The following is a 134,679-nucleotide window of genomic DNA, read 5'->3' as shown; positions in this document are numbered from 1 at the left end:
CAATTGTTTGCTATAATACTTTAAAACGACGAAAGACAAAAAATAAATTATACTCCTAAACATTTTTTTCAAACGCGAATGCTTATATTTCTAATGTTATAGTACTAACAGGAAATTCGTTAGTATTAATGGCGTATCAACGTATTTTAATACCGGTTGTAGAATATTCATTTATTTATCCACTTAATTTGTATAATAATAGTTCCATTTTTGTGTATTTATGAGGCTGAATCTCATGAAGACAGGAAAGGAGAAGTAGCGAAAAAAGTACCATCAAAAATATTTTCCTTCGCTCGTTGTGGTAAAGAGAGTGTTCCCATAAATTCTCGACGGGTCTTTCGACCTACATAATAAAACCTTTTTTTTTTTTTATTGCTTAGATGTGTGGACGAGCTCACAGCCCACCTGGTGTTAAGTGGTTACTGGAGCCCATAGACATCTACAACGTAAATGCGCCACACACCTTGAGATATAAGTTCTAAGGTCTCAGTATAGTTACAACGGCTGCCCCACCCTTCAAACCGAAACGCATTACTGCTTCACGGCAGAAACAGGAGGGGCGGTGGTACCTACCCGTGCGGACTCACAAGAGGTCCTACCACCAGTAAAGAAAAGTATAGAAAACATCTTATTTATAAAATGTAAACTCAACGCTTGCCCATAATACTGAAGTGCTATAATTACCACTGAGTTATCCACACGATAATGCACAGTTACAGTTCCAGACAACGACGTAACCGCTTTATTTCAGGGAAAACGTCACTGGTAGAACAACTGGAGTACTGCTAAATATAATCTTCCTGTAACATTAGGAAGGTATGCACAAAACAAATTCGTGGTGATAAAATAATTGAAACTAAAGCATTGTTATAACACGTTACTGACATGTCTAGATTAATGGCTGGAGTAACGGCTGTCTGGTGTAGTGGTAAGTGACATGGTCACTACACAAGCGGGTCGCGGCTTCGAATCCCGCCAAGAGAAGATATTTGTATGATAAATATAAATGTCTTTTCCAGGGTTATGGATGTATATTAAATATATGTATGTGTATAATAAAAATCTTACAATTATTTCCGTTATCTGGTGCCTGTAACACAAGCTCTTTACGAACTTATCACGGGATCAGTTACCGTGGCGTAATTGTTAGTAAATATTTATTATTTGTTATAAATATTGTTAAAAAAAAAAGGCTGAATACTTTACATAATGCTTCAAATCCTATTCTAACAGTATATTGGTGCTGTAATTTAATATAATGAAGTATTTTCATACTTCAATCTTCCCAAATCGTAGAAATATTTAAAACTTTTTTTATTGCTTAGTTAGATGGACGAACTCAGAACCCACCTGGTGTTAAGTGGTTACCGGAGCTCATAGACATTAATTAAAACTAAATCACTTGCGGACTAAATAATAATAATAATAATATTGGTTGGTTCGAAGTAAGTATCAGTTGAACGGAATATTTGAAATGTATTCAACTGATAATTATTTTTAACAAATGTATCTTTTTTATTTGATTGGGTTTGTTAATTTTAAGTATGTGTCGATGATACTATGTACACATGTGGACTTGTTGTTGTCTGAAATAAAATAATTCATTCATTCATTCATTCATTCATTAATAACGCAAATACTGCCACGTACCTCGAGAGATGAGTTCTTTTCAATTTTATAGTACATCAGCCATCTATCAAACCGAAACGCATTACTGCTTCACGGCATAAATAGGTGGGGATGTAGCACTTATCCGTGTGGGCTCACAACCTGTCCCACCACCAGAAAAATAAACAAATTTTACCATTTAATCAAACGTTTTTTATTTACATTATATTATTTCTGAGGTTTCGAATACATTAAAGCTTTCGTAGTCGCAAACGACTAAAGCGTGCTAGACATTTGAATATTGACTTGTTTTTTTTTTTATTTGACTTGAGTGAGACTTTGAATTTTTGAAGTGTCGGAAATAATAAAATGTCTATAAAAAACCATAGATTAAACAGCAAAGGTAGTTTTAATTATTATTACAATGAATTCCCACAATGAAAATCTAATTGGTCTTAATATTTGAAAATGCAAACAAAACTAGAAAACTAATTGAAATTGTCAAATTTGAGTGTATACATATCTACGGGTGGATCAGAGAGATTTACGCCTAAGCGATTTTCATTTCACCACTTTTCTTGCGAGAAAAATCACACGTGCATTCCATTTTGATTAGAAAGGTATTTTTTATTTCGGTAATAATTTTGATTTCAAGATATCCAAGATCAAACGCTCGTAGGTCTGTCAACACCGATAACTAATTTTGTATTCCTTCACGGTATGGTCTGTGAATCCGTTGAAGAATCGAAGTAACCAACATAACCCTTAAGATTAGCAAGCTGAAGTGGCAATGAGTCGGACAGACTTATGTTTTTTTTTAATGCTTAATGGGTGGACGAGCTCACAGCCCACCTGGTGTTAAGTGGTTACTGGAGCCCATAGACATCTACAACGTAAATGCGCCATCCACCTTGAAATATTAATTCTAAGATCTCAGTATAGTTACAACGGCTGCCCTACCCTTCAAACCGAAACGCGTTACTGCTTCTCGACAGAAATAGCTAGGGTGGTGGTACCTACCCGCGATGACTCACAAGAGGTCCTACCACCAGTAAAGATGGCCGATGGCCGCAGAACCGATGGCCAATAGAGCAGACGAGTTCTAGACTGAAGACCACGTACTGGTAAGCGCAGTGTTGGGCGTCCCCCTGTCCGGTGGACTGTTGACTTGCGGCGATAGGCTGGAGAAGCTTGGATGTGGAAGGATGTACAATGAACGGTCCTCCACCGACTACGGGAGTGGCTTACATCCAGCAGTAAAGAGATACAGACTGGTGATAATGACGATGATGATGATAGTCTGTCAATAACCGGCGTTTGAGAAGAGAACATTTGTTCAAGACAGGACTCAAAAAGGTTAAGGTTTGGCTTATAAACCTTCGATAACTTACTATGAGACAGAGGGTACTTTAAATCTGTATACTAAAGCAATACAGATTTTCGATCATTTCAATACAAAGTAAAAGTTATTTTCCAATTATATTTCTTCACACCGCGCTGCACTGTCTCAAATAACTCTTGTGAAATCTCGGCGTATATCAAAACATATATCGCAAGGATATTTACACAGTACGGGATAAGTTCTTTATAATATATGTGTTACCAGCTAATTCTTGGTTCGGTAACGAAGTGAAATGTAAATCTCCACACCGCATAAATTATTCGTATCTATACTGTAGTGTGACCACGAACTAAATGTCAATTTTAAGAAAGGAAAAAATTATTTTGTTAAGATTTTCTAATCAAAATTCGATTCGAATTTCAAATTTAATATTTATCTACTATTTTATTTTTGTTGATAAAGTGTTTAGTAATAACTCGAGCAAAACCATAGTAAAATTATTAAAACTAAATTCGAGCCTTTATTAAACCTAACAGTGAGTCCCTTTGCACTAACAATCTAGACTCTCGCAAATTATTAAACAAAATGTAAAATGGATTTCCAATTCGGGTCGTTTCATTTTTAACACCATCTTATTAGTTGAACCTGTATCTATATAACGAATTTTTTTTTTCTTGTTTCGCTACTTAATGGATGGTAGCCTCCCGCTAAGTTTCTCGCCGGATCTTCTCAGCGGGCTGCGATTTCAATCCAGCAGTCGATTTATTCGCGAAGCAGTTGCTCTCGAGTTGTTAGATCTCCTTTTGAGGCGCTCGGACAGCTGTTAGCAAATCCCACCCCTCCTGATTAAACCTTTGCTTACCCACCTGTCCTGGTGAAACTGGAAAGGCCTCTAGGCCACCAGTACTCCCTCAAAAATAAAAAAAGCTGGTAGTCTAAGGATCTATTCCAGCTACGCTCGGACAGATAGGTGAACTTACGGAGCTCAACCTGAGTTAATTGCTAACACTGGCTTTAGCTATAGCAGTGCTTGGCTGAATCTACCACCAGCTCGCAATCGCGACTCCCTGAGAACACCCGGCGGGAAATCCAGTGTGATCTGTTTATGTACTAGGTTGCATGTCGACCTCTTGGTCGTAGTTGACGAGTTCGACGAGAACGGTGACCCATGCTTGGAGAGCCTAAAAGTGTTCCCCAACTACAATCAGTGTGATTAACTTGAAAACTAGCACGGAGCAGGGCCTGACGACAACATTATAATTATAGCACTTTCTCCTAATATCCAAACATTAGGCTATCCTACAGATTCCATTAATTTTTGGTTCGATATTTTAGACATGTTTTTGTTTGTTTTTCCAAAACTACATTTAATCCATCATCATGGATGACTGAAATTTTATGAAAATTTGATTATCGTACTAACCCAAACATCTTAGCTTACAAAACTGTGTTACATTTAATTCATGTTTGATACTAACTTTTTGCATTCTTAAATTCAAGTCTCAATTAAACTCCAAATCTTGGGTACCACATAACCTTTCGCCTACACAACGATCGGTCGTTCATTGTTTTATTCAATGCAGGTAATGCACTCGGCGCATAATAAAGCCGTACCAAGAAATGTAACAGATAAATCAATAAGCCGCGTACTTGTATATTAAAGTAATGAAGCGCTTGTTTGTTTTACTGAATCACTTAGTGATGGGACATTCAGTCCAACAATCACTCGCTCTGAAGGTAGGTAAAGTAAGGTAGGTAATAATAAATCTGTACCAAGAAATGTAACAGATAAATCAATAAGCCGAGTACTTGTATATTAAAGTAATGAAGCGCTTGTTTGTTTTACTGAATGACTTAGTGATGGGACATTCAGTCCAACAATCACTCGCTCTTAAGATAGGTAAGGTAAGGTAGGTAATAATAAAGCCGTGCCAAGAAATGTAACAGATAAATCAATAAGCCGAGTACATACTTGTATATTAAAGTAATGAAGCGCTTGTTTGTTTTACTGAATGACTTAGTGATGGGACATTCAGTCCAATAATCACTCGCTCTTAAGGTAGGTAAGGTAATCGTATATGCCTAGTTGTTAACGGAAAAGACTATTGCTACATAATTGGTAACTTATTCATTGTTCGATTAATATTGCGGATAGTAGATAAAATATCACCCTTGAGACATGATGCAGTTTCCATTGCTTTACAGCTGCAACTGGTTCTGCCTATTCTATGGTATTAAATAGTTACTAGAGCTCCTAGACATATACAACGTAAATGCCGTCATCCACCTTGAAACAAGAGTTTTAAGGTCTCAATTTTTACAGTACAACGGCTTCTCCATCCTTCGAACCGAAACGCATTACTGCTTCATTGCAGAAATAGGTAGAGTGGTGGTACTTACTCACGTGGACTCACAAGACGTCCTACCACCAGTAAGAAACTCTACTCACAAAAGTAATAATCCAAAATTACATACAATATACGGATTTGATTTGTATTTTACGAAACTTCTTCTTGACCAACCACCACACACCACATTATGATTTTTTTTATTGCTTAGATGGGTGGACGAACTCACAGCCCACCTGATGTTAAGTGGTTACTGGAGCCCATAGACATAAATGCGCCACCCACCTTGAGATATGAGTTCTAAGGTCTCAGTATAGTTACAACGGCTGCCCCGCTCTTCAAATCTTATGTGGTGTCAGCTGAGCCTGTCCTCTTATCAACGCTACATAGGCATTTGGCATCAGTTTTATGACCAGCCTGACTTCAAATCCTGCTTGTGTAATATCTCCACAGCAATGCAGCGTGCCATGGAAAGAAACAATTTCTGTTTCTTCTTTAATTTTGTATTTTACAAAGCGTTGCGTAGTACTTAAAAAATCCTTTACAGACATTCGTAGATATGTGCTAGTGTGCTTGTATTTATTTTAATTTTAAAGGATGAACCCTTCTAATATTTTTATAATTAGGTTCGTTCCGAGACTTATGATAACATGAGCTCGGATAACGTGATTTTGAAGGTTCAGTATTTTCTTGTGGTCACCATTATTCCTAACTACTAAGGAATTAAGTGGGAAAATGTGACAATCGAATAATGAGAATAAATAATAAGCCTATGAATACTTTATCTAGACAATGCAAATCAGTGTTACCTATCTATATATTAATACATGAAGTAAAAAGATTGTATCCCTTTTTACGAAAATTACGCGGACGGAGGAGTATGAAATTTTCCACACTTATAGAGAATATGGAGAAGAAGTGCACAATGCTAATATTTTTTTTAAATAATGCATAAAAGATACATTAAATCAATAAAGAAAACATTACACACACTACATACCATGTATTTGACGCACACACGCATGCATACTATTTATTGTCAATTTTTTGTTCTTGACGTCTGTTGTCAAATTGAGATTAAATATTGTTTGTCTTTGTAATATTTTTTATAGTGTAGTCTTGGCGAAATTTGTGATTATAGAAGTATAAAATACAATCATAATAGTGTACAAACTTACAATTCCTATTAATTAAAGTCGAATTTCGACTACTGCGGGACCTCTAGTAGTTGTTAAATTATATACTCTATTCTAATAATCAACAAAAGCAAACAACAAAGCTAATATTCAAATCGTACACACAGCCATAGTACAAGAACTAAGCATTAGTTCTGAATTCGTAGAGACGTAGAAACATTTCATATTTCGGACATACCTATAAAGATAAATATTTTATATGAAACAATACGGGTTTCAGGTAGAATAAAAACAAGCAACTTGAAGGTCATATAAAAGGCAATACTCGTAGTGTAAACCAAAATCATCTCTATTTCTATCAACCTAAAACCATGCCGTATGCTAATGTTAGAGTTTAGTTTCTAAATTAAAAACAAAAATTGCAATCCCGGAACAGCGAACTGTCATCCCTGTTGCGGTATCCTTAAATTTATAATGCACAGTATTAACGAGTACGGAACCAAAGTGAATCGCTTTATGCAGAAAAGAGGAAAACATCTGGACGCGAAATCATAATTTAGTGTTTGTTTCTTATAATATGAAGCGGGTCATGCCGTAAGGAAGCAGACTGGTGTGATTATCTTAAATCCGATTCTAATGGTATTTAAAACGACAAGAATTAAAATATCGATAGCTTTCAAACTAAGAAATTTGTTTTTGCAGAATCTGGTCGTTTCTAAGTATATTTTTTCCTAAAGTGACTTGAGTAGCGACAACATTGGGCGATAGTTGGCGTCCGAGTAATTCCAATTAAGGCGGGATTGCGGGCACGCGGGGTATGTGGGACTGAACGGTCCGCAGATGTCAGGAGCGGGCCGCGGGCCCAAGGGATGGAATTAAGGACACTAACCACTAAACGACTCCCCTGCACTCTAGCCCAAGCGTGCGATCCTCTCGAGGTCAGGGCCCGGGTAGAGTAAGGGGGTTACCGCGGTCAACACTGCCACCAAACAGCGCAGCTCACCCAAGGACGCCCGGCCGACGGAGCTTCCGAGGCGAAGAACGAAGGTTATAAAATGTCTGCCGTCTCGGTAAACTACCTAACCTAAATTCGGTATTTTTTTGCCTGCCTGTCCGCCAGTAGCTTCGAGGGGCTATTGAAATATTGTGTTTATGGAAATATTTTGTCTAATCTTCCGGCTCGTGGTACGTGAAAAAAAGGTCACAGCGATAATATAGATAGTATTGGACTCTTTAAAATTTCTGGGGTACCATTTTTTTTTAAACAACACTATCTTATTGAATCTATACACCTATACTCATACTCTGTCAAAAATTCCCGGGAAGAGATCAGTAATACACAAAGTGTTACTTATTCATCCAAAATGATTTTATCGACTTCAAAGTCGAAATTCCATTGGCGATGCAAAATTTAAGACAAATGCTTTGATGGATTGCTCTTGGTCAATATGAAATTCGCAATAACATAATTCTATTTAATCCAAATAACAGTTGCACCAATCTAAAAAATAAAAAAAAAGATTTTGAAACCATAAACAAATCATCCATTCCCGATACTTTTTTGGCTGAATATATAATCAATCAGTTTTTAAGTAGGTATCGAGGGTTACCTCTGCGTTAAAATGGTAGGGAATTGTAAAAATTCAGTTAGGTTTCTTTAATTCCATGAAAGATTGAACGAGTTCACATCCCACCTTGTATTAAGGCCATAGCCATCACTACGTGAATGTCACCACCCGCCTTGAGGCTTATTTTTCAATATCATGGTTTTTTTTATTCCTACCTAAGCTGATGGTCGAGAGAGACCACATCAGCGTCACTGGGCGAGTAGATGAGTCTACGGGGCTCAAACCTGACGTTGTTGCTAACACGAACCCTAGCAAGAGCTGTGCTTCGCAGAATCTGCCACCGGATCGGAAACGCGACCCACTGAGAAGATCCGGCGAGAAACTCAGTGGGCTGTGTCTGTGAGTTAATTTACTCGCCGAGCCCTTCGTGCTTGGGGTATTTCATGGTATGACAACTGTCTCATCCTTCAAACTGGAACGCATCACTGCTTCGTGGCAGAAATAGAGAGATAGACTACTTCGATATTTACGGGATAAAGCCTTGCTATAAAAGCAGAGTAACTCTTATAAAAAACTTCTTATAAAATTTATTCACAGTCTTATCAACAGTCACTTTGCTTTTCGAATATCAACCCTATTTTATTTAAGTACAAAATCGAACCAATATCTCTATTGTAATTTATCGATAACCGAAGCTCGCGAGTCACTATTATATCGATTCGTACATCTAAAGTCAAATGGCATCCGCAATATGATTTATCGATTTGCATTTCATGAGTAACCACTGCATTCTGTGATAAATCGATGTTGTCGTTATCGATATCGGACAACTACGAATAACAACGGGTCTCGCAACATCGATTATCGTTTTGTTTGCATACGGAACTGCTGTAACTTTAATATATATTGGCGAAACGTGGAGCAAAAGCTACGTGTATTTATAATAAAATAAAATTAAGTGTCCAGACGCGAAACCTTATTAAAACGAAGGACTAAATACATCTTAAAAAGAGAATCATATTTTTTTTAAACTACATTTGTTTTGAAGAAAATAAACACATTAATTTTTTTCCATAACTTATACAAGCGCACAAACTGGTAATTTTGATGATTTGATACTTACTGTCACTCATGAATGAAGTAATGTGAAGAAGGAAAGACCCAATGTTAAATAATAATTTCAAATGGTAAACACAACTTAAGTCGGCTTCACGGTAGTATTTCTCTCACGAAGCAAAGTAAGACTTCCCTAATAATATTATGTAAAATGGATTTTTTAAGTACCGCCACATTAACACTTAATGTATTTTTAAATATCGAGCTCTATTCAAAATACTGCCACTACTTAATATTTACAAAAGTCAGCACAAATTTGTATTTATGATGTTTCAAAAATATTATGAATTGTACAATTTTTTTTTTATACTGCCTAGTTGGGTGGAAGAACTCACAGCCCACCTGATGTTAAGTGGTTGCTGGAGCCCATAGACATCTACAACGTAAGTGCGCCACCCACCTTGAGACATAAGTTCTAAGATCTCAGGTATAGTTACAACGGCTGCCCCACCCTTCAAACCGAAACGCATTACTGCTTCACGGCAGAAATAGGCAGGGTGGTGGTACCTACCCGCGCGGACTCTGAAAAGGTCCTACCACCTAGTATATTTTACCGACGACACTCCATTCGAGATCTATTCTGACTTTTTTTAAAGCGAAATGTGCGAAACATTTCTCCTTACATAATACAATCTTAACAATAACCGTTAATTGCGTATTGTGCTAAGCTTGTTCCCTGTTTCATGAATAAAATGAACTACGGCCCCTAATATTTTATCTCCGTCCTTTAAATTGAAGACATGAGTGGATGAAGAGGATATGATACAAATTGTTAATTTTGAGAAAACGAGCAACAAACTTTTGCTATGTACTTGTACTTGGTTTTCGAACAAAGCTCCTTCATCACATGCAATTTCTAAAAATAGCCTTTAAACCCAGAGCATTAAGGTCTAATATGGTTTATAAGCATATAACACCTTCATTCAATGTAAAAACTCAAAAATCTTCAAAATGGTACTTAACCCCTTCATCCACTCGTGTCTTTAATTACGTGAAGCACTTTTTTTTTTTTTTATTTAATTTACTTCAGATTTTACATCCATATTACACGTCTTAATTACATTGCATTAACATTTCATTTATACTAAAATTAAATAAAAATAATAACTAATCTCGGACTAAAACAAAAACAATAACAACAATAATAAAAACAAAAAATCAAATAATAATAATAATAATAAAACAAAAACTCTAAATTAATAATAATAAAACAAAAACTCTAAATTAACATGAAAACTACCTTAACCTAAAGGCTGGTTTGGATCCAGATTGCTCAAAATGCACACGTGTCCAGTGTTGCATTATTGGGCAGTCCAGATCCATCCGTGAGGCGAACAGCCGTAGGTAGCGGTTGCGACTGACCCGCACACGGCGAATTAAGGAAGCAATTCGCTTACGAATGATTGCTGCGAAGCTATCTATTCGCGCATCCGCAAACATCCCCGACGCACCGCAGTGACGCGGCAGCCACATCAGCGCTCTGAAAGCGTTATTATACTGGACACGCAGGGTGCTGTAAGATTTCTTGGTATACTTAACCCATAGGCTGCACGTGTAGAAAGACTGGCAGTATGCTCTAAAAAGAGTAGCTTTCACCTCTGCAGTACACCGCGCGAACCTACGGGCCAGCATATTACCCCTGATTGACAACGCCCTGCGCTCCCTGTCCATGTCTACATCGTCTGCAAGCGTCTCAGTGACCCAGTGACCCAGATACTTGAATTGTGATACTTGTTTAAGGACACTGCCGTTGAGTATGACTGATGGGACAGTTTCGTAGGTTTTTCTGCCTGATTTAAATACCATCAGTTCGCTTTTAACGGCATTATATCTGAGCCCATGTTCCTCCGCATAACACTCGCATATCCTAATCAGCTTTCTGAGAGCCCTGATCGATGGGCTCAGCAACACCATGTCGTCTGCATAACTGATATTATTAACACACACACCATCAATGGAACATCCGACATTGGAATTGCTGAGCCCACGAATCAGGCGGTCAATGTATAGGTTAAAAAGGCTTGGCGATGACAAGCCACCCTGTCTTACCCCACAATCCAGCCTATACATATCCGACTGCGACCCCGACCACTTCACAAAGTTGCTCTGATTACCATACCAGTATCTCAAGAGAGAAACAAACTCATGAGGCAAGTCTGTATCATTCGACAACTTATGCCACAACCTGTCATACGCCACAAGATCAAACGCTTTGGATAAGTCTAAAAAACAGGCGTATACAGGAGTGCCTCTGTCTGTGTAGTACTGGACGGTATGCTTGAGATTCAGTATAGCCGTTTCAGTCGAGAGTCCAGGTCGAAAGCCGAACTGGGCATCATGCAGCTTTACGTGTCTTCGTAACTGAATATCAATTATACCATCCAGTACTTTAGCGATGACTGTTGCGAGTGATATAGGTCTGTAGTTACCTAAACTGGATACATCCCCGGTTTTATTCTTAACTATCGGAACAACTACGGTCTTCATCATCGCTTTAGGCAAATATGAATGGCCTACACAGAAAGTGAACAACATGGCAAGCACTCTGGGCAAGTGAACACCTGCGTATTGTAGATGCTCAATACTCAATGAGTCATGACCAGGCGATTTTCCTCGCTTCATGTCACTCACCACCCGTGCAACCTGTTTCGCCGTGATTCGCGTAATTGGTTCCCCAAGCCGAATATCACTCGCACCAGCATTCGCTGTTACCAATGGAGACTTCACTCTAAAATGTTCCCTAAATGCATTGGCAATCTGACCGGAGTCGCTTATACCCTCAACGCTCCCTGGGACACTCGGCTTCGGATTCAACTTATTTGTTTCCTTCCAAAATTTCTAAAAATCTTTTGCTGAATGTTGTGTAGCAAGTATATCCATTTTAATTTGAGTCTGGTTCTTTTTGCACCACTTTACTTTGTCTTTAAAAGTTCTCCGTGCTTCCCGCATTTGCTGATACGCGTGACCAGATTTCGGTTTTCCAAGAGCGATCCAATTATGAAATCGAAGCCGAGCCTCCCTATGTGCATCTTTACAATGTTTGTTCCAACCCATAACATACATATTTCTCTTACGTCTGCGCTTCAAATTATAACTTGTGGAACATTCCGCAGTAGCACTACGAAGTGTGCTTACTATTTTATCGTACATTTTATCGATAATCAGTCTATGTTCTAAGTTATTACAAGCTATATCTCCACACTTTTGCATATCGTTTGGAAAATCTATATCTCGCAAATTAGCCGAACAAACTTCCCAATATTGATTAATCTGGGCCCTATCTCTGTCACCCCAAGTAGCACTATCAGGCACATAGCCTTGTTGTGCAAACTTGGGCACTAAAACTTGAAGATCACAGACCAATTCGACCGCGAAATGATCAGACCACGATACTTCGTATCTTATATTTACGCTGCTAACGCTTTTTGTAGCGACCTCAGTCGTGATTATGTGGTCTAACCATGACGTAGTTCCCCACGCGTCACTCAAATAAGTGTATGAATTTGAAAGTACACCCAAACGTTCCACGTCAACGCATGTCCATTTTTGTTCAACACAAAAGTCAAGAAGTTCCGTACCAAACAGTGAACCCGGGTGTGCGTTAAAATCACCCAGTATATACGCAAAATCTACACTACAAGTTTCTATAACAGCATTTATCTCTGCAAGGCAGTCTATGAACTCGTCTAGATTATTCGCGCTGTCCGTCGGCATATAAACAGAAAAAACAAGAAACTCACGTTCATCAAGAGCCACTTTAACTGCCGCAATACATGCATGTACTTATTTAGGTCTGTGTGTTTAGTGCGAGTTTTTTTTAACTTCTCGATCGCGTAAATGTTAACTCTAATTTGTATGGAGTTGGAACAGTGTCCCTACGTTTGCCGCCGCTAATGTAGGGAGCGTCCTAAAAAGACTTGGATTGTTCGTGTTAAACAACATATGCAAAAAGAGTGTGAGTGCAAAGATGACGTATGAATAAAAAATTCTTAATAAAAAAAAACACATGCTGCGTCGAGCCACATAGTGTGATAAGTACAAGCAGAAGAAGACACGTCATAACGGATCCTCCCGATTCATTAATGGCGCTTTTAGGTACCTCAAGCACCGGTCACCGTCCTCGAATAGCCCGTCGGTGTCGACGAAGGGCTCGACGAGTAAATTAACCCATAGACACAGCCCTTTGAGTTTCTCGCCGGATCTTCTCAGTGGGTTGCGTTTCCGATCCGGTGGTAGATTCTGCGAGGCACTGCTCTTGCTAGGGCCAGTGTTAGCAACACTCCCGGTTTGAGCCCCGTGAGCTCACCTACTAGCTCGGTGAATCTAGAATAACCCCTCAAAGTTAATATAATCGGTAGGAAAAAAAAACCAGAAGAAGCTTTTGGTGAAAACAAAAACAATATAATGTTAACAGAAACTTTCATTTTGTTACTTAGATGAAAAACTTTTTTATGAATGCAACAGAATGCCGTTATTACAAAATATAAAAAAATTAAACTCAAATAACCAAAAATGAGTGAGTAACTTAATGAATAAAAGCATTTTTCTAAATCGTATCTAACAACGATTCGAATTATCAAAATTTCTATCATAATATTCTTATTACACAGAAATCAACCTCTCACGTAGGCTTAATTTACGTCAATCTATTTAAATGATATTCCAAATAAAGTGCCAGTCATTTCGTAAGCGTACTTCAATAGGAAACCCTTTCAAACACTTTCGGATTATACTGTCCTTAAATGGAGTATGATTTTAGAAACGTAAAGTCTTTCAATTCATTACATTAAAGCTACTTGTATAAATGAAAGTCCATAATAATATGGTCAATCTGTTTCTTTTTTAGAAAAAGACTCCTCACTTTTTTTTTTACAATCACGCCACGTGGTCCCGTGCTAAGTTCGTAAAGAACTTGTATTACAAGTACCAGATAACGGAAATAAATATAATATTTTTATTATACACATACATATATTTAATATACACCCATAACCCTGGAAAGACATTTATATTTATCATACAAATATCTTCCCTTGGCGGGATTCGAACCCGCGACCCCCTTGTGTAGTGACCATATCACTTACCACTACACCAGACGGCCGTTTAAATATCTTTGGAATAGATAAACTTTCAAGGTCAACAGTTAGTGTGGATAAACTTAGATCATCATGCTCACGGATGTTAACAGTGCTAAGGAATCAGCTAAATCGCTGCATAAGCACCAATAAGGAGCATTTGCAAACCTCTACTGAAAAACATATCACGATGACCAAGAAACACGTGGCAAATAATAATCTCTTGTTGAAATACATCGTTACAACGCATGACGTTTTTCAATGTCAAACGAATGTAGCACCTATTACAATTGCAAACGCTTTTCATATAAAGCAGCGGTCGGGGAACCGGGGTAAATTACCCCAAATGGGGTAAAAATTTTATATTTAAGTGAAACTTACAGCGTTATGTATTACTAGCACTACTAAACGCCTAAAGCGTTATGTATTACTAGGTATTACATTGATAAATTGAATTACTGATGTTTAAATTAAATTTTAGTTATTGTTTTTTTTTTTCAAAATTATCATGGGGTCTTTAATATGAAAGATGCTAAAAAGAAGCGATTTCGTGTTGTTTTTTTTGTTCTTCACCATGAGGTAATAGCAACTTACACAAAAATATTTTGGGGTAATAATTAAAAAAGACCCCGACCGCTGATTTAAAGGAACCTGTACATTCTTCTTCATCGTTTAGACTAAAACATACCATATACGTCGCCAGACCTAGAGAATCTGCAACATTTCTATAGCAATGTAAAATGTGTTTTATCTGACTCAAACGAGGACAGAACAGTGTAGGTGCAAATTGTACACCAACTCCAATTATTGAACGTAAACATCGCGTGGGCTGCTTCACAGCTCGCGATCAGTGGGCGACACAGCTAATAGGCCTATTGCTGATACGAGATTGACATGACGTCAATTTGCTAATCCAACACCTAGTTAATGGATACAGTAGTCACAGAACAACCAGTATATATAGAGCTTCGTATTTTTATTACTTTATGCATGGGTTATGGAGGCTGGCAGATTTCATCTTGGAGATATAACCAATGCGTTATCTTAGAGGTCACAGTTTTAAATTTAACCGCGTATAATTCTATGATAGAAGTGAGACTGTTTGATAACAGATAGAAGTGGTAGCCCGTATTTTACCCCAGAAACTCTTATTTTTAACTTAGTTTCAATCATTACAGTTAAACTTTGTAGCGGTTTGGTATCATCATCATCATCATCATCATCATCAGCCTTTATCTGTTCACTGCTGGACATAGGCCTTCCCCAATGCCTTCCACATAATGCGGTCCTCCGCCTTCCGCATCCAACAACTTCCCGCCGTGCGCACTAAGTCGTCAGTCCACCTGGTTGGAGGACGCCCCACGCTCCTTGTACCTATCCGTGGCCTCCATTCGAGGACTTTCCTCCCCCACCTGACGTCACTGGCTCGACAGATGTGACCGGCCCATTGCCACTTCAGCCTGCTAGCTTTGAGAGCTATGTCGTCGACTTTGGTTCTCCGTCGAATTTCTTTATTCCGGATTTTGTCCCTTAGAGAAATACCTAGCATAGCTCTCTCCATCGCCCGCTGTGCGACTCTTAACTTATGGGCCAGCCCTGCCGTCAGTGTCCAGGTTTGGTATGGTGATGATAAATTTAGTTGGGGTTGGGATAATTCCTCTAGAAGAGGATAATTCTTCTAGAGGAAGAGGTAGACCTCAGAAAAAATGTATGGATTTCGTTAAAGACAATGTGTAAGAGGGGAGTGAGCGAAGAAATGGTGTAGATGATAGATGATTATGGAATGAGAAAATATGTTGCGCCGACCCCAACGACGAGCGACTGGGAAAAGGACAGGAGAATAATGAAATGATGGGATAATTCCTCTATAGCGACTTAAGCCAATTCGAATAATGTCAGTACAGGTGCACCGACATACGTAACTTTACGATTAGTGTATGCTCGGTTGTGTAGAACTCCTAATAGTCTGATTTAGGGCGAGATCACTGGTGATAGGACCTCTTGTGAGTCCGCGCGGGTAGGTACCACCGCCCTGCCTATTTCTGCCGTGAAGCAGTAATGCGTTTCGGTTTGAAAGGTGGGGTAGCCGTTGTAACTATACTGAGACCTTAGAACTTATATCTCAAGGTGGGTGGCGCATTTACGTTATAGATTTTTATGGGCTCCAGTAACCACCTAACACCAGGTGGGCTGTGTGCTCGTTTACCCATCTAAGCAATAAAAAAAAGAGCTATGAATCGTTAATGAAAATAATTTCCGTATTTTTCGTAAGTATTTTAGTCGAGAGACGATGCGTCCTTAACAGATGTTTCCTGTATCTGTACTTTGGTCATTATAGAACCACGAGCTTATCTGCCTTCGTTGGTGTAAAAAAATGTGATGAGGCTCTAAAAATGCTGGTCTTTATTTATAATCACATTGTCGCGTGCTACCTTCGTCCGCAGTGCGCGTGACTAATGACTTCCTATGCTCCACGCGCCCGTCTGTCTGTCACAACTCACGCCGAGGCAGCGATAAAGATGCAACTAATATGGAGAAACGTTCATATTAATAGTATATATCGGCGCAACAATAATATTTAGTTAACTAAGATTAGTTAAAGTTAACTATCTCCTTTATATTGACATTGTTGACTATTGTAAGTCCAACGCGTGTAAGCAATTGTTTAAGACGGTTTTCATAACAATTCATGGCTAAGCTACCTCTACTTTCTACTATATATCATCATCATCATCATCAGCCTGCATCTCTCCACTGCTGGATGTAGGCCTCTCCCATAGTCCGCCACAATGAACGATCCTCCGCCTTCCACATCCAATCTCTCCCAGCATATCGCCGCAAGTCATCGGTCCAACGGGCAGGGGGACGCCCAACGCTGCAATTACCGGTACGCGGTCTCCAGTCCAGAACACGTCTGCTCCATCGGCCATCGGTTCTGCGACACGTATGTCCGGCCCATTGCCACTTCAGCTTGCTAACCTTTAGGACTATGTCGGTTACTTTGGTTCTTTGAATTATTATTGTCGCACAAATCTATCTACAGTCGACATAATTGCGCCAATTTGAAAAGCCGGCACGACATAAAAACCCTCTTGTCGTGGCCGCTGGGAATTACATACCCGATCCTGTAGACCGAATGGCAAACAGTCGACGTCGCCCTAAACACGTCATTACGGATCCTCCCGATCCATTAACGGTGCTTTTAGATACCACAAGCACCGGTCACCGTCCTCGTCGAACCCGTCGCTTACGACGATGGGCTCGACGAGTGAATTAACCCACAGACACAGCCCACTGAGTTTCTCGCCGGATCTCGTCAGTGGGTCGCGTTTCCGATCCGGTGGTAGATTCTGCGAAGCACTGCTCTTGCTAGGGCCAGTATTAGCAACACTCCCGGTTAGAGTCCCGTGAGCTCACCTACACATCAAGGAGAAGCTGAAATAGTCTCTCAAGGCTATCAGAATGGGTAGGGATAAAAAAAAACGGACAAATACATTCCGTCTCGAGCAGCCGAACGAGGCAGAGCTCTGTGTTGTTATCGCTGTACACTTGAAATGTAATAAATGGAATTCATTGGAAAAGTGAGTCTTATTTACTGTCACAATGGAAGGGAATGTAGCAACTAAGTCATCGTTTGTAATAACAATGTGGCGCCAGTCACTGACGTCATCAGTCTCTGACGTCACCGCTCACTCCGTCATATATGTGAGACTGCTGCAGGTAACCATCATACAAAACTAGATATTTGACAGATGCTTGAATCTCGCTTATGACATTTTCAAGATAGGCTTGCATACAAGTTCCGAACAACCACATTTGGGCCGTCGCGCGTCGGTCTACTGAGTAATTTTTTTTATTCCTTTATTAGATGGGTGGACGAGCTCACAGCCCACCTGGTGTTAAGTGGTTACTGGAGCCCATAGACATCTACAACGTAAATGCGCCACCCACCTTGAGATATAACTTCTAAGGTCTCAAGTATAGTTACAACGGCTGCCCCACCCTTCAAACCGAAACACATTACTGCTTCACGGCAAAAATAGGCAGGGACGGCAGAAATACCCATCCGCGCGGACTCACAAGAAGTCCTACCACCAGTAATTACACAAATTATAATTTTGCAGGTTTCATTTTTATTACACGATGTTCTTCCTTCACCATGGAAATCAATCGTGAACATTTGCTGAGTACGTATTTCATTAGAAAAATTGGTGCCGCCTGAGATTCGAACATCAGTGCATCGCTCAACACGAATGCACCGGACGTCTTATCCGTTAGGCCACGACGAATATCACCAGTTCGGTGAAAGATCTTCCCTTCCTCATAAACCTGCACAAAACTCCTTAAAAGTGCTTAGTAATTGTCTACTGGCATGTCATTTTTAAACAAATCATATTTTTTATAATACAGCCACAATGATTCATTTTCATAAATGATCTAGTACACATCCACTAAATTATCTTGATAACAAACAAAAATCAGGTATAAGACATGAAATATTAAACATTCATCTTAAGGAGAGTGCGCCTAAAATGTAACATTTTTAATGGAAATTCGATTTTCTTTACGCAATACTTCAGGGTCAACGGCAGTGTAAATTCTAGCAATATAAACAAACGTTGAATTATTCGCAATTTAAACCCTTGAGGACCAAATGTGTATCCGATTTTACTATGTGCGAATAATTTCAACAAATAATAAAATTCAAAATCGTATACCAAACTCCCTCTAGATTAATAAGCATAAAAAATCGGTGTTCCACATTCAGTGATCTAGGCCAGGACTATCCTCGCGTTGTAGGTGCTGAACACACATAAAAACACAATTACATATGCACCCATACACAGACGTAGATATGAATATATTCGCATATGAGCACCATTAGAAGTCGTGCATTAGGAGTCGTCGTGGCCTAAAGGATAAGAGGTCCGGTGAATTCCTATCTAGCGATGCACCAGACCGATGCACAGAGAGCTTCTGCCCGAGTAGTGGGGTTTGCCCTGAGGCCCGTTCCGTGCCCCCGTAAGGAGGTACGATGACCCTTCTCACGGCCCACATATCTATTTATTATAGTATTACTAAGCTCTTCTTTACATGAAGTCACTCATCTCCAAACTATAATTTTCAGATGTACGTATTATATTTAAAAAAAATATATCGTAAAAATTGTTACATCGATCTTTGTAATACATTTATGATTATTGAAAATTTGAAATCACGGATACCGGACCTTGCGCTTTTAATGCTTAGATTTTATTGTGCATGCCACAATAGCAGATAAGACAATGACGTGACAAATCTTGCAGAATTTACGATCACGTTAACAATAGAGTAATGGATAACGCGAATTAATAAATTCTATTCAGTTGGAAATGACAGCGTTCGTACCGCGTTGAGCTTAGCTTTATGATCTAAGACTGTATTGCGATATTGTTAAATGAAAAGCTTTTAGGGTCCCGCGCGAGAATTTGGCATCGCCATTGTGTATGTAATTTTTGGGGAATCGAAATATCACCAAAGCCACTAAAGATAGACCATTTTTATTTATAGTAATAGCTAAGTGACCTAATAAGGCTAAGACGCCCGATACACGTGATAATTGATGCAACTTTATAATCGACATTTAGATCCCGTAGACAATTTCCCGCATTACTAATATATCGTTCTAAAAATATTTTTTTAGGAAATGCGTACTTAAATTATAAATTATGACTTACACTTTATATCTCAATGTGGATGGCGGTACTGAGGCTCTCGTTCACGCCTTTATGGAAAATAAATTGACTATATTTAAGATCAATCTACTAAAAAAATTCCTATTTAAATCTAAAAACGTCCTATTTAAATCTATAAACAAAACCGCTTCCACCCTTTTCAACCGCAACGGACATCATTAAGCATCGGACTTATAACTATTTCAACCGACGGATACTTCTTCGAACAAAACGAACAAAAAAAAAGAAGTACAAATCTATATTTGAAACTATAGAAAAAAGTCTGTGTCAACTGTTAGAGGACGGAAACGCGCGTGCCGCCAGCGTTCTGAAGATCACTTTTTTACAATTAATCGTTTCCGTGGCGATATACTTCCTATTCGTGTAGGACGCCGAGTAAAAAATATACGTGTAGTAGTAGGAAATGTCCAATCATCTGAACATAGGTGTGTTAAGAGAAAAATATTTATGGTTGTTTCTACGTTAAATTTTAGATTTATAATGCGTGTACATGATATAGGCGTTTAACAAATACGTATATAAAACTAGGGTGAAATAGACTTGGCATGAAAACTTAATTAGATAAAAATATGCTAGGATAGGGCTTATTTACCCTCCTGTAGGTAGCGGCCTCCCCCCGGTGAAGGTCAAGGGGCGACCTGAGGGAGTGAGGCCGCGCGGCGCGCTACCAGCACTCTAGCGCGCTGCCGTGGAGTGAATAGAGCGACCGGTCGAAGGTGTATCGCGTCCCGACCCGGCAGGCTGGTTCTGGTCCAGCGGGGTATTCCGGGACACCAGCGGCACCGTCTGGGCGGCCCGACGGGCTGCCGTACCGAAACGGCCAACGTTTCAGAGCCTTCGATTCGCCTCGAAGGCTCCGTCGGCTGGGCGTCCTTGGGGTGAGCCGCGCCGTCTGGTAGTAGTGTTGACCGCGGTAGCCCCCCTACCTCATCCGGGTTCTGACCTCGGAGGGGATCGGACGTCGGGTGTAAGAGTGCATGGGAGTCGTTTAGTGGGTGGGCCCTAAAATCCTTGGGCCCGCGGTCTGCTCACAACACCATGCAGATCGTTGAGTCTCACATACCCCGCGCGCCCCTTTTGCGCGGGGACCTCGTAGGAGGTTCGGCCCTCTACCCGAAAAAAAAAAAAATTGCTTATTTACCCTGAGGCCAAAAGGATTAAGGGAAGCGCCAAGCACCTCTCGCTCTACCACTACCTTTCGCTCGGTTTTATTTTGACATAACGAATCTGCAGATAAAAATAAATAACAAAAACCTACCTAATTAACAAAACTCGTTCCGTTGTAAGATTGATAGATTTTAGTATTAAAGTATTCACCTACCGTTATTGTCCGCCCACAACACACTACAGGGTTTTATTAGTGATTAAAAATTAACATTTTTCACAATAATTTACAGAACGACATTAATTTATGTGAGCCCAGGGCGCTGAATCTTAAAATTCTCCAATGGTGTGTTCTACTTCTACCACGGATAATCAATATTTGGTAGAATAGGTACCAAATTGAAATTCAATCGAAATGAAGGCAACGGTAAAAGATTGTATCTTGTTTAGAGTTTAAGATTAATTCGATTGTCTTGTGAAATTATACTTCTGGTACCGGACTAATATGTAATAGCTGGGTATAATTCGTAGGAGATATATTATGTATGAATATATGAATATCTTCTACGCACTAGAAGTATTTATGCGTTACTAATGCACCCAAGTCACGATCCGCTGTGATTATCACTCATTGTTTGAAAAATTTAGTTTCTTTAAAAGTAGGACAAAAGCGCATGCGTCAATTTACCTAAAAATATACATATTATGTACTTCAAGAACATATTCAAACTCTAAACTAAACAATTTTACATTACTTATATTACAAGAAAATATGTATGTTTGCTAAGTTTTATACATACATTGTATAGACGTCCCAAAATATATGAAAAACAGAATTGAATACGCACTTTACTGGTGGTAGGACCTCTTATGAGTCCGCACGGGTAGGTACCACCACCCTGCCTATTACTGCCGTGAAGCAGTTATGCGTTTCGGTTTGAAGGGTGGGGCAGCCGTTGTAACTATACTTGAGACCTTAACGTTTATATCTCAAGGTGGCGCATTTTACGTTGTAGATGTCTATGGGCTTCAGTAACCACTAAACACCAGGTGGGCTGTAAGCTCGTCCACCCATCTATGCAATAAAAAATAAACTACCATGCTAATATAAAAACCTGTGAGAAAAAGGTCTCATCAATTACAAATTCTACCGAAATGGCAAGATCTCACGATAACATTTTACGTTATCTTTCAAAAATTACCAAACAATCGTGACACATCTTCGTTCGGATCTTGAATTGATTTTAATTTTTATCACTAAAATAAATAAATATGCTTCACGCCTCGAAAGAATTCGCGTCATAAATCTCAAAATGGCAATATCTATTTGTGAAAAAACGAAATTACAACGCCGTATAGATTATTCTACCTATGTCCAGCGGTGGATGACCGTGGACTGAAAAAAAATGTTGTTCTAGTCTTGGGTTGACCCCGATTAGCGGTGTATCGCGTCCCGACCCGGTAGGCTGGTTCTGGTTCAGCGGGGTATTCCGGGACATCAGCGGCACCGTCTGGGCGGCCTGACGGGCTGCCGTACCGAAACGGCCGACGATTCAGAGCCTTCGATTCGCCTCGAAGGCTCCGTCGGCTGGGCGTCCTTGGGGTGAGTTGCGCTGTCTGGTTGCAGTGTTGACCGCGGTAGCCCCCCATCTCATCCAGGTTCTGACCTCGGAGGGGATCGGACGCTTGGGCGAAGAGTGCAGGGGAGTCGTTTAGTGGGTGGGCTGTAAAACTCCTTGGGCCCACGGTCTGCTCCCAACGCCTAGCAGATCGTCAAGTCCCACATACCCCGCGCGGCCCTAAAAAAAAAGTCTTGGGTTGACACAATTCTCTTTGCCTATCAAACAAGTCAACAAAAAGTCAAAGTCAGCAAAAAAAAAAACTAACCAACTCAAGTGTTTACTATAAAACCGTACAACTTTATATCGCCTCAAAGAGCCTCCTCAAACCTCGTTTGAAGACTAATTTATTGCCATGCCTTTAGAATACAATAAGTATTTTATTGAGACAATTCTTATTCGAGTTATTCTGACTTGATTTTATTGAGATAAGCTCGTGGTTTTCCTAACCTTTTTTTTACCACAGTAGAAGCTATTGTGAGCTCATACAAATAAATATCGCCATCCCGCGCGGACTCACAAGGGGTCCTACCACCAGTGATTACGCAAATTATAATTTTGCGGGTTTGATTTTTATTACACGATGTTATTCCTTCACCGTGGAAGTCAATCGTGAACATTTGTTGAGTACGTATATCATTAGAAAAATTGGTACCCGCCTGCGGGATTCGAACACCGGTGCATCGCTACATACGAATGCACCGGACGTCTTATCCTTTAGGCCACGACGACTCCTGTTAAATAGAAGATAGATTACCGCTGTTAAAGAGAAGATACGTGCCCTTCGGTCAGAACGTGAACGGTAGTACTGAACGTGAGCGTAAAAGAAATCCATTATTATCCATGAACATATCTCAACTTTACCTTCATATGCGGCGTACGTTAAACTAATAATCAATCACGGTCAGAAAAGGATTTCGACCTTGATTAACGCACTCGGTCGCTGCATTATTTAATAAAAACAATTGTGATTGTTTGGTTTGCATCTAATCTTGATTTGTGTATATGTTAATTGTTAACTAGAATTCATAGTATGAATATTATAAAAATACAAGCTGTACCCGTCCGCTTCGATGGGCATTTAAAATTAACATTATTATTTCTCACCCCCACAAAGATTCTCATCATTAACACCCCCGCAACTGGTGTAGGGAGTCCAACACTCATATAAATCCATCCTATCCATTAAGTACATGTATTTTCTACATGGAAACCAAGTTTCAAGTCAATCGGATGCATGGTTCAGTAGTTATAACGGATGTAGATTTATATATTAGTATAGATTTGATAGGAGCGCTTCGTTTGGTCTTATCTATTTATATAAAATATATATAAATCGAAGTGTGTACGTTCCTTATAAACTCTGAAAGGTTGGAATGATTTCAATTCGAAATTTCAAGAATATCTTCCAATTGGCCTGGCGGGTCACTGTGCAGTAGTAGCCAGATAAAGTCCTATTAGGCTAGTTCAGAATGAACTGTTTTACGTAAAAAATGCATTTAGACCGCGGCTTGTCTCTTACATTCCCACTCAACTTAAGGTATGATAGAAAGAGACAAAATTTTGTCTAAGATAGGATTACCTCCAGGCTCATGTTGTGTTGATGTGCTTCCAGCTACCTTGTAGCTTCAGGTGGGTTATATCTTAGAAAGTAAGTGCCCCAATAATCAATTATCATTCTTCTGTTAGCAAGTCCTATGAAGAATAAGTCTGTTTGCTTTATGTCTAGCTATTAAGTCTCTGGTACCCATTGTACAGGGAATCCTAATTTGAGGCCAGATGTCCCTGTGCGATTTGACTCCCATTTTTTATTCATATCCCATTTAAATGGCTACACCCAAATTGTCTTTCATCTAACCAACTAAAACCCTCATTTTGTTATTTAAACATTAACTAGCCTAATAAATTTAAATAAAAACAACCGTATAATTTGGTGACTGACAAAAATTTACATCAAAGGTGGTAAATTAGGATCACTTCCCAAAAAGTATAAAATGTTTTTGACGATGAGCTGTCACGTATTTCCTTTGCATTCCTCGGTTCACGATGATACACTCTAGCCATCACTGTCAATAGAGCGTATAATGTCACTGCCTGCTGTAGTAGTAGTATAAACACGTCAACAATTAAATAACCAAACGGAACTTTGGCTGCTATCAAATCTTAAACATAAACATAGATGGGACACGAGCTTTGCTTGTTATATTTATTTTATTTTTACTTAATATATTTTGTACACACGGCTGTTAGAAGAAACACAACAATAAGGATACAGAGTACAAGGGCACTACTTAGTTCATGTTGAAATCTCTTCCAGTAGGCCCGCAGAAGGGAGGAAGAATTAGGAACACAAACCTAGTGCATACAGTAAGCATTACATATAATAATATAAAAGAAAAGAAAAGATACAAAACAATATATATACATACAAATACACACACAGTACACATATATATATATACTTATTTTATATTATAATACATTATACCTATAATATGTAAAAACGATGATTACAAAATTCAGCCTTTGAAACTATTCATAAAAAATTAGCTTTGCTGTAAAACTTTTATGTGAAGTAAAGTTTTTCAGAACTAATTTATTTTATAGTTACTATACTGTATCTTCATTGTTTACAGTAATTAAATGTTTATTATTACTAGATTACTAGAGATTACTCTGAATCTCGAAAAAATGTACATTACAGTTATCTGATTTTGATAACTTACGACACATTATAATAGTGGAATGTTTGATTATAAGTTTGCTGCTTACTTTATATTTTATTTACAGGACTTTTATAAACGTAATTGATCACAATTTAATAACCTTTAGTATCTTACTATCTATTGCTTAGATGGGTGGACGAGCTCACAGCCCACCTGGTTTTAATTGGTTACTGGAGCCCATAGACAACTACAATGTAAATGCGCCACCCACCTTGAGATATAAGTTCTAAGGTCTCAAGTACAGTTACAACGGCTACCCCACCCTTCAAACCGAAATGCATTACTGCTTCACGGCAGAAACAGGCAGAGTGGTGGTACCTACCCGCGCAGACTCCCAAGAGGACTCATTCAAATGAAAAGGCGGCTGAAGCGCGTTGAAAAGCTTGTCAGGAAATGTTTTAATTGGTTTCGTCGATTTCAAGACAGTTTTTTTTTTCCTACCTATGCTGATAGCCTTGAGAGGCTATTTTGGCTTCACCCTAACGTGTGTAGATGAGCTCACGGGGCTCAAACCGGAGTGTTGCTAACACTGACCCTAACAAGAGTAGTGCTTCGCAGAATCTACCACCGGATCGGAAACGCGACCCACTCAGAAGATCCGGCGAGAAACTCAGTGGGAAAGACAGTGATTTCACGTTTGTTAATTAATGTAGTTGTTTCGTAACTTGAAAATCCGGCAGCATAACTTACAGAAGTTTTTACTTGAAAAGTACTGCTTAAGGTTTTCAGGACAAGTCATTTGCAGTCAAACAAGGTTAGTAGCTGACAGACTTGAGTTGATCTGTCGAGATTAACCTTCATAATCTAGTATCAAGAGAAATACGTACGACAGACATTTAACTAAAATCGTATAGTTATATTATAATAACATCAATAGCATCATGAAGAATGTTACGAAATTTAAAACTTACATTGAAGGATTTTCAATAAAATAGATAAATTCAATTAAAAGAATGAAGCCGTCTAAGGCACTATGATAATGAAAGGAGATCTTATCTCTATTGGTGGCCAATCAAAACACGGTTCATTATCATTTAAACCCGACTCGTTATTTTATGTATCAAGTGAATTATACGTTTTTTTTTATTGCTTAGATGGGTGGACGAGCTTCAGCCCACCTGATGTTAAGTGTTTACCGGAGCCCATAGATATCTACAACGTGAATGCCGCCACACACCTTGAGACATGAAGAAGTTATAAGGTCTCATTTTTAACAGTACCACAGCTGCCCCACCCTTCAAACCGAAACGCATTACTGCTTCACGGCAGAAATAGGCAGGGTGGTGGTACCTACCCGTGCGGACTCACTAGACGTCCCACCACCAGTGCCCTTGCCATGAACATTAACGAAATGTTTCTCAATCTAAATAATGCAAAGCAGTATCACCGTCACATGAATAGTGTTGTATTAAGGGATCCTCAGGGTGGCGGCGACAATTGAGACATTTTACATCCACATGAAATAATATATTCTCTTTAATACACGTTACGACGGCTAGAATACGAATGAAAAAGAAATTTTTTTTTTTTTTTTTTTTTTTCCTACCTATGCTGATAGCCTTGAGAGGCTATTTCAGCTTCACCCTAACGTTAGTAGGTGAGCTCGCGGGGCTCAACCGGAGAGTTGCTAACACTGACCCTAGCAAGAGCAGTGCTTCGCTGAATCTACCACCGGATCGGAAACGCGACCCACTGAGAAGATCCGGCGAGAAACTCAGTGGGCTGTGTCTATGGGTTAGTTCGCTCGTCGAGCCCTTCGTCGCAAGCGACGGGTTCGACGAGGACGGTGACCGGTGCTTGTGGTGCCTAAAAGCACCGTTAATGGATCAGGAGGATCCGTAATGACGTGCTTTGGGCGACGTCGACGGTTTACCATTCGGTCTACTGGGTCGGGTATGTAATTTCCAGCGGCTACGATGAGAGGGTTCTCATGTCGTGCCGCCTTCTCAAAATGGCGCAGCGATGCCGACTGTAGATACTTACTAAGAGAGTCGAGCTCCAGGTCGTCGTGGAGATCCACATTCCTAAGGAACCAAGGCGCTCCGACGGCTATCCTGCAGAATCGTGATTGAATAACCTGAAGGGATTTCAAGTGGGTGCGGGCTGCGTGAGCGAACACTACGCTTGCATACGTCATGACGGGGCGTATGCAAGTTTTGTAGAGAGTTACCTTATTGCGGAGGGACAGTTTGCTTCGACTACAAAGCATTGGATAGAGTCGTCCTAGAATAAACGCGGCGCGGTCGCGTACCGTTTTTATATGGGGACGGAATGTCATCCCTCTGTCGAGGGTGACGCCTAGATATTTGACCTTCGAGACCCACGGAATGGGCTGGCCAAAGAGAGTGATGGGACTAACGGCGGAGGTGTTTGCGCGCCTACTACGGAGTGGGATGCTCGAAGTGATGTTCGGAGGGCGACCCCTTTTGAAGAGCACCGCTGCGCTTTTCGTGGGGTTGATGTCTATTCGCCACTTCCGGAACCACTGTCCCAGGGTGGCTACTGCGATCTGGAGTCGCCGATGAAGCAGCGACATCTTCCTACACGAGTAGTAGATAGCCGTGTCATCGGCGAAGAGCGCTAGATGGGTCTCCGGAGACCGGGGTATATCATTGATATACAAACTAAATAATAACGGGGAGAGCGCGGAGCCTTGCGGGACTCCGGCGGTCAGTTGACGGGGACGAGAACGAGTTCCCTCTACTCGATATCGAAACGAACGGTTCGACAAGAAGTCTCGTATGATGAGCACGAGTCTGTCTGGCACTCCCATGTTGTATAGTTTATAAATTAAACCGTTGTGCCAGACTTTGTCGAACGCCTTCGCGATGTCGAAGAAGAGGGCGCCGGTCGGGATTTGTTTACGCCTATTTAGTCCTATCAGAATGTGCTCCGTGAGGCGGTGCACTTGTTGTACGCACGAGTGTTTTGAGCGGAATCCGAACTGTTCGTCTATGAGAATTTTGTTCGCGGTAACAAAATTCCAGAGGCGTTTCCTAAGGAGCCGTTCGTAAATTTTTCCTATCGTCGAGAGGAGACTAATCGGACGGTAACTAGAAGTTTCGTTTGTCGGTTTGCCCGGCTTATGTATACCGATAACGTCCGCTTCTTTCCACACCGCGGGAAAGATGCAGTGCGTCATAGCGGCATTTAAAATTGTAGCCAACATTGCTATCAGTTGGACTGGCAAGAGTTTAAGCGCGCGGTTGTGGATGCCGTCGGAGCCGGGTGCCTTCCTAGGTTGTAGGTTGTGGATCGCGTCTCTAACTTCGTCGGTGGTAATGGGGGGTAACGCGTCCGAGGGCGGCAGGGAAGCTCTGCGCTCGACCTCCCTGTCGACTAACTCGGTGTGTTCGGGGTCCGCGTGTTGAGTGCTGGTGGTGCACTGCTCTTGCAGTGCATCGGCCAGCAGCTCAGCCTTGTCATCGTCATCGAATGCCGGTGGTTGGCCTGAAGGGCGTACGAGGGGAGGCATAGTGGCTATAGTTTCGGATTTGAGAGTCCTAGCTAGTCGCCAGTATGCTTGGTGGGAGGGCGCGAGTTGTTCTAAATAACTATGCCAATTATCGTTACGCGCGTCGCTTAAGCGGGAGTGGACTTCGCGTTGTAGACGACGCATCCGAATCCGGTTTGAATGCGTGGGAAGACGATCGTAGGCCCGGATTGCCGCGTTCCTAACTCTTAAGAGATTCCTAAGATCGGGGGACAGTCTGATGCGGTGGAAGCTGTCCTCCACATCGACTTCTTTAGAAGATCTAATGATCGCGGAAGATATGTGATCGGTAATGATGTTTATGGATTCGACGGTGTCCTCGGGGGATAGATTCGAATCCGGGCCGTAAGGGAGGATTGGCGGAGCGGTGTCGGCTAGGCACGTGCCCAGCTTATTCCAATCCACCATGGTCCTCGTAACAGTGACTGGGTTGTGGGGGCGACCGAGCTGCATAACGACAGGTCGGTGGTCCGAGTCGAGCTCTGACATTGCTTCGATGGAACGCAAGCGCAGAGTTACGTTCCTCAGCAGTGCCAGGTCTATAGTGCTCGGACGGAGCGCGATGTTATACGGATAACATGTTGGAGTTGGGGGACCGACTACTTCAAAGGTAAGGTCGTCTATAAACGCGTCGAGACGCCTACCATTTATGTTTGAACTGTGGCAGTTCCACCTAGTGTGGTGGCAATTTAAATCGCCTGCCAGGATGACGGAGTCTCCCATGCCGAACAGTGACTCGATGTCACTGCTCAGAAGGGGCTTGTCCGGGGGGAGATAAACGGATGCGATGACGATCGGCTGGTGTCCCGTCAGCGAGATACGGCACACTGACGCCTCGATATGTGAGAGCGAGGGAGTATCGAGAGGGACAACGTGCAGGGCCCGCCTATAGTAAATGGCAGTCCCGCCTTTGGAGGCGGTGAGTCTGTCATTCCTAACCATGACGTAATTCGCGACTTTCGGGTCGCGACGCGAGGGCTTCAGACAGGTTTCCTGCACTAATAGAATATCTACAAGATTATCGCGGAGGAATTCGAAAATTTGATCGCGTTGCCGCGCGAGTCCGTTAGCATTGTAGAATGCTAACGTAAGGGAATACGGTTTTTCTCTACCTTTTTGCGCCATTGATTACCGGTAAAGATTTTATAACGTACGCGACACGGACTCATAAACGTCCATGTGATCGAACGCGGCCGCGAGCCGCTGTTCGGGGGTTGTCGACCTACGGATAGCGTCAGCGAACGATCGCAGACGGTCGAAGTTCACCGCGGTGACGAAGTCGCGCACGAGCGCGAAGTCGTTGGCGGCAGAGGGTTGCGGGGGACGGAACGCGGGCGCGGGGCGAGGTGCGAGCAGGGGCTGAGGCGCGGGGCGTGTCGCGAGCGGGGGCGGGGGTGCGGTTTGTGTTCCCGCCTTCGTATACGGCAGCGGCTTTTTCCACGCTGAAACCGTGGGAACTGCAGCCGGCACGAAGGCAGGTTTCGGCACTGAGGGTGCCGAAGTCTTTGGGCCGACGGTTCGCGGAGCTGGGAGGGTTGAACGCTTGCGCGGAGCCCTAGGACATCCACGGTAGTTCGCGGGGTGCCCTTGCTTAAGGCATAGGACACAGCTTGGGGGTTCGGTCGCGGTTTCCCTAACACGCGAGCAATCTAGTGTGGCGTGGTCGCCGAGGCACTTTACGCAGCGGGGGCGCGCGTGGCAATTACGAGCCGAGTGGCCGTAAAGCTGACATCTGTAGCACTGCCCGGGAGTGCCACGCTTGTGGGGGGCTTCGATTGAGATCCCGGATAGGCCGCAAATTGTCGTGAGACATGCGATCTTCTTTTTGGCCTCCGGGGTGGGTTCTAACGCCACGAGTATCATATTATAGGGCTGTTTGCCCCGCCCGCTGTGCATCCGGTGCACACTAACTATCGGGAGGGCCTGAGCGGTCAGATCCTCCTTTATGTAGTCGATGTCGAGTTCTTTAGGGACTCCGCGTATCACTACGCGGAGCTCGCGGTCCTCCTGAAGAGCATAGGTGTGGAAACCTATGTTCTCCTTTCGGAGGTATGCTGAGAGGGCCCTATGGTCGCCCGGCGTTGCGACCTTTATCTGAATCCCATGCGCGACGTTACGCGCATGGGTATAATTAATTTTATTTGCCTGAAGGGCCTGGGAAACGCGGTTCCACGCAGTTTTTTCCTGGAGAATCAGCGGGGGCGGGGCAGCTGCTTTAGGAGCGGGCGCGGGCTTGGGACGCGGCGGCGGGGTTACGCGGCGAGCGGAGTCCGACTCCGGTGTCACGACTACCTGCGGGCGGGAGGCGGTCGCGGATTTTGTCTGCTTCGTCGTGGAGCTCCGGGACTCCACGGCGCGAGTACGCTTTTTACCGCGCGTTACGGTTTGGAACCCATCCGAAGTTCCAGGCTGAGGGCTTGACGCGGATTCGAAATCCATCTCCGATTCGGTATCGGAGCCTGAACTTGAAATGATCGAGGTCGCGGCGGACGTAGCGCGTGATGACGTAACCGACGCGGGCGCGGGGGTGGGGGTAGCGCTAGGCGCTTCGTGAGTCGCATCGTTGGAACGTGCGCTCGAACTTAACGCGGCGGCGGGGGGCGCGCGGCGTGCCTCCGAGGCACGGTTGAAATACGCGGCGACGGACGCGGGGGGGGAGGGATTGCCACGGGAGGCCCTATACGCTAAGTACTCGGCCCTAATTGACGGGTACCTATCCCGGAGGAACCCGACAATGTCACTAGCACTTTCACTGATACAATCTTCACTCATCTTGCTGTCTTCTTGCCCGGGGGGGGCGGCCCCGGGACTTTTGTTGAACTCGCCGAAAGGCGAGGCCCCGGATAGGATTTGTAACCCCCCTGTGCTGCAGGACAGCAAGGAGCAGGGGGGGGGAATGCCTATGCCGTGAAAACGGCAATCGGCGGGGAAAAGGAAAGGAACCCGCTCGGGCTGTATAGTGCTACAGCAGGCAGAATCGCGAGCGGGGGTCTAGTCTTGAAAAAGACTGTTGTTTTTGGGAAGGGTTAGGAAATCGCTAGCCTGTGAGTGCCACAGGAAGCTGAACGTAGCGATTGGTTGCCTTGAAAAAGGCAGTTGGTAAGGGTGGGTTCGCGGTTACAAAACTTTAGCGCACAAAAATGGACCTCGATACGCAGATCGCAAGCGACCAACGGATCGGCACGTCCGCACTACCGAATTGTACGCACGATGTATTCACGGTCACTACACTGTCGAGCACAACTGTGAGTTCAGAGACGCGGCTCGCAAGCGGGCCACGGATCGGAAAGCACGTCCGCGCACGACCGAGTCGTGAGCGAGAATGGAAAAAGAAATATGCTAACAGCCGGTATTTATACAATCATCTTGACCTATTTTATTACAAACTTAGCAGGTAATATTAAACATTGTTTATCTATAATTATTTTGCTGAGTATTTACGTACAATTATTATTTAATAATAGCGAATTATGTAACAAAAATAACATTAAGGTTTATCGCGCCGGAAGCTGTCAAGCGGAAGTCGCCAATAAAATATTATAAGTATAAAGAAATATGAATTAGTCAACTATTTACTTGATTATTAATTTACTAATTATATTATAAGACAATAATAATAAGTTCTATACATTTCCTAATAATTAGGGTGTACCTTAATTAGTTCGTAAATAATTTATTATGTGAGGCCGGAAGTGTTACTCGATAACAGTTGTCACCTCTGTTCACGACATAATCTTTTACCAGACATTTATTTTTGTGGGCCATAAGGAAGGACGTCAGCGTCAAACCGGGTCACGTGGCAAAAGTTACTTACAGACGTGAAAACTCCTCGAGGCGTTCTTAACGAGCTCTCGGCGTTTTATTGGTCATTGTGCTAAGTGTTTTAGTAGATTCCGTGGTTGGATCTCTGTGGACGATTCTGTTTCAAAAATTGATCCCAGTAATTCTTATAATTTAATGCTTGTTTTGCTTTTGGTTTATGATATACAAGCTTTTGCCCGCGACTCTGTACGTGTGGAATAATTACTTTGGCATAACGCTAAATTTCACCCCCCATTTCATTTACGTAGAAAGTGAAAATATTTTTGAATTATGTTAAGGAAGCTATTTAAACCCCTATTTTGAAACATTCTTTATTGGTGCTCCATTTGTATTGGTATTACCGTGATGCTATATAGCCGTCCTCAATAAATGGGCTATCTAACACTGAAATAATTTTTCAAGTCGGACCAGTGTTCCTGAGAATAGCGCGTTCAAACAAACAAACTCTTCTGCTTTATAATATTAGTATATATAAGCTTAAACCACTTTTATTACAGCAGTTCGACAGGCGACCTTATTGTCCACTCGGTGCTAAGTGGCTGCTTAAAATGGACAACTTGCGTGCGCGGAAAGCTTTGTTAGTACCTATATTGATTGGCTACTTAGCCTTTGAGAAAAAAATAGGATAATAGTACACCCCCATGCTTGCCTACAGTAAATCCTATCTCTAGTACGCTCAAGGGAGATGAGACTGCAATGATGGATAAGTTAAGGAGTAGATGAGGGTAACCAGGGTCACTTTCTGGTAAATAGTACACAGACATACCGTGGAAATTCTATTTGGGCTTCTAATGTTTATGTCTTTCTTGTCAACAAATTCCAAACGAAACAAATGCTAGCCAAGCCAAAAATAATTTAATTATCTTGACGATCTAATGCAAATCTGTCATCAGCATCAGTCTACAGAGGTCCACTACTAGACATAGACCTATGCTTAAGCTCGCCACAATAACCAGTTATACTCTGCCCGCATCCAGTGGTTTTCCGCGAGCTTCAATAGGTAATGGGTCCTCAGCCCATCTTTTGGAATGCTGAACCATACTGCATCTTCCTCAAAAAAACATGACATAAGGCAGTTCCACCAGTAATGTGCTCTGCCCAATGGCACATTATGCACCGCATAGGTTAGCGTGGTTCACCTGCGAGTTTCATTTCTGTTTAATCTAGTTACGTATGCATGTTTTATGAAGTTTTCTCTTAAAATAAAATAAAAAACGCAGTCATTAGTCTAGTGTAGTAAGTGCTCTGAGGAATTATTCGAGGTGATCTCTAAATCTCGTTCTTACCAATACACCTCCCATACTATCTGGAGCCGCTGCGTTCATCTACTTTACATCATCTTTTTACCACGTACCGTGTGGCTCTGGAGCATTTCTCTGGTGAATTCCCCTCCACTATATTCCCCGACCGCTATGACATGTCCTTCTTTAAACAAGTTTTACGAAGAATACTTAGTAATGCATAGCATCGACTTAGGTATAATCCTGGCATTGCTAACGTCCACGAGCGACAGTATGCCGACAAAGGCAATAAAGAAGGTATTTTTTAAGCACAGTTTTTTCCCTACCTATGCTGATAGCCTTGAGAGGCTATATCAGCGTTACCTTAGCGTGTAGGTGAGCTCTCGTGGCTCAAACCAGGAGGTGTTGCTAACACTGGCCCTAGCAAAAGCAGTGCTTCGCAGAATCTACCACCGGATCGGAAACGCGACCCTCTGAGAAAATCCAGCCGAAACTCAGTGGGCTGTGTCTATAGGTTAGTTTACCCACCGAACCCGTCGTCGCAAGCGGCAGGTTCGACGAGTATTAACACAGTAAGTACCTACGCCGTTACAAAACAAAAAAAATCGAAACAAATTCATTGGGTGCCGTTTTTGTCGGTAATATTTCGTAAATCCATTGTGTATTTAATGTACTGGACGCGGATGGCGACTTCCGATGTGCAATAATTATCGTGAAAGTTGCAATGAATGCAATGACAAACAAAAAAAACCATGACGTTTTCTCTGGTGCATTCCCACGTCCCAAGATTAAACGTTTTATATTATATTCGCGTTCGTATGTAATTGCACCGTGTTTATGTTGTCAAGATGGGCAAAATCATTTTAATTGTTTTTACTTTTCTGATAATTGAACTAGCCATCCTGACATCGCAATGCATCGCTCAAGTAAAGATTAAGTTTTTTTTTATTGCTTTGGTGTGTGGACGAGCTCACAGCCCACCTGGTGTTAAGTGGTTACTGGAGCCCATAGACATCTTCAACGTAAATGCGCCATCCACCTTGAGATATAAGTTCTAAGGGTCTCAGTATAGTTACAACGGCTGCCCCGCCCTTCAAACCGAAACGCAATACTGCTTCACGGCAGAAACGAGCAGGGCCGTGGTACCTATCCGCACGGACTCACAAGAGGTCCTACCACCAGTAAAAGACATCATCAAAACAAATGTAACTACATATTAAGTACAGTCATCAGAACAAATGTAAGTGAACACTAGGATTACTTACGCAGTGTCGTTCGTGGTGGAATTTATCGTCTGAACAATCCTAAAATAAACATAAAACTCATTGCAGATAACACAATAAAAATTATAAAAACCCTTCGTGGGTAGAATAAAATTAACAAAAAAATATCTCGATCGATAACGTTTGAATACTGCCACGAGTGATTTCAATTTAATGCTCTGAGAAAACTAACTGATCACAATTGCATTAATTCAGATGATTAAATGCCAATTGATCGGTAAGTCCAATGCTGCATACGCATGTGCGCTAATGTACATGTAAGCTAGAGGGTAGATATTATCTTGTTGAACACCAAGTAAAACGATGTCACTTTTTGATTCCTGATTTAATCAACAATATGTTATCTTAACAATTCACTTTAACACTTGTCCAACTTTAACCAGTACGTACAACAGTCACTGAATCACACAACGTAACAAGGATATAGTAAGTGCACCAGGCAAGCGCAGTCCAACGAATGTTTCTCGCAAGGCACGCACCGCCTTTTTATACTAGCCGGCGCAGCTGGCTTATGAGTCACTTCTGTTGCACGAGTGGAACGACACGGCCGGCGCACCCGGCTTGTGTGAGTCACGCCTGTTGCACGTGATGTTTATTAGAAATATTGTTAACGCCGTCACGGCCATACTGACATGCGCTCGTCCTCGTGCGCCTTTTTATGGTTGTTCTGTAGACAATAAGCGTATTCGTTCATCCTGACATTAACGGATGCAACTTAAAACGTGGTCTATGATATTAACAATCTAATACGGTTCGGTTCGCATAATTCTTCAGAAAATCCTATACTGGCTATAAATACTGACTGCTTACATACCTGGGCCAGTTCATTTAAATCTCTTCAGGTATGTAAGTATGTCCCTTTTAACTTAAATCGGAATTGTTATCCCTTCAGTTTTTCGAACTGGACCGGATAATGCTAGACCGGATCGCAATCCCTGTAGCTAATTGTTGTGGCTAGTCCGGATGAAAATCCCTATAGCCAAGCCATTGGACCGGACAGACCCTTCAATGACTTCACACTTTTTTTTTCTCTTTTTTTTTTTTTTCTCTTTTTTTTTTTTTATTCTTTGCTAGTCCGGATCAACATCCCTTTAGCCAAGTCGTTGGACCGGATACACCCTTCAACGACCTACATTTTTTTTCTCTTTTTTTTTTTTTTTTGCTAGTCCGGATAACATCCCTTTAGCCAAGTCATTGGACCGGATACACCCTTCAATGACTTACAATTTCTTTTTTTTTCCTCTTTTTTTTTTTTTTTTTTTGATCTGCGTGTACGTTAGCGTTTGTTAAAACATCTCTTAAACCAGAACATTTATACGGAATTTCTTCAGAAATAGTGCGAGACCGACCATCGTTTTCTACATTTCCAACACCTGCACCTGAGGTGCCTGAGCTTACAGACATTGTATCACTACCCACAGACTATGTTTGCTGTATCGCTATTTGCGGACAAAAATGTCGCTTCTATTGTCAGTGATAGAGTCGTCATCATTAAGATCAGTTTCATGAACAAGATTACTTAACCCATCTGTGTACGCCGTCACGTCATCGTCACTATAATTTTCAGAAATTTCTAGTAGGCCTGACGGGCCTCGAGGTACTTCGCGTAAGTTTTCATGGGAAACTTTGTACACTAGAACCATTTACATGTCTCAACTTATACCTATCGTTTTCCAAAACTGCAGATGATTGAAAGATTACTGGTGGCCCGGAGGCCTTTCCCGCTTCACCAGGACGGGTGGGCGAGCAAAGGCTCAGCCAAGAGGGGTGGGATTTGCTAACAACTGCCCGAGCGCCTCCGCAGGAGACCTAACAACTCAAGAGCAATTGCTTCGCGAATGAATCTACTACCGGATCGGAATCGCGACCCACTGAGAAGATCCGGCGAGAAACTCAGTGGGCTGATGCATGGGTTAGGTTGCACATCAACCTATTTGTCGAGTTCGACGAGTACGATTACTGGGGTTCTTCAGCCTGCTCCTAGTGTTAGAGCTGAAGGTATCTAATGCAAGAGTTATTGGATCTGATGGATCCGTAAGGACGTGTCTAGGGTGACTACGGTGACTTGTTCATGAAACCGCTTACCATTGAATAAATTACTATGGCTTTGTTTTATAAGACTACATTCTGACCCTGAATGGAACATAAAGGGGGAGCCAAAACCACTTATCTGTAACACACTGAAGCTCTGGAACACACGTTGACGTCTCTGGTTGGACCTGCCACAGCACCTGGAGCAGTGTCGTTTTTCTTCTTGTAGCGCATGGAACACCCAGAAGCTACATGGCTCGCATCACCGTACACGTAACAGCCGACTTGCAGGCGAGAGCCGGGCGCCCACGGATGAGGAGGTTGTTCAGGTTTTGCAGGCTGTATTTTTGTGAGGCAAGTAGTAGCTCGAGCCTTAAGCGAATGTGTGAGAGTCAAAATTAAATCGACACCATCCAATACTTCAACTACTTTAAACGGCCCTTTAAACTTCGTATCTAATTTCGTTTGATTATGGCTCTTCGTATTAATGTGTGGACGAGCTCACAGCCCACCTTGTGTTAAGTGGTTACTGGAACCCATAGACATCCACAGCGTAAACGCACCACACACCTTGAGATAGAAGTTCTAAGGTCTCAGTATAGTTACAACCGCTGCCCCACCCTTCAAACCGAAATACACCACTGCTTCACGGCAGAAATAGGCAGGGTGATGGTACCCGTGCGGTCGATGGCACTATACGGAGCACCCGTCTGGTGCCACGTCCTTACCCACGAGAACGTCGCCGCGCTGCGACGCCGGCAGCGCGCGATCGCAGTTATTCAATGATACCTCACAGTCTCCTACGAGGCGGCGCGCCCTAGCGCAAGTGCAGCCGGAGCGCGGGGGCTCCAATATCGGCAGTCCGTGCTGGAGGCGTGGTCTCGTCGTTTGGCGGACCCGTCAGCCGGCCTCCGTACCGTCGAGGCGATCTGCCCGGTTCTCGCGGACTGGGTGGGCCGCGACCGCGGAAGTCTCACCTCCGGCTACCTGTGCAGACTCACAAGACATTTTACCACCATGCAAACTTCTTACCGCAACAAATCTTACCAGCCACCACGCAAACTACAATTTTACGGGTTCCACCTCTCTTACACGATGTTACTCCCACACTGAGGAAGCCAACCGCGAACACTTGTCAAGCACGCACAAGCACGCACTTCACCGGAAAAACCTGCATGCGCCAGCGGAATCCGAACACCGCCGCATCGCCAGACACGAACGCACCGGACGTCTTATCTTACAGGTCACGACGACTTCAGATGTGTCAATTTTTCTTCCCCACGGAAACTTGCTTGCTTTCTTGTTTGCTTGCTTGCTGGAGCCCGAAGTCATCGAACGTGTAGTGTTATTGGTATTGAATCGAGTAGATTCTAAAATTTCAGCGACAATTCACAGTCTCATGTCCTGGTTTACTGTACTAGTGCCATGTAACTCTAGCAGTAGTCATTGGCTTAAAAACGATTCGTGTCGGAACTACCCACTCGTCATGACAGATCCATTATTGCGATCGAAGTTTCACTTGAGATTTGCACTTGCCTTAATTTCTTGCAATAGCTTGTTACGTGTTGTATTTCCGCTAGTAAATGCCATGTGATAAGTCGAGAGTCAACTGGGCAACATGAGCCAGAACGTAAGATGTGACGATTTCTTCGTGGCTCAGATCTTCCATCGAGGTAACAGAGACGTTATTACACGACTTACGTATGCTGCATTCACGCTCTTGTGGCGTACCACTACTAGTATTCTGATCTGCATCATGTTTTTTTTGCTGTACTTCGAACATGTTCAAACACGTCACGCCAGTGAGAGTAGAGTCCTGATCCCACTTCTGATGTAAGCTAGAGGGTAGATATTATCTTGTTGAACACCAAGTAAAACGATGTCACTTTTTGATTCCTGATTTAATCAACAATATGTTATCTTAACAATTCACTTTAACACTTGTCCAACTTTAACCAGTACGTACAACAGTCACTGAATCACACAACGTAACAAGGATATAGTAAGTGCACCAGGCAAGCGCAGTCCAACGAATGTTTCTCGCAAGGCACGCACCGCCTTTTTATACTAGCCGGCGCAGCTGGCTTATGAGTCACTTCTGTTGCACGAGTGGAACGACACGGCCGGCGCACCCGGCTTGTGTGAGTCACGCCTGTTGCACGTGATGTTTATTAGAAATATTGTTAACGCCGTCATACACATTCAATAAATTTGTTTATTCCGTTATATAAGTCTAGGATTAAGGATTTTTCCTCAATGTACATAGAATGTTAAATTGGTTGACTGTTAGAAAATGCCTTAGGGCGCCTTAGGCATTAAGTCCGTCAATGTAAAAATTACATGAATTGCAATAAATAAATAAATCAAAAAATCAAAAAATCTATGTAGCAAGAAAACCTTTTTTAAGTATTAAACTTTAATAAATTCAGTTGGTACACAATACATACCACAATACTCAGACAATTTTAATTTTAAGTATTATTTTAAATTTTATTATTTATTTCAAATAATTCCTTATCTGTATTTCAACCTACTGGACTTTGATTCTTTCATGTTTCCGGAATTTCTAATCTTTAACTGTTTGCAGTTTATATTTTAAATATAAGGCACTTAAAAGCTTAAGCCTAAGACAAATACTTACAATCATTTTAATCATAACTTAAAGACAACCAATTTTTTTTAAGTAAGTATGAATTTAGGTACATTCCGATATACATTCAACGTCGTATCGTGCTTTGTAAAAAAATATATATTTAAGTAAATTTCCACGAAGCTTGTATAAAATCAATATTTCCTTCAACACGCAGATTTTCGAGAAACAATAAACTAAAACAATGAACTATAAAGGTTTTTTCACACATCAAATGAATTCGTTCTCATCCAAAAATTTTCGTCCGCCATTGTTCGCGATATTTGTATGCAATCGATACATCGTTACAGTAGAGATGTGCAACGAGATAATATTTTAATGTATCCGTTTCGCATCGCATACAGAATTTCGGCAGATATGCAAATCTTATTCCTTTTTCATTCGGCGTAGAACAAAAAAAAAACTGATTTATCGTGACATTTATATTAAGAGTAGAATCAGATTCGGTAGGCAGCGGCTTGGCTCTGCTCCTGGCATTGCTGAAGTCCATGGGCGACCGTCGCCACTTACCATCAGGTGGGTCGTACGCTCGTCTGCCTGCAATGGCAATAAAAAAAGATTAAATTCGTCTTAGACGATTAGACTTAGGGATGGGTATTAAAAAAAATTGTCATTCGAATAAAAAAAAATTGTAAAGTAAATAAATAATTCAGATAGATTTTACGCTTTACCACTGTCATTATCAAGTTCAATATACTTCAATGTACATACATTCGTCCAATCCTAATCGTAACTACGTTCTGGTCAACTATTATTTAAAGGTCTCCGTATTCTGTCAAATACATTAAATTTATAAAAACCATATAAGAAACGAACTAGAATCACATCACTTCCTCTCACATTAATTAAGGTATCCAAAAATAATCACCGCCGAAATTTTATGATAAATTTTGTTACAACACGAGCAAACACGTTCACGGAGTGTCCCCTCAATCAGTTTAATGTTGGCTACTCGGACAGCTTACAATATGAATAGTTTCCCATTAATATAAACGAACCGTGCAGGTAATAAATACTTCGAAATGCTCCTAGAGTTTGGCTTGAAACGATCGAATTTCGAAAATAGATACAGATACAGAAAAATTAGATGTACATATGAGTCGTCTATTATCAAAGGTGGCAATCTGTGTATTTGGACAAAAAAATGTTATTGATATGGCGATACAGATTGATTTGAATATAATCGTCTCCTTCAAAGAATACGATTCAAAACCTGCATTAAATAAAGGTTAATACTTAACCTGTTATTTATCTAAGATGTCGTTCAGAAGAGTTTTGTGACTGCCAATGGAATACAAAGTTAATAATTCGTTTTTCTGATTTACCAATAATTGTCCAAAAGTCACATTGCCGGCTTTGATAATAGTCGACTCATATATAATGATATAATAGTATGTACGTTGTTGTATGTGATGATATACATATGTATACCGTGCATGTGTAAGTGTTTGTATAATATTAATAATAGTAAACCTTTTTATTTCTTGTTTTACAATCTTAGGTGGATTACAATATTACATTAAACAACAAATATGATTTTTGTTAGCAAGTTAGCTTAAATTATGTTAATAGTATAAGTACGTGTATTAAAATAAATATAAATTAACAAGAAATCCCGGTTTGGGTAAAGGCCGCCTCCAAAGAATTGTGTATTAAGAATCCTACTCCAGATATTCCGGGTGAAGTTCCAATGTAGCAAAATATAAAAGCGTTGTGTTCTTCTATTTTGTTAATACCCTGTCGTCAACATCCGAAAGTCCCACGATATCGTCATGTATGATGACAGGGTTCTAACATTGTATGTTATAATTAGTGGTTATGCTTTGTCAGATTTTTCCAAGTTTTTCAAGTTGGGTTTGAGTTTTGTAACTTTGGAGGGTTTTGGCCGTAATCTTCCACGGTGACCAGCCGCGTTGGAATATTTTTTGTTTTGTGTTTGATTTGATATTGTGTTTGTATATGTATGTAATATTATTAATCAATTTGGTTATTCTCGAAATAAGTAATGCACCTACCACAGGACTCTCTGCACCTCCCTTGCTTGACTGGTAGATAATGCCTCAGTCATTAAGTCCGCCATTGTACCCCTGTGCATGAAATTGAATAAATAAATATATAAATGAATATTCGAGTATACGCTTCGTTCAGTTTAATTCGCAACTTTAATAACACATTTTTGTAGACCCGCACCGGTAAGTGCCATTATCTAACACATTTCTGCCACGAAGCAGACATGCATATGACATTGCAGGGGCCATGCAGAGGCCATAGCACTGTGTAATTGAGGCTTAATGATGATGATGCTGTACGATGTGACATTGACAAAGGTTAAAGTTTTTGACTATCAATCAATCAATGAGTCCTTTATCGTGAACTTTCCTCCCGATCTACTAACAGTGCTTTTAGGTACCTCAAGCACCGGTCACCGTTCTCGTTGAACCCGCGACGAAAGGGTTCGGCGAGTAAAGTAGCCCATATACACAGCCCACTGAATTTCTCGCCGGATCTTCTCAGTGGGTCGCATTTCCGATCCAGTGGTAGATTCTGCGAAGCACTTTTGCTAGGACCAGTGCTAACAAAGCCTACCTACGCGCTAGAATAATGCTGATATATCCTATCAAGGCTATTAGCATAGATAGGAAAAAGGGAACTTTTAGGCCTGTTGATTTCATTTTTGTATATTTTACAGAATGTCTCTCAGATCAATGTGCTCATTGGCATAAGCCTCTTCTAGCATCTTCCATTGTTGTCTATCTTTAGCAACCCTTCTCCAGCTGGGACCGACGATTAACTTTATCCCATCCTCCCATCTCATCCTTGCCTTCCTGTGTTTCTATTACCGTCTTTGGGTTATACTGACTGTTTTTGACTATACGAATTTCATTATGAAGTATCCGAAACCTATTGTCCTAGCGTTCCAACTATGCCAATGTACTATTTCTGAAGCAAGTACTGTTGTAGAAACAATTGCATTCCTAAAAAGTTATTACGAATTACTTGTAAAATAATGAAATAAAATCGTGTCCCAAAATTAAATCCACAATGAATTAGTTACATAATTTTACTAATAGTTTTAATTACGAAAATTAAGTAAAATGGTATATGTATGTCTAAGAGATTTTAACGCCACATTGTCGCGATAGAAGTAAAAAAATAATAATTTTGAATAGCATTTTCTTACAATACATGTCAACGAAAACTGTAACTTATACTTATAGTCTAAAATAATATAATGACAATAAAAAACACGCCAGATTTAATAATCGTAAAATCCGTTTTGTATTGCAAACGGTACACTTTATCGTTTAGGCCACGCCGATTTTGGATGTCCATTAATATCGCTGAAAAGAAATCCAATTATAAATTACTCCTGCAAAAGCACTTTCGAATCAACACACAGAATAGTACAGCATTCGAGAAAGACGGTTTTCGAACACACTGCCCCGTAAACCAATTAAAAGCCAAAGAAAGAATCACATCGCGGTGCAATGTTTGCTCTTTGGTGTTCCAGTCTTTGTTCATCACAAGATTACACTAATCAAAGAACAAAGTTAATGAAGTGTAAACATAGGTTTATTAGCTGATAAATGCCGCGGCTTCGTTCAACTGATTTACCGCGCTTCGCCTATATTTCTAAACGCCATTTCAGTCTATTACCGTCAATCTTCAATACAAAGGGATTTTTGCGGAAATAGGTCTTGTATACATCTATATATGAAGTGTGAATACGTGAAGCAAAAACTTTGTATCCCTTTTTACGAAAATTGCGCGGACGGAGGAGTATGAAATTTCCCACACTTATACAGAATATAGAGAAGGAGTGCAGAATGCGAATATTTTTTAAAAATTATGCATTAGTAATACATTTTTATTTTTTTTTAAATAAATAAATAAATATTTATTAACAATCACGCCACGTTAACTGGTCCCGTGATAATTTCGTAAAGAACTTGTGTTACAGGTACCAGATAACGGAAATAAATGTAAGATTTTTTTATTATACACATACATATATTTAATATACATCCATAACCCTGGAAAAGACATTTATATTTATCATACAAATATCTTCCCTTGGCGGGATTCGAGCCCGCGACCCCCTTGTGTAGTGACCATGTCACTTACCACTACACCAGACGGCCGTTAAATCAATAAAAAAAACATTACACACACTACCATGTATTTGACGCACACACACATTCATACTATCTGTTTAATATCAAACTTTTCTTATTGCTTATAGTCTGTGGTCAAATTGTGAATAAATTAAATATTGTTTGTCTTTATTAATATTTGTCTAAGTGTAGTCTTGGCGAAATCTGTGATTATAATAACTGTAATAGTCTTTGACAATATAATCATAATAGTGTGCAAACTTATAATTTCAATTAAGTATAGTCGAATTTCGACTACCAGGGGACCACTGGTATATTTTTATTACGTAGTTGGATAAGCCGTATTTCGACCTCATTTCTCAGAATAGCTGGCAGATATCGAGTTGTGATGCGTACGGGCTCCGGTGACCATTCAACACCAGGTGAATCGTGAACTCGTCCACCCAATTGTTGAATGACCAAACGAAATAGAAATAAATGTATTCTTCAACATTAAAGAAATCTAGTTTTGTGTGTTGAAGTCGTCGTGGCCTAAAGGATAAGACGTCCGGTGCATTCGTGTTGAGCGGTGCACCGGTGTTCGAATCTCAGGCGGTACCAATTTTTCTAATGAAATACGTACTCAACAAATGTTCACGATTAACCTCCACGGTGAAGGAATAACATCGTGTAATAAAAATTAATCCCGAAAAATTATAATTTGCGTAATTACTATTGGTAGGACCTCTTGAGAATCCGCGCGGGTGGGTACCACCACCCTACCTATTTCTGCCGTGAAGCAGTAATGCGTTTCGGTCTGAAGGGTAGGGCAGCCGTTGTAACTATACTTGAGACCTTAGAACTTATATCTCAAGGTGGGTGGCGCATTTACGTTGTAGATGTCTATGGGCTCCAGTAACCACTTAACACCAGGTGGGCTGTGAGCTCGTCCACCATCTAAGCAATAAAAAAAATTAAAAATAAAATGGCAAATGTCAACATTACATGAAATATTATTTAATTATCGAATTTCAATCATTCGATACTTATTCATTTGCGAAAATATTTCACACCATATACAGTATTACGGCCAACGAAATTACTTCTGCATTAAACATTCACACATATCGACTAATTTCATAGTTAACCAAAAATGAAAGCAATTATCGAAGTATACAATACCCTAAAAACATACTCTTTTGTTTTATAATTAGCAGCTACTAGATGATTAATCAAACTGGCGCAGTCTGGCGTGTAGAAAGGTGTGAACATTAACTAAAAATATTTTTGACTACCTAACCCGGCAGACTTCGTAGTGCCTCAATCGATAAATAAAAGACCTAAACTTTTGTATAAAATAAACTTAAAACAAACAAAAGGAATCCGTCCGACGCGGGACACATCAAAGGTAAAACAAAAATATTATTTTTATGTAATTCCGAGCATGTTCATATTTATCTACCTTTAAACCTTCTCTGGACTTCCACAAATAATTCAAGACCAAAATTAGCCAAATCGGTCCAGCCGTTCTCGAGTTTTAGCGAGACTAACGAACAGCAATTCATTTTTATGTATAAAGATAAGAGTATAACTTGAATGAAAAACGAGTAAAAAATTCTGAGAAAAGAAATCTCTAGGAGTTTAGCTTTTTTTTACCTACCTATTCGTTGGTAGCCTAGGGGCTTTTCCAATTACGCCCGGACGGGTAGGTGAGCTCACGGGCTAAACCTGAGAGAATTTGCTAACACTAGCCCTAGCAAGAGCAGTGCTACGCAAAATTTACTACTGGATCGGCATCACGACCCACTGAGAAGATCTGACGAGAAACTCAGTAGGCAATGCTTAGCAAAGGTAAGGTTATTTTTGATAGGACCTATTGTGAGTACGCATAGATACCACTACCCTGACTATTCCTGACGTGAACCATTTCGGTTTGAAGGGTGGGGCAGCCGTTGTAACTATGCTAAGACCTTAGAACTCATATCTCAAGGTGGGTGGCGGCATTTACATTGTAGATGTCCTATGGGTTTCGGTAACCACTTAACACCAGGTGGGCTGTGAGGTCGTCCACCCATCAATGCAATAAAAAAAAACAGTAATAATAATAACAAAAAAAATCCGCTTACTAGCAGAAACATTATTAACAGTGATAATAAAATGTGAGCTTACAGTACTCGACTAACTTGTTTGGCAACCCTTTAAAACATTAGTCAACTTGTACCAAATACAACAAACAAACACAACTAGTGTGAATTACTTGGTCAAATTAAATAGATAAAGTGCCGTCAACGTCGTACAATCCGAGCCGGACAATTGAATAACAATCGTAATACGCACACCGCGGACAGGGGTTCGATATAGGGATGTACTTAAGTGCTCTATCGATATCCAACTTTTCAATAAATTAATTAAACTATTCCCCCTATAATTAGGTCCGCAGTAGTCAAAATTCGACTATGATTAATTGAAATTATAAGTTTGAACATTAATATGGTTCTATTGTCAAATACTAATATACTTCTATAATTACAGATTTCGCCAAGAGTACACTATAGACAAATAATATTAAAAATAAACAATATTAGCCTATATTCAATTTGAACACAGACTATAAGCAATAACAAAAGTTTGACAATAAACATAAAGTCTGTGTGTGTATCAAATACATAGTAGTGTGCGTAATGTTTTTTTTATTGATTTAATGAATTATTAATTCATAACTAAAAAATAATATTATCATTCTGCACTTCTTCACTATAAAGTCTATGAGTGTGAGAAATTTCATACTCTTCCGTCCCCGTAATTTTCGTAAAAAGGGATACAAAGTTTTTGCTTCACGTATTAAATATATTATAATATGTATAATATATAATTAGATGTAGTTTTTTTTGGTCACGGACGTTTGCTTCTCAATATCGGCAATATATAGTAGTACACTCTTGACAGAGTGGTCGCGGTCATGCATCAGTCGGTTCCTGCGTTACCGATGCTCTCGCGATATAGTAGTTAGTATACATAACGGCCGTCTGGTGTAGTGGTAAGTGACATGGTCACTACATAAGGGGGTCGCGGGTTCGAATCCCGCCAAGGGAAGATATTTGTATGATAAATATAAATGTCTTTTCCAGGGTTATGGATGTATATTCAATATATGTATGTGTATAATAAAAATCTTACATTTATTTCCGTTATCTGGTACCTGTAACACAAGTTCTTTACGAACTTATCACGGGACCAGTTAACGTGGCGTGATTGTTAGTAAATATTAATTAATTAATTAATTAATTTATACATACGGTTAAATACTTCAAATCTTGTAATTCGAATGAAACGTAAGCAACGTGAACCGGTTACACAAATCAGATGTTTATTTTTAGTTTATTTTCAATAGTGACCCTTACAGTAGGGCAGAAGAGTTTTCAAGCGGCAGCGTACCGGAAAGCGTAGCGTGGGTAGACCTCCTACGAGTTGGACCGATGTCCTGCTAAAAGTCGTAGGAATCCACTGGATGCAGGCTGCGAAAGATCGGTTATTGTGGCGAACTGTGAGGAGCCCTATGCGTGGACGTGAATGGGCTGATAAAAAAAACCCCATAAAAGTTATGGTATTTGCCAACCTGGCCTAGCTCTGCTATTTCCTATGCATGAAATACATCTATTACCTGAATTTGTTCACAAGTCCCTTGTCAGACGTTGATATTGTTACGCGCTGGGGATCGGGAGAAATAAAATTCCACTAAAAACTGTATTCAACACTTGGAACACGTAGAACACTCAAGAAAGACTTTAAAATTCTCAATTTGCTTCTTCCGCCTCGCTTCAGGTGATCCGTTCGCTGTTTCGCTTCGAATAGTTCCGATTACTAACTGACTGCGTGCAATTTCTGCAACGCTTTTACAGCCGAGACGAAATCCCTAGAACCGTCGAGAATATTCCACAAGCCACACACACACATCGAAAGTACAATGTGTGTTTCCGTAATCTAACAACAGATGGCGTTGTAATTCTCGAGTGTTCTAGATGCTACTAGATCCTTCGATATTCGTTCGACTATTCGACGATAGATGGCGTTACTCTTACCGGCGTAACAATATTATTTTGATTCTATCAAAAACCTTCCCTGGAATGGCAACAACAATTATACCAAGTTTCATCACGGTCGGATGAATAGTTCAGGAATGTATAGGGAAGACACCCACAAACAACTTTCATTACCACTTCTTTATTAACTTTATCTGTATCTATTAATTTATGTTAGAGTTTCTTTGAGCGTGATCTTCAGCAACTTTAAGACGTCGTTTTAATATGAAAATTTGAACATGAATCAAGGACGAATGACAATTAAATGTTTTTAGTATTATGTCTTAGTAGTCTAAGGAAGGCTAGAATTAATTTTATTTTTAGTTCGGATTGCTATTTAAGTTTTTTAAGCTATTTATATTTGCTGATTTATTATTTATATCGATATGAATAATAATAGCTTTCCCAGCTCTATATCTCAGAGGGTACTTATCGTAAATGCACAATTCGTTACGATACCAGGTCGAGTGGATACGGGGTCTGATTGTTTGCTATCATCAAATATATCCTTGTGTCTTCGCAGAACTAGGGCCCCCGCTGTATCTACCTGAATCTTATATGAAAGTTAACTGTGTACGTACAGTGAGTTGCAAAAGTGCGTGGATAGTTTTTCAGTCAATAAATATCACAAAATAGACCCTTATAGTCTCAAGGGGCTCGACGCTATGAGATATACAGGCTTCGGTAACCCCTTATTATCCGATGAACTCGATAACCCGTCAATTAAAAAAAAACATAACCAGAACAAAAGTTACGGAACAGTAATTTTTTTTTATTTGGACAACAACTTTCATTGCACGAGTAACGATAAAAGAAATATTTCGAATTTCTTTTTTCAACGATACCCCATATCTTAAGATAAATGTTTGATCGCATCTATATATATATTGGTATATATTATATGTAAACGGTATATATCTGTTTATATGTATGTATATATTTTCTATAATAATGTATTGTCTATGGTACACCGCAACATACCTGCTATATTTTTATGTTTTGCAGAATTTCTGTAAATTAAACGGTTGTCTGGAAGAGATCGTTTTTATCGATAAGACCGCCTATTGTACAAATGTATCTGCTTTTTGAATGTTTTTTAAATGTAAATTGTGTTTTCGTGTGCAATAAAGTGTATTCTCTCTTTCTCTCTCTCTCTCTCTCTAAGGAGATATGCCATCGATATTATCGATGAGATATCCAGTTAGCCGTGGGCACGTACGCCCGGCCAAAGTCATACGAAACAATTGCTTTACACTTTGATCACGTATTAATCACGTAAATGAGTCGTCTATTATCAAAGGTGGCAATCTGTGCATTTGGACAAAAAAATGTTATTGATATGTCAATACAGATTGATTTGAATATAATCGTCTCCTTCAAAGAATACGGTTCAAAACCTGCATTAAATAAAGTATTAACTTAACCTGTTATTTATCTAAGATGTCGTTCAGAAGTGTTTTGTGACTGCCAATGGAATACAAAGTCAATAATTCGTTTTTCTGATTTACCAATAATTGTCCAAAAGTCACATTGCCGGCTTTGATAATAGTCGACTCAAATATCACTAAAACACATTTCAACCGGATTAGGATCGTCTTATTGGCCAATATCTTAATTAAACACAGATTAATACGATAAATAAACAAGCTTGGATATATTTAGACTGGCTGGCTAGAACAATGTTTTAATTGTTATAAATCGACCAGTAAGTGTCCCGTGTAATGTTATCTAAGGCGGTCGTATTTGAATATTGCGTACAGTTCATTATTGTTATCGTACTGTGAAAGCGTGATTTGATCCACTTGACTCTTTGTATTTGTCTCATTAGATTTATTAATGCATTCGTACAAATTTTAGAATTGTATTATGTTTATTTTTAAACTAGCTTTTACCCGCGACTTCGTCCGCGTGGAAGTTACTTTGGGATAACGCTAAATTTTACCCGCGACTTCATTTACGTAGAAGGTGAAAATATTTTTGAATAATAGAATACTAAGGAGCTGCTTAAGGTACCAAAATCACGATTTTTAACAGACTTCAAAAGAGGAGGCTATCAATTCGACTACCATTTTTTATGTATGTATGTTCATCGATTTCTCGAGAATGCTAAAGAATTTTTCGAATCGGGCCAGTAGTTCCTGAGATTAGCGCGTTCAAACATACAAACAAACAAACTCTTCGGCTTTTTAATATTAGTATAAATATTATTTTTTATTCACCTTATAGGCAGACGAGCATAAAGCCAACTGATGATGAGTAGTTACCGTCGCTCATGGACTTCAGCGATGCCAGGGGCAGAGCCAAGCCGCTGCCTACCGTTAAGTACTCTCCACAAGCCTCGTTTGAAGAAGGACATGTCATAGCGCTCGGGAAACACCGTGGAGGGAAGCTTATTCCAAATGAGCTTAAACCAAATTATTAATTACTTCAATAAACAAAAAGAAACGCAAGCGGGTACTGATGTGACATTTAAAACAGTTCTGTCTGTACGAAGAAATTCATATATATATATTTTTTTTTTTTTTTTTTTTTTATTACTTAGAAGTGTGGACGAGCTCACAGCCCACCTGGTGTTAAGTGGTTACTGGAGCCCATAGACATCTACAACGTAAATGCGCCACACACCTTGAGATATAGTTCTAAGGTCTCAGTATAGTCACAACGGCTGCCCAACCCTTCAAACCGAAACGCATAACTGCTTCACGGCAGAAATAGGCGGGGCGGTGGTACCTTACCCGTGCGGACTCACAAGAGGTCCTACCACCAGTAGAATTATTAACTTAAATTATTAAATATATTAACTTATATGTTATAATGTGTTATAATATGTGTTTAACATATAAGTTAAATATATTAACACATAAAAGTCATTATTATAATTTATATGATTACGTTGTTGTATAGTATTCTGTCCATTCATGTGCTCATGTGATTCATGTGCTCATGCATACAAATTGAAGAGGCGGTAGAGGATAGTAATCATTTAACCCATGATGGGCAGTAAGATAGTTCACGTAGCTAACGCAATATTTAAATAGTTTAAACAAAAATAAAACAATAAATGCATAGCTTTTCAAGCATTGATCGGTTTGCAGTCTTAAAGTTCTTACTTATTATTTGTTTATTTTTATTATATAATAGCGACCCGCCCTCGCTTCGCTTCGGAAACATTAAATTTTATTATTGATAGCTGAGTCGCGCGATGTTACCCGCGGTTATTGTCGTACCGCGGGTGAAGCCGCGGGGCGAAGCTAGTCTAAAAAAAGTAACCTAAGTTACTTCTTATATCATCAGCTACCTATCAGTGAAAGTCCCGTCAAAATCGGTCCAGCCGTTCCAGAGATTAGCCGGAACAAACAGACAGACAAAAATGTTATTTTGGTGTATGTACCGTATATACATTCATATGCATGTAGTAAAACAGGCTATTTCAACATTACAAACAGACACTCCAATTTAATTTATATGTAGGATTGTAAGCAGACATATTGCAACAAAAAAGGTACAATTTAAATGATATGCATCCAAAAATCGAGCTTAAGTTAAATAAACAAATATTATTTTAAAAAACCAAAATCCAAGAATCATGAGTGCATATAATATGGAGGAGTCGGATAACAAAACACTACGACGTGAAATAGCACGCGTTTTTTTTTTTATAGAAGAACAGATGTTCTGTTTTGTTACAACTGCATGTTATGCAACTTATACTATCTATCCAACGAATATACTACCAGAATGTAACTGTATTGTAACTATTTTACTGGTGGTAGGACCTCTTGAGAGTCCGCACGGGTATGTACCACCACCCTGCCTATTTCTGCCGTGAAGCAGTAATGCGTTTCGGTTTGAAGGGTGGGGCAGCCGCTGTAACTATACTTGAGACCTTAGAGCTTATATCTCAAGGTGGGTAGCGTATTTACGTTGTAATTGTCTATGGGCTCCAGTAACCATTTAACACCAGGTGGCCTGTGAGCTCGTCCACCCATCTAAGCAATAAAAAAAATAATAAAAAAATACTTGAGACCTTAGAACTTATATCTCAAGGTGGGTGGCGCATTTACGTCGTAGATGTCTATGGGCTCCAGTAACCAACACCAGGTGGGCTGTGAGTTCATCCACCCATCTAAGCAATAAAAAAAAAGAAAACTTAAATTCATATAAAAATATAAAACAAAGAACATTCCAAAATAGCTTCGAAGCTTCGAAAACCGAACTCAAAAGAGCAACAAGGCTCAAAACGAACCCGTTCTTCGCAGTTAATTACTACGAAAACACGTAATTAGGTGGATGACTAGACTCGTGCTGTCTCGGCACGAAAGCGTGACATTCAGCGCCTGTGCATTCTGTTTGTTGTTTCTTTTATTATGTAACCGTCCTATTATAAGCTAAAAATACATTATAGGTTACTTTAAGTGCGCTAAATAAACGCTTTGACGTTTTCGCGCTATATTCATTGTTACAATAACGCGATTTTGCTTTTTGCTTTACCACGCTTCATCGCGGTCATAAACAGAGCTCACTTGTCGTTCGTTCTATGACTAAAATATATAAAAAATTAACTGTACTGTTATAATCAAAATCAATGCCATAAATTTTTACGCGCAGCAGCCTAAATAGATAATATGTATAGTGTTAATTTTAATATAATATTTACGAATAAGCATCTAACGGCAACACTTAGAACTATCATACGTATTGAATGTACACAAAAAAAACATGCAAGAATAACCCAGCAGTATATCACTCGGTCACCGTCCTCGTCGAACCCGTCGCTTGCGACGAAGGGTTCGATGAGCGAATTAACCCATAGACACAGCACACTGAGTTTCGAGCCGGATCTTCTCAGTGGGTCGCGTTTCCGATCCGGTGGTAGATTCTGCGAAGCACTGTTCTTACTAGGGTCAATGTTAGCATCAGTGAGCTCCCTACTAGTTAAGGTTACGCTGAAATAGCCTCTTAAGGCTATATCAGCTTATGTAGGGAAAAAAAGTATATCACCGGCGGGATGGATGTAACATGGTCTGCGTAAGCCCTGTCCCGTCGTCTCAATAGCTCCGACTGGGTTCCCGCCCGGTCCGGGGTAGGGCGCCGGCTGTGAGCTGCAGGAGTTTTTAGTAAGGTTCAACTCCCACATACTCACTGAAGCAGCACCTTTTGATCTATAAAATGTTTTTCCAATCAGTCTCGTAGAGTCGTAGACCCATATCTTATACATACAAACAGACGTTGAAGCTATGTGAATTGAAATACTAAAAAATTTATTCGTCGTAAAAATATTAATACTCTTTTCCTGGGACACTTTCGCAAGCTTCGTACAAGACAAAAAGGACAAAGTCGCGGACCGATGCTATCTATGTGGTTAAAACGGTAAGGTACGAAGTAGAAAGCAGCTATGACGCGATTAACGTATCTTCTTAATTGCCATACACGATTGTACTGCAAAATGGAATCCGAATAAATTATGTTAATTTCATGTATTCGTTAGTTCAATTAAGTTAATAGTTATAATGTTAATGTATTTTGTGTCTTTGTCGATGCTGTTATATAACAAAGAACCAACTCTCTAATAAATCCAAAATATGAAACGTTTTTGCTAATATTAGTTGTATAATCCAGAAAACCAACGGTATTTAAATCCGTAAGCTGTCTAGAATACGCAAAAATCTATCGAAAATTTGGAAAATTTACAGTGAATTTAATGTGTGACTTTAAGTATGTAGATTATACGTTTGACAACTTTTCCTTGTTATTTAATTAAAATATCATTGATTTTACACGTTTGAAAAAAATCAACGTTTGGACTTCGCTTTTTGCTCAATCTTTGTATGCATTACATTAATGTGCAGCTATAATTTGAAAATTCTTCGCTGGCTCACAACGGTCCAATCAAATAAACAATAGTAATGGGAATTGGGGATTATTAGTGAAAAATTATGCATCTTTCGTAAACGAATTTCAAGCCTGTGTGATGTTTTTTTTTTTTTTTGCTTTGATGTGTGAACGAGCTCACAGCCCACCTGGTGTTAAGTGGTTACTGGAGCCCATAGACATCTACAACGTAAATGCGCCACACACCTTGAGATATAGTTCTAAGGTCTCAGTATAGTCACAACGGCTGCCCCACCCTTCAAACCGAAACGCATTACTGCTTCACAGCAGAAATAAGCGGGGCGGTGGTACCTACCCGTGCGGACTCACAAGAGGACCTACCACCAGTAATTACGCAAATTATAATTTTGCGGGTTTGATTTTTATTGCACGATGTTATTCCTTCACCGTGGAAGTCAATCGTGAACATTTGTTGAGTACGTATTTCATTAGAAAAATTGGTACCCGCCAGCGAGATTCGAACACCAGTGCATCGCTCGATACGAATGCACCGGACGTTTTATCCTTTAGGCCACGACAAATTCCTAGTTTCCTAGTTTCCTAGTTTTATACGTATTTATGCAAATAATATTATTTAAATACAAAAACGATAAAATTTTATGAAAGCCTGAAGAATGTAGAGCATGCAAGTTTATTCCAGTTTATATAGAAACTGTAATTCTAGGAGTTGGGAAAAATCAAATAAAACGTATTGTAGAAATACTCAAAAGTAACTCTCCATTTTTATAAATAAAAAATATACTTTTTATTCAATTATACAAGCTCCTAGGCTGTGTGGAAGTACTTACTCCTTTGAGGTGCACCAAGCCAAGGTTGCAACGCCTAACTCTCTACACTTAAACACCAGACGCGCAGCTGGAAAGGAGAATGGGTTAAAAGGGAGAGGAGAGGATAAAGTGGGCGTCGTGGCGTGCAACCTCTTTGACAGGACATAAGACCTACAACGACTAGACACAGACTAAGACAGACACTTGACAAGAATTCAAAAATAAAGAGAGAAATGGAACGAGGGCGGACGTGACTAGCGGCAGGCCGTACTATTTTTGACTTCCTAAAAGACGGACACGAACCAGACGACAAGGAACGAATTGACCATTCTCATAGGTTTTTTTTTGGTCATGAGGAAATCGCCTGACTTCCGCCCCCCCACCGGGGATGATGGGCGGAGCATGTCGGAGTCGAACCGACTAAAACCTCCTGTCGCTCAACAAGCAACGTCCAAACATCGCATGAGACAGAACTCGTGAAAAGGCAAAGGGGGGAAAGTGAAGCGTTTAGTGCGGAGCGCAACTCTCCCATCACCCTCTCGGCGCCACGATACCAGCCCTCTCGGTCGGCCCAGCCCTCTCGGTCGGCAACCGTTCTCATATGTGCATAAAATAGACGACAAAAGAACTAACCGACCGTTCAGTGGGAGAGGGAGATAAAACTCGTCACTAAAGAACTACGAAGAAGAATACTAGGTCCCACAAGGTATACCGAGGCCCTGGTGAAGGGCACGCGAACCCGGTGGATGCGGGAAGCGCAGAATCATTCGTTAAAGCGGATCTTCGGAAGGCTTATGTCCAGCAGTAGTTCTCTATGTGCAGATATTAGGCATTACTGAAGTCCATGGGCGACGGTAACCACTCATCTGCCTACAAGAGCAATAAAAAAAAAGTTTTTTTTTTCTTTTTTTTTCTACCTAATCGTTGGTAGCCTAAGGAGCTATTCCAACTTTCAACTTTTTTAACGTCCATATCATGTTGAATACACCGGTTCTCTTCCGATCACCGAAATCAAGCAACATCGGGCGTGGTCAGTACTTGGATGGGTTGATCATCATATAGTTTAAAAATCAACAACTATTTCCTTGTAAGCCTTGCACCTTTGTCACATAATTGCATCCATTTATTCATATATATTATACACTATTAGATTAAATGCAAAAGCTTTGTGGTCTAGATTATTTTACAAATGAAAATTACTGCAATGCTTTTAGTGAGTTTACGATTATTCAGTCGACGTAATAGCCTATCCTGTCCATACTAATATAGTAGACATACGTTGGTATTTAAGCTGTTTTGCAGTTATTAAATACACAATGGCATTGCGTGCTCGTATACTTGTATAATATAGCAAAAAAATAAATGTCAAAATTAATGAAACAAACGGACTGAAGCGACTTTTTGGCGACAATGCGAGAAACGAAATTGTATAATATAATTTTGTTTGTTTGTTGATTTAGTATTTTTTTCAATTTTTCAAATTTAAACGTGTAATAATGGTGGGGGTAAATGCACAAATGTGGGAAAATCAAACAAAACCGCAAGACATCGCTTCCGGAGTTCGTCAAAAAGTCCACTGGAGTCTCTGTAAATAACTACCACTGAGCGTTTATTTCATCCCATGTTCCATTTCTTTCACCCCAAATATTTACAGTTTTCAAATAAACCAACCTCATCTCATTTCGTCCGGTCATCGTTCTCGTCGAACCCTTCGCTTGCGACAAATGGCTCGACGAGTAAATTAAGCCACAGACACAGCCCACTGAGTTTCTCGCCGGATCTTCTCAGTGGGTTGCATTTCCGAACCGGTGGTAGATTCTGGGAAGCACGGCTCTTGCTAGGGTTCGTGTTAGCAACGTCGTCAGGTTTGAGCCCCGTGAGCTCACTTACTAGTTAAGGTTACGCTGAAATAGCCTCTCAATGTAATCAGCTTAGGTAGAAAACAAAATCATTTCGCTCTATATGATTTTTCATAAAACAGTAGATAATTGTATGTAGGTATTTAATAATTAAATATTTTTATAAAATGAACACTGACAACAATGTAATCGTAAGAAGTCAATTGCCATACTTACAAAAAGAAGAAGATAAAACGTGTTGAATTTAATTTCAATACATCAATTCCTAAATTAACTCGAACAATTTACAAGCGAAGGTCCGACCTTTAAACGAACCAAGTTTTTATTTTGTCCAAGAACTGCTGTAGGTTATTGACATTCGAATTAATTATCTACCATCAGGTGGGTCCATGCTTCAATATTTCTAACAAGACATAAAATACAAGTAACGGAACTTTAACCATTTTTAAATAATTTGTATGCTAACGTTTATTGTTTTGTTCCATTGCTACTGCTTGGCCAGGAAATTGTAACTGGCCGTGTTGATTACAATGAGTTTATTGTTCGATGAAAGCTTCTATGAAGCATGGGACTTCACTGTCAATAATAATAATAACTCTTTCTTTAACACCACATGTACAGAGTAAGCATATAAAACAAATAATAGTCGGTGACATAAATTGGCGGCCTTATCGCTGAAAGCGATCTCTTCCAGGCAACCTTGCAGGGAGAGGAATAAGTCAACTGGACGGTGCTATATCTTAATAAGCTTACATAAAAATAAATACTTATATACACATGTGAAAAATAAATACAATATAAGATAGACTTACATACGATTAAATACAAATAAATACTGTACAAATAAATACTCAATGTGGTTTTTATTCGATTTTTTTAATTCTCTGGATGTCCAAACGATAGGTTGTCAGGCTTTCAATCAAATGGTCTTCGGAGCCTATCCGGATATGGAAAGGCCAATACCGCCTCATTGAGATGTGACGTTAAATTGTTGTTTATTGCTAAGTTGGTTTTTTTTTATTACCCGTATAGGCAGACGAGCATACGGCCCACCTGATGGTGAGTGGTTAGCGTCGCCCATGGACTTCAGCAATGTCAGAGGCAGAGCCAAGCCGCTGCCTACCGTACCTACCTACCGTTGGTTGGACGAAATCACAAATCATGAGTTCTAAGTCTCAGTCTTTACAATACAAGGGTTGTCCCACCCTTCAGACCGAAATGCATTACTGCTTCACGGCAGAATTGGCAAGCTGATGGTGCCTACCTACACAGGCTCTTAAGAAACCCTACCGCCAGTAAAATAGGCTTGTATTCCAATGAAATGTCATAGTGCTCGGAAAACACCAACGCTTTAGCTTCGCACTGCCGATTATGTGAGCTCAACGTGAGAGAATCTGCTAACACCAGCCTCAGCAAGAGCAGTGCTTCGCAAAATCTACCACCGGATTCGAATCGTGGCTATCAGTGGGCTGTGTGTAACTCTTCTTCGTAATCAACGAGTCCGACGAGGACGATAGAGCTTAGAATAAATAATAATAATAAATAAATATTTACTAACAATCACGCCACGTTAACTGGTCCCGTGCTAAGTTCGTAAAGAACTTGTGTTACAGATACAAGATAACGGAAATAAATGTAAGATTTTTATTATACATACATATATTTAAGATACATTCATGACCCTGGAAAAGACATTTATATTTATCATACAAATATCCTCCCTTGGCGGGATTCGAGCCCGCGACCCCCTTGTGTAGTGACCATGTCACTTACCACTACACTAGACGGCCGTTACAAGAATACAGAACACAAAGAGAATCAAAGTCCCCCCTCCCAACAATCCACCACGAAATTATAAGCCGTAAGATTAGCGCAACAAGAATCACCGTATTCGTTTACAGCGGAAATCATAAAAGCCCAAATAGAATAACAAAATGTCTAATCCAACGACATAGCGTTCACGAACGGTTGCCGTTCATTTGTTAATGATTAAACGAACGGATGTACAGACAATTGTGTCGATCGAAAATAAACGTATTTGACTACTTAACTAATTTACCATAATCAAAATGAAGACTCAGTATCGTTTATTCTGCTACCTATGTTTCGACCTTTTTCTGAATATTAGTAGTAGGATAATAGCAATTCTATTAACCAAATTCTAGGAAACTGAGCTTATTCCAAATATGAAGGGTAGGATAATAGTAATTTTACTGACCAAATTCTAGGCAACAGTATCTACTTAATACTAAGAAAAGTCCACGAACATAAAAACGTAACCAAATATGGACCATAAGATAGTTCAAACATCTAACGCAGCCCAAAACTGAGGCAGGACTCATGTGTTATTTCATTCATTAAGCCTCAACGGTCATAGTTTTGTCATTGACATAATTTTTTAATTGATTCATCTTGAACATAATTTTGACTTCAAACGGGAGTCAATCCTGTGTCAATGCTACATTAATCTAGATCAATGAGCACTAGACCAATGAACAGATTCAGCTTCTGACAGCAAGCTACTGAGCTCAGTGAAATAACCACGAACCGTACAATCTCAAATTTTATAGAACACGTTTAATTCGAGAGGAAATGAAATCTAAATTCGATGAATATTTATTGTAACGAGTATCAGTTGTAGTCTAAACATATCACGCAATGCAACATTGACCTTCGTATACGCGGAGTAACACTATTCTGACGTTAATGCTGAACACCTGTACTAGGGGACGCACTAAGGCGATCATAGGGGTGAGAATAAGGAGGAATTTTGCAAAAAAATGACCTAACCCGACTTTATATGGTCGCCAAACATTTGCAGTAAGGAATGTTTTTTTAATTTCGCTATTCAGCTTGTAGGGGAATGATACCCCGCCCTGCTTAGCTTACTATGCATTTATAGAGAGAGAGAGAGAGAGTATTCTTTATTGTACACCAAAAAACAAATAAACAGTGCGATACATGAAAAACAAAAAAGTACAATTGGCGGTCTTATCGCTAAGAGCGATCTCTTCCAGACAACCATCAGGTGGACAAGAATCATTTGAAAACGAACTACGCGCGGTGTACCATTCCAGTGAAATACATATACATATACGTACACATACATATCTCCGTAAATATACATACAATTAATACAAAGTATTATAATATAATAAAAATTATAAAAAAAAAAAAAAAAACATTTTTAGTAATGAGCAACATACGTTAGTCAGTCAGTTAACATATAATTATACGTAGTGTTTTATTGACCGCTCCGATTAGGTTTATAGAGGACAACACGCAACAATCAACCAACGCACACGCCTTCTCCTTCGTCTCCCAATAAACCTCAAAAGCTTTTCATTCGCTATCAACCACACGAGACTGAGGCACGCACTTCACTGTAACACTGACCGACATAAATCGCTACAAAAAAGGTCTCAGACGGGCGCATGCATTGCTCAGCAATGAGCAATCGATTGAAGGAGTAGGAGGATTCGCTATCAACTAGACGACCTACTTCAAAACTTAGTTGGAGTCCCTTAAGAGTCCAAAGTGATTCTTGGGCGCGTCAAAATAGAACGTTGTCACTTTTTTTTGCCAACTATTCGTTGGCAGCCTTTTGCTATTCCAACTACGCGCGCACGGCTAGGTAAGTTCATGGATTCAACCTGAGAGGATTTGCTGACATTAGCCCTAGCAAGAGTAGTGCTTCTACCGGGTGGGAATAGTGACCCATTGAGAAGATCCGGCGAGAAACTCAGGGGTTATCCATTTTATTACCACGTGAGCTGATGCTACTAATTTATTCATAGGGCAGAACAGTTCACTGCTGCCGCCACCCACTGCATAGCACTCAGGTCGTGTAACATCGTATGTTTTACTGGTGGTACCTCTTGTGAATCCGCGCGGGTAGGTACCACCACCCTGCCTATTTCTGCCGTGAAGCAGTAATGCGTTTCGGTTTGAAGGGCGAGGCAGCCGTTGTAATTATACTGAAACCTTAGAACTGATATCTCAAGGTGGGTGGCGTATTTACGTCGTAGATGTCTATGGGCTCCAGTAATCACTTAACACCAGGTGGGCTGTGAGCTCGTCCTACTACCTCTTCATTTCAATAATAAAAGTTATTTTATTTCAAATATTTAATCTATTACCTACCTACCTCATTACGTCTCATACTTTCCATTTCAAGAATAGAGCATTTTAATAGTAACGCTACTTCCCACAAAAACAAGAACAACCATTTGTAATGCTCAAGCTCAGTGGGTAGGGCTCGACCTGTTTGAAACATATTTTTAGGACAATTAAAGATACTGAGACGATTTCCATCTCGTATTTTTTAATGTCACTATATTTCTGCCGACTTTTTGTAAACATGGACAATCTCGAATACCTACTTTACAATAATTTACAGTAGACTCGCAAGAGCTGCAGAAAAATATCATTTTTTTTTCTTTTGTAATTGTTGGTAGCCCATGGGGCTATTTCAGCTACACGTGGTTAGGTAGGTGAGCTCATGGGCTCAACTTGAGAGAATTTGCTAACTCTAGCCCTGACCAGAGCAGTGCTTTATGGAAATTTGCTAACTCTAGCCCTGGCAAGAGCATTGGTTCGCGGAATTTACAACCGGATCAGTATCGCGACCCATTGCAAGCTCAGTAGTTTGTGGCGATGGGTTCTTCATCGTAATGGATGAGTTCGACGAGGACGATATCCAGCGCTAAAAGAGCCTAAAAGAACCGAGAGCAAATTTGGAAAATCCGACAAGACATGTTTTGTACGACGGCGGCTTTGCATTGCTCCGTCGCCTGGGCTGTATATGCAAAATCGCTGCCTTACACAAAAATATTTTAAATCTTAGACGTTGTTTAACTTTGAGGTAAGTTAATTATTCACGTCATGCACAACCTACTCCCTCTCAAATCAGCTATCACCGAGTTCTTGGAGATGGAATAACAATGTTTATTTGTAAAAGTTGGCATTCATAGGCGCTAGCAAATCATCATGGCTTTAATTTACCGACTCAGAATGATTTTACACCGCCGAAAAGAATCGGCAAGAAACTCAACCTTTTTCCAAATTTATCTGTACCTTATCTGTACCCTGTACATCGAGGTACAAGAAATTATTGAATAGAAAACAGCACGTTTTTCCAATACCTACGTTTAATTTGTAAGATAATATTAATAGATATATTAATACACTAGCTGACCCGGCAGACTTCGTAGTACCTCAATCGATAAATAAAAGACCTAAACTTATGTATAAAATAAACTTAAAACAAACAAAAGGTATTCGTCCGACGGGGGGGACACATCAAAGGAAAAACAAAATTGTTAATTTTACTTAATTCCGAGCATTTTCATATTTATCTACCTTTTAAACCTTCTCTGGACTTCCACTAATAATTCAAGACCAAAATTAGCCTAATCAGTCCAGGCGTTCTCGAATTTTAGCGATACTAACGAACAGCAATTAATTTTTATATAATATATAGAATAGATTAATTTAAATTTGTACTGACAAATAACATAGATAGGTATCTTCAAAATACTTTTACTCTAACCTATTTCTTGCCTAAATTCATATACTATAGTGATACAACAAATCATACACACATACATGATACATGATACAATAATGGTAGCTATAACAAATCAGCAAAGAGACGCATATTTCTCGAGGACAGACGCATCAGTTCAGCAACACGTAATATAATTTAAGCGTGTTGGAAATCGCTGGCGCTATTCCAGATTTGCTTCTTATAAAGAAATAATACAACCGTCCGTTTCAAAAAATTTTTTACAAACTACTTAACGTTTGCCCGAAGTTCGATAGATCGACTATAATATAACGAACGGTTTTAAACGGTAGGCAGCGGCTTGGCTCTGCCCCTGGCATTGCTGAAGTCCATGGGCGACGGTAACCACTCACCATCAGGTGGGCCGTATGCTCGTCTGCCTACAAGGGCAATAAAATAAAATAAAAAAAAGAACTATTTGTTGTTCTATAACTGACTTGACTCGACATTGTATTAACATTTCTTCTTTTCTTCTTTTTGATATGACATGACATTTTTAGACATTTTTATTAATATTTCAACAAATAGTACTGTATTTATTATTATTATTATTATTGTATTCCATTTTCGGGCCGATGAATTGCCAATGTTATGTACGCCATTGTTGTCACACGCATCAGGCCATAAATTACTTAAATAGTTTAAGTTTCTTTTCAATGTTAGATGTTTGTGATGTGGCAGTACTTTTTTAAATAAATAAATAAACTATTACGTAGTCAGAGTGCAAAGTCTAAATCTAAAATAGAATTCGATACGGCGATTCCTAATTCAGTATACGTCGAGTATTCGCTGTGTGAGCTGGAAACATCCTGCGAACGAGGAAACTGAGCGTGCGTGCTCACAACGCTTCCTGTGGCGTGTTCGTTTTAGAAGCCCACTGTGCTTTTTGGACACGCCATACTCCGTGGTGCACATATTATGCCTATACTCATAGCGAACATGCACTACTAACACATATTTCCGTATCTAAATATATAAATGAATTGCTGTTCGTTAGGCTCGCTAAAACTTGAGAACGGCTGGACCGATTTGGCTAATTTTGGTCTTGAATTATTTGTGGAAGTCCAGAGAAGGTTTAAAAGGTAGATCAATATAAAAATGCTCGGAATTAAATAAAAATATTTTTTTTTTGTTTTAAGTTTTTATTTTATACAAAAGTTTATGTCTTTTATTTATGAAATGAGGTACTACGAAGTCTGCCGGGTCAGCTAGTTAAAAATATATATTCGCTTTATTCAAAAACATTTCCTCTAGAAACCTATTTTATGAAAAATACATTTTTAAGTCGTTAAAAACACTGTGCTTTTTGGACACGCCATTCTCCATGGAGCACATATGCATATACTCATAGCGAATACTCGAATACGCACTACTGACATATATTTCCGTATTAAAAATATATATTCGCTTTATTCCGAAATATTTCATCTAGAAACCTATTTTATAAAAAATACATTTTTAAGTCGTTAAAAACAGACTACTCTAATATCACAAAATGTGACATTCTCGAAGAAGTACCTTATCAATATGTATTAAAATTTAGTTGTAATGATCTAATCACCAATGAATTATCGTTGGCTTTAGTCTTAAATAAGTAAGCGCTTAAAAATATTACCTTGAAATTACTTTTCGTGCATGCGTAAATCTTTTTGCAACGTCAATTAATTGCTGTACCATTTTCTTTGCAACAGTATTGATCAAAATTATAGCATATGTCATATCCAATCTAAATTGCCATTGATACATCGATGTACCTTACTCATAGTTAGATCACAATCATAAACACAGCCTAGATATCATTGTAAAATAATTATGTCATGTCAATCTTCTAAGTCCCAGTACCAAGGTCCGAATTTAAAAAGTCTAAATTTATTTAAAAAACATACTCGTATAAGCATCAAAATGAAAACAAAAAATCAAACAAAATCTAACTGATTTACAAATAAATATTTTCACTAGTTACCTGTTCTTAACATTATTACAATTGTCATAACAGTCGATATATTTCTGATGAATGAAATATTAATATAACAGTAACGGCATACAATAATCTAAATAGATTTTCGATACAATCCCTTCTAAGGATTTCATAACTCAACATACTTTTTGCGTCCTTATAGCCCACTGAGTTTCTCGCCGGATCTTCTCAGTGGGTCGCGTTTCCTATCCGGTGGTAGATTCTGCGAAGCACGGCTCTTGCTAGGGTTCGTGTTACCAACATCGTCAGATTTGAGCCCCGTGAGCTCACCTACTAGTTAAGGTTACGCTGATATGGTCTCTCTAGACCAGGGATGGGCAAATATTTTGATAATCGAGCCACATTGCAGATGAAAATTTGACCTCGGGCCAAACAGTTTTTTTTTTCTAATTTTATATTGTGCGACTATTATACATACTGCAATTTTTCAATTATCACGATTATATTTTCGAATAGGAGGAGAAAATTTTGGCTCCCACCGGCCTTGACAATGTGTATCAGTATTGTTTAATATTTTAAAATATCTAAAAAAATTTATGCACCAATTTATGTTATACAAAAACTAATATTTGTGTTTTCAATAATAATATATACAATGCTTCACGGGCCAGACAAAATTCTACCGCCATTTGCCCAGGCTTGCTCTAGACCATCAGCTTATGTAAAAAAGCGTCCCTAAAATAAAACCATAGATTTCTTAACTCCTCTGGCACTAATGAGTCCAGTCAAAATAAAGCGTCTCAAAATAACCGTGATCCGATCTGACGTGGAGTGCTTTTGTGTATATTTTTCCAATATATACCCCACTAAACGTACTCGTAACTCAGTTGCGGGCAGTAGATTCGACTCATGGGGTAAACAAACATTCTTCAACTCCTCACCGCCTTTGATTTTAGTGATGCGATGCTTTAAATGGTTTTCGTCAAAACTGTTTAAGTCTAGTGGCGTTGTGACTCGTTATTTAAATAGAGTAACATAAAGAAAATGAAAATTTAGCGGTTAGCCTGGTATGGACATATGGTGCGTTTTTTTTATTTTTATTGCTTAGATTAAGCACTGGTAGAGAGTACCGCCTTTACAATCTAATCCGAATTTGACCTCACATTAAATTGTTTTTTTTATTGCTTAGATGGGTGGACGAGCTCACAGCCCACCTGGTGTTAAGTGGTTACTGGAGCCCATAGACGTCTACAACGTAAATGCGCCACCCACCTTGAGATATAAGTTCTAAGGTCTCAGTATAGTTACAACGGCTGCCCCACCCTTCGAACCGAAACGCGTTACTGCTTCACGGCAGAAATAGGCAGGGTGGTGAGTCCCATGCGGACTCACAAGTGGTCCTACCGCCAGTGCTTACACAAATTATAATTTTGCGGGTTTGATTTTTATTTCATTAGAAAAATTGGTACCGGACTGAGAATCGAACACCAGTGCATCGCTCAACACGAGTGCACCGGACGTCTTATCCTTTAGGCCACGACGACTTCATGACTGCCTACTGCTAGTTACCTCGAGGGGTTATATTAGCTTTACCGAACGTGGTTGCTTATATCTCAAGGTGAATGTCGGCCATTATGATACTATATGATGTCTTTGGACTCCTGCATACAATTACCGTATACCGTATCTTTATCTTTTAATTTAAACGTGAACGCGCTCACGGCCTATTTTGTGTTAAGTAATCACCGGAGTGTCTATGACATTAACAACGTTATTATCGCCACAAACCTCAGTCAGTACAACGCTTACCTCCCTGCAAGCCGAAACGCTTCGCTAACCATGTGGGCTCACAAGACGGCACCATTAAATAGACAAATTATATTTTTTGCGAATTTCATTTTTATACATAGTCATTCGTAAACTTATGCCAAGTGAACATTACATTAGAAAAAATCTGACGGGATTCGAACACCGACACAGTTGCATCGCTCGATACGAATTTACCGGGCGTCCTTTAGGCCACGACGACTTCAAAAAAGATCACCTTAAACCATACCGACCGAGCATACGAACCGAGATTGACCAATCAAATTTAATTTTCCAAAAACTTTAGCCTTTATTGCTTACCCGTTTGCATTACCAACGCTTTAGAACAAATATATTGTCTATATATACAAGTAATATATAACGTTTTATTGTTTTGTTTATTGAATTCCATTTCGATATACATCGACTGTATTTTAAGTAATGGGCAAAGATAATAAAATATAAAAAATATTATATAAAAAGATAATTTCATCTTCTGTTAGAATATATTGATTCTCGCTAATAGGTACATCACTATTAGACTCACGGTAAGTTATTTCGTATTATCCGTTATGAAATGAAAAACTGAATGATTTATGGGATTACATCATTTTTTTTCTAATCCAATAATATATCGGATAGCATTTGGCAGAAACTTCAATGGTATTTCGTTCAGAGCATTAGATTGTTTTTCTACAATCAAAGATAATATACAATTTTCCACAAGTATTTACGTAAATTATTTTATAAATCATTTTTTTAAATCAACTTTATAAAGGTATTTAAACCGCAGCTTTTGCGTTTTTTTTCCACGAAAACTCTCAATAATTTAAGAATTAAGGGCAGACTATAATTAAGATAAAAATGCCGTTGTAGTGGTCTAATGCCTAAGAACCCTAGTGTACTGGTATCAATTGATGAATGTCTGATGTGTGATGTATGAATTTACCTACTTAAGTCCTGAAGTCGTCTAATGGATAAGACGTCCGTTGCATTCGTATCGAGCGATGCATCGGTGTTCGAATCCCGCAGGCAGGTACCAATTTTTCGAATGAAATACATACTTAACAAATGTTCACGATTGACTCCCACTATGAACGAATAACATCTCTATAATATATAAAAAAGAATTGCTGTTCGTTAGTCTCGCTAAAACTCGAGAACGGCTCGACCGATTTGGATAATTTTGGTCTTGAATTATTTGTGGAAGTCTAGAAAAGGTTTAAAAGGTAGATAAATATGAAAATACTCGGAATTAAATAAAAATAGTAATTTTGTTTTTCCTGTGATGTGTCCTCCGTCTGACGGATTCTTTTTGTTTGTTTTAAGTTCATTTTATACAAAAGTTTAGGTCTTTTATTTATCGATTGAGGCACTACGAAGTTTGCCGGGTCAGCTAGTCATGCAATAAAAATCAAACCCGTAAAATTATAATTTACGTACGTATATTACTGGTGTTATGACGTCTTGTAAGTCCGCACGGGTAAGTACCAGCACTCTATGCCTATTTCTGCCGTGAAGCAGTAATGCGTTCGGCTTGAAGGGCGAGGCAGGCGTTGTACTGTATTTTGACCTTCCGTTGCTCGTGACTTCAATGTAGGTACTATGACGTCATCGTTTTAAAGTAAAAACGGAAGAAAGTGAAGTCTGATTACAAACAACGAAACGTTTAAGGGCGCTTTAATAATATCATCACCTCATTCTTGGTATACGCGTGGAAATAAATTGAGCGCGCATTAGTCATTGTTAAGAAAAGACTAGTGGTTTACTTATAATCAAGAAATTCAAATTTAAATTCAAAATCATTTATTTCAACTTAGATGTCAGTATGACACACTTGTTGAATGTCAAAATATAGATAACAATGTTAACTCTACCACCGGTTCCAAAAAAGCCACAGTCCTGAGAAGACCCGCGAAACAAACTCAGCGGGCTTTTTTTTGTTTTTTTGTTTTTTTTTAATAAATAAAAATATTTACAATAAAGGAAAAAACAAGTCAAAAAATACAATTAAAAAATAATAATAATAATAATGAAAAATGAAGTTGAAGAATAAAATGAGACAGTTCGCTTTTTGCACTTTATATATAGTATATTCAGGATCCTGTGCTATGCTGGTTTAATTTTCACTGTATACCTACTTAATTTTTGTTGCTCTTAGGGCGACTTCGAACCTTCTTTTTTTTCCTACCTATGCTGATAGCCTTGAGAGGCTATTTCAGCTTCGCCCTAACGTGTGTAGGTGCGCTCACGGGGCTCAAACCGGAGTGTTGCTAACATTGACCCTAGCAAGAGCAGTGCTTCGCAGAATCTACCACTGGATCGGAAACGCGACCCACTGAGAAGATCCGGCGAGAAACTCAGTGGGCTGTGTCTGTGGGTTAATTCGCTCGTCGAGCCATTCGTCGCAAGCGACGGGTTCGACGAGGACGGTAACCGGTGCTTGTGGTGCCTAAAACACCGTTAATGGATCGGGAGGATCCGTACTGACGTCCTTTGGGCGACGTCGACTGTTTACCATTCGGTCTACAGGATAGGGTATGCGAACCTTCTGATAAACTCATTGTGAACGAAAATATTTCATTGCCATAAGACACCACCGGTCAAATTATTACAGAAATCGATGCGGACGTAGTGATAAGCACGATCTGTGCTTCCGTAGCGAACGTCTAAGAGCCAATCTAGCGCGATGGAAATGACAAACATCCTTCCATGAAAACAACATTCTTGTAATTTCTATAAAATTGACGCCACCGTCGATCATTTAAAATTTCCTGCATTTTTTTTATTTTAATAACAATGCATTCGAAGTGATACTCCGTAGCGAGGAGACGACAGGTTTATGCGTCCGCGTTATACGAACATGCAAATGCTGTGAGAAAAATCGCTTTGTGATCAACGTGAGAAAAATTAAATAGGTAAAAAAATGTCATGTCAATGTCATATCACATAAATAGAAATATTTTAAAATATTTAAAAAAATAAATATAAAAGATTTATTATTAACTTCATTCGAGATTTGTTTAGTTTAGTTTTGATATACTTACGCGCAGAGCTATTTTTTTAGATTCAGACAAACTTACGACCCAACTAATGTCAAATGGTCAGCAGCGGTTAACGATTGTAAAGTATAAGCAATGTCAGCACACGCCCTACATAATAATACATAACAATACATATATACATTGTCTAAGCTATATTATGAAATGAAGGAAATGATTTTTTTTTCTCCTACCTAAGCTGATAGCCTTGAGAGGCTATATCAGCGGAACCTTAACTAGTAGGTGAGCTCACGGGGCTCAAACCTGATGACGTTGCTAACACGAACCCTAGCAAGGGCCGTGCTTCGCAGAATCTACCACCGGATCGGAAACGCGACCCACTGAGAAGATCCGGCGAGAAACTCAGTGGGCTGTGTCTGAGGGTGAAGAAATGAAATCGATTTCTTTGCTATTGTAATCAATCAGGATAAAATTAAATAGAATTGAACTACGTGATAAGATGAAATAATATCCCAGTAATAAAGCTCTATCAGGGCATTTGTTAAGACATCAGTGAACTCCTAGTGCCTTTTAGTAATTTTCGCACACTTATGAATTTTCTTAGCTGCTAAACGCAGGTAATAAGCCACGATTATTACAAGCTTGAATCGAAAAATCACTAATAAAGCAAAATAAAACAATTCCAAATCTTGGCTCCTCGCGTTCCCGCCAAAAAGTCTAATTTTGTCTTTCCTTTTGTAGATAGTAACTGAATGCTCGGTTCGCTCTTTTGTCGTCTATTTCATGTACTTAGGTGAACGGTCGTTCGTTGTTTGTCGTCTGGTTTGTGTATGCCTTTTAAAGGCTTATTACACTTGGCTGAATTTAGTCGACTGAATTCAGTCGCTACTGAATTCAGTGAAGTGTAATAGCATTAAGTAAGTTAGTCTACTGAATTCAGTAGCAAGGATGGTTTCTGACTGACTAAATCATTTAGAAGCCCAATTAGAAACGCATTTAGGAAGGTGTAATCGCATTTAGTTACTTAATGGTTTCAGTCGTCGCATAGCTCTCCGTGCGTGAGGACGTTTTAGTTTGTTTTTTGCTTCCGAATAAAAAGTATTAATTTCGGTCACCTTTATTTAATGTGCCAGACATTTATTAATAGCCCGATATGTTTCAGGGATAGTTTTTGTTATCAGGGGTTGGGATATTGAAGAAATAAATTTTTACGATTAATACGATTAATACGAATTTCCTGTTGCAAGAAATCTTAATGTTACAACCAATCTTTCTTTTCAAACGAGATCGAATCCATTTTTAGATCATTTCTGAAGTCTGCTGGTTCTAAATCACTCATAATGTTCATATTTGCTAACATTCCGCACAGCAATAAATATTTCTTGTTTTTTTTTGAGAAATTGAAACAAAGAACAAAAAAAAAAAAAAAAAAATTTGTTGTTGTCTAGACAATACTGGGGCCATCCTATTACGCACACGACACGTCTTACTTCGTCGCGTTTAAACTGACAATTGATTCAGTAACTGAATTTAGAACAGTGTAATCAGCTTCTAAATTTGCTTCTGAATTCAGTCGACTAAATTCAGCCAAATGTAATAAGCCTTATAGAAGGAGATTTTATGACCTGGTAACTGAGACCTTTAAGTCATGTCTTATTTTAATTTATATTATTCATATTTTTATGAAAAGTGATATTATGGAGTGAAATGAAATGAAGATGATTAATTTGAAACACTAATCAACTGGGATGAAATTAAATGAAATGAAATGGGATGAAGTATAATCTCATTAAAATGGTGGTCATTTACTAAGATTTTTTCAGTGGACTTTTTGGAGGATCCCGAGAAGTTACGTCCAGCGGCTTTGTTTCATTTTCCCACATTTGTGCACTTTCACAGATATTGAACAGTTAATAAACGACCATTATTACACATTTAAACCCGAAGAAACACTAAATAGACAAAATAAAACAAATCACACAACTTCACTCCTCGCGTTCCCGCCAAAAAGTCCCCTGTGAAAGAGATTGCATGCCACGACATTACCGTAACTACAGTACAGTGAGTACAGTAACAGTCTAGTCTATGAAACACATAGGTACAAACTTGTCTATGCCCTTCGTATTGCTGACATCCTTTAACGACGATGATCACTCACCAGGCAATAAAGTATTTGTTTATTAGAAAACGCAGAAATAATCCTAAGCATCTACCTAGTGTATTAAATAAAAAAATGTCGTATCTGTATTGAAATCTTCGATCAACAATAGTAACTAGATAAAGGGACACGTACGAAATTAAAGCAAAAGCTGTCCGCATGAGTATACACATAAATAGCTACATTCGTTTACTAACAAACGGAGAAAAAAGTTTTGAAACACTTTTACGTTCAAACTAATTACAACTATGGCACCTACTAATAAAGTCACAAATCTCCAAAACATTATCTAATACTTACGATCATTCGTCACATAAAATTAGCAAAGCAATAAATTACTCCTGTCATTTTCCAATAAAAAGACATATGTTAAAGAACTTTTAATGTTAAATCAATCTTAAGTGCAACAAATAAAGTAACTTTTCCCTTAATTGCTCTGAGAACTAACGACGTTTTTATTTATTTATTTTTGCTTCTTGAAATGCCGATTTCTGTTTATTACAGGAGGTAAGGGAGTCGCGTTGAACACTAAAATAATTTATTAATGAATTAAAGTAAAAGTTTAGTTGTTTAATTTTTATGTTTTGGAAATGTATGTTTGTTAGTATCTATACATTACTTATTATTTTATTAGCGTTACGTTTTTGTATAATATATATTTTTATAGTATGTTTTTAAGTTTTCGCGACCAGTGCACATAATAAAACAACGTTTAAACGGTTTCAAGCGCGGTATTTTTATTCCAATGTTTCGGCCACGTTTCAGTAGCCGTGAGCACGGAAGGCAAAGATGTCCAGTGTCAATAAACGGAGATCTTAGCTGGCTTATAAAAGTCATCTCTTGTTTCTCTGGCGACAATCGAGATCCATTCTGCACACGTGATTGCTAGGAAAGCTAAAATAAAAATGGAAAGCTAAGTATCTAATGAGAGTCCAACAAACAGACACAAAAGGTGCATTAACCAATTTTAACCAGCTAATTTCGAAGTACTGCTAACAAATTTTAAAAAATTATTACAACACAAATCAACTCCACGCATATACTGTTCTGTTAAGCAAAAGTTTGTTCATGTGTTGGCCGAACCTTGGCCAACATTTGTAGCGGTGGTTAAAAATCGGTAATTTTGTTCAAAATTTAATATTATTTATAAGTTTAATGTTTAAAATATAGTTTATACTTCATATACTTACCGAAAGTAAGATACTCCGGCCGTTAAATTGCTTTTTCGCGCATTATTTTTGCAACTTTTGAATACACATTGCGGTATTGTGAGACGGGTTGACATTGGCTGTGTTTGAAGTGAACTAAACAAAATAACAGCTCACATTTCAAGTGAGCTGTTATTTGACGAGACGGATTTTCTGCACCGACCCGAAATCTAGTTACTATTGTTGATCGAAGATTGAAATTCTCAATCATTGCCAAAGCTGCTAAGTCGACAGCTTCCATCAAATGTCACGCTGTCAGATTGACATTGACAATTCATCGGCTGTTCCTGATATGATGATTGGATTGAGTTGAGAGACAAAGAAAGACAAAAATTTTGTTAAAAACCTGTATCTAGTAAACAGTGTTGGACCACATTAATTCTGAGGTAAATAACTAACAAAACCTGTTTTAAAATTACATAATTAAGCCAGTTATCATCCGTGTTATAACGAGACAACTATTTCAACATTCGTTGTAAATATAAATACCTATTAATTTTGTGATTCACTTTTTTCGATGTAACTGCGCACCGAAAGTAAACAATAAAAATTAATTATATACCTATATATTACAATTCAAAAAACAAACGGAAAATGAATTACTCTTACTAAAATACTACAAAATTATAATAAATATTCAGAGTACATTAACATAAACTAATAATTCTATTAATAATTACAAAATTTTAACTGCATTTGAAGGAAAAGGTATGGAATCTATCTCCTAATGCTTTAAATATGATTAAGTTACATATATGTGTTACATATACATACACGTTGTTACATATACGTTGATATTAAATGTAAAATTAATTTGTATTGTCTATTAAATAGCACAATGTCAGAACGAGAACCAATTAATGGTTCAGGGCGAGACTATGGAGCCACAGCCTCTGTGCCGGCTGTGGGCTTTGCAGATTTCAGTCCAACGGAACTCTACAATTTGAGTGAGGGCATCGCAGAGAATGTCAATACGATTAACAGTGGACTACTGTCGCTTGAGAAGATGATGAAGCAAATCGGTGGCCCAAATGATAGCGTCCAACTTAGAGATAAAATGTAAGTAATAGGATTAAAATAAAATAAGCAGGAAAACACACATAAATGTATTTTTGTTAATTTTGTCAAATAATTTGCCTTTCACATATTTAAAATAAGTTGTGAAACTCTAGTTACTGTCGTCACGTCTTCTTATATTACTTTTTCTACTAATTGTCATGGTGTATCTGTATTAATTTGGTTTAGGTTCAGTATTGTAATTAATGTAGAAAAATTTATATCAACTCTGTTTATATTGAGAAAACATATATCATGCATTGAGTAATCATCATCTTAACTGGTGGTAGGACTTCTTATGAGTCTGCACGGGTAGGTACCACCACCCTGCCTATTTCTGCCGTGAAGCAGTAATGCATTTCAGTTTGAAGGCCGGGGCAGCCGTTATAACTATACTGAGACGTTCAAGGTGGCTGGCGCATTTACATTGTAGATGTCTATGGGCTCCAGTAACCACTTAACACCAGGTGGATTGTGAGCAAGTCCAACCTACTAAGTAATAAAAAAAAATTTTGGAATTAGACTAAGAGCTATGTTTGTAAGTAAAGTAAGGATATTATGCCTACAGATAGCTAATGAAATAACCTGAGTTACCTGCTAAAAAATTCATACATTATTAGCATCTCTGATTACCTGATTATAACATTGCACAGTTTTATATGTTTGCGAACAAATGAAAAAGATCTTAGTATATACCACTAAAAAACCCTTGGCTTTAAATTTAACATCACTGAGTGAATGTAGTACACTTGCAGATATTGTCCGTTCGGATTGACAATAATCCCATTCTCATGGATCGTTTCGAACCTCTGGGTCTGCAGAGGGACTTCGCTCTGTATTTTCTACTGTATGTTCACACAGTGCTCTTAGGAATTGTTTGAGATGATTCCATCATCTCGTTTTTACTACCGCCCGCCACCAGAGTAGAGCTCATCCGTACTACCTGGAGCCACTGTGTTCATCCACGTTGTGTTTCCAGAGAACTTTTTTGCCAAGTACCATCTGACTTTGAAGTGAGCTCTTGGTGAGATTGGGAGATTGGTGGTAAAGTTATATTGTGAACCTATACAATTTGAGTACATGTGTTTTTCAATAAAACTGTAACTGTTACAAATCAAATAAAGCTTTACCAGATGTTTGTAGTGGCTGTTTGTAGTTGTGATTATATCTATAAGCTACACCCGACAATGTGATTTTAGGTTGACTATTAAATATTTAAAAAAAAAACAGTATGATCATGTTTCAGTTATGCTGTGACCATATCTAGAAGCTACACCCAACAATGCAATTTTAGGTTGATTATCCGCTGTAACTATTTCCGAAAAAGGCTTTTTATTTTTATTTTTTTATTGCTAAGATGAGTGGACGAGCTCACAGCCCACCTGGTGTTAAGTGGTTATTGGAGCCCATAGACATCTACAACGTAAATGCGCCACCCACCTTGAGATATAAGTTCTAAGGTTTCAAGTATAGTTACAACGGCTGCCGCACTCTTCAAACTGAAACGCAGAAATAGGCAGGGCAATGGTACCTACCCGCGCGGACTCTCACGCTTGTTTAATCATGTCTCAATTAAGCTGTCTCTTGACTTATTGCATCCAACTTATGCCCCCTAGTAACATGAAAAATATAAATAGATATGAGGAAATAATAACAAATATAAATTCGCAGTCACGATACTCAACAGACGGTAAACAGTTCAGTATCGGCCACGGCGCGAGACATACAGCGACTGGGCGTTGTCGTTCGTCGTGGTGACAAACCGCAGAAGTTACAGGTCGAAAGATTGACGCAGGCCTTCACGGATTGTCTCGCTAAATATTCGTCGGTTCAAAAGGTAATATATATATATATTTTTTTAATTTATTGCTTATGTGGGTGGACGGTGGTTACTGGAACCCATAGACATCCACAACGTAAATACGCCACCCAGCTTGAGATATAACTTCTAAGGTCTCAGTTTAGTTACAACGGCTGCCCCACCCTTCAAACCGAAACGCATTACTGCTTCACGGCAGAAATATAGAAATCAGAAATATAATATTGTTTGAGGGCGATTTTTTTTTTTTATTGCCCCTGTAGGCAGACCTGCATACGGCCCACAGGATGGTGAGTGGTTACCGTCGCCCATGGACTTCAGCAATGCCAGGGGCAGAGCCAAGCCGCTGCCAACCTAATTTCTTTGTCATAGATTATCTCTATCACATCAAACAAACAAAAAATTGGCGAAAATTCCAGAAAGTATCAGAGAAGATGGCGGCTCACATGCCCAAACCGGCACGCGTGAGAAACGATCCACAGCTGTTGGAGCAGCAAGCGATGGCTGACGACGAGGAATCGGCTGCTTTAGCTCAGCAACAAGCTCAGGTATACTTTTTGAACTTCCTATCCGAAAACCTTCACGTCTATATACAGTCGTGGTCAACTAATTAGGGACAATCTCTAGTTAAGCCAAATTGTGAATATTTTTTTTATTTTCCAACGAGTCTTAGTAATATTCCATATCTTTTACATGTAAGTGTAATTAGTCATTTATGTGCGCGATTATACAAACAATAACAACTTCTTAAACATTAAACCTCTTTACAGTATAGCTGATACAATATCATAGTGCTATTGGTTCAAAGAATGCTGGCTGGCCATTTAATTAGGGACACTGAGCTATTGCGTTCTAATTTCAAAATTGGAATTTTAATACTTTTTTGTTTCTTTTCTTATTGTTTAGTGGTCGTTTTAAGTTTTGAGAATTATTTTGAAGAAAAATGGGCAAAAATAAAAGTTGCGATCCAACACTACGAAAAATTATCATGAAGTTTGTCGAGCGTGATTGGTCATACCGAAGGATAGCACAACATTTAAATTGTTCAAAAACTATGGTATGCAATGCAGTGCAACATTTCAAGCGCTATAACACAGCTTTAAATGTGTCCAGAACAAAAAGATCGAGAAAAACGACTCCGCAAGAAGATAGAATGATAACCAGGTTAACTAAGAAATATCCGTTTATAGGCTCTATTTTAATTAAACACGAAGTGTTTGGGGCAAACGAAAGAGCCGGTGTATCTGCGAGGACCGTTCGACGACGTTTGGTAGAAGCAGGGTTGTTCGGAAGAGTGGCTCGCAAAGTACCGTTGTTGAAGAAAGAACATAGAAATGCTCGTTTGGCATTTGCACGTAAATATGGACATTGGACCTACGCCCAATGGCAACATGTACTTTTCTCTGACGAGACCAAGGTTAATTTGATTTCTTCAGATGGAAGGCAATATGTACGGCGTCCTGTAAAAGCGGAAATGAATCCAAGATTCACAAAAAAACAGGTGAAACATGGCGGTGAAAACATTAAAATATGGGGTTTATTTTCTGGACGTGGAGTGGGACCTGTGAGGAAAGTTCAGGGTAACTTAGACCAACATCAATACAAGGCAATATTGGAAGAAACTATGCTTCCCTATGCTGAGGAGTATCTCCCTATTATATGGACGTTTCAGCAGGATAACGACCCGAAACATACCGCCCATTCAGTCAAGTCATTTCTTACCAGTCAGTTTGTATTGGTGCTAGATTGGCCAGCTAATAGCCCGGACCTCAACCCAATTGAGAACCTTTGGCACGAAATAAAAAAAAAAGTTGCCCCTTATCGTAATACAAATTTGGATGAACTTCATGAACCTTTTTGTGAGGCATGGGCAAACATTCCTGTCGAAACATGTCAGAAACTGATAATGTCTATGCCACATCGGTGTCAAGGTGTAATTACTAACAAAGGTTTTGCTACTGGGTACTGATTTTACACGTAAAAAAATGGAGCTGTTAAAGATATTATAACACTGAAGATTATAAGTTTTGTGTAACTGTATTTTTCATTATACTTTACTGTCCTTAATTAAATGTCCACTACAGAATTGTACCTTAATATTTAATACATGTTTAATCTTTGATATTAAATACTTTTTCTATTTATTAAATCTTTTATTTACAGCCATTTATAGCATAATAATCGAACCACATTATGCAAATAATAGGTGCTGAGAAATCAATAGGGTTTTATATTTAAATGTACATAACCGGTTATAGCCCTTCACTATCTTGAATGTCCCTAATTAGTTGACCACGACTGTATATATTAAGAAAACGCACATACATCTTCTATACTAATATTATAAAGAGGAAAGATTTGTTTGTGTTACGGGTACCAGATTACGGAAATAAATGTAAGATTTTTTATTATACACATATATATATTTAATATATAATATACATCCATAAGCCTATAAATACCTATATATTATATACCTATATTATATAAGCCTATAAATATAAAATATATTTATTTTTATTTAATTATTTTTATCATACAAATATCTTCCCTTGGCGGGATTCGAACCTGCGACCCCCTTGTGTAGTAGTGACCATGTCACATACCAGACGGCCGTTATACATGCTCCCTTATTATTGGTGTTGCGAATGAAATAGACAAAATTAAACTTAGGAGACATCTTTATTGCTTCAAGACAGCTATAACCATTGGTAACTTCCAATGTTGGCTCATCATACTTTCAGCTCGACTTCATCCAAAGGATATTCTGTTTATGCTCTAGGTTTAAAAACAGAAATTCAGATCAACACAGATTCTTTCAAGTGGTAATTTATTGGTGGTAAGACCTCTGGTGAGTCCGCACGGGTAGGTACCACCCTGCCTATTTCTGTCGTGAAGCAGTAATGCGTTTCGGTTTGAAGAGTGGAGCAGCCGTTATAACTGAGACCTTAGAACTCATATCTCAAGGTGGGTGGCACATTTACGTTGTAGATGTCTATGGGATCCAGTAACCACTTAACACCAGGTGGACTGTGAGCTCGTTCACCCATTTATGCATTTATTTATTTATTTTTAATTGGATTTTTCAAACTCAATTAACTTCTTACAGGCCCGTCTCGTTGAGTTTGAAACGAGCATGCTGCTTGAGCGAGAAGCCTACATGAACAAAATAGAAGCTGACGTTTTGGACGTTAACCAAATAATGTCTGATCTGGCGAAGATGGTGAATCAGCAAGCCCAGACCGTCGGTAAGTGAGACTGTAGGGTGCTGCGTGCGCTTCGAATGACACGTTATTGAGTGAATCATTGACATTTGACCTTGAAATTTCAATTTTAACCATTTAAATCATAAATAGCTAGTAACAAATACCTATGGTCATCCGACCCCAAATTAGGATTCCCTGAGGGTTCCTAAGGTTCTGATTCCTTGAGCACCAGAGGGTACCAGGGTATCAGGGTACCAGAGAACGGACATAGAAACGTACATACGTTTAAATATATACATATATAGATAAGAAATGCTTAGACGAAGAGAAAACAAACCTGCCCATCACCCAAGTGTTAGCCCTATGTGGGAATCGAACCCACGACCCTCGGCCCAACAGTTAGGGCCGCTAACTACCGCATCATCGAGTCCGTTATTTTAAAGTCTGTTTTTAATAAACAAAAGAAAATTAGTACAAATAAAAAACTTTATATTGTATTCCAAATATAATATACTTGAAATTAAAAAAAAAATATTTGTCGGAAGACATTTGTCACTCCTAAATATTATAATCCATAATTAAAAATGGTATACTCTATATTAGAAATAATTAGATTGATTGAATTGCGGCCAACTTCTGAGAACTCCAGATCTCACTTATACTCATCAGTATATTTACTGGTAGGTAATTTAATTGGATTATCATCACAATCTTACTAGCCATCATTTTATTGTATGTAATATGAAAGCTCATTAAAATTGTATGCATGATGAGATGGATGCGTGGAGTGACAAGAATGGACAAGATAAATAATGAGTATATCAGAGGAAGTCTGAAAGTAGCCCCGGTAATTAGCAAAATTAAAGAGCGGACGGTTAGCGTGGTATGGACATGTGATGCGTAGAGAGAAGATGCACGTGACTAGGAGATGTATGGAAATGGTAGTGCAAGGTAGAGGGGGAAGAGGTCGACCGAAGAAGACGTGGATGGAGTGTGTGAATGACGATATGAGAGAGAGAGAGAGAGGAGTGCGTGTTGAGATAACGGCTGATAGAAGTGAATGGAAGAGAAAAATTAGCTAAAAATACATACTCAACAAATGTTCACGATTGACTTCCACGGTGAAGGAATAACATCGTGTAATAAAAATCAAACCCGCAAAATTATAATTTGCGTAATTACTGGTGGTAGGTAGGACCTCTTGTGAGTCCGCGTGGGTAGATACCACCACACTGCCTATTTCTGCCGTGAAGGATGGGGGAGCCGTTGTAACTATACTTGAAACTTTAGAACTTGTATCTCAAGGTGGGTGGCGCATTTACGTTGTAGATGTCTATGGGCTTCAGTAACCACTTAACACCAGGTGGGCTGTGAGATCGTCCACCCATCTAAGCAATAAAAAAAAGAAGAAAAAAAAATGGAAGAGAAAAATTAGCTGTGCCGACCCCTCCCTCCTAAGGGGATAAGGTGGAGAAAAAGAAGATGGAAGTTCATTGAAATTACGTTTCAGACACGGTGGAGACCCACATAGAGGCGGTGGGAGCGAACGTCGAGGCCGGGGTCGATGAACTCGCTAAAGCAGCCGAACACCAACGCAGGTACCGGAGGAAAATGTTCATATTAATTATCATAGGCGCGATTCTTGCTATTGTCTTCATTGTGTGGGTAGTCAAAGCCTTCAAGTAGATCTTATATAATATATTCGTATTGAACTGTAATGACATGTTGAAATTATCAGCTGTTTTCTATATCCTAGCTATCTATGTTTTTAGTTTTTTTTTTTTTTTTGTTTTGTTAAGAGTATTGTACAGTGGCTAATGTCGGATCTCCCGGCATTGTCAGTGTCATTAGATTATTTTCCTTGTACAGCTACACTCTCATACACTTATTGAGGCAAGAATTGATAGGGTATCTAAACAAATTTTGTAACACAATAGAATGTATGGGATATACAAAATGGCTTCGAATCTGTCTTAGTTAAAACAATATTAGCTATTATATGTCATGATTGTTGTAATAAAAAATTTATGACAGCCGCTACGAGTTTTAACTAAAATAGGTTTTAATGTAATGAACAATCTTTAGATACCATCGTGATAAATATTTATAATTATTATTATAACTGACAAGCTGCTTTAAACTTGAAATATACAAAAATCAAACGCCTTTGTCTACCCAAAAACGATAGTTATAACGTTTTTTTTTTGTTTCGACATTATGTATTTTGAAACTGGTAGCACTTGTATAATATTGCCACTATTAAATTTAATGGTTAAATCAATATTAGCATAGTTAACTTATGATAAATTATAAAGTATATTTTATCTTTCATTTATATCTTATCTGATCTATATATATTATCTGAATATTAAATTTTTATTAATCTGTTTTTATATTTGACGAAAACAAGTCGTTTTCAATTCAATCTCTAAATGATTCTGTCAATTTTAACATCTGACTAAAACTTTTCTGACAAGAGTATTTTTAAGGTTTCAAAGTTGATTTTGCATGGTTTATTAATGAAAATAAAGCTTTTAAAATAATATTAAATATTAAAATAATATGGTTTGAAATGATTTCATAATTGTGATAGATATGTGCTCATAAAATACTACATAAATTGTAGATTTACAAGTTCATTTAAACATGTATTGTACTAAAACAACATTATTTATACAAATCGATGAAAATGCACCATTTTTATTGTATAAGACACATTCCAGGTTGAATAAATTAAACAATATCTATAGAAAAAAATGTTAAATTCGGTCTGTAAGTTTTTTAACAATATAATACAAATCTGCTAATTAAAAATATCATTACATAATAGCTATATGTTTAATTGTAGTATACAGTGCGATAAGGATCTTAATAATAAAGCTTTTAAATTGCCTATCGCAAAAAGATACCTGTGTGCCTTTCATATGAAATATAATTGATTAAACATAGTAAATAGTATAGTTAATAGTAAATATAGTACAGCTTCTTCGGTAAATATTAGTTTTTATGTACTTGTAACACTGATGACTTAATAATACCGTTCAATAACTGTCACGCTGACATAGATCCTTGTCGCACGAAACGTCAAGTTAATAAGAGACATGTCACACTTCAACGATAGTACCTAAGTTAATTATCTACATAATAATAATTAACCGAGTATGTATAGTGATTATTTTTTGTTGAATTTGTATTTTAAAAAAATATATTAAAGACATGTTCGCATGTTATAAACATTTGTTGTTTTATTACAATGGTCACATGAGTCCGTGGCCAAGCATATCCGATCCTGCGGACCAAACTGTTAATAGCCGCAATCGCCCAAAACACGTCACTTCGGATCCTCCCGATCCACTTTCGATGCTTTTAAACTCTTCAAACGACGGCCATAGTCCTCGTCGAACTCATAATCGATGAGCGAATTAACCCATAGATACAACCCACTGAGTTTCTCGCCGGATCTTCTCAGTGGGTCCGATCCAGATTCTGCGAAGCACTGCTCTTGCTAGGGCCAGTATTAGCAGCACTTCCGGTTTGAGCCCCGAGGGGTCACCTACATTTTAAGATAAAACCGAAAAAGCCTCTCAAGACTATCAGAATAACTAGGACAAAAAAAACCAGGGTATCCTAGTTTGTGGTCATATGAATGTGTTATTTGACTCCGATTTTTATTTAGTCACAATAGGATTCACTGTACCATATATTAATCTTTTACGCTCAAACGGCGCCGACATAGTGTAGTGCCCGACTGATTTTAAATTTTAAATCGAGTTGTTTTTGTCATAAAAATAAATAAATGTTTGAATTTTATATATTTTTTTGTTAAAATACATACCTGTAAATGTTAACCTAATTTGGCCGAAATCGTCTCGATCGATCGTTCGCGCAAACGAAATATGCGTCAAGAGCAAAGGGTTTAAAGTTCTTGCTTCGAAATTAGTATAGCAAAGTAATTCGTAACATGTAACCATTAGGGAACTTTTTTTTTATTGCTTATATGGGTGGACGAGCTCACAGCCCATCTGGTGTTAAGTGGCTACTGGAGCCCATAGACATCTACACTGTAAATGCGCCACCCACCTTGTGATATAAGTTCTAAGATTTCAGTATAGTTACAACGGCTGCCCCACCCTTCAAACCGAAACGCATTACTGCTTCACGGCAGAAATGGGCAGGGCGGTGGTACCTACCCGCGCGGACTCACAAGAGGTCCTACCACCATTAAAAATAGCCCAGTAATTCGAAACACGTAACCATTAGGAAGCATGCGAATAAAACAAATGTGTCAAATTAAAAAGAATTCCGATGCAGTTTTAATGCAATCAAAAAGCACTGATATGCAATAATTGTAAAATACATTAATAAATATAACACAAATTTACGTTCAGATGTGGATTTGGTTCATTCAAATGCAATGTTATTAGAATGACTCGAAACCAGCGAGATGTGAATTCGATATTTCATTTTTGTTTAATATTAAAAAGAAACAATTTAAATTAGGGTAACCCATACGTTTATTGGCGACCAACGTCTTTATAATCGTCATGGTAACAATGAGGACAAATAACATAATCAATATCACATGAAGACATAACAAAATGTCACAAAAATTAGACTGAGCTGAGGTTTATTGAGATTAATATATTTTTGTTTGCAGTCGGTTAAGACTAAAACAACAGGGAACTAATATCTAGTACAACCTATGATTACATTCTATCACTTTAACAAATATTGTACAGTTTACCCTATTTGTTAAATTGACCTTTTAATCGTTCTGAATTTTTTCGATATTTTCTAAGGTTGAATTTTCTTGTAACATTGCAATACAAATATTGACATAAAAAAATTGAGTTTTTTTAACACAACCAACTGATTTCGAGTCATTTAGTTTGGTTTTAAATAAAACAATAATAATAAACGTTACAATTATTAAACTAACATGATATTCGTGTATTCACAGAACATTTTATTACAGAATTATTTTTTATTTATTTATTATATAAAAACATTTTAAAGGTACATTTGTTTATAAGTAATTTGATGTGACGACAATTTCATAAAATCTGTGTTTGTACAACTCACATAATCTATTTTCAAGGCGAACTTTAGAGCACACACTTTCTTGTACATAATCATTTTCATACATTAAATTCTTCAAGGTAACCTTCCTACATCATTTAATTCGATTTATGCTTAGGAATATTAAACTTAGATACACGTTTACTTAGGAACATAATATGGTGAAATCGGTGATGCGTAACGACAAATAAAATATATTTATATTGTTGTTAGGACTAAAGGAGACCACAGTAAGGCAGTACCGTAATTTAAGAAGCGCAATTTTATTACTAAAATCAGTTCTTACGTCACATCAAAATACTCTAATTTTACAACAAAGTAACGCCGCCATTTTGTTTCTTCCGACTTAACAAAATGGCTGACGTGTACAGTCGGGAAAAATGATAACTTTTATTTTAGAATGAGTTCGTTTTCACATCAGTCAACACTATCTTCAAGTGTTATTTTCGTTAACAATTACTTAGTAAATATAAGTGAGCGTTTAAAACAAAATTGCTAAATAAGGCTTGATCGAAAATTGTATTCGTAATGTGAATGCAAAATTTTCAACCATCAACATATTAATCGGTGTGCTAATTCAATAACAATTTAAAGGAACCATCAAGATTACAAGAAGTAATCTGTGAAACCACATTTTCATCTAGGATATATATATAACAATAATTGTTTACGGTAACAATGAACACTCTTAAAATAAATTATAGTGGTAGCAACACTTGCTTCTTGCAAAAATGACGAACCATCAGAATAACGATTAGTATAAACTTATATATTCCACACAATTATATTATAACAAATTTATATGAGGGAATCCGTACCAGACTAAATTATTCGACATTTTGTAAAAGTAATGTTTAGAAAACATATTGTATGTACTATGTGCATAAACATAAGTTAAATTAATTAAAGTTCATACTACCGTTTAAATGGACTCCTATAGTAGCCGCATGCTTAGGGACGACTGTTGATAACAAAACAAAAAACACTCATGTACCTTTTCAACGGGCATTTTCTTTTATAGTTTAATTATAATATGGTCACTTTTATGATTTTTCCATTAAAAGTTTTCTTGCAAGTAACGCCATAAGTATTAAAATTTCACGAATTCCAATTTATCAAATTTGGCAGATGTATTCCCGATAATACAATAATGCTGTAATAATACAAATTTTATATAAAACTTACATTAAAAAATTTAGCTTAATTTTTTTTTTTGGCTCTTTACCGGATAAAACGTCCCTACCAATCTATTACCAATAAGTTCCGTCATCAAGCCGAACTGCGCTGCGAGCCACTACAGAGTCTCAGAGAGGCGGCAGACCCGTAACGAAATTTATCAATTTACTTCCCGACTGTACCGAAACGTTACAGCTAGTACTACCGTATCTTCGCTTGCCTCTGTTGCCAGAGCACGTACTTAGCGCAGGCCGTGTCTATTATTTGGTTCAAATGTTTCGTTAGAGTCGTCGCCAGGGGCGTCAGGTCACGGAGCATCTTCTCCTGAAGCATAAAAACGAAACGAACGGGCTTGAAACATTGTACAGTCGAAGAGAAAAGTGTTTACCAGGGCGCATAGAGATCGAAAACTTGTATATCGCCAACGCGATGGGTTGAAAGTCGTCGTGGCCTAAAGTATATAACGTCCGGTGCATTCGTATATAACGATGCGTCGGTGTTCGAATCCCGCAGGCGGGTACCAATTTTTCTGATGAAATACATACTTAACAAATGTTCTCGCTTGACGTCCACGGTGAAGGAAACAACATCGTGTAATAAAAATCAAAACCCGCAAAATTATAATTTGCGCAATTACTGGTGGTAGGACCTCTTGTGAGTCCGCACGGACAGGTACCACCACCCTGCCTATTTCTGCCGTGAACCAGTAATGCGTTTCGGTTTGAAGGGCGGGGCAGCCGTTGTAACTATACTGAGACCTTAGAACTCATATCTCAAGTTGGGTAGCGCATTTACGTTGTAGATGTCCATGGACTACAATAACCACTAAACACCAGGTGGGCTGTGAGCTCGGCACCCATCAAATCAAATAAAAAAAAAAAGTATTCAACATAAATGAAAGTACATACTTGTTGAATGTCAAAAAGAACTACCGCCAATTCACAAGAACTAGCCCCCGTCCTGAGAAGAACTGGCAAGAAACTCAGCGGGCATGCCTTTTTTTTTAAATATTAGATTTTTTCTTTTTTAATATTCGATTTTTTTTTTAAATATTCATTTTTACAATGAGTATTATAACGTAACAATTATTACAATATTGAAATGCCCGTAGCGAGCAACTCATTCCCACTTTGTGCTTTATTGCACAGACGTTCTTTAATAGTTTTCTTAAACCTATGTATATGTAGGTTCTGAACATCTAGTGGGATTTTGTTGCGTACAGACGCACTACGCAATCTAAGCAATAATTTAAAAAAAAAAATTGCTACTTCGCGGCAGATTAGGTAATGTATGTAAATGCGTTAATTACTTATCGCCACAAATGTACGTGTTGGAACCGCGCTCACCTCGAAGGGCCTCAGTTTCAAATTCCTAAACCGCAACAGCGCGTCGTAGAACATGGTCGCCCGCGGCGCCGCGTCCTGCTCGTTGGCTGGCGGCGCGCCCGGCTGCGGGAAGCTGCGCCAAAGCTCCCTCGCCAGCTCGCCGCACGACGCGTACAGCCTCTGAAGCTCCGCCTTCACGTCCGCCGGTATTAGTTCTGAAGAGAAATTATATTATTAGATATAATTTATTATGGATTTCTCCACTACTTAATGAATGTTATTATACATATAAACATTCCTCTTCTATCGCTCTATCTATTAAAAAAACCGCATCAAAATCCGTTGCGTAATTTTAAATATTTAAGTATACATAGGGATATAGGGACAGTGAAAGCGACTTTGTTTTATACTATGTAGTAATAGTGACTAGCGGACCCGACAGACGTTGTCCTGTGAATGCACACACATAAATCAATTCAAGTCGATCCCAGCCGTTTAGTTGCAGTATAAATAAGTAGCCTTGTGAATCTAAACCACCCAGGGCGCCAACCAAACGCATACAAGAAAATTCATTAAAATCAATCCAGCCGTTTAAGAGTTTCCCTTTCGCTGAACTCCTAAACGACTGGATCGATTTGAATGATTTTTTTTTATACGTAATACCGCCACCTCCTTTGAGATATGAGTTGTAAGGTCTCAGTATAGTTATAAAGGTTCTAGACAGCAGAGCGTGGACTCACGTGCCATAGAGGCGGCGTGGTGGTGCCGCATGAGCGCGCCGCCCGGACTGAGCTCCCCCAGCGCGCCCACAGCCGCGCCCGCGCTCACCCGCGCCGGCCGCTGGCACTGTTGGCCGCTCGACCACGCCTGACCACAAACATGGTATCATGAGCTGACACTCCACCGAAGCCCATTGACATATTGTTACGCGCTTGTTCGGGATAAATAAAATTCTACCGAATTACAAGTTAACACTGTATTCAACACTTAAAACACTCAACAAACACTTTAAAACTCTCAATTCGTTTCTGCCGCTTCGCTTCAGGTGATCCTTTCGCTGTTTCGCTTCGAGTAGTTCCGATTACTGACTGACTGCGTGCCATCCCTGCATCGCTTTTATAGCCAATACCACATCTCTAGAATTATCGAGAATATTCCACACATCTCTAGTATTGTGTTTCCGCTATCTGACAATAGATGGCGTTGTACTTCTCGAGCATTCTAGGCGCTACTAGATCCTTCGATATTCGTTCGAATATTCGGCGATAGATGGCGTTACCATTGCCGGCGTAACAATATCATTCGACCCACAAAACCAGAACAGTTTATTATTGTATCACCGTGTCAATATGGACAACCAAGGTACCCACCCTTTCTTTTTTTTTCATACCTAAGCTTGCTTTGAGAGGATATGTCAGCGTAATCGGGCGAGTAGGTGAGCTCTCCGGTCTCAAACCGGGAGTGTTGCTAACACTGGCTCCAACAAGAGTCGTGCTTCGCGGTATCTAGTATTTCACACAACCTACTAATTTTACTAGTAATTTTCGGGTAATATATAGATTGTATCTTCATTCTAGAAATCTTTCATTAATATGTTAAATCCATAGCTAGATAGATATCTTAGGATCTGTTCTTTGATTGAACAAAGCACCATTGATTCAGAATTAATTGTCTAGGTCATTTACTTACTTGTATTCAAAATTTTGTTATTTGATTTAAGTAGTAGTCATGGACTATTTTAAAATATAACTTAACCACACTGAGAACAATCAAGAAGCAAAGATCAAAGAATAATAAAGAAACTCAGAGTAACAAATTATCACGCAGATTAGAAAATTTAAAAATATTCAAAATTTCATGTTTAATTCAGTATATTAAGACTAATTGAACTAGAAAAAAACAGCTGGTTTTACAGAGCACAAATTTTAATTCGAACCAATACAATTGGGCAGCAAATGAACAACAATCAAGGGTTTTGAAGAAAAGATTTGAAAGCGCTAAGTTATCGGTGGGGATCCTTTTTTTTATTACATAGTTTTTATTTATTTAATAATTAAAATTAATTCACAGTTTGAATAATATTTAAGGTTTACCTGACATACGGACGCCAAGGCCGACAGCGGCGGCGGGTGGCTCGTCTGAACACTCGTCTGACTTATCTGATACGACGGTCCTAATAAATATCTTTCTACCTGCAAACGAAATTATATATGTTTTTTTATCTTTCAAATAAACTTCATTCCTTTTTTTCACAAGTTCCACTTTTTGTACAAAATATTTATTAATTCTCACAATAAAATGCCTCACAATAATCTCCTCGATTACAAGAACAAGAAGTTATAATCAGCAAACAACAATGCAGAGAGCACTTCGAGCATTCACTTACTCAAAGAATACCAGAGGTAACAAACGATCCATAGGTATATGTATGGCATTACACTATCTATTCTTCTTTTTCTCCACCTTATCCCACTAGGTGGGGTCGGCACAGCTAATTTTTCTCTTCCATTCTCTTCTATCAGCCGTCATCTCAACACTCACTCCTCTCTCTCTCATATCGTCATTCACACACTCCATCCATGTCTTCTTCGGTCGACCTCTTCCCCCTCTACCTTGCACTACCATTTCCATACATCTCCTAGTCACATGCATCTTCTCTCTACACATCACATGTCCATACCACGTTAACCATCCGCTCCTTAATTTGTTGCTTACCGGGGCCACTTTCACACTTCCTCTGATATACTCATTCTTTATCTTGTCCATTCTTGTCACCCCACACATCCATCTCAACATTCGCATCTCTGCCGCATGCACTCCTCTTTCATACTTTACTTTTACAACTTACATTACACTATCTATATTACACTCTCTATTGATGCCATGAATTTCTATGCAGATATGGGATGGTTGATGGCACCAGTTTCTCTCAAGACATGGTCCATGAAAAGCAAATCTTGTGTCTAAAGTATATTGCTTTTAATCAAATCCATCCCATCAAAGACTGCAGTTAGCGTGGTTAATTACCAAAGGATTATTAGTCATAATGCTACAAGTAAATGCAGTAGTTCTTTTTATTGCTTCTATTGTTGAACGAGCTGACTGTCCATTTAATGATAAGGGTTTACCGGAGCCTATAGACATCAATAGCAAATGTAGCAATTCACCTTGAGACACGAATTCCAAGTCTCAGTACAACTACAGCACGACAGAAATAGGCAGGGTGGTGGTACTCTTTTTATTGCTTAGATGGGTGGACGAGCTCACAGCCCACCTGGTGTTAAGTGGTTACTGGAGCCCATAGACATCCACAACGTAAATGCGCCACTCACCTTGAGAATAAGTTCTAAGGTCTCAAGTATAGTTACAACGGCTGCCCCACCCTTCAAACCGAAACGCATTACTGCTTCACGGCAGAAATAGGCAGGGTGGTGGTACCCACCCGCGCTGACTCACAAGAGGTCCTACCACCAGTACCTATCGAACCTATCAGTTCAGAACCTATACCTATCAGCATTTTCGAAGATTTAACCAAATTAACTGATTCTTGTCAATAACACTTTATCTCAGACCCTATTCTTGTGCTTTCTTAGCAAAGCTTACCTTAGACAATTTTAATTCCTGTACATCATCATTTCCCTGGTCTGCAACTAGATCCTCGTAGTGTATCTGCTCTAATATTCGTTTTTTCTTTTCTATCGGTTCTGTACTGTGTTCGGCCGGTCTCTTTGAGACACCATTTGTATCTTTGACACCGTTTTCGATAACTTTATTGTTGTTATTCGATGTTTTACTACTACTGCTATTACTATTATTACTAGAATTTGATTTTTGACTAGCTTTGAGCACCTGTAACATTGAAATGAATATTTTAACTCATTTGTGAATGAAGTGATTGATATTATCGTATACACATAACAAATATACGTAAACTTATATCAAATGCTATTCAAAATACTCTCAAGTAAATCTTACCATAATAGAGTGTTGGTTGAAACGTTTAATCATATTTCTGTGTATAGAATTATTATCAGATCGATCCTTCTCATTGCTAGCTTCTTCTTCAGTCGGTAACAGTGGAACGTGCTCTATGAACTTATTCAAATCAACCTGTAATACACTTTGAATATTTCAATTCAATCAAGGTTTAGCATTTTAACGTCTTAACATAAAAAAATTCTATGAAGTTCATATTTTCTTTTAACGCTTTGCAAATACAAGTACAGACAGTTAAATCAAAATCGAGCTAAAAAGAGACTGAGAAGATACATAAATGCAACCAATTACAATTCAGTCTTGGAAATGCACTCTCCACAGATCTCGCACATTTAGTAGTTTTGCAAACGATGTAATAAATTTTTCGACTTTTTTTTATTCTAAAGTTTAAAACACGGCACACATAATACAGATTTATACATTCTTTACTATACCACATGGAAGTACAATATCCTGGGACATGATGAATGGATCGCTTTCTTCTTACAACTGTTGATTATTTTGGTTCCTTAAACACGTAGCGAAACTAAGGGGCGAAGTTACCCCCAGTTAGTAATAGTGGGAATCAGTTGTTGAATTTGTTTGATTTCAGTTCAATCAACATCCCAACCTGGTTTTCATGAATATTTGAAGATAAAAACATTAAACAGAAATTATTAGAATTATATAATTTTTTATACTAACCGTAAGATCTAGTGTTGTGTGTCTCATTGCTGAAGCAATAGCGTGGTCATCTAATTTAGCACATTCTCCAAATAAATCCTTGCTCGATGACGAAGCTATTCGATCTCTGAAACGCAACACTGAACTTTTGTAGAATCTTGTACTGAAATCTGTTGACTGAATTTAGATTCTAATTTACCCACTTTTGGATATATGCAGAATTTTTATTGTGCCTTCTAGCAATTTTACACTGGGTTTTCTTAATTAATTATTGTTTTTATTACTCAAATAAATAAATAGATGCTCAACATGTAACAGCCATAAGAAAAATATTTTCTTGCGTATTATGGATGCATGAAACACCATGCTGACTTCAATTAGGACCCAGCTCAGTAATTAGTTTGTCATGGTTACTAAGCACTTAACCAAGACGCTACAAAAAAATAGTAGTAATGAGTTATCAACTCACCTGTGAAAATAATGTGATTGAAAGAATTTCGTCCAGAATTCAGCTTCCGTCATTTTATTGGGTACATAATCAATATGTTTCTTTCTGACTGCTGGATATGTTTTGAATATAGCATCTATGATATCTTGAGTTAGATTGTATTTCAAACCATTGCAACCGTCTGTCTGTGGTTGAATATCAGCAAGGAATGCACCTGACACACCTTATGACAAACATAAAAAAGTTTTAGAATATAATTGTAAATTTAGTTTTATTAAGTCTGATTTTGTTAACATTTTCTAAAACACACTAGTAGTTTATTAATGCATTTGTTTCAGGGCTAAAAAAATTTTTTTTTTGTTAAGTCTGTAAGACCTTAATGATAATGCCAGAATAAATATTTAAAACTATATTATTTCTCAACATAATACTTTTCTTAGGATATTTACCAATCTTTAAAAATGATAATGATAATTATGATGTGCTTGTTTGAAACTGTGCAGTTTTCATATAGGTATGTCAAATTACGAATTTTAACAGTTTTAAAAACACAACTTAGAACAAGTAACTATATAATTAATAAACTAATAAAAAAAAACAGGATATTTTTTGTATATGAAATTTGAAAATTATAATATTGGCCAAATGACAAAGCATCAATTTGGATGCAGGTGACAACAGACCAGCCGCACTGGACATCAATTGGAGAGGACTATGTTCTGCATTAGACAGTGGTCATGCTGAGATGAAATAACAAAGCATAAATAAATTTACTCAACACTGGTGGTAGGACCTCTTGTGAGTCCGCGCGGGTAGGTACCACAACTATTTCTGCCGTGAAGCAGTAATGCGTTTCGGTTTGAAGGGTGGGGCAGCCGTTGTAACTATACTGAGATCTTAGAACTTATATCTCAAGGTGGGTGGCGCATTTACGTTGTAGATGTCCATGGGCTCCAGTAACCACTTAACACCAGGTGGACTGTGAGCTCGTGCACCCATCTCAGCTATAAAAAAAAAAAAAAAAACATTTTACATGTATTTCAAGTATGAAAATTTATCACAAAATAGAATAGTACTTTAAATAAACTTACCAGCTTCCTGTTTAATGTTACTAGATTCTGTATACTGTTTCAAAGTAGGAGTATTCCAGTATTCCTCACTATTAATAACTTTAGATATAACTAAATCCTCGTACAAATGTTTTAATGTTGGATGCAATGACAACAATCTGTTAATAAAAAATATAATAATATTATTAAGTAAGGATATTTTAAGTAATACTTATTATGATTTAATATATCTAATAATGAAATAGTGCTTATAGTCCCACAATTAAAATATAATTATATTCAATCTCACTCTCAGTTAAACATTCTCTTTGTTAAAAATTCACAGTAAAACATTACTTTTATTTTATTTCATTATTTTGACTTTAAATAAGTACTGATACTTGTTTTTACAAGCAAGTTATTTATGTAGCAGGTTTTTAAATTGTTAATACCATACTGGTACATAGGACTCTCACAAGTTGTCTTAATTACTAGTTAAGTTAAATCTTATATTTATTTAATAAGCATTTTACTGATTAGGTAACAAATATAATTTACTTTTTACTATGACGATTCCATTAATTAGTAAATTAATAATAAATTTGACTCACTTAGATTTCATTTCTAGTTCACCATCAATCTGTCTTTTGAACTTTGGTAAAAGGTTTTGTAGTAATACCATCACTTGATCTCTGTCTTTGGCCTGAGCCTCTGGGCCACCCGGGTTAACAAAGTGAAATGTAGAACATGTGCCATCATGTAAAACCACTTGAAGCTGTATTTTAGCCTTGCCAGCTGGTGAAATTTTTTGTGCTAAAATTGTAAAAAAATTATGTTATTTTTAATTGATCACAAGTTAATTATTATGTTTACCCTAACTTTATTTCTACTAACTAAATTTTAGAAGTCGTCGTGGCCTAAAGGATAAGACGTCCGGTGCATTCGTGTTGAAGCGATGCACCGGTGTTCGAATCCCGCAGGCGGGTACCAATTTTTCTAATGAAATATGTACTCAACAAATGTTCACGATTGACTTCCACGGTGAAGGAATAACATCGTGTAATAAAAATCAAACCCGCAAAATTATAATTTGCGTAATTACTGGTGGTAGGACCTCTTCTGAGTCCGCGCGGATAGGTACCACCGCCCTGCTTATTTCTGCCGTGAAGCAGTAATGCGTTTCGGTTTGAAGGGTGGGGTAGCCGTTGTAACTATACTGAGACTTTAGAATTTGTATCTCAAGGTGGGTGGCGCGTCTACGTTGTAGATGTCTATGGGCTCCAGTAACCACTTAACATCAGGTGGGCTGTGAGCTCGTCCACCCATCTAAGCAATAAAAAAAAAAAAAAAAAAAAAAAAAAATAACTGTGAACTAAAAATGTATTGTACTAATTTTAATTCAAAATCATTTAGTTCTAGTTGGGTAGCATTACACATACTTATTTAAAACAAGGTTTATTATGGTACCCTACTTGTACGACTAAGTAACAAAAGTTAAGGCAGTAATGGTTACTTTCTGGTATTAAGATACTTTGACCTAATGATGGTTATGACGATATCTCAATGTACTTAATTTTAAAAGGTTTGTGTCTGCAACAAAGTATTTACCAACATAAGCAATAAGCATAAGATGCATTAACAGGTGCTTCATTTTGAAGTTGTAATAATTGAACATTTTGCCTTAAAAATACTTACTTTTGATATCAGCATATTTATGAGATACTGCGACTGTGTCTCTGTGTTCCAACATCCATGCTAATCTTTGATTCATTACATACAGTGTCCCGTCTCCCTTCTTATAGCGTACGCAATTCACGCTGAGCAAAACATCTTCGGATGATGTTGTCATGTTTAATTCTTCACAAATTTAAATTTAATTTATATTTGAACCACCAAATTTTCAGAGTTCAAAAACCCTGACTTCCGAACTTGTCCTAACAGGATGAAATTACCTTGACACTTGTCGGTTTTGTTGAATTCAAGGTCTCCTACATTTCTCCTCTAAAGCATGTACTGTCTATCGTAGTATATTGTTTTAATTAAGGTGCGTATCAAGACGAAGAAACATTGAAAATAATTCAACCAAGCATTCTAATACAAATTTTACGACCATTAACATGTCTAGATTTGACAAACTGCTGTTCTCTTTTTTTATTTCGATTCAAAGAAAATTTACAGCACTGGTTCAACATCGTTTGGCCGCTACAACAGAGACCTCTGTACAGACGTTATGCAGTCAATAGACGTTCATTTAGATCGTGTTGACCACAATTTTTGCAATCATTAAACGCATGATCGTTTTTAAATCGTTTGAGTCGTCGTGGCCTAAAGGATAAGACGTCCGGTGCATTCGTGTTGAGCGATGTACCGATGTTCGAATCCCACAGGCGTGTACCAATTTTTCTAATGAAATACGTACATAAGAAATTTTCACGATTGACTTCCACGGTGAAGGAATAACATCGTGTAATAAAAATCAAATCCCGCAAAACTATAATTTGCGCAATTACTGATGGTAGGACCCCTTGTGAGTCTACACGGGCAGGTACCACCACCCTGCCTATTTCTGCCGTGAAGCAGTAATGCGTTTTGGTTCGGCGTTCGAAGAATGTGGCAACTGTTGTAACTATACTTTACTATACTGAGATCTGAGAACTCATATCTCAAGGTGGGTGGTGGCATTTACGTTGTAGATGTTGTCTGAAGGTCACCACCAATCCCCATCAATGTTTCCATAATTAACTATACATTAAACATGCATGTAATCAAAATTATCTTTCAATATCGGTTTCCGACATAGAGTTGGATCGACCCATATCTATCCGTGGGTGTCATAAAAGACAAATTTCGGACTTCTTCTGACTATGTTGGGAATACTATGCTGTCGTTGACATAACAATAGCGTTTCCAGCATCGTAAAACTCATGCCAAATCCCTATACAGCATAATAAAAGGACACACTGCGCTGACCTCATATAATGTGGAATAAGGGCAAGAAAAAGAAGAGACATTAGTTTTCTGGAATATCTTTTTTTTTTTTTATGATTGAAAGTTTACTGGTGGCCCGAAGGCCTTTCCAGTTTCACCAGGACAGGTGGGCGAGCAAAGGTTCAGCCAAGAGGGGTGGGATTTGCTAACAACTGCCCGAGCGCCTCCGAAGGAGACCTAACAACTCAAGAGCAATTGTTTCGCGAATGAATCTACTACCGGATCGGAATCGCGACCCGCTGAGAAGATCCGGCGAGAAACTCAGCGGGCTGATGCATGGGTTAGGTTGCACGTCGACCTCTTTGTCGAGTTCGACGAGTACGGTTACCGGGGTCCCTAAGCCTGCCCCTAGTATTAGAGCTGAAGGCATCTAATGCAAAGGTTATTGGATCTGATGGATCCGTAAGGACGTGTCTAGGGCGTCGACGGTGACTGGCTCCTGCATGATCAGGATTCGGGGAGTAGTCAACGGCGGCTACGATAAGGCGATTATCATGACGCATAGCCTTATCGAAGTATCGTTCCGACGCTGACTTCATGTATTTCCGAATTGATTCGAGGCCCAGGTCGTCGTGTAGGTCAACGTTCCTCACGAACCACGGAGCCCCGACAGCTAACCTGCAAAAGCGGGATTGTAGGGATTGGAGGGTGTCTATGTGTGTGCGGGCCGCGTGAGCGAACACCACACTCGCGTAAGTCATGACGGGCCTTATGCAAGTTTTGTAAAGTGTCACCTTGTTCCGAAGGGACATTTTACTCCGCTTACAGATCATGGGGTAGAGTCTACCGAGAATAAACGCGGCACGGTCACGGACTGATTTTATATGCGGGCGGAATGTCATCGATGCATCCAGGGTAACGCCCAGGTACTTGACCTTCCTGGCCCAGGGTATGGGTTGTCTAAAGAGAGTAATCGGGGGTGTGAGATTCCTCCTCCTAATCCGGGAGGAAATCCGTGTGGAGCTTCCCCTCTGAAATAGCACCGCTGTACTTTTCGCTGGGTTGATGTCTATGCGCCATTTTCGGAACCACTGTACTAGGGCTAGGGCTGCGCTCTGAAGCTTCTTTGCGATTAGGGACTTATTTCTACTAGAATAGTAAACAGTCGTGTCGTCGGCGAATAAAGCTAAATGGGTCGGCGGCGACCGGGGAATATCGTTGACGAATAAGCTAAATAGGAGGGGTGAGAGGACAGAGCCTTGCGGGACTCCAGCTGTGAGAGGTCGTGGGGAGGAGCGGGTTCCCTCGACTCGATATCGAAAAGAGCGGTTTGACAAGAAGTCCCGTATGATGAGCACGAGACTATCCGGCACGCCCATGTTGAATAGTTTGAAATCTGGAATATCTGTGTTAAAGATCACCCAAGCTTAACCGATTATGAGGATTACGGTAGCTTAATTTTTTTTTAATTATTTATTTGATTTAAACAAAAATAAACTAATTGAAAGGAAATGAATTAAAAAGAAACTATAAATAAAACATCTTTGAATAAAGTCGCAAAGCAAATGCTCCCTGTAATCAATTTTAGTCTATCACTAGTATCATTGAACGCTGCCATAAGAAGACCGCCATTTGTTTATTTTCAAATAGCAACACTCGACATTGACAACCCAAAATGCAATCATGGCGCACGGGGTACTGTGTTTTTAGAATGCTGAGAAGTTTTTACGTAAACACTTCGTTAATTTATATTGCCATCGATTTGTGTGTTTTTATAAATTACCCTTGACTTTATATAATCATAGTTAAGCATACATGTATGTACAAAACTTGAGAATTTCAGCAGTTCAGAACCACGTCTCTGTACTACTGGACACTTGCAGGTATAAAAATCACGAGTTTCCTTGTTTTACCACTTTGACGGCTTGTAATATGATTCTCTGTGATCGAAAATGCTTGTACAGCATTTCTTCGCTTCGACGCCATTTGAATTATGCTGATTTATGTTTATAATACCGATATAAACATTTGTTCCAGATAACGTTGTTGGTGTCATAATGTCAGAGGCGTACGCCCGCGAGATACTACGGAGGAATGTTGCGCAAATATGCCAAACTATAGGATGGAACGGCATAAACTCAACGCCACTTGACATTTTGGTACATGTACTGGAGAAATATATCAAAACCCTTGGCATCCAAGCCAGTAGGCATGCTGAACAATTTAATAGGACTGAACCAAATTTACATGACTTAGGATTAGTATTCCGTGACCTTAATGTGAATTTGCCGGAGCTTGCTGAATATGTGCGTTGTGTACCTCCTGTTCCACCTCCAGTAAACTCTGTTAAATTCCCAAAACCGAAAGAATCGAACTTAAACTTCTTAAAACCAGGAAGTCATGAAGTTGTCACAAGGCCCATGCACGTGCATGAGCATCTGCCTCCTATGTATCCAGAGAAAGAGAGAGACACACCGGCTGTTGCAGGCACTATTGAAATACATCAAAATGGTATTGATAATGTCACTAGCAATAATACCATATGTACAAGTCCAGAAATATCTGTCACAGACAGTCCTGAGAAATCAAAGGAAATTTTTAAGAGACCAATTGATCCTGTTTCTTTACCTAATAGTAAAAGGCCACGGTTACGCTTAGAGGAAGAGGAGAGAACGAGAGAAATAAGTAGTGTGATGATGACCATGTCTGGTTTTCTGTCACCAGCCCGTGAAGGTAAACTTCCCGAAGCCCGTCCTCCTACAATTATAGCAGAAAAGCACTTTGAAAAGCACAAAGTTAATTCTCATACAAATGTAACTAAACCTCCAATTTTAGAAAAAGTTGATAAGAAATCTAAGAAAAATAAATTACCTAATGGTAAAATTATGAAGAGTAAAAGAAAAGATAAACATAAGAGTGAAAGTGGTAAAAATAAGGACAGTAATAAATTAAATAAATTTCCTCCTGGTTATCCTGTAAAAAGTAAGGATGTGCAGCCCAGACACCATAATCATATAACTATGCCAGCGCCTGAAGCTGCCCCTCCACCTCCTCCTTCAAGAGCAAAGATGGCACCTCCTCCTGCACTGGTGCCTATTCCAGAGCCAGTAAAACCTGTCATAAAACAGGAACCATTGGATCCTCCGTCACCAATATCCAGAAGGCTTTCTGTTGAAGATGCAATACCGGTCCCTAGAAAAATTCCAATCTCATTATCTCCTCTAGTATCTAATTCCATCACCACACCTAAACAGCAGTCTATGAGTAATTCTCTCATTCCTCACACTGAAATAAAGAGAGAAGTTTTAGATGAAGATGAGAAATTGGCCTCTCAACCTGATAAATCAAAGATTAATATATTTAAGAGAATAACGAACAAATCAAAAGAAGATAAGACTACTCCAGAGGTTGTAAATGATAAAGTAAATCTTGATGCTACTATTTCAAGGTTGCAAAATGCATCACATCAAAATTCAGTTCATAAGTCAAATGAAAATGCAAGAATGAAATCTGAAGTGATAGACCAAATTGTGAACAATAATGACGATAGTGCTGTAGATTTGTCTAAAGTGATGGATTTAAGAAGTAATGAAGTGATTAATATTGATGAGGATTCTTTGGACAGAAACCCTACACCACAGCAAAGACAACTACTGGAATCTAAACCTAATATATCAATCAACAAGTCCTTACAAACCCCTTTTCCCAAAGATCTACCGAGTGTTAGTCCTAAAGTTAAAAAAGAGAAAAAACACAAAGACAAGAAAGATAAAGCAGCAAAATTAGAAGCTAAATTGTTGAAGAAGCAACAACAACAATTAGCCTATGAAATGGCACAAGCTGAAAAGCAAAGTATGAAATTGGCTGGAATGAAACAACATAAAATCAGTAGACAGAAAAATGAATCAAAATTGCCACAAATGCCAGCTGGTTTTCCATTTTTTCATACAATGCCACCTGGAAGAGGTCTTATGCCCGGCCCTGGTCTCATCCCGAACCCTGGATTGATACCAGGAAGTGAATTCTTCACTGGTCTAGCAAACAATCCAGCACTAAGAGGTATGCCACCCTGTAATTTATTAAACAATCCATTTGCTTTGGGAACCAGTGGTCCTGGTCTCATTCCTGGTCCTAGTTTCTTACCTGGAGGCTTGAATTCTCCTCTGATGCCTATGGGAAATTTTGCCCAATCATCGAGATCTTCTTCCGTTAAAATACCACCAATGCTCCGTCGACCGAGTTTGGAGGTAATAGCAGTAGAAAATGATGAGGACAGAGGTATTCATAAGTCTTCAATGAATCGTGAAAAGGACCGCCACGATAAGCACAAATCTCAGACCATTCCAAATATATTACAGAAACACAAGTCTAAGTCGCATAAGGATCACAAGGCTAATTTGTTCAAAATGCCTCTTGTACAACCAGACATAACAATTGAACTGAATCCTCCGAAATCAGAAGGTATTAGACATCATGAGCCACCCCGGGATGCACTCAATCAAGCTCGTGTGTCTGCTCCAGCCAGGCCTGTAGGACCTACGCCACCAATACCTCCACGTGTGCCTATCTCCAAGCCTGATCCTGAATCTGAACCGGTAAGGGAAATGCCTCCCGTCAGGATGGCTACACCGGATTCTATTCTAGAAAAAGACACCGAAAACACAGATAAAAAGAAGGATAAATCCCATAAAAAAGAAAAGAAAGACAAAGATGGTGTAAAAATTAAAAAGAAGAAAGATAAAAAGGACAAAAACAAAGATAAGTCTGAGAAAAAGCGCGATAAAGAAGAAAAACAAGAATTAAAAGATAAAATAAAAAAAGAAAAGAAAGAGAAGAAAAAAGATAAAATTGGCGATGGTCTTGTTCCGAAATTGACGTTGAAAATAAGTTCTTCAAATTCTAATTCACCTATGCCACCAAGCTCGCCCGATACTTTCAAATTAAATATAAAACCTGTAGTGAAGAAAGAAGAAGAGGACAGTCCAGTAAAAGACGAACCTTTGTCCAGGGAGCACAGTCGTTCGCCTGAGTTAGCTCAGATTTCGGCTCTCGTTACTAGACCACCCAAACAAAAACATTCTAAACACAATCACCTCGCAGACGGAGAGCCTCAGCCCTCGCCGCCCCCCTCGGGCAGCTCACCGCCCGAGAAGGGCACGCCCTCGAGTCATTCGAAATACAAAAGGATATTGTTCAAGCCGTTGGCGAAGAAGGGCCACGAGCACTTTGAAGACGAAATCGCAACGTTGTCTGAGGAACCGGCCGTGGCGCCGGCACCCGCCCCCGCCCCGCCCCCCGACACTAAGCTCGAACCCCTCCCTACCCCTTATTATGTTGATGAACAGGGCAACAAAATATGGGTTTGTCCGGCGTGCGGCAGACCGGACAACGGTTCGCCGATGATCGGCTGCGACGGATGCGATGGCTGGTACCACTGGGTGTGCGTGGGCATCACGGAGGAGCCGGGCGCCACGGAGGACTGGTTCTGCAAGTCGTGTATCGCGAAGCGCGCCGCGATGGCGCTCGCCGGCGTCACTTCCGGCAAGAAAAGAGGCCGGAAACCCAAAGGGGAAAAAATCAGAGACTGTCATTAATACGGACCTTATGTTGTTACTGAGATTAGTTTTAATATCCTTTCGATAGGCAAGAGTGAATGGATGAGAGTTGTTAATGGATTAATTGTTGAATAATATCACGAAGAAAAATGTTTTCATCATTTATAATGTTATATCATAGGCTCGATTAAGTATAGATAATAATTGAATATTGACATAAAATGTTGAACATAAAATATAGTGTAGTTACTTGTAATAATTTTACCAATAATTCTAAATATTTTGTTACGATTTCTCGTTTATTTTCTTTCGCTCGGTTAGATCAAGATTAACTTACGCGAGCGCGTTATACACATCTCGCGTGTAGGTATGTATACATAGATGATAATATAAGATTCTTTTTATATTGTACAAAAACTGAATTTACTTAAGAAATTGGTGATGTATAAAGTAATGTAGTGAATATTTAATAAACAGAAGAAGGCTGGATGCATTTTCAGCTGATATTTGAATATTTTCATATTATGATTTTAATATAACCCTGTTTATTTCTGTTGTTTTACTTTCGTTTTGTACAAGGCAAGGACGATCGTGTGATTTTGGCGCCAAAACAAATTCGTTATCCAGTGCGGATACTTCACACGGCTTGCTTACTTGCGACATCTGGCTGAAGGGAGGGGGGCCAATGTATTTGTTTTATTTCAGCCATGGCCAATTAAATGTATTGGTTCTCGTAATGTAGTACATTATTTAAACCCATAATCACGGTTTTGTGTACGGTAAGACGTTCGGGGTATGGGAACGCAAAAATTGCAAATGATAATTCCGAACTTCTGTGTGATTATTATAACGAGGCCTGATGTGATCTTTGCTGTGTGGTCTTGTAATTTAATTTATTAAACAATCTAAACCCTTTTATTCTTTCGTCCACAATTCACCTACCATATTGTCAAAGATATGTATGAAATATAAAATTTGAGTCAACTTTTTTGAAGTTTACTTTTTCTAAATTATTTATGTATTTTAACGTGTTTGATGAAGCTGAGTCAAAATATTTATCGACTGGGCAATTTGTAACCTTCAATTTACTTGTGGGCTCATTCAGTGTGTGAAGAAGAGATTCATATTTTGTAGTGGAATTTGTATTTGTCTTTTACGTGTTGAAATGTTGAAATTATAGTATAATTTTCAGTTCTTGCATGGTTTCTAACTTAATATCATCAACGAACAGTGACTCAAGTTGCTTCAACACATTTGGTCATTTTGTATATTTGCGGCAGTCGCTTAGAGGCTTGACCAGTGAGCTCAGTGCGAGTTTCTAAAGTTCTCGACCGCGTAAAAGTTAACTCAAATATGTATGAAGCTGGAACAGCGCCCCTAGCGGCAAACGTATGGGGCACGAGAAGTTAAGAAACTTACTAAGCATAATGATCCAACCGTGACAAAAATGTATCTAAAACATTCTATACATATTGAAATTATAATATATTATGCTCTTGGTTCTTTGTATGTAAACTTTTAACAGTTATGAAAAAGTACAAAAACACGCTATTTATTTATTTAATTGTAACATGTTCTATTAACGTTTTGTGAGTCAATCCGCGGAATCATCTCTTTCACATTTCTACCTCCATACGTAATAGCCTGTGATCACCTCAGTGTGCTTAGTGCGAGTTTTTTAACGTTCTCGATAGCGTAAAAGTTACCTCGTATTTGTACGGAACGGGAACGTTTGCGTACGTTTGCCGCTAGGGGCGCTGTTCCAACTGCACACGGCTTCACTTTTACGCTATCGAGAACGTTAAAAAACTCGCACTAAGCACACTGATAACGTCTTAAGGTCCCTACTACTTTGACAAAGCAGTCCGACACGATAACACGGCAACGCAAAGACGTCCTCACCCGAAACATGTCTTGTTAAATCATCTGAATCCACTCACCGTGCTTTTAGGCCCCTCAAGCAACGTCCTCGTCGGAATCGATCATTACGACGAAGAGTTCGACGAGCGAATTAGCCCAGATACAACCCACTGAGTTTCTCGCCGGACCTTCTCATTTGGTCGCGATTCCGATCCGATCTTGATAGAGGTAGCACTAGCAAATTCTCTCAGGTTAAGTCCTCGAACTCCTAGCTTTTGTCTACCTATCTGCCATTGGCTTATTCTGGCTTCCCTATAACTCGTGGGCGAGTTCACAGGACTCAGCCTGAAATACTGCAAGACAACGTGACTTAATCTGTTCCGCAAGTCGATCCCATAGGTTTGTGAACAATTTTTACGATCGTTAACATTAGTACATTGCAACATTGTCTAAGACTTCCGGGACCGGGTAGTTTCTCGTATTATCAACATGTACATTTCTGATACCACCGTCCTGTGCTTTTCGTTTTATTTTATTTTTACAGCTCTATAGATGCGAATGCTCACGGCTCTTTTAGTGTTGAGGATAGCGTAGTGCATACACATCATATAAGTACCACCCACTCGCAAATGATCTCCGCTCACTCATTTAGAACAGCACGTCTAATACCAAAACTTTTTTTTTTGTAAAAGACTATATTCATATAGTTCAATTACAAATATTAGGTATTTTTCACGACACGCATTGTTTCTCTAGAAATCTTCGGGACTAGCAACTAGATGGCGCTGCAGTCGAATTTGGCTCATAAAACAATGTTGGTAGTGAATTGCAACACTAATATGTGAAATGAACTCAAATTTCCAACTTAACTAATCGCTTTAATACAATGTTTTACTGGTAGGACGTATTGTAAGCCCATTAAGACAGTTACCACTTTAATGCCTACATTTGCCACTTGGTTGCCACGAAGCAACCAAGCGTTCCGCTTTGAAAGATGAGACAGATAAAATACAGCTTTTTTTTCTTAACTATGCAGATAGAATCGAATCGAATTCCCAGAATCTACCACCAGATCGGAAACGCGACCCACTGAGCAGATCCGGCGAGAAACTCTGTGGGCTGTGTCTATGGGTTAATTTATTAGTCGAGCCCTTCGTCGCAAGCGACGGGTTCGGCGAGGACGGTGACTGGTGCTTGAGGTACCTAAAAGCACCGTTAATGGATCGGGAAGATCCGTAATAACGTGATTAGGGTGACGTTGACTGTTTACCATTCGGTCCATTGGATCGGGTATGTAATTTCCGGCGGCCACATGAAGGTTTTCGTGTCGCGCCGCCTTCTCAAAGTGGCACTGGTGCCGACTGAAGATACCTACCTATTGTTGGAGTCAAGCTCCAGATCATCATGGAGATCCACGTTCCTCATGAACCATGGTGCTCCGACGGCTATCCTGCAAAATCAGGATTGAATGACTTGAAAGGGTTTCAAATTAGTGCGGGCCGCTTGAGCGAACCCTACACTTGCATAGGTTATGACAAGTTTGGTAAAATGTCACCTTATTACGAAGGGGCAATTTACTTCGTTTGCAAATCATCGGATAGACATTTCACAAGCAATACTCCGTCATTTAAGTAGTAATTAAATTAAGTATAGTAACCGGCAAACTTCTTGAGCAAATGACCTTGACTGCGCAGAACCGAATTTTAGATCACTTTGGTGGTGAGGGTGAGGCGCGACGGCAGGGGAAATCGTATCGAGCGCGTTATTGGTAGATCAGTCGAACCTTGCGTCCCGCACCGCGCCCTCTTTCCGCTTGCTCCCAAAAGTACGCTTGCGTACAGTGAAAAGTCTATCGTTATTAATTGTTAAGTTATTTGTTATAATTGCTTGTTGACTTTGTTGCCATTTCTATATGTTGAGTGTTTGTTGATTTTTTATAAAAAATACACTATGCCGCGACAAACTGGTGTAGTAATCAAAAGAAAGGGTAGAAAAATTGTGTACGACGTATATTGCTTCATTTTAAAACAGGAGAAGGATGATGATGGTCAAGATTATGATAACGAAAAAAAAATTACAAGTACCAGCTTCGCTTCAACTGAACGAAGACCTGGCAACAGCTCTAGTTTTGACTTAATAGAAGGAATATCTATTTTACCCCAAGATCAAATTATTACAATTATTAACCTATATTTTTTGTTGATGTTTTAATAAATATATAAATAAATACATAATAATTATGTTGATATTAATAATTTAATAGCATTATGACGCAGAATAAATAATGTTTTTGCACGTGAGTGTACCATGCGCGAACTTACCCCCACTACGTCGACAAATGCTCAAGAAGTTTGCCGGCTATTATAGATACGTTGCGTTTCACTTATAAAATACGTATCAGTCATTAATGGTATTTTAATTAACAATCAGCTGGAACGTATTATGGTACGACGTTACAAATCGGTATTTAGTATTTTAGTAAATGTTTAATAAAGTTTCATATTCTGATGCTGTCGATACGTAAATCATATGAGCTTTTTTTATTGCATTGATGCGTAGTTGAGAACACGGCCCATCTGATGTTAAGTGATTATTGAAGCCCGATTGCATCACATTGTGAATGCCGCCAGCCATTTTGAGATATGAGCTCATATTGCCGTAGAAATAGGCAAGCCCCTACTTACCCGTGCGGGCTTAAAATACGCCTAAAATACCAGTAATTGTCTAGAAAAATTTATTAAATGTATTTATTGTGTCATGCTTGGATTGCCTTAATTGTTTTTTTTTGGAAATTACCATTTAATTTTTATTAATTTAATAAGTAAGAACTGACAAGAACTTTCAATGGCTTATTTAACGGCCGAATAAAACATGTGATAATTTTGTAATAAACAATAAAATACTTCGAGTTTAGCTTTTGTAAAATGTGAAATCATGATGTATTTAATTAATAAATGACAATATCTTGAGATTATTGCCACGAAAACTTAACACCACTAAACTTGTACAGCCTTTAACTTCATAAATAATTTCCCTTCTAAATCTAGTTATTGCACAATTTGAATTAACAAACATAAATAAATTGCTATCTGCATGACGGAGCATCGCTTCAGAAACGCTTGAGCTATCTGACGAATTTATTCTTCGTTGTGTAGGTACAAAATTGGAAAACCCACAAAAAAAATCTTAATCTTAGTGCGAGAGGGATTTTACCAGTTTTTTCATATGACAAAATATTCACTTTTTTCATGGACACGACATATTGTCCAGATACAGACATCCTTGGGCGGTTGAGTGAGTGTGGGAGTTGAACCTTCTCCACTTCATAAAGATAGCAACAGACAGGATGAGGAAGGCGCAGTACTGTCTAAGCATGTTTTTCATTGCTTAGATGGGTGGACGATTTCACGGCAGACCTGGTGTTAAGTAGTCATTGGAGCCCATAGACATCTACAACGTAAATGCCGCCACCCACCTTGAGATATGAAGTCGTCGTGGCCTAAAGGATAAGACGTACTCAACAACTGTTCACGATTGACTTCTACGGTGAAGGAATAACATCGTGTGAGTCCGCACGGGTAGGTACCACCACCCCGCCAATTTCTGCCGTGAAGCAGTAATGCGTTTCAGTTTGAAGGGTGGGGCAGCCGTTATAACTATGCTGAGACCTTAGAACTTACATCTCAGGGTGGGTGGCGCATTTACGTTGTAGATGTCTATGGGCTCCAGTAACCACTTCACCAGTCGAGCCGAGCTCGTCCACCCACATAAGCAATAAAAAAAACTGTATTTATAAAAATTGGACCAATTTTATTGGGTAGTCGACTTTGAAATACCATTGATCGGCTTTCGCATGCAACGGTTTTGGTTTTCTTAGATGGGATGATGCTCAGAAACCTGTACCTACGCTAAGAAGGTGAGCATCAATAATAAAACTAGTATATATTTATACCGGAATATTTATTTTACAAAAAAGACGTCCAGCTAACAGGCATCTATTAACACACAGCTGTACACAGAAATGCAAGGCTCAATATTGTGTAACTCCCACATTCAAAGTTCCAGTATTTTGATCTTTCGACTACAACTAAAATATGTTACGAAAACAGTAACACGCAAACAAAAAAGCCTTTAAATCTTAAAGGTAATTTTAAATATAATTCACAATAACTATTACTACCGGGTACTTATTTTTTACTGGCTGTGGGGCTTGATGGGCTGGTTTCCGGCGGTGGTGTTGTGGGCTGTTTCTCCTTATTCCAATCCTTGAGGCCTTCTGGTAGCGTCGTGTCTTCATCTAATGATCCTGTGCCTTCAACGAACTCTTCATAAGTACTCTTCTCGGGGAACGGTCTAGGCCCTAACAGTTCAATCATATCATCGCGACTCAAAATCTCCTGTTTCAGTAATCTCTCTGCAACCTTTTCGATGTTAGGTTTGTGTTTTGTTAATAAATCCGTTGTGTGTTTGTGCGCATTGTTAATCAGGTCTCTGACTTCTGAATCGATGAGTTCTGCGGTCTTTTCAGAGTATGGTTTGTCAATCACCATTTCACCGGGCTGTGGCATCTCGAAAGACACATTTCCGACTTTAGCGTTCATACCATAGTGTACAATCTGCGCATAAGCGCTTTGTGTTATCTTTTTTAAGTCATCCTGAGCCCCTGTGGTTATTCTTCCGAAGAATATCTCTTCACTTACTCTACCCCCTAGTGTCATGCACATTCTATCAAATAGTTGTTCCTTGCTGTATAAATACTGTTCTTTGGGTAAATATTGCGCGTAGCCAAGACCTTTTCCTCTAGGTATAATAGACACTTTTAAAAGGGGATCTGCATGTTGTAGGAACCAACCTGCAACTGCATGGCCGGCCTCATGATACGCTACAATCTTCCTCTCGTCTGGTTGGAGAACATTAGATTTTTTCTCCATACCGGCGACGACTCTTTCGATGGCTTGTTCGAAATTTTTCATTGTAATATCGTTGGCTAATTCGCGAGCGGCAATTAGTGCCGCCTCGTTGCACACGTTAGCAATATCCGCGCCGGTGAAACCTGAAATAGTTTTGTCAATTTTGTGATAAATTTACATTTTCTGCAATTAGAAATAAAGAGCTTTCGGTCACGATTTTCTTCGATAGTAAAATTTTATTGTTATTTTATAATTCTGGAGCCGAAGACCAGACAAAATGTAATGGTTTAAGTAGGAAAGCGGAATTTACGGTAGGCAGCGGCTTGGCTCTGCCCCTGGCATTGCTGAAGTCCATGGGCGACGGTAACCACTCACCATCAGGTGGGCCGTATGCTCGTCTGCCTACAAGGGCAATAAAAAAAAAAAAAAAAAAAAAAAAAAAAATCTTGCACTAGACCGAGAAAACGCTAGGAAGAATAGCTCTGGAGCCATTAGCAACAAGTACTTTTTAATTCATTGGTACTACATTAGTACCAATAAGAAAGGAATTCTATTTTTATTTTGTTATGTTTATATTTTGTTGCTTTAGTGTTACCAGCTTGGGTATCTAGGTATTAGCTAGGATTTATCTAATATTTAAATTATTCTTTCTGCCTAGTTGTACACTCTTGACAGTGGTTGTTTTCATGCACCAGTCGAAACCTGGGATACCGATGCTCTCGCGACGCGACATCATGCGACACGATGTTTCACAGAGTGAGAGCATTCATTTATGTTGGACTGAGTGATTTAAAATTTAACACAACATAATAATATTTTATTCAAACAAGTTGTCCTTTAAATTTACTACTTTTTACAACTTTAGAAAACCTTGCTTAGACAGGTATACAGTTCATGCGCCACCTTATTGTAAGAGGTTACCATAGATATAGAAATGTTGATATGGTTTCCAGCACCTGTCTTCTGCGCCACCTTGTGATATAAAGTCTAAGTGTCAATTGTACAGAATAGTCGCCGTCCCATCCTTCAAACGGGAATGCATTACAGTATCACAGCACAAATGAGAAAAGAAATTTGAACAATTTCTTTATTTAACTTTTCCCTTTACTTTTTTATTCCTAGCTTTACATAACTTAACTGATTGGTGTGAACAGCCTGTCTACTTTGTGAAAATCACATTCATGTTCTGCTTTGAGAATTGGATAGCTGTTATGCAATACCATTGAAGCTTAGTATTTTTTGGGGTGTCCAGTTGGCATGGAGAATAGCTTCTCAACTGAAATATGTTGTGTTCAACTTCAAACTCAACTGTCCCAATCTTAAGCAGAAACCTATATGATGGTAATTACCCATCCATGCACATCCATGATAAAACGACAACAATAAACGCATAATAAATTTACAGGTTTCATATTATTATGCAATATTTCTAATATATTTATATTGATTAAAAATATTGTTTTTAAACATGTAAGTTACATGGTTACTTAGAAATAGTGGTACATTTAGTATGTTGTCTATGGAGTAGGAAATACTAATGGGTGTAACTCAGTGTTTGACCTCTTGTCTAAACATATGTATTGGTAATCACTATCTATAGGGTTTGTTTATATGCTAATAATAATTACCTGGAGTCAATGCAGCCATTTTTCTTGCTAAATTTTCCTTATTCAGCGTTGTCTTGAGAGGAGTCAAATGCACCTTGAAAATTGAGGCCCTGCCCTTAATGTCTGGTGCTGGGACAAATATCTGTCTATCAAATCTACCAGGTCTCAACAATGCCTTATCTAATATATCTACTCGATTTGTAGCTGCAAGTACCACAACATTTGTAGTTGTATTAAATCCATCCATTTCAACCAACAGTTGATTCAAAGTGTTTTCTTGTTCTGAATGACCACCAAAACTACGACCTCCTCTTTTTCTACCTACAGCATCAATTTCATCAATAAACAGTATGCATGGAGCATGTTTACGTGCCATAGAAAACATATCTCTTACTCTGGAAGGACCAACACCTACAAACATCTCTAAGAATTCTGAACCAGAGACAGTGATAAATGGTACATTAGCTTCTCCTGCAGTTGCTTTTGCGAGTAAAGTTTTACCAGTACCGGGAGGACCTGTTAATAGTGCACCTTTGGGAATTTTAGCTCCCAAATCTATATATTGCTGAGGGTTTTTAAGAAAGTTGACAAATTCCATAATTTCTATCTTTGCTTCTTCACAACCAGCAACATCTTGGAATTTTACTCCAATGTCTGTTGGATTTATTAATTTAGCTGTTGACTCCATCACTCCTCCAAACAAGCCTCCTCCACGACGGCCACCGCGTCCCATCATGTCTGCAGATCTTCTCATCATGTATATTAAAAACCCAATTATTAGTAGAGTAGGAAGCATTCCCGTCAGACTGGCAGCCTCTACTTCAGTTTTGTAAATAACTGGTACAAAATTAGGAGGATCAATGCTCATTTCAATTTGTGCATTTTCTAGATTACGTTCGAATGAATCGACACTACCTATTGCAAACCAAATAACCTTTCCTTCTAATGCATTCCCTTGAAGTTTTACTCGGACCCATTTTTTGTTAATAACTTCTAGTTTCTCGACCACACCTTTGTTTAAATACAAATTGACAAAATCTCTCCAACTTATCTCTCTGTATCTTAATTCAAAATACGCAACTGAAGCAAGCAATGTCACAATACCAATTGCTCCAAACATCATCCACTTCTCTTTATCTTGGCCTTCATAGCCGCCGCGGCCTCCACTTCCACCTCCGCTGCTGCTAGAAGGCGAGAACATGTTCATGTTCCATTTATCTGATGATGAAGAGGTCGGTTTCGATGGAGGCGCGGAACTTTTAGATGGAGGACTTGCATTTTTTTCCTGAGTTTTAGCGTCTTTCTGACCGCTACCCGGTTGGAAGTATTTTTCAAAACCCTTAGGCGGCTTTTTACAGAATTCATACCACTGTCTTAAAACGGAATCTAGAGCAGGTACGCCGACAGGCTGCAACTTATGTCCATTAAAATGTATCTTTGATAGTTGTGAGTGTGTCAATCTGAGGCCTTTCCACATGTCGATGATAAATTTATTTTAAAATTTTTAATTTATCTTCAATGTAGTTACACAATTCTTAGTAAAATTTTATCATAAAATAATGTCTAGGAGTATCATGACAACATGTTACATGGTTAGAAAATTCTGTCAAAATTGATTTGAATGAATTTGACATTTCAAAATGTTTAAGAGTTGTCAAATTTGTTAAAACGACGGACTGCCGATATTTTAGGGCAATCGTCCCAGAACAGAAGATTTTGTTAGTCTTAAAATTTAAGAACTACCGTCTACTATCAATGCCTCGAACGAATGTTTTATATGACCATAATAAAACATTTTAAAGGGATGAATAGGTATTTTTAAATTCGAAAATTGCAAAATGCTGGACTTGTTGAGCACCTGCGTGAGAAAATACTTCAGTCACAGGGTGAGACATTCTCAGTTACAAATTTTCAGCTCGCAAACTAAGATCTAGGTAGTTGTTGAGCTAACTATTCAATAGAATCAAAATTCTAAAATTCATATTGAATCCTATAATGATTATACTACTACTACCGAGCTGGCGCTATGACCCCGAAGTGGGTCTTGGCCTCCGACAATAAACTTTGCCATTCATCCCGGCGCTGCGCAACACCTTACCAGTCCGACACTTGGAGCTCCCGTAAATTTCCTTCCACAGCGTCACACCAGCGGTACATGGGCCTCCCTACGGGGCGGCGTCCCTCCGGTACACCCGTGTACACCCGTTTCACAGCCGATGATTATACTGCATAGACTAAAATCCCTACATCGAGAAAGCAGTTGCTGGGTTTCAGAGCATAAATCTTGTATCAAATACAATAAAAGCATAAAACACCATTTACTTGTTGTAAGTTGATAATACAAGTTCTTCAGATAATACCGGTCACTCACATTCGCACGAATACGCAAACCCGCAAGTATAGGACGACATTTGCAAATGATTAAGCAAAGTTTTCGCTGCATTCGTGGTTTTCCAAGCTGTATCGGTTTTTCAACGGACGTCAAAGCACGCGAACCGCGATTATTCGTGTAGTCTCCCACACATTCGTGTGACCAGTTGCGCCCACGATTGCGAAGGTAACTCATTCCCGATCCTGTGGATAGAATGGAAAGCAGTCGACGTCGCCCAAAACACGTCATCTCGGATCCACCCGATCCACTAACGGTGCTTCTAGGTACTTCAAGCACCGGTCACCGTTCTCGTCGAACCCATCGCTTGCGACGAAGGGCTTGACGAGTAAATTAACTCTCAGACACAGCCCACTGAGTTTCTCGCCGGATCTTCTCAGTGGGTCGCGTTTCCGATCCGGTGGTAGATTCTGCGAAGCACGACTCTTGCTAGGGTTCGTGTTAGCATCGTCGTCAGGTTTGAGCCCCGTGAGCTCACCTACTAGTTACGGTTACGCTGGAATAGCCGCTCCAGGCTACCAGTTTAGGTAGGAAAAAAAAAAAGAAGGTAACGGACGTTTCGCCAGTTTCTTAATTCGTGACGTCTACTGTGTAGCGTACCTTAATCATGGATTGGAACTACACTAAGGTGATGGAGTTCATTGAACTCCTGCAAAATGAATCGACCATATGGGACCCTCAAAAGAAATCCCATAAAAACAGAATGTCTAACGGCCAAGGGACGCCTGGGAAATAATTAAAAACTCCCTTTCTCTTCAATGTTCTATTGGTGAATTAAAAAAGAAGAGAAATTCGTGAGACATTCGTAAACAAGTGTGGGAGGAAGCGCAAACGGGTTCGCAAATGAGTACCAAACCCATTTGCAGAGCTGCTAAGTTTGCGAATGAATGTATGACGGCCCTTCACATGCGCGCAAACATTCGTACAATGTACGAATATTTGCGCGCATATGAGTGACCGGACCATTGGATGTTATACGGCTGGGAAATGACTGACACGTACCGAAAATATTTCAACGTGTACAATAAACTTTTTTTTTTAATATAGGCTGCTTGTTACCTTTCTAGCTTGGGGGGAAAGGTTGTTTCCTAATCTCTACATAAGCATCTCCATGAGCAGCTGCTTCACGAATGTATTTACCACTAGAAAGGTATCACCATCAGCATCAGGCTGCTGAGAATCTAATAGGTTTAAATTAGCACAGCTATTAAACACTACAATGGATACTACCACCTCGTGTCTCAAAGTAAAGTAAAAAGTAAATAAGATGCGTGTTTATCAAATTTAATATAATTAAATCTTAAGAAACAAATCTTTAAAGGCTTTTATGCTAAGTTTGATTTACATTTAAAAACTATTTCAAAAATCATACAAAATGTTTTTTGAATATAAAGCGGGTAATACAGAGAAAATCTTGGTGTTATTGTTATGTTTTACAAAATATAATGTACCTACGAGTTTTTTAATAAAATCTAGAAACGTTATTAATAGTTCATTAGATAAAAAATTAGGTATGTCTTATATTTTAATGCCGAAAATAATCAAAAATCAACAGCTATTCACATTTATACACACAGACATAAATTTAAAGCGTGACAAGTAATATTGGTATTCTGCGAATATTTTATTGTAATAATGATAAAAATGTATAAATAGACATATTGGTGTCGCAGCTGATCGACATCAAAATTTCCGAACGAAATATCAGACATCTTCGTTTGTCAAGTAAATAAACGGGAATCGACGAGAAATCAGAAATTCACGTTTACGTTTTTTATGTGTACTCATGTATTACGTAAATATTAATAATATTGACTAATTCGTTGCACTGTGTGTAATTTTGTGGAGCTTTATATTCTATAAGCGTCAGAAAGAGCTCTTATTTGTTTGTGAAGTTTCATCGTGATGGACCAAGAAAGGCCTGAAACCAGTAGAAATGGAAAGAGGACACGACCTTTGCTTTCAGAGCCGAGTGAGAAGATATCTAGGATGTGTTCGTACTTAGACTACGCTTCCCGTGTATCAAAACCTAGTGGTGTATTAAAGAATTCAAAAAAGGTGGCACCTTGTTCTGCAAAACGGCCTAAGTTACCTTATAATGAAAGTGATGTTCCTCCTGCGGGTACACTTGTTCCTGACAAGCACGTTAGGAAAGCCGGCCCATATTTATTGGGACCTAAATTAGGTCCTAGTCCTGTCAAAAGTATTGTTCAATGCCTAGCTAGGAAGGCAAAAACTGATGAGTTTTACCAGGTAATTGGATTTTTTCTGAATTGATATATTTATATATCTATAACACAGTGAAGCAAGGACAATATCTTTATTATTCATTGTCAGCTGTTTTGTGTCTTAATTACTCACGTATGTTGTGTAATGAATGATAAGATAAATAAGATGTTTAAAAATACAGAGAAATCAACATTAATAAGATAAAACAGATTCACTATTACTCTAATCTAATAATCGAATTTAAACTACAAATTTTTGTACAAAATAGCTTATGACATTACTATTACTATAAAATATAAACTTAATATATTCTCTTAAGTGTTTTTTTTTGGTTGTAAATTAAATTGTTTAAAAATCACGATTAATGCATTTGATACTTTGACCTCATGTCTGGATATGAGCAATGATAATGACAATGTTATGATGGGCTCCATTTGTGGTTTAATACTTAGGCTGCTTTATCTGCACATCATAAATAATATATTGAATAATAAATTATAGCAAGAACCTGAAATAGACATTCCAGTAAAAAAAATTAACAACTTATTTATATGAAAATAAAATCATTTGCTTATGATTAAAAGCACTGGAATGATAAATTGCTTCCACTTAAAAAAATCTTAATGCATTTATCATTTAGGTAAAAATATTGACATTAAGAAATGACGATCAACCAGAGACCCAGGATGATAGACAGGGAAAAATGCTCCTGCATACAGAGTATTCATTATTGTCACTATTGAAAGACCAGGAAGGTGTTATACATCATCATGGCTTATTTAAGGTAATTAATAACATTGCAACATTATTTTTACTACAAACTAGCTGACCCGGCAGACTTCGTAGTGCCTGGACCGATAAATAAAAGATCTAAACTTTTGTATAAAATAAACTTAAAGCAAACAAAAGGAATCCGTCCGACGAGGGGCACATCAAAGGAAAAACAAAATTGTTATTTTTATTTAATTCCGAGCATTTTCATATTTATCTACCTTTTAAACCTTCTCTGGACTTCCACAAATAATTCAAGACCAAAATTAGCCAAATCGGTCCAGCCGTTTTTGAGATTTAGCAAGACTAACGAACAGCAGTTCATTTTTATATATATAGATATAATTTTTAAACAACAATCTAAAAATAAAAAGTTGTAGAAAAGTGCATTTTTCAAAATGAAATATCTTTCAGCATAGACAAAACATTCACAAATAATTTTTTTCATTCTAAACATAATATTATATTGTTTATACATCTATCATTCAGTTTCCCAGACCTCCACTGTTGGACATAGGCCTCTCCCAAGCTACACCACAATAATTGGTCCTGTGCTATCTGTATCCAGAATTTACATGTACATAACAGATTTATATCATATCAGTAAGCATGTGGCCTACTGTCTTGGTAGAAGATCTGGCAATCTCACACTGATGGAAAGTGGACACTGAATTAATCACATCAGAACATGCATGCACCTGTGACATGAGGCTAAAGCTTCTTTATCACCCTAAATGGGCATTTAAGCTCACTGTTCCTCCTGATCTATACGGGTTACTAGAATCTGTAGACATAAAGAAATGGATACCATTAAAATACATATCTTGAAAATTGATGTTGAAGTCTCAGATTGTATTGTAAAATGAATGTCCCACCATTCTAACCCGTCCCTGAATTTGGTACCTGCTTCGTGAGAGAAATATGCACAATTTCTTTAAATACAATTGATTTAAAATTAGTAGACCTGGTATACCGTGTGTGTGGCTGTGTACTGACTTTTATTTTATTTCATTACTTAGAATGATGACAATTTCAGGACCACATTAAAAAAATCTGTAACCTGCAGAAATTGATGTATTTTACGTAATCTAATTACAGGAATATGCACTAGAAGAAGTACCAAATCCGAATGGTCCAGGTTTCATATACACCGGAAAAGTCAGACAGAGGCTATTCTTAGTTTTGGACTGCGTAACACCTCACCAGTTCAGTGAGAAAGGTAGCGAACTGATAAACTTACAGCAATATGTTACTAAAGTTAGAAAAGTCCCCGAAAAAGAAGCAGTTCTGATATTCTACGATATTGTTAGAGTTGTCGCCAACCTTCATAAGGTGAGTAAATATTTTTTACTTAGTTTAAAGTTACAGCCAATATTTTAAGTTTTATTTAAATTGTCTAACTGAACTGATCATGCCGATGACGAAGGCCATCCCCACATAAACCAATAGATAGATTAACACCAACATAAGTAAAGCTTGCATTAAAATGAAAGACTTTACAATGAGTTCATCATATAGATCGCTAACACACATAAATAATTAAGGTGTAAGGTATATAAGTTATGTAATTAAGGCGTCTTGGGTTTCAGTTCTAGCTATAAAAAATCCCACAAAGTAAAACTTATAACCATTGCGGCTTATAAATTGAAGTTTGATTACTGCAATAAAAAAATTAACGACAACTGGCATTTGCAAATGGCAAAATTATAATACATTTTTTTTTCCAGAGGAACATTGTCCACCGAGATTTAAAACTCGGCAACATAGTGTTAAATCAAAGGACTGGACGGATAATAATAACAAACTTCTGTTTAGGAACTCATCTCGGTAGTGACAGAGATCTGTTGAAAGATCAGAGAGGTATGTTCCTTGAAATAATTGACAATTGTTGTTAGTATTTACTTAGCGTTCAGCTATTGTAATTAATACTAGAAATTTAAATACTATACTATACTATTTAAATTTAAATTCAATACTGTATTAACCACTCAATGTTTAAATATCTGTAAAGAAAAACCTTTAGTATTTAAAACCTCTAAAACTTTTAGTTTAAAAAAAAAATCTTCACATATTCACTGACCTGGCTGTCTGTCATTCAGAAAAAAAGAATTCAGTTTTACAAAATTCAATGAAACTGTTTAAAATAATAATTTAAAAAGGAGATTACAAGGCTTTAAGTGTTGTTTTACAATGATATGGAATATTCTATATTGATTGAACAATAAAAGACTTAATTGCGTTTTCTATATACTAAGAAAATACTACGAAAATCGAGTATTTAGTTTTTCTCGACTGTTAACACATTGTCCAGTGAATTTTGGCAAACTGAACTTCTTCTTTTTCTCCACCTTATCCCACTAGGTGGGGTCGCCACAGCGAATTTTTCTATTCCATTCTCTTTTATACCAGCCGTCATTTCAACACTCACTCCTCTCTCTCCCTCATATCGTCATTCACACACTCCATCCATGTCCTCTTCGGTCAACTTCTTCCCCTTCTACCTTGCACTACCATTTCCATAGATCTCCTAGTCACATGCATCTTCTAGTTACACGTCCTTACGTTCCATAAAATCCAATAACCTTTGCATTAGACGCCTTTAGCTTTAACACTAAGAGCAGACTTAGGGACTCCGGTAACCGTACTCGTCGAACTCGACAAAGAGTTCGACGTGCAATCTAACCCATGCATCAGCCCGCTGAGTTTCTCGCCGGATCTTTTCAGCGGGTCGGGATTCCGATCCGGTAGCAGATTCATTCGCGAAGCAGCTGCTCTTGAGTTTTTAGGTTACAAGGCACTCGGGCAGTTGTTAGCAAATCTCACCCCTCTTGACTGAGCCTTTGCTCGCCCACCTGTCCTGGTGAAACTGGAAAGGTCTCCAGGCCACCAGTAATCATAAAAAAGCATCTACTAGTCACATGCGATCACAAACGATGGTTAAACTGAACGATGGGCCAAAAACTTCCAGGTTCGCCAGCCTATATATCACCTGACGTTCTAATGTGCAAGCCGTATCTGGGCAAACCGTCGGACATGTGGGCACTGGGCGTCGTGCTCTACACTATGTTGTACGGACAGTTTCCTTTCTGCGACACGAGCCTAGCTCAATTATTCAGTAGGATACAGGCCGCCAACTATAATATACCACCGTGAGTAAACCGTATTCTTGTTATTGTTATAATCGAGAGCTGTCTGAAGGGTTGTCTACCCTCTGAATTTCAGGATTTGCTGTTATATTAGACTAATACTAGTGGTCCCGCAGTAGTCGAAATTCGACTATATACCCAATTGAAATTATAAGTTTAAACATTATTATGGTTCTATTGTCAAACACTATTATACTTTTTTTAATTTAATCACAGATTTCGCCAAAACTACACTATAGATAATTAAGGTTAAAGACAAACAATATTAATCTATTCTCAATTTGATCACAGACTTTAAACAATAGCAAAAGTTTGACAATTGACAATAAACAAAGAGTATATTTATATGTATGTGTTGTGTAGTTAGTGTGTAATTTTTTTTTATTGGTTTAATGTATTTTTATGCATAATAAAAAAAATAGCATTCTGCACTCCTTCTCTATATTTTCTGTAAGTGTAGGAAATTTCATACTCCTCCGTCCGCGCAATTTTCGTAAAAAGGGGCACAAAGTTTTTGCTTCACGTATTAATATATAGATTATTGTTGGAAGAATCAGTATTGCTAAGTAACCCCAAAAATGATAACATTAAAAGTCGTGATAAAGGAAAATAAATATCGTTTTTCTTTTATCTTCAGGCAATGTAACACAAAAAGAAAACATGACTTGCGAGGTCAACTTTGCTTTCGATTGCGGGTCTGTGATATATAATAGATATGAGCTACTTTTGTCATATGTTCATTGACTAATTATGTTAAAGTGATTTATTATAGATAGATAGACAATTAGTATATTAAAGCCATATCAGCTTCTAGGATATTAAGCAACAACCTGTATAGTAGTAGGTTGAGGTTGTCCGGCCATCATCTTGTGTATATTTTAGAAACAGTCGTAGGAAATTTGCGTGGGTTTCACTTGTGTAGAGTCTGTACCGTCTTACCTATTTCCGCCATTGACCTATTGTGCGATACAATCAAAAGGCAGGAAAGCCGATCGAACCGCAAAACACCTACATTCCATAAGAAGATTGTCATTATGATTTCAGAAATGGCAATTCGGTACAAGTATCACACAACACTGTATTTTTAATACAGAGGCTCCTAGTGAAAGATCCTAAGCACAGAATGGTTGCAGATGAAGTAAGTACTATCATTTTTTTTAATTTGTAATAGTGGCCTATAGCACAAGAGGCCACCGCAGCGCGTAGAGGTCGCAATGTCAGTGGCTCTATCCAGCAATTCCATCAAACCGAAACCTAAGACTGATTCGTGACCGTTTTTTTTTATATTGCTGAGATGGTTGGACGAGCTCATAGCCCACCTGTTGTTAAGTGGTCACTGGAGCCCATAGACATTTACAACGTAAATGCGCCACCCACCTTGAGATATAAGTTCTAAGGTCTCAGTATTGTTACAACGGCTACCCCACCCTTCAAGCCGAAACGCATTGCTGCTTCACGGTGGAAATAGGCGGGGTGGTGGGTACCTACCCGTGCGGACTCACAAGAGGTCCTACCGCCAGAATTCTCCTACTAATATCACCTTTCTTTTAAATTTTGGACAGATGCGGTCTCGTCAAAATGAAATGGTCGTTTATTTCAGGTCCTCGATCAGCTTTCGAGCATCATAGCGAGTTACGTTACGATCTCCAACCCGCCCGAGGATCTGCAAGTGGTGCCGGATATTCCACTAGACGAGGAGACTAAAGAAAAAAGTAGTCAGTCGATCGAACTAGAGAAGAAACCATTCCTGACTGTACCGGAAAAAGGAGGCGAACGGACGCCCACTTCTGGTGTAAGTCATTGGGGACCAGGTTTCGGATCTCAATATCTTATGTTTTTTCACAGCTCTATATCAGACTTTCTCAAAGTGGGCGATAACGCTCCCTTGTGGGCTTAAAGGGGGCGGTAAGAGACACAGAAAAAAAAGCTTTATCAACTTATGCAATTATAATTAGACAAAAATACTTTAATATTAAAACAATAATACAATAAGACTACGCTATATTTATAAATATTAACAAAAGCAAAACATTAACTGTCCCCTTCACACTCATAAGCTAGACCGCGCGAGAGAGAGATGGGCAGACTTTTTATGATGCGCATGCAGTGCGACGTCACGCCGCGCGCTGGTACACAAAACACTACACAAGCGCAACGTGTGAATGTGTTGAACGCCAGCTACATGGTAGGCGGAGTGAGGGTTGTTAGGTTTTATTTTCGTTACGGAATTTCTTGATTTGGTCGCCGCGCTCAAAGCCCGCGATAATAGCTATGCAATAGCTTAAAATAGGGGTGTTGCGTAGAGGCTTGGGACGCGATTTGTAATCATCTAGAAGTCTTATACACCGACTGAGTTCTCTATATAGTGGTTTTTAAGTAGGTAGCTGAAAAAAATGAGGGCGCTAAAAAATATTTTATTCTAAAATTTGGCAATAGACAAAATAAGTTTGGGAATCCCTGCTCTATATTAACACGTTGACTGCCATATATTTAGGTCATCGGTGCCCTTCGCGTCGTACTAAGGCGCCGGAATGCCTAGTAGACTTTGGGAAGGACGAATCCGAAGATACTGAGAATTTATCTCTTTCTAAGAGACCTTAAAGACTAACAGACAAAAGAAGACAAAGTTTAGCAATCCAGACGCTTAATAACAGAAATCGACATAATTACTTCAGCGCGCCGCGGAGGCCACAGATGACCTACACAGTAGTCAATGTGTTAACGAACTGTTTACTTGATGTTCGGTGGCTACGTTGTCTAATGTCGTTGCCCAGAAATATTACTTTTCTTTTTTATTCACCTTATTCCACTAGGTGGCAGAGCAAATTTTTCTCTTCCATTCTCTTCTATCAGCCGTCATCTCAACACTCACTCCTCTCTCTCTCATATCGTCATTCGCACACTCCATCCATGTCTTCTTCGGTCGACCTCTTCCACTACCATTTCCATACATATCTCTTAATCATATGCATCTCGTCTCTACGCGTCATATGACCATGCTAACCGTCCGTCCGTTCTTTAATTTGTCGATTACCGGGGCTGCTTTCACACTTTCTTTGATATACTCATTCCTTGTCCGGAAATATTACTATCATGTAACGTACCACGTTGCCACATACCATCCGGCTATGGAATGAGCTCCCCTCCACGGTGTTTCCCAAGCGATATGACATGTCCTTCTTCAAACGAGGCTCGTGGAGAGTATTAAGCGGTAGGCAGCGGCTTGGCTCTGCCCCTGGCATTGCTGAAGTCCATGGGCGACGGTAACCACTCACCATCAGGTGGGCCGTATGCTCGTCTGCCTACAAAGGCAATAATTTTTTTTTATTAACAATATCTGAAGTCAAATCTGCTTTTCGATAGTTCTATATAAATTTCAAAGATGGCTGATGTCCATGGGCCATTGTGGCATTGTCGCGGCTCGTTTACATTAACAATGTATTGCAGGACGAACTCGGCGTATATTGCGTCCCGCTGCCGGACTTCCTGGCCTTGAACTTCCCGTCGCCGACGCGCGTTCAGCAGAACAGTATCCTCATACATCCCACAGTCGAGGCGCCGCAACAGAGGCAGATAACGGTCCAGAGGATAGGCAGGGACGCCAGGCCGCTCCTGCCCTGCGAGATAGCCCGGTACCAGCACATGTTCGCTCCGAACCAGAGGAGGGAGACCCCCGCCCCGGAGTCCAGGCCGGACAACCCGAGGCCTCCGACGGCGGAAAATTCCAGACTGAGGCACTTAGCTCAGCGGATCCCCCGGCTCAACGCGGCCTCGCACTCCGCCGACCTCCGGGTCGTGCCGTGGTCCGACGCTTCGAGAAACAGGAGCTGGGATCCGGATTACTTCCCGCGCTCGCAGGTTCCAGAACATTCTAGAGTCCAAGCGAACGAAACCGGTAGCGTATCTAGACAAGAAGATGAATATTAATTTGAGCGTTGCGTATTTCTCTGTCGTTTTGCTGCCAGATTAGTTTTTTTTTTAATGATGACCTCTTTTTGGCGGGAACGCGAGGAGTGAAGTTGTGTGATATGTTTTATTTTGTCTATTTAGTGTTTCTTCAGGTTTAAATGTGTAATAACGGTGGTTTATTAACTGTTCAATATCTGTGAAAGTGCACAAATGTGGGAAAATGAAACAAAGCCGCTGGACGTAACTTCTCTGGATCCTCAAAAAAGTCCACTGAAAAAGTCTCAGTGAATGACCACTATTTTACTGAGATTATATATTTAATGATGATGATTTTGTTATTTCAAGTGTTCGATGCGAGTCTTGTATATTGTGAACTTAACACAGGGCTATAATTTTTTTTATTATCCTTTTAGGCAGACGAGCATACGGCCCACCTAATGGTGAGTGGTTACCGTCGCCCATGGACTTGAGCAATGCTAGGAGCAGAGCCAAGCCGCTGCCTACCGAAATGATATGTAAATTATAATTGTTATGTTTTTCATTATTTTTAAATCATACGTGCTGTAAGGGAACCATGTCGACTGGTGGCAGGGCTTGTTGTGAGTCGGCACGGGTAGGTACTACCACCCTGCCCATATCAGGCAGGAAGCATGAGTTTCGCCTTGAAGAGTGGTACAGCTGATGTACTGATTGTTGATGTCTACGGGTAAACCTTTAACATCAGGTGGGCGGAGTGGTCGTCTATCCATCTATGCTATAATAATAATAAAAGTCCAAACTGTCGTAAATTATTTTACCCTTTAAACGGGATTAATATATATAAAAAAAAACCCAGAAAGTTCTACCATTTATCAACCCTAAGATTTTCTCCTGCATTTTTGGTATCGCTTAAATAGAAGAGTATGCGTAGTCCCCTTACTGCGAATTGGGTTGTGAGATCATTAACCCGAATAAGCAATCGAATATTATGGATACTAAAATTATAAACTTGAATATTTGTATTAAATCACGCAAAATTTGCTGAAAGGACCAGAATGAGCTTTCGTATAATAATAAAATAGTATAAATATATCGACGGGAAAAAGCGGTAATGTCGTAACTTGCATTATGGCTAAATCACTTTTTACCATGTTACCAATTTTCAACTTTCTATCGCTATAAATATTATATACTTAATATGAGTTATGAACTTTGGTGTAAAGTTGGGTTTTTCAAGTGACGACAATTTCGCTTTTTTTCGTCGATATAATGTCCAAGGATGGTAGACTTAATTAAAATTACTGTTACGTTTTAATCTCGATTTTTTTGTTTTTTTTTTGTTATATAATATTATCCGAAAAATTCTAATACAGTTTTCGTGGTCGGTTAATGTTAAATGAATTACAGAAGCAAATAATTTAATGACAGTAAAAAAGGCGGGATGTCATTTTGATTTTTTAATTTAGTGTTGAATCGAACTCTGGCATTGGTTCCCTTGCAGCCGATAGATATTTAACGTAAACTTCGTTCTCGAGTACTTACTGTTAGCAAACCTACCAGTGTAATAACCAGTGGTCGGAGTAGGTAGATTGATTTTATATAATTGCGTCAAGATATGGGATATATAATATGGACATGCCATTTTATCCATAATATTATATTTTTAAATTGAAAAAAAAATTTTTTTTTAATTGTCATTGGATACTATTTCTATATTTATGAGATAAAGTAACAAAAATCCCTGTCTAAGTTTTGTCTCATACTGACAAGCGTCATTTCTAATTCAACAGAAAGGGACAAAATACTGTGTAGTATATAACCATTCCAAGGTGTTTTTGTATAAAATAAAATACTGATTTCTTTCACCATTAGATAGCACTGGTAGCGTAGATTAATATTATTAATACGTTTTTCACCTTAAACAAAGATTCATGCTAATTTCAAAATTCCGGAACAAATATCACAATAAATATGAAGTTCCAGTATTTTGGAGGCGTATCCATATTATCCTCTACGTTTGACGCCAACGACCTTAAATCAATCTACCTACTCCGACCTCTAGTAATAACACAGTTGAGTATTCTTGGCGGTCGACTTAGTTCTTTTCAGCCGGCTTAGATAAATAAATATTTTATTATATAGAACAGTGATCACTTAGAGATAAGTGTAAATATAATCAAATTGGTTTTTGTTTCGTAAATTTCGGGACTAACGAAATATTTGTTAAATACTGAACTGCCATTAATGAATTGAATGTATATTTATATTGTTTAATAATAAACTGGCTGGTTTTGTATCTGTGTAATACTAGATAGTGCTAATATTTTTGTACTATATATTTTTGTTCCATATATACTTATGTAGTCACTATCGAACTTAAGGCCAATTGTAATTATTATTTGAATAATTTTAGATAAAATAATAAATGTTAATTCGTGAACAATTAGTGTTATACGTTATGTTTAAATATATAAAGCCTATGAAGAAATGTGATGGTGTCATCGTCTCCCGTAATGCGGAGAAAGTTCTAGATAATTTTATTAAGGTTAACAAATACGCTCACAGTTTAGCTGATGTGACATGAGGTATAATCTTGAATAAATAGAAATAATCCTCCAAATCGGCTCTCATAACTGGTTCGCGGCGAACATGCAGATCCGATGTCGAGTAGCGATGTATACTGGAGTATAACTTAGAAGCAAAGCAAAAAAAAATCAGTGTGCTTAGTGCGAAGTTTCTAACGTTCTCGATAGCGTAAAAGTTAGCTCATATTTGTATGGAATGGGATCGTTTGCCTACGTTTGACGATAAGGGCGCTGTTCCAACTACATACAAAATTGGGTTAACTTTTACGTTATCGAGAACGTTCAAAAACGCGCACTAAGCACACTGACTGGGTTAATTAAATGAGAAAACCAAGGAGGTTTTACCCTTTTTTTGCAAAGTACAATGATACACTATCTTAAGAAGACAACCAATTTTATTATACCACTCTATACAATGAGTGCACAAAGTGTAGATGGGATATTTAATATTATAATATTTGGTACAGAAATATATTATATTTGGGCAAAGATTAAACATTTGAGATTTATGTGCCTACGCCATCGACTATACAAGTAAGTATACATTGCGTGGACAATAAAATCGTCTGTAATAAATATAGTTAGAAACAAAGCTATCTAACGTGAAATCTAGCAAGTGATAAGATTTTAAATAATCAGTTATGTATATTATTAGAGGGATTCGAAATTGGAGATTGAGATACGCTGCCAAATTTGACAATAATTTTCTGAATAAAGCTTTTTTTAAATAACAATGTACGTAACAGACATTTCAGAATCAATTGAAATGGATTGGCATATGTACTTGAGACATCTTTGCTTAGATTGAAGTTAATGACATTTGGTTGAGGTTGTCATAATGACAGTTTGGTATACAACAATTGACATGTATGAGTTGCTCATTGAGGTTTACTGGCTATGGAGGGTAGAGGTTAGAAACACAGTCTCTCCCTGTGTATGTTAATGACATTGTCAAGGTGACAAATTAGGGCAGCACCATTGTAGCAAGTGATGTGAATTCAAAGATAGCGCCAAAAACTATCATATTAAAATTTTCAACTGGCCACACTTCATTTACAACTGCTACAATCATATCTTCCACTTGCTACGCTAGCTCTATTTTTGTGGGTTTTGACTTATAATACTGGCCTTTTTGGCGCGAACACGAGGAGTGAAGTTGTGTGATTTGTTTTATTTTGTCTATTTAGTGTTTCTTCAGGTTTAAATGTGTAATAACGGTGGTTTATTAACTGTTTAATATCTGTGAAAGTGCACAAATGTGGGAAAATGAAACAAAGCCGCTGGACGCAACTTCTCGGGATCCTGCAAAAAGTCCACTGAAAAAATCTCAGTAAATGACCACCATTTTGCTGATATTATTTTTCATCCAATATCATCTCTTTTCATTTAGTTTCATCCCAGTTGATTAAGGTCTTAAATTAATCATCTTTATTTCATTTTATTTCACTCCATATTCATAAAAATAAGAACAAAATTAAAATAAGACATGACTTAAAGGTCTTAGTTACCAGGTCATAAAATCCCTTAAAAAAAACTTATAATACTTGTCCCCCATACAAAACAATTCTCCTTACCTCTACCCTCCATAATATAAGCTTGGATGTTAAATGTCATTGGTTGCTATCAATGTTGAGACAGTGGAATAATAACTAGATAGATATAGTAGAAATATAGTTAGTAGAAAATATAGTTTTCGTTTAAACATTAAAGTGAAATTTCGTTTATTTGAGGATTCTTAGCGTATAAGTTATTTTTTACGAACGTTTGTTTGATAATCCAGTCAAGGGCGGATCCAGCTTTGTCGCCAGGAGGGGGTCACATAGTCAAATTTAGATGCGTTCGTTCCCAAACGTTTGCCATTACACAAAGTTATTATATTATATTAAATTAATTAAATATTGAAGGTATGTAGTTTACATAAAATCTGTATGGTGACAAAATATATAAACAAAATCATTATATTAAATTAATGGTCCACCTAAGTCCTGGGCCCAGCTCAGGGGGGTGGTCATGACCCCCACGACCCTCCCCCTGGATCCGCCATTGAATCCAGTAAGACTATCTGTTTGTATTTGAGACATTTAAATAGCGATGTAATGCAATATTTGCCAAATAAATACTTTTTTCACTGCAAGGTAATAGGCTTGATGTACTTGTAAATACATATAAAGTAGAAATGTGATTTTTAAATAGTATGATTATGAAATAATAAAACAATAGTATGTATTTAGTTTATGTATTAATTAGTTTTTTATAAAACAAGTTTTAGGTTATTAATTTTATGAATTTATTTTCCAATAATCAATTGCGAAATGTTTCAATAATTATAGTATGTATGCTACAGGAGTAATTGGTTTGTAATGCAGGTTGCGCTTACGTCTTAAATAGAGTACCTAATTGGTTTGTAATGCAGGTTGCGCATACGTCTTAAATAGAGTACCTAATTGGTTTGTAATGCAGGTTGCGCATACGTCTTAAATAGGTAAAAAGTGTATTATCTATGCGCTTATGTCGTGCGTCTGTGGGGTCTGTACTGGCCCCTGGGCAGTGTCCACACAGCAGGTTTTTTTTTAAAGACTTTGTGGCCTGGTAACAAAACCTCTAAGCCAAATCTTGTATTTTCTTCTTAAACTCTCGTTACAACATGAAATATGTTATGAAGCAAAATGAGATAAAGTTGATTAATTTACTAATTTTAGGCTTAAATCAATTGGATTAAAATTAAATGAAACGGGATGACATGGGATAAAATAAAGTCTGGTTATTTACTGAGACTTTTTCAGTGATCCTTTCGCAAGAACCCGACAAGCTACGTCCAGGGGCTTTGTTTCGTTTTCCCACACTCGCGTACTTTCACCTAAGCTAAGTAGTTAAAAAAACACCGTCACATATTTGAACCTGAAGAAATACCAACCTAACAAAACAAACTAATCACACACGATCGCTCTTCCCGTTCCCACCAAAAAATCCCTCAGCTTCAGAGAGACCGGAAGCTTTTCTGTTCATCAACAGCAAAACTGTCATGTATTTAAAAAAGTGAGACCTTAGAACTCATGTCTCTAGGTGGTTTTATTTTTATTTTTATTGCCGTATAGGCAGACGAGCATACGGCCCACCTGAAGGTGAGTGGTTACCGTCGCTCATGGACGTCAGCAATGCCAGGGGCAGAGCAAGACGCTGTCTACAACAGCGGCATTTACGTTGTAGATGTCTATAGACTCCGGCAACCACTCAACACCAGGTGGGCTATGAACTCGTCCATCTACATAAGCAATAAAAAATAAATAAAACTACTAAACTAGGGTGTGTATTTTTGCTTTGCAACACCTAACGATATTTCAATGCATCAGCTGATGCTTAATTGTATGAGATTGCGTGTAGCTTTAGAAAAACTCGAATCACCATCAGATCGTCTACCAGTGTTCGTTTTCAGGAATTGAAACTGCTTTTAGCCATTCTGAAGGAAAACATACTTACATTCCTAGTTAAGCCGTTTTGAGTATTAAATGTAACTTTTTTTGTTGATGTACCGTCCTTTTATGATTACTAGGGGCATAGTCTAGTCAACAAGTTCAAAAACGTGTTAAATAGACATAAAGCTCCTAAAAATATGTACGATAGCTCATTGGATGCGGAATGATGTCTACAAAAATGTTTTTTAAGGGCTTATTAGCACATAAAAAATTGCGATTGTTATAAACAAAATAAGATTTAAAAAAAAAGGAATTTGGATTTTCTTGAATAATTTCTAAAATAATGATATTTAAGGAATTTTGAAAAAAGATCCTGAAAGAGGAGGAAATTTCCAATAAAAAAGTCCCAACTCCCGGAATTCTATCTCTATTATTTATAATTTTTTTTAACGCTGAAAATAGGGCTCCGCGAGGTCGTTACGGCATAAGCGCGCCGTCTAAAAAACCTGTATATCACCTAAAATAATTTTTTTATAGTATTAAATAACAATTTAAAAATTTGAATAAATTATGGTGTAATCTAAACACTTGAACGAAAAAAACCTCGGTGAAAATAAAATTATATATCGATTTTTCAAAAATTTATACCATTGTTAATTAGCAAATTTTTTTCCAATCTCTGTTTTTATAAATTACGGTATAAAAGTTTAAATAATTCATCTAAAAAAAATTCCCTTCGTGGAGCTCTTATCATTTAGGTACTTAATAAAGTAATGCAAAAATTTTTTTTTAATCTTTATTATTTTGATCATTATAATTTTTTTTAATTAACAAAAAATGAAATTTCTAAAAAATGTTCTGATAAAAAAATTTTTTCAGTAATATCTTATTATTGCTGTTTTTGAATCTACCGTAGGTAATAATTAACATTGAAAAAAAAAATTGTACGCTATTTGTTAAGAAATTGTTTATAAACAAATAGACTATTTAGGGATTTTTTTTAAAAAAATTTTTACCGTCTTATTGAATAGGTAAAATAATGATTTAAAAAAAAAAATTTTTCCTAAATAAATTTTTTAATTGTTTAAAATGGTTTTTTTCATATTCCAATTGCTTAAATAATTAGTTAAAAAATTATTTTTTTCTTAAAAATCATCATTGACTCTTTTCAACGGATTAACAAAGAAATACATTTTTTTTGTAAATAATTTCATTGTTTATTAACTTAACAATTGTTATAAACAATTAATATTAATCGTTATATTTTTTTCGAAAACTACAAAAAATTACAAAAACAACCATTATATCAAAATATAGAAAAAAAAAATTGTGTATTTTTTACAGCATTTTTAGATATTATATAATAATGAAATTACAGCCGTTACATAATTTGTCAAGTTATAAATTGTTATAACTTTTAAACTATAAGAGATACGGTAAAGGACATTCAGGTCATTTTTAAAAAGGATTTATTTATCTTTAAAGTAAATTCAAAATCGATCCTGTAACTATTGTTTATCAGTTGTTATAAGCATATTTGTTTATAAAAATTTAAGATTTTTTTGATATTTTTTGAAATTTCATAGCTTATAATTTGTTGAATAATATAGATACAGCTACAGACCCAAAAACTTTTTTGTTCTATGATAAAATATCTTTCTAATTTCTTAATAATCATAGAAATATAATTTTGTTTAAATAATATACTAGTTTTAATTTATACCTACCTCATTTACATTCTGCTATCGATCAGTTTTAATTTATTTATCAAATTCTTATAACAACTGATAAACAATAGTTACAGGATCGATTTTGAATTTATTTTAAAGATAAATAAATCCTTTATAAAAACGATCTACATGTCCTTTACCGTATCTCTTATAGTTTAAAAGTTATAACAATTTATAACTTGACAAATTATGTAACGGCTGTAATTTCATTATCATATAATATCTAAAAATGCTGTAAAAATACACATATTTTTTTTTAATATTTTGTTATATATTTGCATTTTTGTAATTTTTTTGTAGTTTTCGAAAAAAAATATAACTATTAATATTAATTGTTTATAACAACTTGTTAAGTTAATAAATAATGAAATTATTTATAAAAAAAATGTATTTCTTTGTTAATCCGTTGAAAAGAGTCAATGATGATTTTTAAGAAAAAAATAATTTCTTAACTAATTATTTAAACAATTGAAATATGAAAAAAAAAACGATTTTAAGCAATTAAAAAATTTATTTAAGAATATTTTTTTTAAATCATTATTTCACCTATACAACAAGATGGTAATTTTTTTTTTTAAAAATCCCGAAATATTCTATTTGTTTATAAACAATTTCTTAACAAATAGAGTAAAATTTTTTTTTTCAATGTTAAATATTACCTATGGTAGATACAAAAACAGCAATAATAATTATTTAATTATTAAATTTTTATTTAATTTTATTTTTTTAAGCTGCCCACAGGTTGTTATTACTGTGTGCTTATTATGTTTTGTATTCGGGTTCACCATTTAATTTGATTTTTGTTTTGTTTTTTTCTTAAGTTTTTGGTTTTGTTTTCGGGTTCACCATTTAATTTCATTTTTATTTTGTTTTTTTTTTTAATTTTTATAATTTACTAATTTTACTAATTTATATCATATTCTGAGTATGTACACACGTACGGAGTCTTCATTCCCGCAAAGAACCAAAGGGAAACGGGGGTGACTGAAAATCAGCGCTGTTCAATTTATCAACCTTGAACAGCAATAGCTGAGCCACCTCCTTTTGCCTTTTTCTCTTTTTTTTGCTTTTCTTTTTTTTGTATTTCATTTTATGATGTGAAAGGCAATAAATGATCTTTATTATTATTATTATATTACTGAAAAAAAAATTTTTTCATAACATATTTTAGAAATTTCATTTTTTGCTAATTAAAAATAATTATAATTATCAAAATAATAAAGATTAAAAATTTTTTTTTGCATTACGTTATTAAGTACCTAAATGATAAGAGCTCCACGAAGGGAAAAATTTTTAGATGAATTATTTAAACTTTTATACCGTAATTTATAAAAACAGAGATTGGAAAAAAATTAGGTAATTAACAATGGTGTAAATTTTTGAAAAATCGATATAAAATTTTTTTTTCACCGAGGTTTTTTTCGTTCAAGTGTTTAGATTACACCATAATTTATTCAAATTTTTAAATTGTTATTTAATACTATAAAAAAATTATTTTAGGTGATATACCGGTTTTTTAGACGGCGCGCTTATGCCGTAACGACCTCGCGGAGCCCTATTTTCAGCGTTAAAAAAAATTTATAAATAATAGAGATAGAATTCCGGGAGTTGGGACTTTTTTATTGGAAATTTCCTCCTCTTTCAGGATCTTTTTTCAAAATTCCTTAAATATCATTATTTTAGAAATTGTTCAGGAAAAACCAAATTCCTTTTTTTTAAATCTTATTTTGTTTATAACAATCGCAATTTTTTTTGTGCTAATAAGCCCTTAAAAAACATTTTTGTAGACATCATTCCTCATCCAATGAGCTATCGTACATATTTTTAGGAGCTTTATGTCTATTTAACACGTTTTTGAACTTGTTGACTAGACTAGCAGGGCGTGTAGCGAGCGAGCTCCGTAAGGATACGTTAGGCTCATTCCTCATAGTTCCCAATAGTCTTGAAATCTTTGAGCTCTGGGATGTGTGTTGTGTAATAAGATTAGCACTCAGAATGAATGGGTGGCGGGTACTTACAATGTTCGATGACCCAACAAAAAAAAAGGATTTCAATAATAACTTTACCACTACGTCCTGTTCTAGGTGTATCAGAATATACCATTCATTATTGTCAGTAGTCCTGAATAACGAAATAACTTTTAAATGTAAAATTAACACGAACGGAACTTTATATCAATAACAGTGGATATTAAATTTTCATTAAAACTAATATCGATACACGATCACCGTTTTTAATGCAATTAGTTTTAAATGATTTTTAACTTAATTCATACAAACAAAAATGCTGATTTGTTGATGGGAAACAATGGCGAAGATATCCTATGCTTGTGTATAGTTTCGTGAAATTCCGTCACGTATACCTATTACTTAATTTATTGACACATATTTTATTATTGAGACATCAAACACCTTAAACATTAATACGCATTCAAAATGAGAACAATTCTATTTTGGCAGTGTGGTGTAGGTTTAATATATCCACCATGTCTTCTATTGGTGTCGAAAGGGGCTACTATGGGATTCTTCGGAGCATGATCTGCAGCAATCTGTGAGTATTATACCAGCGTACTGCAATCGCTAGGCGGCACGAGTAGACTTCATGAAGTAGCTTATTTCCGCTGCGAAATGGTCATTGAGCTAGGTCACTCATCTACGAAGTATATAAACAGAAGATGCATAAGTGCCTAACCTGCGAAGAAGAAGATAGTATCTGATTTCGAACTTATGTAGCATATGAAAGCTGCGTTAGTTTTCTATGCTACAACAAAGTAGCTTTTCACAACATATAAAATATAAATTAAAAACGGTGACTTTTTTTTTAAAAAGTTCACTGCAATATGACATTGTGTGTTGGGTACTAAGTTATTAAGTAATCAATATATTTAGTTATGGTCATGTTGTGTTATCTATCGGATCGTGAAGGTATTGAAAATATTTTGTTAATATTACGTTTTGTATCAACAAATTATTTATTTATAAATAAAAACACTTGGGAATAAAATACTTGACAGTTACGTTAGCGGTGTGTATTTTTAAATATTAAAATGTAATATTAGGTAGTAACATAATAAATTTAATAATGTAGATTAATTATGTATTTAATAGTAAGTAGACAATTTTTGTTATTTGTTAGCTGCTTTATGCAGTATGTATGTACACGATTAAATATGAATTAAAAAAGAATATCACTTTTATTATTTTAGTAAGCAAAATATAATAATATTTGTTTTGGTATGTATGTATTAGTATCTATACTTTTTCAAAGCAGTAATGTTAAAGAAAATATAATCTACGTAGGTAAGTAGGCACTACGGCAACTAAACCATTTGTTAAAAAAAATGCGTTGATCGATTTGTATTGTATTGTTTAAAAATATATATTTAATACTGCCCTGCAAAAAAATATATAAATTCAAAACAGAATTACAATATGACAATAGGCTTGAACTATGTCCACGATAATTAAAATCTCGGACGGAATATCTCTGAGAAGCGCTTTTAAACAAGAAAAGGGTGAGATAATCAAACAAAGAATACAAATATGAACTAATAAAATTATGATCTACGGAAAAGAAATGTAAATAAGGAAGATGCATTTACAATTAATGAGAAATACTGCGTGATGAGGTCACGACAAGATAACTACATCGAAATTAGAAATGAATGTTAAGGGTGACACAAATACATGATAAAAGGTGACAAGCATTTAAGGAAGACATTTTTTTTTTTTTTATAACAGCTAAGAGTCAAACGAGCAAGACGGGTCACCTGATGGTAAGTGATTCACCGCCGCCCACGGCCACCAGCGACGCCAGTGCGTTGCCTACCCTTCAGGTAAGAATATGCTCTTTTCTTGAATAAACCAATGTCGCAGTTGTTGGGGAAGACCGCTGATGGCAACAAATTCCAGAGATTATTTAATAGGAATATTATTATATTATTTAATTAATTAAATTGAGATAGATGACACCATCTAACAGGTGTCAATCACGGCTTACAATATTAAGTGTATTATCTATGCGACTGACATAATGTTAGCCCAATTTGGCGGGAACGCGAGGAATGAAGTAGCATCAATTGCTTTATTTTGTTAATTCAGTATGTAATAATTGTGGCTTGTGAACCGTTCAGAATCTGTGAAAGTTTTAAAATGAAACAAAGCCGCTGGTATAGATACGAGCTTGCATGTAGCGCTGCAATTGGTTTTTAGGTTTTGTTTTTCACTTCAGCCTACCATAGATAATAAATATACTTTAATCGTCTGCCGGGTCCACTAATATTTTTAAAAATATGAGTGTATATTCATATTTTAGAAAACTACATTCTAATTGTATTTAGTTTTAATAAATCTCAGTTTGTTCGTTTACAACATAGACAGATACACACAATTAACCACATTCAATATTGAAAGGTATAAACGTCGAGGCAGTAAAACCATCGTAAAAATCCGATTAAAGCATTTGTGTCGTTAAATTTAAAATTCACAAACGACAGTTCAAATAAGGGTGCTTTTATACGACCTAGCTCACGTTCCAATTCACGTGTTTATTTTTATAGCTTATTTATAACGATTAGTTTAAAAAAAGGAACGATAAACCAGTTTACAGGCTTCTGCTTCATCTGCAATTCGTATTGATACCTATTGGCTAGGGCAGGTGCGATACTGGAGGCGTGGTCTCGCTGTTTGGCGAACCCATCGACTGGTCTTCGGACCCTCGAGGTAGTGCGCTCCATCCTCGTGAAAAGGGTGAACCGCGACTGAGGGCGTCTTATCTTCCGACGCAAGTGCTCACCGGGCATAAGTGTTTCGGCCGATACCTGCACCGCGGTGTCTGGAAAAGAAAGGCTTTCGCCCGTCTCTGGCCCCTGATGGAGGCAACCTCCTCCTAGGTGCAGGTTACGGGGCGACTTAAGGGGGCGAGGTCGGGCAGTGTGCGACTAGCACTAGCGCGCTGCATGACAGTGAAAGTGCAAACTGGTCACCGTGTACTGCGTTCCGACCCGGCACGTTGGTTCTGACCCAGCGGAGTATCCTGGAACACTAGCAACACTACAAGGTGGCCGGACGAGCTGCCGTAGTATTCAGACCGGTTGGTTGTCGACGATCGCCTCGACGACTTGTCAATCTGACGTTTTAAAGGTGACGCCCCGAGTTTGATTGCAGAATCCCCTTATTGACCTTGGGCGGAGGTCGGACGTCGGATGAGACAACACAATGAGAATCGCTTAGTGGGTACGGCCCTAAAAATACTGGGCTCGCCATTTACTCCCAACATTTGCATGTCGTGAAGTCGCGCGCACTCTAGACGCGTACCTCGCGTGTGATGATTGGCGTCCTGCCTGAAAAAAAGGTCAGGCATGATAGTGCACGTAAATCTTACTAGTGTCTGTGGTTGATAGTCAGGAGCTATAAATGTGATGACCCAAGGCCTCCTCGATCTAATAATACTAGATTCTTGAAAATCCATCATCTCTGGCATATCCAACATAAATAGGAAAATATTAGATTGTAAGATTGTTCTCCCGTCGATAGATTTATGTTCTTTGCTTCATCTCTTATCTTATTTCATAAAATACTGAGAATGGCTATCTCTATTTATAGTT

At 38.2% G+C, this 134,679-nt stretch overlaps 5 protein-coding genes and 2 long non-coding RNA genes across 9 annotated transcripts; 3 read left to right on the top strand and 4 right to left on the bottom strand.

Annotated features, from left to right (window-relative positions):
* Nucleotides 1-35,526: 35,526 nt before the first annotated feature.
* On the bottom strand, nt 35,527-39,587 carry LOC134199135 (uncharacterized). The gene is made up of 2 exons (XR_009973488.1): nt 38,037-39,587; nt 35,527-37,586 (listed from the first exon to the last, which is right to left on the bottom strand). It is a non-coding gene; the product is annotated as an uncharacterized LOC134199135 (long non-coding RNA).
* Nucleotides 39,588-71,749: 32,162 nt separating this feature from the next.
* LOC134199134 (uncharacterized) lies at nt 71,750-72,572 on the bottom strand. The gene is made up of 2 exons (XR_009973487.1): nt 72,229-72,572; nt 71,750-71,932 (listed from the first exon to the last, which is right to left on the bottom strand). It is a non-coding gene; the product is annotated as an uncharacterized LOC134199134 (long non-coding RNA).
* LOC733046 (syntaxin) lies at nt 72,495-81,561 on the top strand. 2 transcript variants are annotated; one of them, XM_012697584.4, is made up of 6 exons: nt 72,495-72,632; nt 73,081-73,305; nt 74,974-75,139; nt 75,541-75,669; nt 78,231-78,369; nt 79,838-81,561. In XM_012697584.4, the coding sequence occupies exons 2-6, from the start codon at nt 73,085-73,087 to the stop codon at nt 80,011-80,013; spliced, it is 831 nt and encodes a 276-aa protein (XP_012553038.1). In that variant the 5' UTR covers nt 72,495-72,632; nt 73,081-73,084; the 3' UTR covers nt 80,014-81,561.
* Nucleotides 81,562-82,612: 1,051 nt separating this feature from the next.
* Nucleotides 82,613-94,269, bottom strand: LOC101745944 (general transcription factor IIH subunit 1). 2 transcript variants are annotated; one of them, XM_004923255.5, is made up of 11 exons: nt 93,759-94,269; nt 92,675-92,876; nt 92,106-92,242; nt 91,036-91,237; nt 90,588-90,693; nt 89,883-90,017; nt 89,511-89,756; nt 88,001-88,099; nt 86,648-86,774; nt 85,929-86,122; nt 82,613-84,906 (listed from the first exon to the last, which is right to left on the bottom strand). In XM_004923255.5, exons 1-11 carry the CDS (start codon nt 93,910-93,912, stop codon nt 84,784-84,786), a joined length of 1,725 nt encoding a protein of 574 aa, XP_004923312.2. In that variant the 5' UTR covers nt 93,913-94,269; the 3' UTR covers nt 82,613-84,783. The 2 variants fall into 2 exon arrangements, with proteins under 2 accessions (XP_004923312.2, XP_062525334.1); XM_062669350.1 differs by lacking the exon at nt 82,613-84,906 and having other exon boundaries at nt 85,984-86,122; nt 86,652-86,774.
* A 2,319-nt stretch (nt 94,270-96,588) lies between these two features.
* Nucleotides 96,589-101,530, top strand: LOC101745654 (transcription initiation factor TFIID subunit 3). The gene is made up of 2 exons (XM_004923253.4): nt 96,589-96,874; nt 97,029-101,530. Exon 2 carries the CDS (start codon nt 97,049-97,051, stop codon nt 100,583-100,585), a length of 3,537 nt encoding a protein of 1,178 aa, XP_004923310.2. The 5' UTR covers nt 96,589-96,874; nt 97,029-97,048; the 3' UTR covers nt 100,586-101,530.
* Nucleotides 101,531-106,349: 4,819 nt separating this feature from the next.
* On the bottom strand, nt 106,350-110,634 carry LOC101745802 (AFG3-like protein 2). Its single transcript, XM_004923254.5, has 2 exons — nt 108,945-110,634; nt 106,350-107,459 (listed from the first exon to the last, which is right to left on the bottom strand). Exons 1-2 carry the CDS (start codon nt 110,398-110,400, stop codon nt 106,594-106,596), a joined length of 2,322 nt encoding a protein of 773 aa, XP_004923311.1. The 5' UTR covers nt 110,401-110,634; the 3' UTR covers nt 106,350-106,593.
* A 2,331-nt stretch (nt 110,635-112,965) lies between these two features.
* Nucleotides 112,966-123,789, top strand: LOC101737285 (serine/threonine-protein kinase 40). The gene is made up of 8 exons (XM_004923275.5): nt 112,966-113,565; nt 114,182-114,325; nt 115,411-115,644; nt 116,040-116,172; nt 117,281-117,461; nt 118,503-118,596; nt 119,059-119,250; nt 120,906-123,789. The coding sequence occupies exons 1-8, from the start codon at nt 113,218-113,220 to the stop codon at nt 121,383-121,385; spliced, it is 1,806 nt and encodes a 601-aa protein (XP_004923332.2). The 5' UTR covers nt 112,966-113,217; the 3' UTR covers nt 121,386-123,789.
* Nucleotides 123,790-134,679: the final 10,890 nt, after the last annotated feature.

Source organism: Bombyx mori, chromosome 7 (assembly GCF_030269925.1).
Source record: "Bombyx mori chromosome 7, ASM3026992v2".
In the NCBI taxonomy this organism is placed as follows: Eukaryota; Metazoa; Arthropoda; class Insecta; order Lepidoptera; family Bombycidae; genus Bombyx; species Bombyx mori.
This window is presented reverse-complemented; position numbering and strand designations above follow the sequence as displayed.

What these genes read in the sequence shown, in the direction of transcription:
- LOC101745944 (XM_004923255.5), bottom strand. Translation starts at nt 93,912, where the DNA reads ATGACAACATCATCCGAAGATGTTTTGCTCAGCGTGAATTGCGTACGC. An exon ending in TAAATATGCTGATATCAAAA is followed by an intron (nt 92,877 to 93,758) that starts GTAAGTATTTTT and finishes TTACAATTTTAG; the next exon opens with CACAAAAAATTTCACCAGCT. An exon ending in CCACGCCGCCTCTATGGCAC is followed by an intron (nt 86,123 to 86,647) that starts GTGAGTCCACGC and finishes ATTTCTCTTCAG; the next exon opens with AACTAATACCGGCGGACGTG.
- LOC101745802 (XM_004923254.5), bottom strand. Translation starts at nt 110,400, where the DNA reads ATGTGGAAAGGCCTCAGATTGACACACTCACAACTATCAAAGATACAT. An exon ending in AATGGCTGCATTGACTCCAG is followed by an intron (nt 107,460 to 108,944) that starts GTAATTATTATT and finishes AAACTATTTCAG; the next exon opens with GTTTCACCGGCGCGGATATT.
- LOC101745654 (XM_004923253.4), top strand. Translation starts at nt 97,049, where the DNA reads ATGTCAGAGGCGTACGCCCGCGAGATACTACGGAGGAATGTTGCGCAA.
- LOC101737285 (XM_004923275.5), top strand. Translation starts at nt 113,218, where the DNA reads ATGGACCAAGAAAGGCCTGAAACCAGTAGAAATGGAAAGAGGACACGA. An exon ending in AAACTGATGAGTTTTACCAG is followed by an intron (nt 113,566 to 114,181) that starts GTAATTGGATTT and finishes TTTATCATTTAG; the next exon opens with GTAAAAATATTGACATTAAG. An exon ending in TCTGTTGAAAGATCAGAGAG is followed by an intron (nt 116,173 to 117,280) that starts GTATGTTCCTTG and finishes AAAAACTTCCAG; the next exon opens with GTTCGCCAGCCTATATATCA.
- LOC733046 (XM_012697584.4), top strand. Translation starts at nt 73,085, where the DNA reads ATGTCAGAACGAGAACCAATTAATGGTTCAGGGCGAGACTATGGAGCC. An exon ending in TAGCTCAGCAACAAGCTCAG is followed by an intron (nt 75,670 to 78,230) that starts GTATACTTTTTG and finishes AACTTCTTACAG; the next exon opens with GCCCGTCTCGTTGAGTTTGA. An exon ending in TCAGCAAGCCCAGACCGTCG is followed by an intron (nt 78,370 to 79,837) that starts GTAAGTGAGACT and finishes ATTACGTTTCAG; the next exon opens with ACACGGTGGAGACCCACATA.